The sequence below is a fragment of the Schistocerca gregaria genome, chromosome 2, assembly GCF_023897955.1.
Source record: "Schistocerca gregaria isolate iqSchGreg1 chromosome 2, iqSchGreg1.2, whole genome shotgun sequence".
NCBI classification, from domain to species: Eukaryota; Metazoa; Arthropoda; class Insecta; order Orthoptera; family Acrididae; genus Schistocerca; species Schistocerca gregaria.
The window spans coordinates 783,038,823-783,183,001 of NC_064921.1; the positions used below are offsets into that span (position 1 = coordinate 783,038,823).

The 144,179-nt window shown below is 40.4% G+C and overlaps 1 protein-coding gene across 1 annotated transcript; it reads right to left on the reverse strand.

The window, feature by feature from the left end:
- Nucleotides 1-47,931: 47,931 nt before the first annotated feature.
- Nucleotides 47,932-116,250, reverse strand: LOC126335037 (U3 small nucleolar RNA-associated protein 14 homolog A-like). The gene is made up of 9 exons (XM_049997905.1): nucleotides 115,930-116,250; nucleotides 103,925-104,138; nucleotides 84,447-84,605; nucleotides 72,576-72,647; nucleotides 65,622-65,773; nucleotides 57,885-58,086; nucleotides 51,340-52,499; nucleotides 48,367-48,589; nucleotides 47,932-48,219 (listed from the first exon to the last, which is right to left on the reverse strand). Exons 1-9 carry the CDS (start codon nucleotides 116,031-116,033, stop codon nucleotides 48,019-48,021), a joined length of 2,487 nt encoding a protein of 828 aa, XP_049853862.1. The 5' UTR covers nucleotides 116,034-116,250; the 3' UTR covers nucleotides 47,932-48,018.
- Nucleotides 116,251-144,179: the final 27,929 nt, after the last annotated feature.

Below are 144,179 nucleotides of genomic sequence, written 5' to 3' on the forward strand. Positions count from 1 at the left end.
TATCAGAATTACTGACACCTGTCTGCAAACAAAAGAAAACTAACTCCATAACTTCATTTTTTCGAGTTGTTAATTAAAACTTTATGAATAACCCTCATAAGTAGTCAGTAGTCTCAGATCTGTGGAGATGGACACTGAAGGTGTGAAGTACCTGTGTCACAATTACCACCCTGTTTTGTAACTTTGATGGATGACATGGCCTGCAAAATTTTAATAAAGGGGCTGCATCATTCCACGACACACTTAACGGCTGGCTAATGCAGGCCACGGCACAGGTACCACTACTGCTTCGAGTGACTGAAGAAAACTAGGTCAGTTCTGGAAATAAGCTGGGGTGCGAAACTTAAGAACGTAAATAACTTTCACATGATTTGTTACTGTCAAGTAACATAGCTCTATGAAACTTCAACCATATATAGGAAGAATGTAAGTGAAAGAAATACAGAATGAGATGAACAGATATGACACTCTTATTCGAGGACAATAGCTACAGCGAAGTAACCGCGATTCATGATGGTCACCTGGACATTAAAAAACGCTGGACGTGGTTTTTCATAGGGTGTGTGACGATCAAAGTCAGCAATGCACGCTCTGCGACGTGCTCCCATGCTGGCCACAAGGTTGGCAAGGAGTTCTTGTGATAGGGTGTTAAATTCCTGCTCCTGTGCAATGGACAACTGCTGGATGGTCATGGTGGATGTGAATGTGTAGACACTTTACCTGGACCACCAGAACGGTCACGGTCACCGACGTTTCTGGATGCATTACACGTTCCTACTGAAGCAAAACAAGCGCTGCATCGTGTGTGGGATACAGAGGCGAGAGTGTGTGCCGGAACTCACCCCCGTTCACTGCTAGTAGCTCCACGTCACCTTAAAGCGTCTGCGCGTAGCGAGCAAGTATTGCACTACAATTAAGTATAAAATTAAAAGCCAAAATTTACATTTAAAACTTTGTTAACATATATTTCATTGTAATAACGTTTCAGATACAAGTCTTTATATACCAAGAGATGATAGTTTCCGTAAAAATGCCGTTTTAAGAGAAAAATAAGCGGCGCTGAATCATAACGCTAGAAATCCAGAATTTTATCATAATGTGCGTATGGAGCTCATAAATAACTGGTACAAGTTTCAAATTAAAAAACGAAAATTACTACCGGAATCCAAGTTTTTAAGAAAAATGGAAAGAGTTAAAAATTTGACTTAGAAACGTAAAAATTTGTTTTATGCTTCAGTTTACCCTAAAAATAATAACTGACAGACCACATTAAGCTACCTCTTATAGCTTTTGAGTAATTAAGTGAAAACCAATTTTGTAACTAAAGTATACCCAATTGTAGTAGATTAAGTACCTGTAATTTTAACGATAGAAAATTTTGGTTAAAGCAGATGAAAAAACCTACCAAATAATAGAGCTATACCAGATTTTAGAGTTGTAGTATTAATAACAGCCAATACAATTTCTAGTAAAGGCATGGTTCAGAGGTAACGATCTACTCTTAGTTCCACTACAAAAATTCTAGAAGGCAAAGTTTTTATTCAAGCGAGCTCAACTTTTTCTGTGCTTCCAAAAAACGTACCTAAATACACGTAAAAATTAAGAAGATTCTGAATTAACTCATGGCTATGTTATTAAAGATTATGTGTCCGATAAAGCGGTCTTTCTGAGGCTGCTTCCGTGTGTTACGGCAGTAGACAACAGATGTTCCCTCGGGCGTCCGCTGCGGCATCTATATAAATACAGCCCAAGAGGTAGGAAAAAGGTCACCGTTTGCATTAGGAATGCGAACAGCATTCGTGACCAAGATGGCGAGTTTCGGCAGTTTCTGCGTGACGAGGCCGTGAACGTCTGCCTCCTCACCGAAACCTGGCTGAAACCAGGAGTGCAGGTGCGACCGCACCGACGGAGAGACGGCGGGCGGCGGAACGGCGGTGTATGTGAAGACATCGCTACGCCACCATCCGTTCCAGCTGCCTGAATTGGCCACAGTCGACGCCACTGTTCTTGTGGTCAACACCTCAGCGGGTCAGGTGAAGTTTGTGGCCGCGTATCGACAACTAGGACGGCTGCTGCAGCCGCGAGACTTCCACTCGCTGTAGTCGGTGCGCGGCAACTTGTTCATCGGCGGTAACTTAAACGCCAAACACCCGGAGTGGAACTCCCGGGTGACGACCACCAGCGGGAGGAGGCTACAGCGAGCGGCCCAACAACACGACGCGATAGTGGTGGGGCCCTTTGACCCCACACATTATCCCAAACGCGGCCGCGCCGATGTCTTGAACGTCGCTATCATCAAGGGTGCCGCACACGAAGCCATCGCGACCACACGCGTGGCGCTATGGTCCGATCTCGTCACTGACGAAGTCGCAGCACCGGAGTGCTGCAAGAAGTACCGCAACGTCGACTGGGACCACTTCCGGCACCACCTAGAAGAGACAGCCGCTGTCATGCCCGACCCAGAGGACGGGGGCGCCGTAGCGGCCCTTGCCGCTTTCACGCGTCTGACGCACGAAGCGGCAGCAGCAGCCACAGCCACGCCGCGTGAACGAAGACGTCCGCGGGATCACTCGAAGCAGCTCCCACCAGACATCCTCCAGGTCATCCGGGAGAATAACCGTACGTTCCGAGAGTGGCAGATTACGCGACAGCTGGCAACGAAGGCCACAATAAACCGCATGCGTCGCGAAATTAAGTACGCGATCGCAAACCACCGCAACCGCGACTGCGCCAGCAGACTTACTACTCTCAGGGTAGAGGACAGAACAGCCTGGAGGATGACCAAAACTTTCCTGCAACAACGCCAGCGAGTCAAATGTTCAAATGCGTGTGAAATCTTATGGGACTTAACTGCTAAGGTCATCAGTCCCTAAGCTTACACACTAATTAACCTAAATTATCCTAAGGACAAACACACACACCCATGCCCGAGTGAGGACTCGAACCTCGGCCGTTACCAGCCGCATAGTCCGTGACTGCAGCGCTAGACCGCTCGGCTAATCCCGCGCGGCGCCAGAGAATCCCGCCGCTCCAAGTTGGAGGTGACGTCATCACCGAGCCTGCCGTCAAAGCTGGCGCGTTAGCCGACGCATTCGCCGCCAATTTCACGCCGGTGCAGGACGTTGTGGACGAAGAACACGTCCGGTTGGTAGAGCGGCGCCTCCCTCTGTACCTGGCGCACAGAGAGGTGGACGACGTCATCGCAGAAGTGACGGAGGATGAGGTCGAGCAACAACTCGCTCGCGTGCAGACAAGGAAGGCAGGAGGGCGCGACAACATCAGCAGCGAGCTGCTGAAGATGCTGCCGCCGAGCGCTGTGCGGCAACTAAGGAAGATCTTCAACTCCGTCCTCGGGACTTGCAGTTAGTTTCCCATCTGCATGGAAACATGCGGAAGTCGTATCGGTTTCCAAGGCCGGAAAAGACGTGCGGCTGCCGCAAAACCACAGACCCGCCTGTTGCTCGCAGTGTCGAAGGTTTCGAGAGGCTATACGTGACGAGGCTGTGGCGACACGTCGGGGAGGAAGGCCTGCCCCCTGACGAGCAGTTCAGCTTCAGGAGGGGCCACTCCACACAGCAGCAGCTACTTCGACTGGTAGAGCAGGCGAAGGGGGCGCTGGAGCGTCGCGAGTATCTTGGGGCGGTACTCCTGGACGTTTCCAGAGCCTTCGACAGCGTGTGGCACGACTGCCTTGTGTATAAACTACTTACACAAGGCCTACCGGTGTCGCACGCCCGCCTGCTCAAATCCTACTTGACTGGGCGCACCTACTATGTGCGCGCCGATGACGGTACGTCGACAGCGCTCCCACTGCAGCTGGGGTACCGCAAGGGTCCGTCATCGGCTCTACTCACTATACACCGCCGACGTCCCGAAGAGACAGGGCGTGCATGTTGCACTATACGCGGACGATACGGCGCCCTACGGCAAAAGCATCAACGCCAGAGTAATGCGTCACCGCTTGCAATCGGCTTGCGTCGTCCTTGGAGCTTGGGCCACCAAATGGCGGCTCAAATTTAACACAGCCAAAAGTCAGGCGGTGGTCTTCACTAGGAAGAAGATTCCTGCCGACCTGCAGCCACTCAGCATCACGGGAGGCCCCATCCCGTGATTGAACACCAGACGCTACCTAGGCGTCACTCTGGATCGGCTCCTGACGTGCGAGTCGCAGATCAGACAAGTAAGGGGTAAAGCGCTTGGCAGATTGCGCTTGTTGTACCACTTACTCAACCCAGCGACGACCCTGCCCCCACGCTGTACCTGACACTAATCAGGCCAGTGTTAGAGTACGCTGCTGTGGTGAGGGACAACGTGGCCGACTCAAATGGCTCTGAGCACTATGGGACTTAACATCTGAGGTCATTAGTCCCCTGGAACTTATAACTACTTAAACCTAACTAACCTAAGGACATCACACACATCCATGCCCGAGGCAGGATTCGAACCTGCGACCGTAGCGATCGCGCAGTTCCAGACTGAAGCGCCTAGAACCGAGCGGCCGACTCGTCAATTGGAAAGCTGCAGACGGTCCAGAACAAGGCGCTTACGTTAGCGCTTCGCATGCCACGAGACTTCAGCACCGGAGAACTCCACAGAGTAGCTGGAGTACCGCTGCTCAAACAACGATTTTGGCAGGCGGCGCATCGTTTTTATACGGCGGCCCGGATGTCGGAGAGCGACCTCGTCCGCAACTTGGGTAACCAAGTGCACTGGTGCCCGACCACAAGGTGGCCTGACCTGTTGCTGGTAAAGGAACGCCACAACATGAGCAAGAAGACCCACTACCTGCAACGCAACCGTGAGGAAGATTCGAAAGAGAAGACAACACTCAACACCCCCAAGAAGAAGCAGGAAAGGCGTGATCCGCCCATCCCATAACTCACCGGAGCATGAAGCTCATTGAATCTGCAAAGCGAAGCAGAAAAAAGGTTCACTTCGCACTCAGCCACTGTAGATCCATGTCTGTTAAACGACGGATTGCGCTCTGCCTCGGATGATGTCAGAGGCGGACTATGACAAATCGCTTATTTGCGGTAAAAACTGATAGTGTACTCTCGAGGACTGTACACCGTCCTGGTTCGCTTAGATTTCGCTAAAGTAACTGTTAGTGTCCATCCGTGATAATTACAAATCCGCGTGGCAAGTGGTGAATATTATTTCCACTTTCGTGGCGAGCATTTATTTCAAACTTTATTTGAGTATTATTAGTCAGGGTGAATGGCAATCTGGTAGCAACGTACCGTAGAAGTCGCCCCTGAACTGCTAGTTGTGCTGGTTAGAATAGAATTATTCACTGTCAGTTAAACATAGTGAAATTCAAAGCGTTGTACGTGAGAGACTTTACTCAATACATGTATGAACTAGAACTTTATACTTTCATTTAAAATCATAGTCCTGATCCCGTTAAGTAGAAGGAGAACAGAAACGTTTCATTCAGTGGGCTGGATCAGAATACGGCCGTGCAGACTGGAAACTAAGGTCAGTATGTTTTCCTTCGCTTTCTGGCTGACCACAAAATTATTAACCAGGCTCGCGTGAAAAAGACGCCGCAATATACAACTATCGTCTCTAATAATTCAAATCAGCCGCCCCACACTACGTCTCGCCACATGAGGGTACTTAATGCACCCAGGAACACTGTCGAACATGTAGTGGTCCACGCGTGATCGTGGGGAGGCTAATGTTGCATATAAACTACCGGCCATTAAAATTGCTACACCAAGAAGAAATGCAGATGATAAAAGGGTTTCATTGGACAAATATATTATACTAGAACTGACATCTGATTATATTTTCACGCAGTTTGGGTGCATAGATCCTGAAAAATCAGTACCCAGAACAACTACCTATGGCCGTAATAACGGCCTTGATACCCCTGGACATTGAGTCAAACAGAGCTTGGATGACGTGTACAGGTACAGCTGCCCATGCAGCTTCAACACGATACCACAGTTCATCAAGAGTAGTGACTGGCGTATTGTGACGAGCCAGTTGCTCGGCCACTATTGACCAGACGTTTTCAGTTGTTGAGAGATCTGGAGAATGTGCTAGCCAGGGCAGCAGTCGAACATTTTCCGTGTCCAGAAAGGCCCGTACAGAACCTGCAACATACAGTCGTGCATTATCCTGCTGAAGTGTAGGGCTTCGCAGGGATCGAATGAAGGGTAGAGCCTCGGGTCGTAACACATCTGAAATGTAACGTCCACTATTCAAAGTACCGACAATGCGAACAAGAGGTAACCGAGACTTGTAACCAATGGCACCCCATACCATCACGCCGGGTGATACGCCAGCATGGCGATGAGGAATACACGTTTCCAATGTGCGTTCACCGCGATGTCGCCAAAAACGGATGCCACCATCATGATGCTGTAAACAGAACCTGGATTCATCCGAAAAAATGACATTTTGCCATTCGTGTACCCAGGTTCGTCGTTGAGACACCATCGCAGGCGCTACTGTCTGTGATGCAGCGTCAAGGGTAACCGCAGCCACGGTCTCCGAGCTGATAGTCCATGCTGCTGCAAGCGTCGTCGAACTGTTCGTGGAGATCGTTGTTGTCTTTCAAACGTCCCCATCTTTTGACTCAGGGATCGAGACGTGGCTGCACGATCCGTTACAGCCATGCGGATAAGATGCCCGTCATCTCGACTGCTTGTGATACGAGTTGGGATCCAGCAAGGCATTCAGTATTACTCTCCTGAACCCACCGATTCCATATTCTGCTAACAGTCATTGGATCTCGACCAACGCGAGCAGCAATGTCGCGATACGATAAACCGCAATCACGATAGGCTACAATCCGACCTTTATCAAAGTCGGAAACGTACGCATTTCTCCTCCTTACACGAGGCACCACAACAACGTTTCACCAGGCAACGGCGGTCAACTGCTGCTTGTGTATCAGAAATCGGTTGGAAACTTTCCTCATGTCAGAACGTAGTAGGTGTCGTCACCGGCGCCAACCTTGTGTGAATTCTCTGAAAAGCTTATCATTGCATATCACAGCATCTGCTTCCTGTCAGTTAAATTTCGCGTCTGTAGCGCGCCATCTTCGTGATGTAGCAATTTTAATGGCCAGTATTGCATGTACTGACCTCCGGATCTTTGAACACGGTACACCACTGGTCAGCGTTATTGTGAGATAATACTCCTTCCTTATATGCGTCTTTTCATGGCTGCATTTGGCCCTGGCGTCATTTTTATGGACGACAGTGAAAGACCGCATCGAACAGCGTAGGTGGAGGAGCTCTTGGAACGAGAGAAGTGGACTGGCGCTGCTGTCCCCTTGCTTGAATCCCATCAAGCATATGGGTGTTGCCTTGGGGAGACGTATTGTACGTGTACAACAATGACGATCCAGCAGTTGCCAACTGCACATGTGGAAATATGGAAAGTCCTACCACAAGAACCTTGGGGTCATTATGGGAGTTCGTTGTAGAGCATGCATCACCGTCTTTGATGATCACACACCAAATTAAGAACCATGTCCTACCCACCGTTTGTCATGTCTGGGCCACCATCAAGAATCGCGGTCACTTCAGTGTAATACTGTCTTTGAATGGAAGTCATTTCTGTTCGTCTCACTGCGTAATTTTTTCAGTTACTTTCTGTACTATACTGTAATAGTTCTTTCTATGTATGGTTCAAGTTTCATCGAGCTATGTTACTTGGCAGTGATACAACATATGAAAGTTGCTTTTTTTCCTTACGTTTTGCACACCAGTGCGTTTACTTTTTCGAAAGATGAAATTGTCACAGTAGGCTAGAAATCTGTCGAATGTTGAAACGTAACAGCCTTATTGAAACCCATTTAAACACGTAAATTTTAACCATAAACAGTAATATCGGACATAGAAGTGTATGAAAATATGTACTTGTGAGAAAATTCCGAAGAAAATAATTATGGAAACTTAATTACACTAAGGTGTAGAAACTCTGTAAATGAAGGGAACAATTCCCATGAAGGGAGTCTCTAGTAATTAATAAAAAAAATGTAAATGTATTATTGTAAATGCATATTCGAGAAGTTATTCTCAAGTAAAATTACAGACATGTACTAACATTGTAGTTTACTAGCTGTTCTGGAGTAAACATAAATTTATATGTGTATTTTCAGTTTTTATATGTCAATTATAATTGTTAATTAATCAAAAAATGATTCTGAATAGTTCCGAGGATTGTTCGGAATTGTTAAGAAAGTATAAATAGTTACAGCCATGTTGGCAAAGGGGGTCAGTATTTTGAGTGTATTTGGACAGAAAGCATGTAGCTTGTTGACCATGATTTATTTCGTTATTGTATGTATGTTACAACTTATTTCAGATTTGTCAAAATGCTTCTATTTACTTTGAGACTGTAAAAAATATTCAGGTGAACCACTACACTTGATTAAATATTGTTTTTACTATATAATAAAAACCTACAGTTGCTGTTTTCCAGGACTTCAGCTGCGACAGATTGACAGCTACGACGAGTGAAACAATGTATAGAACGTTATAATGTGCATTCCTTGGGAGTGTTTAGACTGGTGTAAACACACTCTTGGCGTTTTTCACAGATTTCAGTCAAGATTACAATTATTCATGTGTTTTAAAATCCCAGTGAGTAGTAGTAATGAATTTTCCTAAAGATGTTAGCACTACCAATTGGTTGTCAGCACACACTGTTGGTATGACTTCGCACACAGTGGTATGCAGATGTGGGCTACAGAGTGGTATGGCAGCTGTCGTTGTAGGAAAACTGGACAGGAGGAGAAATGATTACTGAACAAGCTATTGCAATAAAAAGATTTACTTAACTTATACATCTCCAAGTATACTAAAACTCATCAATATATATATTATATTACGATGATAATCTCAAAAGTAAGGTCTCCTATTTTTATAAGTACATAGACCTGAAAGCAAGGGGAAACTACAGCCGTAATTTTTCCCGAGGGCACGCAGCTTTACTGTATGATTAAATGATGATGGCATCCTCTTGGTTAAAATATTCCGGAGGTAAAATAGTCCCCCATTCGGACCTAGGGGCGGGGATTACCCAGGAGAACGTCGTTATCAGGAGAAAGGAAACCGGCGCTCTACGGATCGGAGAGTGAAATGTCAGATCCCGTAATCGGGCAGGTAGGTTAGAAAATTTAAAAAGGGAAATGGATAGGTTAAAGTTAGATATATTGGGAATAAGTGACGTTCGGTAGCAGGAGGAACAAGACTTTTGGTAAGGTGAATACACGGTTATAAATACAAAATCAAATAGGAGTAATGCAGGAGTAGGTTTAATAATGAATAAAAAATACGAGTGAAGGTAAGCTACTACAAACATCATAGTGAACGCATTATTGTGGCCAAGATAGACACGAATCCCACGCCTACTACAGTAGTACAAGTTTATATGCCAACTAGCTCTGCAGATGATGAAGAAATTGCTGAAATGTATGATGAGATAAAAGAAATTATTCAGTTAGTAAAGGGAGATGAAAATTTAATAGTCAAGGGTGACTGAAATTCGAGAGCAGGAAACGGGAGAGAAGGAAACGTAGTAGGCGAATATGGATTGGGGGAAAGGTTCAAAAATGGTTCAAATGGCTCTGAGCACTATGGGACTCAACTGCTGTGGTCATTAGTCCCCTAGAACGTAGAACTACTTAAACCTAACTAACCTAAGGACGTCACACACATCCATGCCCGAGACAGGATTCGAACCTGCGACCGTAGCAGACGCACGGTTGTGGACTGCGCGCCCAGAACCGCGAGACCACCGCGGCCGGCTGGGGGAAAGGAATGAAAGAGGAAGCCGTCTGGTAGAATTTTGCACAAAGCATAACTTAATCATAGCTAACACTTGGTTCAAGAATCATGAAAGAAGGTTGTATACATGGAAGAACCCTGGAGATACTAAAAGGTATCAGACAGATTATATAATGGTAAGACAGAGATTTAGGAACCAGGTTTTAAATTGTAAAACATTTCCGGGGGCAGATGTGGACTCTGAGCATAATCTAGTGATTATGAACTGTAGATTAAAACTGAAGAAACAGCAAAAAGGTGGAAATTTAAGGAGATGGGACCTGGATAAACTGATTAAACCGGAGGTTGTAGAGAGTTTCAGGGAGAGCATAAGGGAACAATTGACAGGAATGGGGGAAAGAAATACAGTAGAAGAAGAATGGGTAGCTCTGAGGGATGAAGTACTGAAGGCAGCAGAGAATCAAGTAGGTAAAAATACGGGGGCTCGTAGAAATCCTTGGGTAACAGAAGAAATATTGAATTTAACTGATGAAAGGAGAAAATATATAAATGAAGTAAATGAAGCAGGCAAAAAGGAATACAAATGTTTCAAAAATGAGATCGACAGGAAGTGCAAAACTGCTAAGCAGGGATGGCTAGAGGACAAATGTAAGGATGTAGAGGCTTATCTCACTAGGGGTAGGATAGATATACCCTACAGGAAAATTAAAGAGAGCTTTGGAGAAAAGAGAACCACTTGTATGAATATCAAGAGCTCAGATGGAAACCCAGTTCTAAGCAAAAAAGGGAAAGCAGAAAGGTGGAAGGAGTATATAGAGGGTTTATACAAGGGCGACGTACTTGAGGAAAATATTATGGAAATGGAAGAGGATGTAGATGAAGATGAAATGGGAGATATGATACTGCGTGAAGAGTTTGACAGAGCACTGAAAGACCTGAGTCAAAACAAGGCCCCAGGAGTAGACAACATTCCCTTAGAACTACTGATGCCCTTGGGAGAGCCAGTCCTGACAAAACTCTACCATCTGGTGAGCAAGATGTATGAGACAGGCGAAATACCCTCAGACTTCAAGAAGAATATAATAATTCCAAACCCAAAGAAAGCAGGTGTTGACAGATGTGAAAATTACTGAGCTATCAGTTTAATAAGTCACAGCTGCAAAATACTAACGCGAATTCTTTACAGACGAATGGAAAAACTGGTAGAAGCCGACCTCGGCAGGAATTTTGGAACACATGAGGCAATACTGACCCTACGAGTTATCTTAGAAAATAGATTAAGGAAAGGCAAACCTACATTGCTAGCATTTGTAGACTTAGAGAAAGCTTTTGACAATGTTGACTGGAATACTCTCTTTCAAATTCTAAAGGTGGCAGGGGTAAAATACAGGGAGCGAAAGGATATTTACAATTTTTACATAAACCAGATGAGAGTTATAAGAGACGAGGGGCATGAAAGGAAAGCACTGGTTGGGAAGGGAGTGAGCCAGGGTTGTATCCTCTCCCCGATGTTATTCAATCTGTATATTGAGCAAGCAGTAAAGGAAACAAAAGAAAAATTCAGAGTAGGTATTAAAATCCATGGAGAAGAAATAAAAACTTTGAGGTTCGCCGATGACGTTGTAATTCTGCCAGAGAGAGCAAAGGACTTGGAAGAGCAGTTGAACGGAATGGATAGTATCTTGAAAGGAAGATATAAGATGAACATCAACAAAAGCAAAACGAGGATAATGGAATGTAGTCGAATTAAATCGGGTGGTGCTGATGGAATTGGATTAGGAAATATGACACTTAAAGTAGTAAAGGAGTTTTGCTGTTTGGGGAGCAAAATAAATGATGATGGTCGAAGTAGAGAGGATATAAAATGTAGACTGGCAATGCCAAGGAAAGCGTTTCTGAAGAGTATAGGTATGGAGTGTAGCCATGTATGGAAGTGAAACATGGACAATAAATAGTGTGGACAAGAAGAGAATAGAAGCTTTCGAAATGTGGTGCTACTGAAGAATTCTGAAGATTAAATGGGTAGATCACATAACTAATGAGGAGGTATTGAATAGAATTGAGGAGAAGAGAAATTTGTGGCACAGCTTGACCAGTAGAAGGGATCGGTTGGTCGGACATATTCTGAGGCATCCAAGGACCACCAATTTAGTATTGGATGGCAGCGTGGAGGATAAAAATCGTAGAGGGAGACCAAGAGATGAATACACCAAACAGATACAGAAGGATGTAGGTTGCAGTAAGTATTGGGAGATGAAGAAGCTTGCACGGGATCGAGTAGTATGGAGAGCTGCAATAAACCAGTCTGGGGACTGAGGACCGCAACCACAACTACAGACCTGTTTATCTGTAGACGCTGTGACAGTTTTTGTATGCCCATGTCATACCAGCTCGCCGCCATGGTGTTCAGAAAGTTATGAACCTTTTCTTTCACCTTGTCGGAGCTGAATCGCTTTCCGGCCAAATGTTCTTTTAATCTAGGGAGCAGGTGATAGTCACTGGGCCCCAAATCAGGACTATAGGGTGGGTGGATGATTATGTCCCACTGAAGCTGTTGTAGGAGAGCAACAGTTTGCCGAGCGATGTGTAGGCGGGCGATGTCGTGGAGAATGTGTACGCCCTTGCACAACATTCCTCTTCTCCGGTTCTGAATTGCCCGTTTGAGTTTTTTCAGAGTTTCACCGTAGCTGTTAGCGTTACTTATGGTCCCAGCGATTCAGCTCCGACGACGAGGTGAAAGAAGACGTTCATAACTTTCTGAACAGCATGGTGGCGAGCTGATATGACATGGGCATAAAAAAAACTGCTACAGCGTCTACAAAAATGCATCGACAGAAATGGTGATTATGTTTCAAAGTAGCTAAATGGTCATGCAGTAAACTGATTAAACCATTGTAGAAATAAACAGGTCTATGTACTTATAAAAAAATAGGAGACCTTACTTTTTGGGATTACCCTCGTTTATTATAAAAGTAAGTGTACAAGGTGCATGCCGCTAAAACTCAGAAATGAGACGCGGTATGATGAAGGGAGTTATATGGTGTTGCACCCCTATATCCTACGCCTATCAACAAGGTTCTCGTTTTTATCTGAAGGGCTTACTTTTGTAGATGCAAGGGCTGGGAAGTTTCAACTTCTAGAAATTTCTTGAACATTATAAGTATTCGAGAACATTCCATAGCATTTCGCAACATTCTGGAATGTTCCAGTGATGTGGGATGTTCTGGAATGTTTGGAAATAGTCTGGAACATTCGGGAAGAATGTTCGGGACTATCCCAGAACATCCCAGACCATTGTCGAACATCCCAGAACACTCTCTAATGTTGTGTAATGTTCTGGAATATTGTGGACCATTCGAAACTTATTTGCTATGTTCAGGAATTCACCACTGGTGGGGCTACCCATTGTTATGGGTATATGAAGGAAGACCCGTCATAGCTTCTGATACGATTGTTGCTAATTTACAGACTGATGGGAAAAGTTTTGTGTACATCATTACATATTATAAACGTGTCTTCAGGCCATAGATACCTAGTGCTACGCATGTGAAGCCGGAGTGGGTCGCCTATTTACAAATAATGCTGCTAGAAGTAGAGCCCAAATGTCAACAGGGATGAACTATGCACAAATGATGGTGTCAGAGCAGCAACTAGGCGCCATCTGCGTAGCAAACTGGCTCCGAGTGTGAGTGGGCTGGTGGCTGCCACTAGCTGTCCTACATCGCGGCACCAGAGGGCACTTGTAATCATAGACTTACTGAATAAAAACTAGACCGCGCATTGGCGCTAGTGTCGCGTCCCCACATTAAACGTGATAGAAGCCGCCATTTGCAGGGAAACAGTGCGTAAACAGGATTCGTTCGTGTGCTGCTTTTAATTGTAATAGTATAATGGAAGCAAAGACGAAGACGGAAACAATGTTACACTTCACAGGTCAGTCATTTCTGGTTGTTTGTTACTTTCTGTTACTTGTATATAGTATTTTCATGGAGAAATAATCCATTATGAGCGTTTGTTTATGTTTAGGTTTCCCCTTACAAAAGATTTTCTAAATCGGAAAAGGATAGTTGCTACTCGGAGAGAGATCTTCCAACCGACAGCAAATCGTTTGCTGTCCTCTCTTCATTTTGAAAAGAATTGTTTCATGGAAAATTATGTAAGTAGATGTCAACTGAAGGACGATGCTATACCGATAGTATTTGGATTTCCAACTCATTTGAAAAAGGTAGTGTTCTGGAAATCGTGCAATATAGGCCTAGGTTAAATAGTGTGGAAATACTGTCTGTATGTATAATTTTGAACGTTCCTTTTCCAGCTTACCAAGGCAATCAAATATATATTAAGTATGAATCGGAGGTAGGTCGAATAATTGCGTTTAGATACTTAACATGTGTTGTCAGGAGGTGATTATACTTCCCAAATGGTCAAATATTTGATTAAATGTTGCAAACTCAATCACTTCTAGAGGTGCTATCAATGTTAAAAACTAATGTGCGAATGAAATTCCTACCGTATTTAAAGTGATATGGGTTATTACAATTAATCGTACCAAAATTCAAGTGTAGACAATACTGTGCTAAGCAAAAGCAAGCGTGCAAAATGTACACAGTAGTCGGCAAAAAGCAAACAGGACCTGACAGGAAAATTACGTGAATTAAATAATAATCGTACTGTCTGCTACTTTAAAAGTTTCATGTAATTATCTAATGCAAATAACTCGATGTAAACTCGCCCCGTCTTGTCATGAAAGAGCCTTACATTCTTAAATTTCGCGTCTCTATGCAGACGTATTTTGGAAATTAGGAAACTTCATTCATTTAAGTATACTTTTAAAATAGACTCGAATACTCAGTACTTTTTTAAACAAACATGTGTTCAATTTGTGCTTCAGTTTGCTCTTGTTGCGTCTCATATACGTCAAATCACGACCCCAGTACTAGGATTCATCCCTGAAAATGGCGGCGATCAGCTGCTCCAATTGGGGGACAGTTGCCTCGCTTCTCCGCTACGGAGTGATAGGGGCTTGCTTGTAATACGGATCCACTGGAGGCGTGGCTCAGTGGGTGTGCTCCAATGGGTCTGCTGGATCCCGCGCAACCACTATCGGCGCCTGGCAGAAACTTGCAATTCCGTTGCCAACCTTGACACCTGTGTGGTGGTATCGGTATGTGATACCACCCACTTAAAATATATAGCCATGTTCGTGTATAGCTTGAATTGTTCCTCACATCTGAATGCTCTCGTTCATTATGGGATTTATGCAACATAATGTGTGAGTGAATGAAAGAATGCATGATGATCGCAGATTGTTCCTTCACATTACTGGGGACTGGCAAAATATAAGATACTGTCCAGGTTAAACACACACACATCACAAACAATCAAATTTATTTTTATCACCATATGTCTTGGACAACTGCTGCAAAACTGGATAAATTTTGCTATAATGTGCTTTCGTATCTGCCATTATTTGGCTCCCATCGATTATTAGCACTTCTTGCTCTCAGACCTGGAGAAATGTGTGGGTGACTAAAAATTCACATCAAACAGTGAGGCTGAAGCTGAGAGACAGACTCACTACATACAGATGCACAAATCTATTTTTACTGAGAAAACAAAATGTTTGAAAAAGGACGTGAGCAAGGAGAAGTGTATCGAGAATCTTAGCCACAGAAGGTTGATATTAGCAAAACAACTCTACAGCGCACAACAATTCGCAATTTGGCGCTGAAGACAGAAGTACAGGGCAAAATGGTGGGAGCAAACAAAAATTACAACAAATGAAATAGTTCGGTGAGGATGTTGGTTGTAATAGACAAGCAGAAATGAAAATACTGGCAAAATATGGGGACTATATAGAGGTTGAAACAACATGGCTCAGAAACCTCATAATTTAGAAATAAAGGCACCAATCAGATGTCTGCATCTCAGTGCATTTTCGTTAACTACTCCACGACTATTAAAACATAAACATACACTACCTTTTTTAAAGACTGGATTAGATTAGTTTCCTTTGATACTAACAAACTGGACGATTTCCGTTGTGAGTTTATAGGTCTACTTTTGGAATTATGATGAAGGTAGGTGTCATCACGAGAATATAGATAAATTATACAGACGTTGGCATACACTGTTAAAAGTTGCCGAAGCTCCTCGCAAATCTCAGTTTGCACTTGCTTCTATTTACATGTTATCAGTCACAACACCCACTGTTTATAGATGTGTATAATGTGCAAGCTCTAACAGTATCAAGAATAGTGGATGACTGTACTTGGTTTCTGCATTGTATGTGATGACGTTCAGTCTTCGATAAGTCCATCTGCGTCACTGAGGTGATTGTCTACTAATTTTTGCCTTTTTATTTTAAGAAATAAAATAATACATTACACAGCCACGGAGCCCAGTAAAATGGATAAATTAATGTTAACTTCTGCTCGTCAACGTCTCTGCGTTCTTTTTTGAACCACGAGAGCAACAATCTCTGTTTTCTCACCATTTTGTTACTGAACCACGTTGGATCCTTTCCAGCGTTAACCACTGAACTCGGCACGTGCTTCTCCAGTGCGCGATTTACGGTTTTATACTTTGCCCGTAATTCGCCTACACCCGCCATATTGAAACAAAATGACATCCATTGGATGTCTAAGCTGGATGCTTAGAATTACTTGTCTGCTCTTTCTAGCATAGAAATCTTCTGGCCTTCTTGACGGATTTATTAACTTTAGTAACCATTGTGGCTGTGATGGCATGGTGATCACTAATCCCTGTCTCTACACTGACACTGTTAATAAGGTCAGGCCTGTTTTTAACTACGAGGTCTAAGATATCTTCAGTATGTGTGGCTTTTTGCACTAGTTTTTAAAGACAGTTTTCAGACAAAGCATTCAGAAGTTTTCGCTAGACTCCGCTCATACAACCTGTAACAAATTCAAAGATACGCAATCTATTCTCAGTAGGTCCAAGTCACCTTCAGCTAATATTGCATGATCAGGGTACTCCTGCGCTACTAAGCGTATATCAGATTTTCTTTGAATGATTCAATAGCTGTTACAACGGAATCGGATGAGCACTAATAACGTCCGATAGTTAATTTGTGTCCACCTAGGTCGGTTACTCGCGTCCAGAACACTTCGGAATCAGACTCAAATTCGACATCGATAGATATAATACTTTCGTCGACTGCGATGAACAGTTTCCCTCCTACGATGTCTAACCTGTCCTTCGATATACGTCGCACGCCTCGCTATATTTCCCGGAACTTTCTACTTCGAGTTTCATCCAGCTCTCGGTCCAGAGTACAATTTAAGCGCATTAGCTTTCCTGGAGGGCGTTAAATTCAGGCGCATTACTCGTCTTGCGAATTCTTTCGCAATTTACTGTTGATACCTTGAGAGTCGAAGTGCCTCTACATTGTACGTATACACCTGTATCATTGACAATGTCTAGCGGTAGAATTTTGAAACATATACTGTGTTTCAACGTAGTGACATACCTCAAAGAAAACGACCTATTGATATACACTGAAGCGCCAAATAAATTGGTATAGGCTAGGCATGCGTATTAAAACACAGAGATACGTAAACAAGCAGAATACGGCGCTGCGGTCAGCAACGCTTATATAAAACAACAAGTGTCTGGAGCAGTTGTTAGATCGGTTATTGCTGCTAGAAAGGTAGGTTATCAACATTCAAGTGAGTTTGAACGTGGTGTTTCAGTCGGCGCACGAGCGATGGGATGCAGCATCTCCGAGGTAGCGATAAAGTGGGGATTTTCCCATATTATCATTGCACGATTGTACCACAAATATCAGGAATCTGGTAAAACTTCGAATCTCCGACATCGCAGTGGCAGCAAAAAGATCATGCAAGAACGGGACCAACGACGACTGAAGAGAGTCGTTCAACGTGACATAAGTGCAACCCATCCGCAAATTGCAGCAGATTTCACCGCTGGGCCATTAACAAGCGACAGCGTGCGAACCATTCAATGAAACATCATCGATATGGGGTTTTTGAGCTGAAGGTCTATTCGTGTACCCTTGATGACTTCACGACACAAAGCTTTACGCCTCGCCTGGGCCCGTCAACACCGACATTTGGCTGCTGATGGTTGAAAACATGTTGTCTTATCGGACGAGTCTCGTTTCAAATTATATCGAGCGGATGGACGTGTGCGAGTATGGAGCCAACCTCATGAATCCATGGACCCTCCATGTCAGCGGGGGACTGTTCAAGCTGGTGGAGGCGCCGTTAAGGTGTATGGCGTGTGCAGTTGAAGTGATATGGGACCCATGGTACGTTTTGATACGATTCTGACAGGTGACACGTGCGTAACCATCCTGTCTGATCACGTGCATCCATTCATGTCCATTGTGCATTCCGACGGACAATGTGACACCCCACACGTCCAGAATTGCTACAGAGTGGCTCCAGGAGCACATCTTCTGAGTTTAAACACTTCCGCTGTCTACCAGACTCCCCAGACAAGAACATTATTGAGCATATCTGGGATGCCTTGCAACGTGTTGTTCAGAAGAGACCTCTACCGCCTCGTACTCTTACGGATTCACGGACAGCCCTGCAGAATTCATTATGTAAAAAACCCTCCAGCACTACATTAGTCGAGTTCATGCCAGGTCGTGAAGCGGCACCGCTGCGTGCTCGCGGGGGCCCTACATTATATTATGCAGGTGTACCAGTTTCTTTGGCTCGTCAGTGCGTAACCGGCATGAATTCCGAAAATATCGTTTTTGTAAAACACAACTTGCTCTTTTCTTACTAAGTGGCGAGAGCTATCGATAGGAGATCTCAAGCTGATCCCATATCTTAAGATTTCCAGAAAGGTTTTGACACCATCGTTCACAAGCAGTTTCAAATCAAATTGCGTGCCTGTGGCTATGTGGCTGGATTCACAGTTTCCTTTTAGGGAAGTCAGTTTGGTAACTGGCAGTGGTCGCTTACTAAAGTTGTATGTAGGGTTCCGTAATGATGAATTATATGCGCTTGCTGTTCTTAATCTATGCTTCGCAAATGCTAAAAAGTATTGGAATTGCGTATCGTAGTCCTGACCTCCTCCTCCCCCTCTCTCTGTCGGTCTCCTCCTTTTCTCTTTCGTTATGCTTCTCCTCTCCCCTCTCTCTGTCCATCTCCTCCTTCCCCCTCACATTTCCATTTCCTCCTTCCCTCTCTCGCTGACCTCGAGCCTGCTCTGTTGTCATTGACAACGAAACCTTGAGTGGGAATTGAAGTCTCTTAAAACAAATGGGTAAATCGGCCGGGATCATTGATATACGAGCTGAGAGACCTCTCGAGCTGCTGTTTCTCTGAGGACAGTAGCTTCAATGACATTTCACGTACTTTTAATCTGCGAAAGTGTAGCATTACAAAATTTCTGACGATTCAGATTCCGTAGCAGTATTCCGATCATAAGCCAGTAAGCCGTAAATAAAACTTTCTGTTTTCTGTTAAAACCGACTGCGAGGGAAAAGAAAGAAGGGCAGCTCACATTTTATATACAATTGTTGTTTAAAATTATATACAAGGAGAAAGAATAGCATATACATGGGGGAAACGATTTCCCTACTATCGTAGTTAAATCAGACAACGATAAAGAAAACAAAACCACGAATTTTCACAGCACAGCATTTTCTTCCTCTCAGCCGGCTTCAAAGGAAAAGCTGTACCGGTACATTGTTGTTTAAAAAATACATGGCCTACGTCTGTCGGAATGTTTATTAAGATATCGGTCAAGAGCTTTTTATGGTTTTTGATAACAACGTTTCCCCTCATATACATATTAAAAAATATAACCTATGTCCGACCGTTGATTAGAGTATCGTGTAAATATCTGCAGCAAATCGCTCAAAAACTTTTCGAGATCATGTCCGTCTGAACGTTAAAAAAAAAAAAAAAAGGCTACGTCCGTTACTACTTTTAAGCAAGGCCTGGCGGCCGCCTAGGAGGCAAAATTTTAGGGGAGGCAAATGGAGGAAAAAATTCATTTCAACTCAGACAGAGAAAAAATTGAGCAAATGTAGAGAAAAACCGAAAAGAGGAAAAAGCAAAGCACAGAATTGTTTTCAAAACCATACAGAGCAGTTGCTTAATAATTCTTTCTTACTTTGACGAAAGTAAACGAATTGCCTCAACCTAACTCCAAACTAAGCAGCCGCTATTGAAACTTTCGACTTAGGTTTTAACGACCACCATGATCAACTCAATGGACAAACAGTCGCCCGTCCCTAATTTAAGGCCACAGCCTCTAGGAAAGTGAAGAAACACTGTCTTTAGACAAACAAAAAAACTATGCCTCCCCAGGATTCGAACCCGGATCTATCTCGGATGAATGATCCGAAGCCAATTTGCTTCGACACTGCACCACTGTGGCGGATCATAAAAATTGTAAAATTCAACAGAAAATCCAAACAAGATATCATTTATTTATTTAATCCCAAGAGGATGCTGAAAAAATAAGATTTATTTCGCATTCTAAAACTATTTCAATTAAAACAGACACGAAATAATACTAAGATTATCCAGATGAGCTAGCCTGATGCTTCGGCAGCCGTCCATCAGCATAGCATAATTTGTAAATTCAAGGAAAAATTCACTTGCACCAGAAAATAGTTCCACATCCATTTTCTTGTAATTAAATAAAATAATTAATTGATGCCAGATTTGGTTACACTGGTGTATGCAGTTGAGTTCTGGTTTAAAATGCTTAGCACGTTCCTCCTGTTCCAATAATACTGGGGAAATTTCAAAAATTGGAGACAAAAAATAAGAAACTAAGGACAATTGTCCTCAATCAGTTTTATAGGAATTGAGGACAAAGCATGAAAACCGAGGGCTGTCCTCAGAAAACAAGGATGCGTAGTCACCTTAGTTAAATGACGAAAAGTGTGGGAGGTGTGTTGTGCTGTTGGATGTTGTTGGTGGTGGAGGGGTAGTGATACCGGGAAGACAGCTGGTAGCAATAAAGATGGGGTGTTATTTTCCAATTCTCGCCTAGGGCAGCAAAACATGAAGCAACTCCCCTGACTATCGCGTAAAAATTTGAAGTAAATCTCCCAGGAACTTTTCATGATTTTTTGGTAAAACTTTAAACATCGACTTGCTTTTAATTAGTCCTATAGGCTTTAAACATATATTTACGTACCAGAAATTAAAAAAATATATATATAGCTTGTGTTCGCCCGAAAGATTATTTAGATCATCGTTTAAAATTTGATATAAATCGATCAAGAACTACTCGATATTTTTGGTAACTACATTAAATAACGATTTATCTTTATACAGTAGTTACATAAACGGTTTGGGATACAATCTCAATACCCCCATATATATTTTTGCAGTTGGTGCTGACGTTTACCGTCAGTGGTTGAGACAAAATATCTGTATGCTGCGAAAAGTGGTAAGTGACTCTAAATAGTAAATAGTGTTAGGTCATCCACGTGAGTACTAAAAGCTATTAAAAGGAATCTGTTAAATTTCGGTTACACGATAAACCATACAAACTCAAAGCCTGTCTACTCAACTAAAATTCTGGAGATTACAATTACAAACTTAGTAATTTGGAATAATCGCATCAACAGATAGAAAATGTTGTGAGGAAGGCGAACCAAAGGATACGTTTTATTGACAAAACACTTAAAACAGTTGTTCTTAAAATGATGGTAATTACCCATTAAGAAATTGAAAGAAATTTTCTCAGGGTAAAAACAAAAGGGTCCGATTGTGTTTCGGTCAGGAAACTAAATTATTTTTAAAAATAGTTACCGTTGTCATTATTTCGTAAGACTGTAATAATTACATTTTTTTTCGAATACTAGCATTAATGCACGACCAATGGGTGGTACCCGGGGCAGATATCGACTGTATCACCCCACTAATAAAAACTCTTAAAATAAAAAAAACAGGATATGTGTCAAGTATACAAGACAAATAAAGACTCTCGAGTCATTAACCATCAAATTACCATATGTAATAGTATTCTTTAATTATTGGGTTATACATTAGTGTATAGCAACATACACTATACGGTAATGTATAGTATTATACTCTATAAATTAATAGACAGAAAACTACACTCCTGGAAATTGAAATAAGAACACCGTGAATTCATTGTCCCAAAAGGGGAAAATTTATTGACACATTCCTGGGGTCAGATACATCACATGATCACACTGACAGAACCATAGGCACATAGACACAGGAAACAGAGCATGCACAATGTCGGCACTAGTACAGTGTATATCCACCTTTCCAAGCAATGCAGGCTGCTATTCTCCCATGGAGACGATCGTAGAGATGCTGGATGTAGTCCTGTGGAACGGCTTGCCATGCCATTTCCACCTGGCGCCTGAGTTGGACCAGCGTTCGTGCTGGACGTGCAGACCGCGTGAGACGACGCTTCATCCAGTCCCAAACATGCTCAATGGGGGACAGATCCGGAGATCTTGCTGGCCAGGGTAGTTGACTTACACCTTCTAGAGCACGTTGGGTGGCACGGGATACATGCAGACATGCATTGCCTGTTGGAACAGCAAGTTTCCTTGCCGGTCTAGGAATGGTAGAACGATGGGTTCGATGATGGTTTGGATGTACCGTGCACTATTCAGTGTCCCCTCGACGATCACCAGAGGTGTACGGCCAGTGTAGGAGATCGCTCCCCACACCATGATGCCGGGTGTTGGCCCTGTGTGCCTCGGTCGTATGCAGTCCTGATTGTGTCGCTCACCTGCACGGCGCCAAACACGCATACGACCATCATTGGCACCAAGGCAGAAGCGACTCTCATCGCTGAAGACGACACGTCTCCATTCGTCCCTCCATTCACGCCTGTCGCGACACCACTGGAGGCGGGCTGCACGATTTGGGGCGTGAGCGGAAGACGGCCTAACGGGTTGCGGGACTGTAGCCCAGCTTCATGGAGACGGTTGCGAATGGTCCTCGCCGATACCCCAGGAGCAACAGTGTCCCTAATTTGCTCGGAAGTGGCGGTGCGGTTCCCTACGGCACTGCGTAGGATCCTACGGTCTTGGCGTGCTTCCGTGCGTCGCTGCGGTCCGGTCCCAGGTCGACGGGCACGTGCACCTTCCGCCGACCACTGGCGACAACATCGATGTACTGTGGAGACTTCACGCCCCACGTGTTGAGCAATTCGGCGATACGTCCACCCGGCCTCCCGCATGCCCACTATACGCCCTCGCTCAAAAGTCCGTCAACTGCACATACGGTTCACGTCCACGCTGTCGCGGCATGCTACCAGTGTTAAAGACTGCGATGGAGCTCCGTACGCCACGGCAAACTGGCTGACACTGACGGCGGCGGTGCACAAATGCTGCGCAGCTAGCGCCATTCGACGGCCAACACCGCGGTTCCTGGTGTGTCCGCTGTGCCGTGCGTGTGATCATTGCTTGTACAGCCCTCTCACAGTGTCCGGAGCAAGTATGGCGGGTCTGACACACCGGTGTCAATGTGTTCTTTTTTCCATTTCCAGGAGTGTATTTGCCGAAGCGAGATACAAACACTTAAAATTTCTTTCTAGCTCTAACAGCCGCGAACTCTGATAACACGTCTTCAAAATTAATAGCTTGTGTTGGCTCGTGATCCATAGTTAACAGGGCAAGATTATTTAGCCTCGTGCTGCTTATTGTTAATCGTAAGTAATTTCTGATTAATTTTAATTTTCTAAAGCTACTCTCACATGAAGCAACTGATATGCAAATCATCATAAATAACTTTAGAGCGAGCATAAGGTTTGGAAGAGAGTCTCTAAAATCCCATCCAACAATGAAATTCAAAAGTCGAGATATATCCAGAAACCGAACATATGTAGCTTTTAAATGTCGTCTCAGCCTTGGCATCTCATGGAGGAGTTCTCCTTCTGATACTTGACCATAAAAACTAATGAATTTAGAAACAGCTAATTTCAACTCCTCATTGTTTGCCAAAAATATAGTATTTGGCTGCACAACCTGGAAGAATGAGGCGGCGCATTAAGTGGACTTTGATCTGTTTCGGAGTTCAATACTGATTCAGTCAAGATATTTCAATAAATCCTTTTGACGCTCTTCTATCAGCGTGAGTCCTGTATCAGTGGCCAATTCACCAGCCATTCGTCTTTTTTACGATGAATTCGTCTCTCTATTGGAACGTCGTATTCCTCTGATTTTTTCACAGCAAGACATATTGTTTCTTCTACTGTATGACCTCGTTTTTGTTCAGTATCAAGACGAAGTGCCACTGTTTTTATAACTAACTAATAAAGACTCAAGTTTTTACTTTGAATTGCAACCTGAATACAATTTACTTCTCTCACTACATCTTTCAAAAATTTTGTACAGCAGGCATAAGATTTTATGCAGCACCTCCGGGGCCCAAATTTTTTGTTGATCACATAATTCGACAACTGTAGCGACAATCCCATAAAAATTTTCTGCCAATACTCTTTCTGCAGCGTAATGAGCATTCCATCGCGTTGTTAAGATCTTTTTAACAGATGCTTTGCTGTGTTTAATAAAAAACATCCCAGCGGCTACTGGAGGCAGAAAAAATGTAAAAATGGTCTCTATTGTTCCGAAAAATGTTACACAAGGTACATTATGCGCAAAGGAATGTTAGCCTCGTAAATTAATTGAATGAGCAATAAAGCCAACAAAAATGGCTTTATTATACAGGGTGATTCAAAAAGAATACCGCAACTTTAAAAATGTGTATTTAATGAAAGAAACATAATATAACCTTATGTTATACATCATTACAAAGAGTATTTAAAAAGTTTTTTTTTCACTCAAAAACAAGTTCAGAGATGTTCAATATAGCCCCCTCCAGACACTCGAGCAATATCAACCCGATACTCCAACTCGTTCCACACTCTCTGTAGCATATCAGGCATAACAGTTTGGATAGCTGCTGTTATTTCTCGTTTCAAATCATCAGTGGTGGCTGGGAGAGGTGGCCGAAACACCATATCCTTAACATACCCCCCATAAGAAAAAATCGCAGGGGGTAAGATCAGGGCTTCTTGGCGGCCAGTGATGAAGTGCTCTGTCACGGGCTGCCTGGCGGCCGATCCATCGCCTCGGGTAGTTGACGTTCAGGTAGTTACGGACAGATAAGTGCCAATGTGGTGGCGCTCCATCCTGCTGAAATATGGATTATTGTGCTTCTTGTTCGAGCTGAGGGAACAGCCAATTCTCTAACATCTCCAGATGCTGTAGTCCAGTTACAGTAGCACCTTCGAAGAAAAAGGGACCAAAAACTTTATTGGCTGAAATGGCACAGAAAACGTTCACCTTAGGCGAGTCACGTTCATACTGAGTTGTTTCCCGCGGATTCTCAGTGCCCCATATACAGACATTGTGAAGGTTGACTTTCCCGTTAGTGTGGAAAGTTGCTTCATCACTAAACACAATTTTTGAAACGAAACATTCATCTGTTTCCATTTGAGCAAGGATAAAATCACAGAAATCGATTCTTTTAACCTCATCAGCTGCAGACAGTGCTTGAACCAATTTCAGACGATAAGGTTTCATAACTAACCTTTTTCGTAGGACTCTCCATACAGTTGAATGTGGAATTTGCAGCTCTCTGCTAGCTCTGCGAGTCGATTTTCCTGGGCTGCGAACAAATGCTTGCTGGATGCGTGCTACATTTTCATCACTCGTTCTCGGCCGTCCAGAACTTTTCCCTTTGCACAAACACCCATCCTCTGTAAACTGTTTAAACCAACGTTTAATACACCACCTATCAGGAGGTTTAACACCATACTTCGTTCGAAATGGACGCTGAACAACTGTCGTCGATTCACTTCTGCCATACTCAATAACACAAAAAGCTTTCTATTGAGAGGTCGCCATCTTAGCATCAACTGACGCTGACGCCTAGTCAACAGCGCCTCAAGCGAACAAATGTACAACTAAATGAAACTTTATAGCTCCCTTAATTCGCCGACAGATAGTGCTTAGCTCTGCCTTTTGTCGTTGCAGAGTATTAAATTCCTAAAGTTGTGGTATTCTTTTTGAATCACCCTGTATTTCGCTTTAATAATAGCTTAAACTACTACTACATGACGCTCATAAGAGCTGCATTGTCATAACCTTGGGAACGACACATCGCAGCCTCTGAATCGTAATTTTCAAACTTCTTAAGAATTTGTCACTTAGATCAGCGTTTTTTTTTTTTTTAGATGAAAAAATCCAAGGAATATTTCTTTTTACTTCCACTTTTCTGTTATCAGTTTTCACGAAACGAATTACTTTAGCACATCTGATCAATATGTGAAATGTCGGCTCTGTTGTCAAACATAATACCAAAACATTTAGACGACTTAATTTCGTTGACAAGCATAGATTTTACCTGTTTGGCTAAAATATTTATAAATGCATTCTGTACTTCTGGCAACAATTATGATACTTTTTGAGATCTACAATCTTCCAAGTTCAGGATGTGCTCTTTCAATACTGCATCATACTTTGACCATAGATTCACTAATTCTATAAAAAAAAGGAAAAAAATGTCTTTATTTTTAGAGCCTTGTCCATCATGTACACGAAATGCTAGGTCTTGTTTATCCAGAAACAAAGGTTAATCCAACAACCTTGATACAAGATGCTTCCACTTGAGTTTTTCAGTATCGATTAAATGCGAGGCTGTGTTACCTATTATTTCATGCAGTTTTTGTATCATTCCCAAAGTTTTACACTTATCAAGATTTCCCAGGTGTTCATTTTTAGTTTTATGCTCGGTACCTTTGGTATTCAGTTTCCACCAGTTCTGAAATCCAGTCACAAATGTATATCTTGCATTAGTACTACTGGTGACAGTTAACAAAATACATCAGTAGCAGTAGAGGTTATCAGTTCTTGGAGAGTAGACCAATGAAGGTTGCAGAATGTTTATACCAGCAGGCATCACCTTATAAAACCACTCCTTTGAAAGATACCACACATCACCTTTTGTTTTTGATCTGTGGCTAGATATAGTACCAAATGGCTCTTCTCTGTTTTGGAAATGTTCACTTCCTTTATTTATGATAGCAATCCAAACATTATCAAATACAGTTATGCTCCAATGAGAGATGTGTCCGAAGTCTTGCAGGGATTCATTTATATTTGATACTAATAACACTATCAGTATTATCACAATTATTTTCAGAATTTTTGCTGATTCGTCTTCTTCATGGTTTGTCATCATATCCGTGTTGTCGCTATTGCCTTCTGAAGATGAGCTGTTATTATCCAAATCATGCCTTGCATCAATGTGAGAATTAGTTTCTTTTGATGAACTTCATCTGTCATCAGTTTTTGTAACATATTTAAAGATGGCGCTAGATATGCTCTGAAGTGCATCAGTTTTAGCCTGTTTTGCCTTTCTCTTCTGAAATCCAATTTTTCTTATAGACATATGAACTCCTCGAAGCTTTTTATTTTATTTGGTCTTTGGTACAAGTACCCAAAAAAGGGCATTCTCAATTAGTATAGCCGACCTCATATATATGCTACTTTGTGAAAGAAACTTGCTGAAATGGGGTGACAAACTGATACTATTTAATGTATTTTAGTTTCAAGAAAAGCATTAGTGTGGTGTGTCATTAAAGCTTCCTAACAGTTAGACAGGTGCCTCTCCTGAAAACTACCTGTCTATCTCTGTATCTTCCATTTGCATGCATTTATTTATTTTGTCACCGCCCTTCAAAAACGTATAAATGAGGTCCTGCTGTACATGATTCGATTGTCCGCACAAACTAGTTTTCCAAATAGAAAAGTGGCTCTCCTAATAGCTTACTATAAAAGAATGAAATGGAATATTCCATGCCGCACATGTTTGCAAAGCGTAACATTACATACTAAAAGATAATACGGTGATGTTAAAACCAGTTTCGATTAGTATAAGCCATCCATTTTCTATAGTTACATGAGAGATTTATGGGATACTTCTACTTGGGTAGCAGAAGTGGTACTGTCGGCACGAATGAGATGACAACACTATTGTAATTGACAAGTGATTATTACCACTTCTGTTCTGACTTAAATGTGTGTCACACACAGACATGTCAGAAATATTTATGATGCAACTTTTGAAATTAGGTAGTTTATGCTAACCGAAAGCAGCCAAAAATAAATTCCTTGTCAGACACAACTGGTGGCTGTTTATTTCAGCCTGAATTATATCATAGTTCCTGAAGCGACGGAAGTCTTGCATACAATATTGATATATTTTGATACAAATTATTAAACTAAACTACTTTCGTTGGTTTTAATTTTTTACAAGATATATTTTCAGCTGTTTTATAACACTCGATCGAAATAACAATGGCTCACTTCACGTCCATCAGACTTCATAACACGGAAGAAACAAGAAATGAAACAGCCGACAAGAAACGACGAGTTTGGGGGAACCCCGATCGAACCGCAGCGGTTTGAAAATAAAAAGAACAGAAAGCAGCAGCGTTGCCAACCATTCGATAAGTTATCGCGATACACGATAATTACAACGTGAACACGACATACGATAGTACATTGCTGATAATTGCGGAATCTACGATAATTTTTATGAAGATATAAAACGAAAATAATTTGATACTTGTAGTAGTTTCATACGTTAATAATCTGTTTTCATATATTTAAGTCCATACTCCTCTTTTTATCTCGTCCACTCCCCGCAACAGTCCAACGACTCTTAACACTGTATATTCGCTTCCGGGGAATACCCTTACCGCCTAACAAATATTGTTTCACAACAATATGGGCTATTAGGGCTAGGCCATCGTGATCAGTTGCTGGTGAAATTGGGACTTGAATGCACGGGTAGTTGTCTTTGTGCTCTTAAAAGAATATTAATTTTTTGTTCGTAATGGAAATTAAAGTGTGGTGTTCTTTAAATAAATACTGTATTAGTGTATTCAAATATAAATAATGGAAAGCGACAACAGTGGTGCAGATTCTCCGCGGACCCCACAGAAGAAATTGAGGCTGCGTGGTGAGTTGAAATTAAAATGTTTGAAACAAAAGTTCAGAAAGGAATGGTTGACTGATTTATCTTTCAAGGATTGGCTACAACCTGTTAATGATGATGCACATAAAGCTCGGTGTAAAGTTTATAGATGTGAATTCAGTGCTGAGTTGACTGTAGTGAAAAATCATGCTAAAGGGAAAAAAAACTTAAGTGCCGTAAAATATGTCGGCCCTCTACAAAAGAAACTTGACTTTTCAACACAATCAAAATCGTCTGATACATTTGATAAGCAGGGCAAGAGGGCTGAAATATTGCTATGTGGATTTTTGGCAGAACATAACATCTCTATTAATACAGCCAATCACTTAACAGATGTGATTAAAAGTGCCTTTTCCGATTCTAAAATAGTTGAGAACTTGCAGTTAGGCAGAACGAAAGCCACAGGGGTAATAAAGAATGTCATAGGTAGATGTCATTTGGATGAACTGAATGAAGCTTTACGGAGACAAAAGTTCAGTTTCATAATTGATGAATCTACCGACATTGGCGCTACGAAAAAGTTTTGTGTTTGTGTGCTGTATTTTGATGAAGATAGCTCCAAAATACATACTAAATTTTGGCAGTTGTTACCGCTGTTTGACGAGAATAATGCAGAGGCCGATCATGAAGGTGCCACTGCTAAACGTTTGTACGATCTCGTACGTAAAGCCTTGTCAGTACGTAATATTCCCCCTGAAAATTTAGTAGTATTTGCTTCGGAAGGGTGTAACACAGTGATGGGGAAAGATAATTCTGTTGTTAGTCGAATAATTAGAGATTTTCCTGGTATTTTTATACAGAAATGTATATGTCATTCATTGCACCTATGTGCAAGTGAGGCCTGCAAACAGTTACCAAGACTATGTGAAGGCACAGCAAGGGATACATATTCATTCTTTAAGCATAGCTCAAAAAGAATAGCCCAGTTTGTGGAATTCCAACAGTTTTGTAATGCCGAACCTCACAAGATACTGCATCCGTCTCAAACAAGATGGTTATCTTTGTTAATTGTTGTTTCACGTACTCTAGAACAATGGAATGCATTGCAATTTTTTTTCACTTGCAAGTGGGAAGAAGAAAAGACTGTATGCAGCTGAACAGTTAGCAAAGGCATTCAGGGACAACTTTGTACGTGCATTTTTTTATATTTCTCGAGTGGATTCTACCGAAATTTGTGTCTCTGATTCAATATTTTCAAAGCGAGAAATTAGTAAATTGCTCTTTGCATTATAAAATGTGCAAAACGTACAAATAAATCCTTCTCTGCTATATGTCTCCTGATTATATCAATAAAACTGATTTGACTGATATAGATCCAGCAAACCCAGCCCAACTTGTGCCCTATACGCAAATGTATTTAGGTGTAGGTGTGATGGATTTCATGAGCCAATCTGAAAACATCTCACAAAAATCTAAAGTGACTGATTTCTACTACAGAGTGCAACAGTTTCTTATAGTATCTTGTTGTGAGATAAAAAAGCGGTATGATTTCAACAATTCTGTTTCTAAAAATGTTGAGTTGGTTAACAATAGAAATAGCATTGTCAAAAAGTGCTGCAAGGCCGTCAACGCTTGTTCCACTTATAAAGTCGGTTCAGAGGATTTCTCCAAAAGACAAAAGGCTTATGCAAATGATTGATGATCATCGGAGAGCATTGCCACATGCAGAATTTTCCGAAAATCTACGGTCTAAAAAGGTGGACGAATTTTGGGTGTCCATAAAGAACGCTAGGGACCTTCATGGTAACCAAGAGTTCCTCGAAATAGGAATCTGTGTGCTAGATATATTAGTTTTACCACATTCTAGTGCTGGTTGTGAGCGGGTCGTTTCAAAAATGAATCTAGTGAAGACACCATTGAGAAATAAATTACATTCGGGTACAGTCAGCGCAGTAATGTTCACTTCCCAGCTTGTGAAGAATTGTGTCCAGTTCGAACCAAGCAGTGAAATGAGAAATGATTGCATCAATGAACACGTCGAACATTTATGCTAAGAAGAAGGAATCTCATCGGGATAGTGACGCCGATTTCGCTGATGTGGAGTTCGACAACGATGCTTATTAGGGTGAGTTTAATTATATTATTTTTAATTGTATTACGTACACAGTACTACTTTTCGATCGGGGTTAGCGAATTTTCCTTGGATAAAATCTGTGATGCTTTGGACACTTCCGAGTTTATCTGGATCTGGACGTATTTTTAGTACTTAGCATCGCGATTAGAGACGTTTTGGTTCGTAATTAGGAGGTTTTATGGATAACAATTTTAAAAGATGAGAAGACTTTGCCATTCGCGATTGAAAACAAATTTTGTGATTATCAGCATTATTGTTTTTGTTTTTCTAAGATTATCAATATACGGTAATTTTAGATAAAAAACGATAATTTTAAATACAAAATGCCATAATTTTATCTTCTGGGGTTGGCAACGCTGGAAAGCAGGTCCAAAACAATCTGTCCAATCCATGGTGAGCTCAAACACTGAGGCTGAATTCTGTAGAAGCGGCTGTACTTCATGCCGTCTATCACAGCTGCCAATCCCAGCGATCTGTTGTTTGGTACAAAGCAGGGTTACTGGAATGCATTCCAGCAGTAGCGGCCGGTCTTATCTGTACTAGGATCTTGTACCGAAGTTTCAAGATTGTATTTTTGAGACGCTTACAAGAAACAAATTCCGTATTTCGGCGCCTGCGTTCCCTACGTTCTTTATTTACGAGCGACAAAAATATAAAATGCAATTATGCTGATGAGAAGACATTTCCTCCGAATTTTTATCCTCAAAACAAATATGTGAATGAAGCAAAAGTATTATGGTTGCTGCCGAAATATGAATATTAATTATATTCTTGGTGGCGTACCCTAGCGGCTAGAATTACAAATTGACGTTGCGGGAGGAGAGTCTACATCTAATGTTTTACTTTTTGGGGGGGGGAGGGGGAGGGGGGAGGGTCATCAGTCTTCTGACTGGTTTGATGCGCCCCGCCACGAGTTTCTCTCCTGTACCAACCTCTTCATTTCAGAGTACTGCTTGCAACATATTTCCTCAATTATTTTCTGGAAACATTCCAATCTCTTGTTTTCCTCTACAGTTTTTGCCCTCTACTGCTCCTCCTAGTGCCGTGGAAGTCATTCCCTAATGTCTTAACAGACGTCCTATAATGCTGCGCCTTCTCCTTGTCAGTGTTTTCCAAATATTCCTTTCCTCTCCGATTCTGCACAGAACCTGCTCATTCCTTACCTTATCAGTCATCCTAATTTTCAACATTCGCCTGTAGCATTACATCTCAAATGCTTCGATTCTCTTCTGTTCCGGTTTTCCCACAGTCCATGTTTTACTACCATACAATGCTGTGCTTCAAATGTGCTCTCAGAAATTTCTTCTTCAAATTAAAACTCATGTTTGATACAAGTAGATTTCTCTTGGCCAGGAATGCCCTTTTTGCCACTGCTAGTCTGCTTTTGATGTCCTTGCTCCATCCATCATCGGTTATTTTGCTTTCTAGGTAACAAAGTTCCTTAGCCTCATCAACTTTGTGTTCATCAATCCTGATGTTAAGTTCCTCACTGTTCTCATTTCTGCTACCTCTCATTACTTTCGTCTTTATTCGATTTACTCTCGTTTCAGCCCTTGCTGTGGGTGGGTAGCACCCATGGGGAGAGCCCCTGATCAGAGTGGGTGGTATCAGGGCAGATGCTTGGTGCTTGAAGCGTATCAAGCTGCAAAAATCTGGCTGTTCTCAAACAGCCATCTCTTTGAATGGTGAAGGATGATTGAATGTTGCTTTGTATGATCCGGCAGCCTTCCCTTTCCTGGTTACACCATGGAAGGAGGGCCAGGCGCACCGTCTTGGGATTGAACACTTTTCCCACTACCTAGTCTGTACTAGCAAGGATGGGGACATATTCACCGCCACAGAGCCATTGTTTTTTGTGGAGGACAAGTTTGATGGAGTCTCTCAGTAAGATGCAGTCGAGCTCCCTTTTGATCAAAGCTTCTTCTGCCACCCAATCTGCACTTCTTCATGCTTGTGATTATCTTGCCAATGTCCCTGTGTGTATTACTCCTCACCAATTTGTGAATATGGTCCAGGGAGTGATTTTTCATAGGGGCCACATCCTGTAAATGGATGAGAAACTCCAGGCTAAATTGTAGCATTAATTTTTTTCAAAGTGTGCAGAAGGGTCGCAAAGACAAGTTCACCGATACCAGTGCCTTCATCCTGTCTTTGAGGGGTCAAGGTTATGTGCTACAGATGTAACATGAAGCCCTATGTGCCGCCACCCATGAGGTGCTTTCGGTGCCTGCATTTTGGGCATATGTTTCCCTCCATATGGCGGATCCTCTGTGTGGTGACTGTGGACATCCAGTCCATGAGGGAAGTCCCTGTGTACCGCCACCTGTGTGTGTCAATTGTCATGACCGCCACTCCCCATGCTCACTGGATTGCTCAGTTTACAAGATAAAAAAGAAGATCCAAGAGTACAAGTCCCTGGATCACCTGTCTTATGCTGAGGCTCACCAAAAATATGAGACACTCCATCCAGTGTCACTTTCTTCAGTTTTTGCCTCTGTTACATCCTTTCCCCCTCCTACCTCTTCCCCAGTCCCGTCCCCTTCTCCCTGGCCAAAGAAGTTCTCAACTTCTTTGGCACCTGCCAGTAATGGGGCTCCATCCCCCCCCCCCCCTCCCCCAGGACCACTCTTCCGCACAACTCTCAAGTCGGAAGCCCCTTACCACAACTTGGCCCTGAGACACATCATCTGTGTGCCCCAAGGTCGCCCACTCTGTTTTGGTTCCAGATCCTACAGACACCTATACTCTCTCTATACCCTGCCCTCCTTCAGCTCCGTAAGATTAGAAGAAGAAACTTAAGTTCCAAGACAAGGCCACCCTGGTGCCCCAGGAGGTGCCACTCCTCCCTCGCAACCTGAGTCTGACATCTTATTTATGGATGACACCCCTTTCTTGTCGATGATGACCACTGAGTGACATGACCTCTTGGCTTCTTTATGTCTAACCTGGACTCTCGCCACACAATCATCAGTGAAATTGCAACAGATACTATAGTCACCTACTGGAAATGCAATGTCTTCTTTCCTCCTATTCTGTGCTGTCTCCTGCTCTTCAAGAAACGCACTTCCATGATGACCACTTTCCAACATTTCATGGTTATTGGGCAGTCTGTCAGAGCTGTGTCAGCCCTAGGGTAATATTTTGCAGTGTCTGCACTTTAGTTCACTCCATTGTCATTAGTGTTTGGATCCTGCTTCATACCAAACTGGAGGCAACAGCAGTTAGAGTGCAAACAACTCTGGCAATCACCGTTTGCAATGTCTACCTCCCTCCAGGTAGGCCACTTCCTTATGTTGAACTGTCTACCTTAATGCAGTAACTCCCGCCCCCATTTCTCCTCATTGGAGATTTCAATGCCCACAACCCACTGTGGGGGAGTGCTACTTCAAAGGATACTTCAGTGCTGCTCATGGCACCTTTACTGCTATCAATCTCATGATCTCCTCCTCTGTTCTTGTGGCTTCCTTACACTGGTCACCCCATGATGATCTTTGTGACAGTGACCACTTTTCGGTGATTCTATTGCTCCCCCGCTGCCACCAGGCAGATAGCAACCCACATTGGGTATTCTGCAGGGTCAGTTGGCCTTTATATATGTCTGCTGTACACTTCGACACCCCCCTCTTGAAGTGCATTGATGCGTTTGTGCAAGCCGTCTTTGCCCCTATTCTTCATGCTGATGGCACTGCTGTCCCCCTGTCCACAGGTTCCCCTCATCACCAACTGGTACTGTGCTGGGCCAAGTATGTAGCAGTTACTGTCCAGGACTGCCAACAGGCACTGCAGCGATTTAAATGACACCCACATCACAAACCAACCTCCTTACTTTGAAGCATCTCCATGCTAAGGGTTGTTACCTTATTAAACAGAGTAAAAAATGAATGCTGGGAGCACTATATTTCCTCCTAGGGGACATGTGCCTCTTCATCACAGGTTTCATTCAAGCTTCATAGCCTTTTGGGCCACCGACGACAGCCAACTGTACAGGCTCTTAACCTGATCCATCGGTTCTTGCAGAACACCATGCAACACACTTTGTGATGGCATTGGCATCCTCTTCCAATTCTGCTGCCTTTCCCCAGCAGAAATGCTGAGTTGAACAGACCCCCTTGATTTCAACCTGCAGCACACTGAACTGTATAATGAATCCTTCAATGAATGGGAATTCTTACAGGTTCTTACATCTTCACTTGATATGGCCCAGGCCCTGATTCCATCCACAACCAGAAGGTCCAACACTTGGACATAACCCAGAGGCAACATCTCCTCAGGGTCATCAACTGCATTTGGTTCATGATTGCTTTCCAGTCACAATGGTGAGACAGTATAATAATCCACATCCTTAACTCAGGAAGAACCCAACATCTCTCAACATCTACCACTCGATTAGCCCAATGAATACACTTTGTAAACTGCTTGAGAGAATGGTTAGATTCAGATTACATTGGGTACCTGAATCTCGGGGCCTTTTGTCTCAGTATCAGTGTGGCTTCTGGGAAGAACAATCTCCAACTGACCATTTACTCAGATTAGAAATAGCAATCCAACAGGCTTTTACTAATCACCAGCACCTTTCTTTAATCTCAATAAGGCATATGACATGGCTTGGTGCCATCATATTTTAGTTACCCTCCATTACTGGAGTTTTGAGTTGGCACTTCACTCAGTGCCCTGCAGATTCAGCAAGACAGTATCCCATAGGATTCTATGTTATGTGTCACACTCTTCCTCATAGTCATCAGTGGGCTTGTAATCTCAGTTGAGCCTATGTTTACCTCAGTGTCGCACGATGACAATTTTTGCATCTGGTGCAGCTCCCACTTGGTAGCTTCTGCTGTAAGCTGGCTTCAAGGTGTGCCATCTGATGGGTCTCTGCATGGGCCATCTCCCATGGCTTTCAGATTTCTCCTTCCAAAATGTGGGTTATGTGTTTTTTTTGTCAACCCACAGCATGCTCCAATCCAGAACATTGTTTAGGCAAGCAGCTCCTTGATATTGTAGCACAGTCCCATTTCTTGGGCCTTATTTTTGATAAAAAGCTGAGATGGCTGCCCCATATTGTCCTCCTAAAGACTACATGCTTGCGGGAGCTTAGTGCTCTCTGTCTCCTGGCCCACACATCTTGGGGTGCAGATGTGACCCTCTTCTTTATCTTTACTGAGCTCTGGTCTTGTCCAGACCAGATTATGGTAGGTTTATGGCCCAGCAGCTCCTTCCACTCTGCAACTACTTGACCCTGTTCACCATTGTGGGGTATGTCTGGCTATTGGTGCCTTTCGCACTAGTCCCATTGACAGTCTCCTCAGAGAAGTGAAGATTCCCCCTCTACAAATACAACAGAGCCAACTACTGGTTTCTTATGCAATCACCATTTGCCAATTCCCTGATCATCCTGTGTACCCTGTTTTCTCTGCAAATGACGGATGTCTCCTTTCTGACAACTGTTCACAGGTGGGATTTTCGATGGAATGCATCTCATTTCCCCCATCAGGATCTCCATCTCCACTCACTGGAATGTGCTCCATGTATTTCCTCCCACATCCTCCTTTGAATGGAGCATAAACCATGGTTTAGGATCAACCTATTCCAGGGTCCTAAGATCTCTATTACCCCTATGGGTTTCTGGCATCTTGTATGTGCCATTTTGCCAAGTTCTAGGGTGCCACCATCGTCTACACTGATAGTTCTAAGACAATAGATAAGGTGGGATATGTTTTCATGTCTCCTGCTGGCTTAGAACACAATTTATTGCTGGGATCATGTAGTGTGTTCACAGCAGAGCATTTAGTCATTCACAGAGACCTCCATTTTGTTTCTCAGGCCTTCCTCCACAGTATTTTAATTTGTAGTGACTCAATAAGCAGCTTGCAGGCTATCAACAGATGCTACTCTCATCACCCTTAGGTCTCTGATATCCATGACCTTTTATCTGCCATTGGCAATGCCACCTGCTCAGTTGTCTTTCTCTGGATCCTAAGTCGTGTGGGCATACCAAGGAATGAACTGGCTGACTGACTGGCTAGAGAAGCAGATACTTATCCCCCATTCCCTTTCAGGATTCCAGCTGCGGATAAGTGGATCTATGTCAAATATCTCATTCCTCAAAAGTGGAATGACATCTGGTGCACTACTGCTCACAGTATAAACTCTGCATGCATTATCAAGGAGTCTACTATAGTTTGGCACTCTTCCTTCTGCTCCTCTTGGATGGACTCCACTGTTTTATGCTGTCTACACATTGCTTGCACCCAGCTCACCCATTGCTTCCTCTTGCATGACAAACCAACCTCACAATGTGCATTACCTTTTACAGATTCAGCACGCAGCCGGAAGCCAGGGTCACGGCAGCAGACCATGTTGCATCTTGGCATGAGGCACTTCCTATGGAGGTGGACACAGCCTCATCCCTGATGCCATCATTACAGCAGCCCATGTTACCATACACAACACTTCTGTGCCCTACTGCCTTCCTTCTGCCCCCTCCCACCAAAGAAAAAGACAATCTCACTGCAAATAAAAGATGGTTCTGGCTTTTGGTAAATGTTAGCAGCATTAGCCATAGTTGTTAAGAGGCAGACCAAAAGCCAAAACTTGATTCATGTGGTAATAACAGAGATAGTAAATATAAGTAAAATCATTGATATGAATACTAAAGTTTAAGTTCAGGCGATATTATGTAGTAGCCAAATGTGTAATGGTACATTAGAACCAAATCTGAATGCATAAAAAAATTAGGTTAAAAGACACAAAGAGCTTTCAGCTGGAATCAGTTGACCATACGTCAATCAGTGCTTGCAATTGAATTTTACTCTTAAAGGGCAGTGAATTCAACAGAACTATAAAGTGATATAAGCATGTTTTATTTTCACACTGCAAATTAAAATGCTCTTGCTACTGGCACAAACTAATGTATAAAATATTCCCAGACTTCTTGCCATGTCAGTTCAGGGTAATACCTTGAGCTTTCAATGAATTCTACAATCATCTTCGTCAGGAGCAACCAACAGTCAAAATTGCTGCTGTAGTGGACTTATATAGTCCAAAGACACCTTCTGATTGGTTATGTCATGCCGTTGCAGATGGTGTCAGTGTCTGCGCTGGTGTCGCCACCACCCCTGTTGTTGAGTAAACATTGCAACAAATATCTCTGGCTCTTCTTTGCATTGACAGCTTGTTTCTATGCACAGCTAAGACTATATCTGCCATCACATTTGTATTTCTACAGCCTCTATAATTATAGAGTTCCAATATGCAGGAGCCTGGGACAAAACTTTTGTTTCATCAAACAGTATTTTATGTTTGTTTGTGAGGCTGTACCCAGCAGCTGTAGATTTCTCCAGTTATCCATTTTTAATATGCCACTGAAGTTCTGCACAACAGTCAGAAATGATGTGGATGGACTAACTGATGTCACTGCTTCCACATTCACGCAGGATGTAGAAAATTCTTGAAATCCTGAGGCTGAGATTGTCCTTAACAAGGCATAGTGTCTGCTTTATCTTAGGAGGTCAGAAAGTAGATCTGATACCTTGTCTTCCCAGGACTCTGCCTATTTTGGTGAATATAGTACTGCAGAACAGATGGAATGCAATCAGTGACTCAACACATGAATGTTCAATGTTTTCACCTTTCCTTAACTTGGAGAACACTGACTTGTTATCATGTGACCCATAACCATACATTCAAAACTCGTACTTCAGATGATTAATTTTGGAAGCCAAGCAGCCCTTGTCATTTTTTGCCCTGTGCACCAATGCGTTGAAAGCTCTTCTGGACTGGGTGGTGAAAACCCTGGGCACTATGGTATAAATCAGTGTGACTCGTGGTACACTGAGTGAGACATTCATCAGACTTTTGTTGTACCAGAACATCTCAAAACAGCAGCCTTTCCCCTTTCTCTGTCTGGGTGTTTGGGTGCATGCTGTTCATATGTTCCTGGAAGTGCTCAAGAGCTTCTACACCATGTGGCCGAACCAAAGACACATTGTCAACATAATGATAAAATGAAGATGGATGGAAGGGAGGTGAATTTAATGCATGTTTTTCAAAATGTTCCATAAAAATCTTGGCCATTGCTGGTGACAACGGAGAACCCATAGTCATTCTGTTTCTCATTTCATAAATGCTGTACAAGAAGTAGATGGTTGTCGTAACATATCAGAACAACATTATTGTTTCAGGTGTAACATGCTCTGCCAACAGTTTCAATTTGTCTTCCACAGAAACTTATGCAAATAGTGCGACCACATCCAGGAAGACTAAAACATCATTTAGACCAAATCTGATATGTTTAATTTTCTCAGTGAACATCTGAGAGTTTTTGATGTGATGTTCACAGCGACCAACTATCAAAGTCATCAATGTACTTAAATATTTGGTCAGCCTGTAGGTAGGACAATCAATGGCGCTACCTTCCTTGTGGACTGTAGGTAATCTGTACAGCCTGCAAGGGCTAGCAGCTCATGCTCTAAGATTTTTGATTACATCCTCTGGTAAACCTGCCTTCCTCAAGAGCTCCAATGTTTTTCTGCTGTGTGACAGAGTTTGGTCTCGTTTTAAGCATTTATATGTGCTATCTTCCAACAGGGATGCCACTTCATGGTGATATTCGGTGGTATTACAAACAACTGTGGCATTTCCCTTGTCAGCAGGAAGTACCAGAATCCATTCAGCCTTCAACTGTAATTGTGGATATAATCTTTGGGGTGCATGGAAATGAGCTCTTGTGATGCAGAGATGTGCCAAAGGTATTTGTCGCAATGTTTACTCTGCAGCATGAGCGATGGTGGCACTAGTGCAGACATTGACACAATCTGTAACAGCATGATGTAACTACCAACTAATCAGAAGCTGCCTTTCAGCTATTTAAGGCCATCGCAGCAGAAATTTTGACAGTTGGTTGCTCTTGACAAAGAAAATGATGGAAATTGTTGAAAGCTCAAGGTTTTACCCTGAACTAATGCAGAAAGACATCCAAGAATGTTTTATACAACAGTGCTATCATGAAAGACTTCGTTCTCAGACAGAAAATATTGTTTCATTGCCTTATGCCCCTTACAGGAGCCAAATTTTATTGCCATTTTCTTTTCTGACTTTACATCATGGAAAAGAAATTGTGGTGCAACCTATTTGAACGGTACCACATGTTAATGTGGCAGCTGATAGCTGATTCATTTGATTGTGATGGAAGATACTTTCATCACTACTATTTGGTTGACCGGGGGTAGAGATGGTGGCACACTGCTACTGATCTCATGTGTTAAATTCTGAACCTATCCTTAACACCACATGGAGAGAGTGCATGTAATACTATCAATTGTGATCCATGCATCAGATGAGTACATTAAGCTCAGCAGCCACATTAGTGTTGTTTGATGGATGAAGGCTGTGGGCTGACATCATCTTATATTCCCTTCCTACTGTTCTCAAGATGGTCAACAACAATTTGGACAACATGTTTCATCTTGTATACTTCTACTGTTACCAGGCCTGTTGAATGTGAGCAGTGTCAGATGTTGAGTGATCACTGTGAATACCATGGAGATGCTGTATGTCCATGAGACACAAAATTATCAGCATCTGAGAGTTTGACAGGGGCCTCATTGTGGGTCTCCATTTGGCTGGCTTGTCAAATCATGCAATATGCAGATTTGTGAGGCATTGGGATGTGACAGTGGCCCAGTTTTTGACTACATGGGAACATGAAGGCAGGCACACTAGTCATCAAGGTTCTGGCTGACCATTGCAACACAGGATTGTCATTGTGGACCAAGCACATTGTATACCCTTCACATCTGTGGCCGCCATCCAATAACAAAGGAGTTCTGATAGCACAGCATCATGCCACAGACATCCTGCATCCTCACATTTTAGCTGCCATTTCTCAACAGGAGACTGCCTGTCCATGCAAGGCACACGTCTCTATGAACTGTCATGGCCAGGAAGATCACCAGATCTGTCCTTGATAGAATATAATTATGTGGGACCAGCTTGGACATAAGCTCTGGCCCTGTGTCAGTATCCAGGATATGAAGGACCAGTTGCAATAGTTCTGGGCCACCATGCTTCAGTAGAGAGACCAATGGCTTATGACACTGTAGCTAACCAAATTAGCACATGCAGCCAGGTCTGAGGATGCACCAAATCATACTGATAAGTGGTCTCATCCACTCTTCCTGCAAGTTCTTTGTAAATTTGGCTTGATTTGTAATTACTGAAATAACATCTCACACTCTCTCGACTAGTGAAGTTTCATTTCATTTCCTTCCACCTGTAATCTCCCCTCTCATTCCTAACTGCAGCTGTTGTCCACATTAGTCTTTTATGAAGATCTGAAAGGAGTGAAGATTACAATAAACTTTCTAGTTTACTTAGCTTTTCATGTTAGGTTGGCTCCAGTTCTTCTTACCTAGGGGTCTGATTTTTGAAGGTGAAAATGTCATATTTTAGGTCCTCATGGATGGATTTACTAAATAAATTTGAATATTGTTGTTGCAGAATTTTTGTTATCATGTAAACATATTTTTTCACATTTTAGTATATCATAAGGTCTTTTGATTTTTCACATTAACAAAGCTTAAATTACATTGCTCACACAAAATACAAAAATATGTCTATCAGAGGTGTGCTAACGACTCCCACACACTGTGGAAATAACCATATTCCAAAGGTTTAAAATTTTTTGTAAAAAATGAATTTTTACAAGTTTCTGTTAGATTTTTACTTTTGATTATTATTTCATAAATGAGTCTAGAAATAAACATAGTAACCAGTACAGTATTGCATAATTAATAATAGAAATTTAGGTGTGCTAATAATTCGTAATTTCAAATGTTTTTTTTTTTTTAAATAATTGTAACTGTACTTTCAGAACTTGTACTTATGGATTATAACATCACAACTAAAACATTTTATAAAGTAATTCATTTTCATAAATTTTAGCTTGAAATATAACATACTGTGTATAAAATTATATGAAAGTTTTCAGAAAAGCAATTGAGATAATAATGACCTGTCCAAAATTTGAAAAATAATACTGGTACTGACAACTACTGTTGAGGAAAAGCAATGCTAGAGGACGATGTCCCGTTACACACCCTTCTGTGTGCTTTACTTTTTATGTCAGACAATGTATGTTTTCAAACTATGTCCACCATGTAGCTGAGCAGTCAGCAAGGGTAACTATAATGCAGAGGATCCATGTTCAATTTCTGGTACTGCCTCCTTTGGTGGAATGACAAATGGGCTGGACTCAGCCTTGTGAGTCCAAGAGATGATGTACTAGAATGAGAAGTAGCAGCTTCAAGATCTGTGATGCTGACAACGCCAAGGAGAGCAGGGTCTTGACACTATTCCCTTCCATACCCCGTCCAAATGATGCCAGTGACAGAGGATGGTATGGTGGCCAGTTGGTGTCACGTGTTTCTATGGGCCCTACGGTGGAGTTACTTTTTTAAAGTTCTTTTATTCAGATTTTATCTGCTACCATTTATAAATTGTTGATAAAGCACAAACTCTACAATGAAGCAAATTGCAACCTCATTTTCAGTGGCATATACAAATAGCAGTTTCATAAAGCTGATCTAAATTTTAAAAGCCAGAGGTTGATATTTCATAAATGTGATGGCTTACCTACATTTATACTCTGAAAACCACAATTAAGTGCATGGAAGAGGGTACTTACCATTGCAGAACATATTAAGGTTTCTCCTTGTTCTATTTATGTATAGTACATGGGGAGAATAGCTGCTCAAATACCTTTGTGCATGTTGTAATTAATCTAACTTTGTACTCATGCGTCCTATGGAAGTGATGTATAAGATGCTGGATTATATTTTTATTTTTTAAAAGTATTTTACAGATATGGCTGACAATAATTCAGAAGTAACGACAAGGAAATAGCTACTCAACATACAGACACAGGGCTTGCTGAAAATGATGACAAGGAAAGTGCTGGAACAGATAGTTTGTTACTATGTTACAAGTTCAATATGCAATGACATCTGATCACACCAGTCTCCAAACTAGGTTTCCTTTTATAACAAAACACACTGAAGTTAAAATTTACCATCCATTTACCAAACACCACCACTAGTAAGCCAAGGCTGATGGGACTAGATGGAAACCATACCGTAATACATTCCAGACAAATTGTATCAGTACTTCTAAACAGGAAATTCTGTATCCACACACAAGTGGGAGGCAGAACAATAACTGATGATACATGTTCCTATTAGTTAACTGATTCCTAATTTCATACAGACATTTACTTCCACATTTGGACTATTACCGTAATAACCCACTATATGGTTATCCCCCATTTTTATGTGCCTCCTTGAGAAAATTTTGTTGTTATATATTCTGACCAATCAAAATTACAAACAGGTTTACTGATATAATGTATCTGACTAAGAAAGTTAACATCGTACCTATTCTAACCTTGTGCCATTTATTGACGCAATACGTTTTGATCACACAAGGAGAAGTAAAATAAGGAAAAAGAAATGGTTTCCATTAATTTTTATCACCATGTGCTCTTTTTGCTTACTATCTAAACCAGTGCACTGTGGTATCACAATTATTAATGATCATCACAGATGTGTTACACCATAACTCCATCAGGTATGATGATCTGCTCTTGTGATAGTCAGCAAAATGACGTCATAAAGAGGGAAGCAAGTATCAGCCAAGACACCATTTCACAAGAAGGTATATTCAGAGTGAAAGATTGCATGTACATGAAGCAGACAAAATGGCAGAAGCTAGCCTTTGCCCCCAAATGGTGAAGTTGGGCAACAGTACAGCTCCAGCTAGGCTCCTGTAGGAACTGGCTGAACAAATGAAGCCATTGGCAGCCAATGGCAATATTCACTCTCAGGTGCCCACCAACATTCTCTGTATCGTGGAGAATATGTGATGGTGGCCAGCCCAGTCTCCATCAGCTGCCGAGTTAATGGGGAGGCTACTGCAGTGCTAGATGAAGTACCCAGTCTTTACCAAAGACTTTGCCTCTGGTAACAACAGGCAATTGCCTGAGCTGGGAATGCTACGTAGACAACTTGGTGTCTCGCATTGCTGGGTGACTAGACTCCACACAATACTGTGATGATGCGCAGTGAGCAATGTTTGTCTAAAGCACTAGGTGAGTTCATTCATTTGTTCAGAAGGGAGGCCAACATCATTTGTCCACTTTTGGCTGGTTGGCCAAACGCTGCAATGGCAGAATCGAGGCACACATCCTTCAATCTTTCTCAAATTGTATTACAGAAACTATTAGGTAAAAAATTTCATTTTCACTGTACTTATAGCTATATTTGTCAGCTTCATCATGATGCACCCATCATTAGTCATAGTTTTTGTGATATTTGTGAGCAAGTAAGACACCAAGCAAAATTCAAAAACATTCACATTGAAAAATAGGGGTTGCTATCATTTTACATTTGGCGTGTGTTACATATGTTGCTGCATACGAAGTGTAGCCAATACATTGAATTTTTCTTTAGACTTTTGTAGTGGTCTCTGTCTGTCACCAATTTTGAGAAAATTGATCTTATGTAGCACACTCATTTCTGCACCAATGTTGAGAAAATTGATGTGATCTAACACACTCATTTCTGATCGCATGCACCAGTGATAAAGCCAGAAAGAAATATCCACAACATTCCTCACATTTCATAAATAGTTTGAGATATCGAAATCAGTTTTTGGCAAATGACAACACACAAAGAGGAGAGTATTTTGCCATAAGGTTACTACACAAAACTTCATTATCTACCATGTTATTCCAGTAGTTACAGACATTTTCAACGAAAGAATGTAATTTTAGAGGGTCATTGATAGGTAGTGAAATGAGAAATGCTGTGAGTTCTGGAACAGCACAAATGAAGGCATTACATGTTTATTTCTGTAATGAGGATATGCTTTTTCATAAACTATTGACCTTTGTTTTCCCCAGTTCCTCAATAAACCACAATTTCAGAATTCTCTCAGAATTGCGCCTTCACAGCACGTTACTGTGAAGACATTGTGTAAACTCCACTGTTTTTGCAAAAGAAGCAAATTTTAACATGGCAACAAAAGAAATGTAGATTTTACTAAAAATTCACCACCCATGATGCTTCCCTGAAAGTTACAAATTGTTAACCAGGGCAAAATAAACTGCTGCTTTTGTTGCATTTTCAGAATTCTTTCTAGATCTACATCTACATCTATACTCCCCAAGCCACCCAACGGTGTGTGGCGAAGGGCACTTTACGTGCCACTGTTATTACCTCAGTTTTGTGTTCCAGTCGCGTATGGTTCGCAGGAAGAACAACTCCCAGAAAGCCTCCGTGCACGCTCAAATCTCTCTAATTTTACATTTGTGATCTCCTCGGGAGGTATAAGTAGGGGGGAAGCAATAAATTTGGTACCTCATCATGTACCCTCTCGAAACCTGGACAGCAAGCTACTCCGCGATGCAGAGCGCCTCTCTTGCAGAGTCTGCCACTTGAGTTTGCTAAACATCTTCATAACGCTATCACACTTACCAAATAACCCTGTGACGAAACATGCCACTCTTCTTTGGATCTTCTCTATCTCCTCTGTCAACCCGACGTGGTACGGATCCCACACTGATGAGCAATACTCAAGTATAGGTCGAACGAGTGTTTTGTAAGCCACCTCCTTTGTTGATGGACTACATTTTCTAACCACTCTCCCAATGAATCTCAACCTGGTACCCGCCTTACTAACAATTAATTTTATATGATCATTCCACTTCAAATCGTTTCGCACGCATACTCCCAGATATTTTACAGAAGTAAATGCTACCAGTGTTTGTTCCGCTATCATATAATCATACAATAAAGGATCCTTCTTTCTACTAACCAAAGCAGAGAAAACAGTGGTGATCATGCAATTATGGGCATGGAAGAGCTTCAGCTTAAAATAGCATATCCCCTACAGCTCTCGGCATTTCTCTTACAGTGCCAGCCTGCAATCCCCAATGCTACTGCTCTCACCACGTGCGGCCTGCTGACTGTGCATCTACTGGCCGTGTGCACTCTACCTCCTACTGGCGGCCACCTCCTTCGTTGGGATGTGTGTTTGAACCTGGGCCAGGAGCAAATCTTGTCTGCCTGTTGCTGTACACCAGTTCCTGAGGGGTGGCCTTAATGGTCTGAACACAGTGTGTCCGAGTGTGGTACACTCTGATCACAAATTAATCAGGCTGAAAGGACTTGTGTTTAAGAGACTTTGGGGACAGCTTTATTGATGCCACTGCCTGTAGCTGCTAAGGTGTGCTGAGCTGTCTCTCGAGCCAGCAGATGCTGACCACTGACATCATCAAGGGGCAGTAGCCTCCCACTTGATGTAATCCCATCTCTGTACTAAAGTGAATAAAGTATTACTGTAAACAGGGCTGTTTCATTAATGGCTTGCCATGTGGCTTCAGGCACCACCACTGCTATACCTCACATCCTGGTGAGAAAGCAGCACCATCTCCTGATCTTCAAATGGCAGATCCCTCTGCTTCCCTGGGGCCATGTCCCAACCCTAGCCGGTTATCCTCATCTTCATCTGTAAGTCTACCAGCATTTATTCCTTCCTGACACTCCTCCCATAGCACGTCATCTTCTGAGCCATTCACAGGGCCAGCTACACAGCATCTTTTGAATTCTTTCACAATAGATTCACTTGAGATCCTGCAGTGGGCAGTAAGGATACATTGGCATTACATGATCGTGGGAGGGGGGGGGGGGGGGGTAGGGAGAGAGGAGATCATGCAAGTAGTAGTGCAATCTCTAGGTGAGACAGAGAACTTTTCAGACAGCCATCAGGAGTTTGACACTGATTATAGTGAAATCATGGAGCTTGCTCAATTAAAAAGTTGGTAGGAACTTTGAAGAAATGTCAATGAAAACAACATAAAAGTACAGGAGGCCAAAAGCTGTGTGTATGCCATAAAAAACAGTATCTGAAAAAGCAGGCAATGCTTTGACAGTTACCTTTACACAAAACATTTTTGGGCTACAACTTACACTGCAAGAAGTAAGTGTGGAAACACTTTTTCAGGAAGACAGAGTACCTTCTCACATTGTAGTAGTAAATGTTAATATTGTTAACAGCTTACTTTCAAATCCAGTGATTTCTCAGAATGAGGATCACTGCATGGCCCACATACTCAACAGATTTCACATTTTGTGCCTTTTTTCCCTTGGGTTTACCCATAGAGTAATGCATCATGATAACATGCCACATACACCCAAAGTGGTGAAATAACAGCTCCAACAGGTTGCTGTTCAGCATTGTTGCAGAATGTGACAAGTAATTTCTCAGGACTCAGCTGGGAAATAGTGTACATCCCCACGAACATCATCATACCTGAGTAAAATTCATTCCTTATCTATTCTTTAAGGCTTTTTACCTAAATTAAGGCAATAAACGAAAAATAAGAAAGGCAACTTTTTTCACTTTTCAAAATTGCTCTTTATTCTGCCTCGCCCTGCATACGATAAATGTGGAGTAGAGTCTATGCAGGGGATAAAATTAAGAGGGATATGCAGCCAGGAGAACGTTTTTGGCTTGGGAATAATTTAGGCAGGCAATAGAGGTCATGTTACATTCATGGATTACTCTCACCTACTGCCCTTCCCCTTCCCTCACCTCTTTCCATATTCAACCCAATGTGGTTACAGCTTCAGAAGAGAGGATCACTCACCTCACTCCCTCGCTCTTTTTTTTTTTTTTTTTTTTTTTTGTGTGTGTGTGTGTGTGTGTGTGTGTGTGTGTGTGTGTGTGTGTGTTTTCCACATCAACAACCATACAGCTATTAGTAATCAACATTTTGTTCACATGTCTATTCACTGCTCCACTTATGTACATGGTGGGTGGCTGTCTTTCTTCACATTACTGATTATGTTTTCTTTAGGTGTCTTATTCAGCTGTTTAGTTTATTTTGACGAACCTTTTCTACATAAATCTATTTACAACAACATTGCCAAAATTTTTAAGGCTAACAATTAAATGCAAAACTATAACCCAGAGTACATATTTTACATTTTCCACGACAAATATGCACATTATTATTGAAAGACAGCTATTGAAAGTTAAAAAGAGAGAAAAGAACAACAGGAAAATATAAATTTATTTTACACCAGCCAAAATGCAGTACATCATAAATACAAATTGTCTATTAAAGCAATGTAACACGAAGCTATTTCCGTTTAGCAACAGGTTTCTTTTTCAAAAGAAGATCCTCATCGATAGGCTTTATTATCTTTCCAAGGTACGTCTTATACTTGGGTGCTGTAAGCTTTCTGTGGGATGACTGTGTTACCCATGTTGCACCAATTGGAGCTCGGACACTTGCTTCATAATCTTTGACTGTTGTAAATGGGAATGGCACCTCGCTCACCTAGCAAAAAATACATTATGTTCCTTTACACCATTACACGAAATAAATAACAAAAAAATGCTATATCATCAAACACAAACATTTTCATCAGCAACACAAAACATTAAACAAATGATTTTCACAGAGTTACTGAAGACATTTCATTACCTGATGTTCTTTTATTTTAACATCCTTTTCTTCATTTATTATCACATCTCCTTTATTGGAATCTTTTCGAGGAGGTGGCTTTGGGAATTTGATTATAAATCGCTTCTTTTTCTTCTTTGGAACACTAGCCAGAATACCTTTACCTCCCCAAGTCCCCCAACCTGGTAAGGAAAGGTCTATGTCTTCTGGCTCTGATTTCTTCACAGCCTCTTCTTTCTCCTTCCTATAAACAGTTAAACATTTAATAATCTATGTAAGGCAAATAAAATTAAAATCTAATAAAACCGGAACAAGTACTTATTTATTTACTCATTTATTTTAGTTTAGTTTTACGTCCCATGGATCACTTGTACATTTAATTGTAATGATGTGAAATGAGTAATTTTACACTCTTATTACAGAATCGTATGTAAATAAAACTACACACTGGCCATTTGCAAGTTGATTAGTAATTCTTCCTACCCACCAACAGTCACATAAACTGCAATTCTTATACAGATCAGTGCTCATCAAGGAGAAAATTTTTCAGTTTGTATTCAGATCTAACATTGCTGTCTTTTGCACATTTTATCTCACTGGACAATTGATCAGAAATGTTGAAGGCAGCTGTGTGCATCCCCACCCCCTTTTTTGGTTAAATATAGTCCTAATGTGGAATAATTAGTGTCATTTTCCCCCTGATATTGTAATTATGTACGTCATTGTTCCTTTCGAACTGTAATGCGTTATTTACAACAAACTTTATGAGTGAATAGTTATGCTGTGAAGCAGTAGTCAAAATCACTAGCTCCTTAAACAGATGTCTACAAGTTGATCATGGGTGAGCACGACGTATTATTCTTACAGTACATTTCTGAGCAATGAAAAGGTTCTTACCTCAAGAGAGGTTAACTCAGAACATTATTCCATACATTATTGAATGAAAATATGCGAAATAAGTTAACTTACTGATTTGTCTCTTCCTAAGATTTGCACAATTGGTGGAAAGTTTAAGTCACATAGACAGGTGGGAGATTTACAAGATCTGTTTTGTAAAAGTGGGAAGGTGTGTATACGATACACATTTTAAATGAGACAGGTAAGGCATCACTGCCTCATATAATCTCTCATGGACTCTCACTCTCGCTGACTGAAAGTTCCTTGTCTTTCATTGCCTTTCTCGAGATGTTGGAATCTCTGGTTATGAAGGCTCGTAAGTTGTTTGATTTTGTTACACGACTGCTAATCTGTCATTGCAACTATACAAAATCTTATGGTATCAGATGCACAAACCACTGCCACAACATGCCTAAATAGTAATAAATGTTATCTGAAGAGAAAAGTGGCCCATAAACTTTGGTAGAGGACATAACACCAAATACATTCTCTTTAGGAGAATCACAAATGTGTCCCCACAGACACATGAGAGTAATTTGTGACTTAAAAGCATTCATTTTAATGTTTTATCTTACTAGACACATGAAACTTAAGTTTTCCACTAGATACTCACATCTGTGCCCAACATCTCCCCACTGCAACCAGTAGAAATCTCTGCAAAAATAAACTGGGGTTCATAACAGAGGGTATTCAGGATGAGCACACAATATGATTTGACAGGGACATGTTTCCACAGAATGTATGAGCCCATTGCAGCTCATAGCTTGTGTGTTTTGTAGATCAATCTGTGTGTCTGGAGAATGTTTCTCGCACATGCATCACTTTAGTTTGTTGCACCACAAGTGATTTCTTTAGTCTTTTAGAGCTCTTGCCAGAAATTTTGTACGAAATTTCTGCTAGACACTAGCAACCAAGCTTTGAACTAAACAACAGTGGGTTTTCATGGAGAGGAGGGAAAATGCAGAGATATAGTCTTTCAACTGTTTTCTCTCTCCTGTAGTTGTTGAGAGATTGTATTCTGACGTACTGGAGATACAGACACACACACACACACACAAGCCATTGTCAAGTGTGTGGTAGATGGTTTGTAGTGCTGTTATTAGTTGCTCCAGTTCGTGACTTACCAACTTAGTACCCACCACTGTTTGACATTCTATGTGGGCATGAGTCCACATCAATGGCCTCCACCAAACTGTGGCCAAGAGACAGCTGGGTCCTCCAGTTGATGAATATGCTGCTCAACATGATCTGCTTGACTTCAATGACTGCTTCAAGGCCTTTGCCTTTGTGATTTTTCCCATCAGTACAAGCTTTTCTGATCTCTACAGGTGGGAACTATGCTTGCAACATATCCTGTCAACACCTGCACAGTCCTTTCCCTTTGTTTACTTCTCTCCTCTGTCCTTTCCTGCCAACACAGCCTCCCGATGCTGCAGCTAGTAGCACTGTCATGTCTTTGCCTTTTTTCTGAATGCACCACAGGCAAAACTAGCATCTTCCTCCACCCCTACCCTGTTATCCCTCCCCCTCCCCACCCTACACTTCACGTGTGCTCCCTCTAACCAGTCCACCAAAAATCACTCTCACCTCAGGCGCAATCAGGCACAGTACCTGGAGATGACAGAGGTCACCTGTGAGTGTGAGTGTGTGTGTACAATTGCTGTGTCTACATCTAACAAAGACTTCATCCAATAACATCTAGCAATCTTTCTTCACTAAAATAATTGCTTGTAATTAGCTTTTTTCTTTTGTGAGCCTCTTACAGAGAGTTTTGAAATTCACTAATTTCATGGATCTGTGTTAGGAATATATAGTGTGAGAAAATATAAAGTGGAATTAAACAGTTCAAACAGAAGTTGTACAAAAAATGTCTAGTTATGAAAATAAACAAACAACTAATGCAACATCTCATTTAAACCTAACTTCTGCATCTGTGTTTACTAAGTACTAATGGTCAATCAGCATCTCTGGGTTACCCATATGCCAGACGATTAAGTGTTAAAGTGCTACACTCAGCAACAGTTTCCTCATAACACTCTACTTCCATCATAATCTACAAAAATATAACAAAAAGCTACAGTGCACAAAGGTACTCACCTGAATTGTTCGACAACGTCATCATCTGCAAAAGCTTCCGTAATTGTTAGTTGTCTTGCACTCTCGTCACCCTCATCATCGAGAGCTTCTTCCATATCTGCCACATCTGGTAACTCTGAGTCTAAAGGCTTGGCTTTAACAGCAATAAACTTCTTGGGATCGATATCAGTCTTTGCTCGGTTCACCTGCTGCACTCCTGAGATGGTGTCGGTCATCTTCTGCAGCTCATTGATCTCCTGCGACGAGCTTTGCTGAGTTGCTCCTTCTGACAATGCCTCATCTAGCTCTGGGTGTTTCACCTGCTTCTTCATTTCCAATGACACTGGCATTTCACCGTCACTATTGTCATCATTGGCAGTTGGTCCTTCCACATTATTTAAGAATTCTTTTTGATATTTTGCTATCCTCTTGTTAACAGAGGCTCTCATTTTTTCTTCCATCTTTTGAAATAGTTCTTCAACACTTTCACCACTACCAGCTCCATTAACAGAGATCACAGGACTGTCTTTGTTTTTGATCTCTTCTGTCTCTCTCACCTCTACTTTAGTCTCTCCTACATCATCACTTGCACACAATGGAGTTACTTGCCAACTACCACTTGAACTAATAAATTCTATTGTATTGTTGGCAACTTTATCGTCAACATCAAAATCAAATTTTCTTTTCTTCTTTGTTTTAGATGGTGACTGTTTCTTCCTTTTGACTTTTTCATTACTTACAATAACTTCCTTTGAATTGTTTGAATCCTGGTGATTTCTGTTTTCTTCTTCAAAAACAGAAGTATGCTTAACATTAATTTCCTTGTTAATATTATCTGACGTTGTCCCTTCACTCATTCCTTGATTTTCATTCTGAACTAATTCTTTATTTTCATTAGACCTATTCACTTTGTTACTTGACTTCGATTCCTCTGGGCTGGATTCACCCTTGTTCTCCTGTTGTTCTCTCACACTCTTTTGTTCCCAGAACCTTTTGTAGCCTCTCAGGAAATTTTCAACTTCTGATTCTGTTTTCCCAGTGACCCAGGGATTATCTGAGTTACTCATGCTGTTGACATTTATATCTTCTTCAACTGCTTCGTCACTACTGCTCTCTTCAATTTGTACCTTCTTAGTGAGGTCACGGCTGATAGCTAGCTGTTCTGCCAGCTCCTGTCGTGTCTACAACAAAAGAATGAATCATACCCAGTATTGCAAACAAGAATTTTAGAAGGGGATTCCTATATCTCTATGCTAACATTAAAAATGAATTCAATACTACAATAATTGCAACTTTGGCTCTTGTTCTTAAGCAATTGTCTTATAACTCAAGAAAGAGCAATGACAAACAAAACAACAATGAAATAAAAATAAAAAGAACTTTAACATAACAAGCAAATAAAAACTGATGAATTTTATTCTAGTGTGTCTGCTGCTTCCTGGCAACCATATTTTCTCCCCCTCTTCATTAGAATGTATTGGTTTCCAACCATCTTTCTGATTTTATGGGCACAAAATAAAGTAATTTCTGCTGGCAGGTTTTCTTTAATTGCTTCAAGTTGGATTGAATCAAGTTTCTTGTTTCCTTGCCTGATTAGAATTCAATTTAACATTATTATAAATACACTCTTGGAAATGGAAACCAGAACACATTGACACCGCTGTGTCAGACCCACCATACTTGCTCCGGACACTGCAAGAGGGCTGTACAAGCAATGATCACACGCACGGCACAGCGGACACACCAGGAACCGTGGTGTTAGCCATCGAATGGCGCTAGCTGCGCAGCATTTGTGCACCGCCGCTGTCAGTGTCAGCCAGTTTGCCATGGCATACGGAGCTCCATCGCAGTCTTTAACACTGGTAGCATGCTGCGACAGCGTGGACGTGAACCGTATGTGCAGTTGACGGACTTTGAGCGAGGGTGTATAGTGGGCAATGCGGGAGGCCGGGTGGATGTACCGCCGAATTGCTCAACACGTGGAGTGTGAGGTCTCCACAGTACATTGATGTTGACGCCAGTGGTCGGCAGAAGGTGCACGTGCCCGTCAACCTGGGACAGGACCGCAGCGACGCACGGATGGACGCCAAGACCGTAGGATCCTATGCAGTGCCGTAGGGGACCGCACCGCCACTTCCCAGCAAATTAGGGACACTGTTGCTCCTGGGGTATCGGCGGGGACCATTCGCAAAGGTCTCCATGAAGCTGGGCTACGGTCCCGCACACCGTTAGGCCATCTTCCACTCACGCCCCAACATCGTGCAGCTCGCCTCCAAAGGTGTCGCGCCAGGCGTGAATGGAGGGACGAATGGAGACATGTCGTCTTCAGCGATGAGAGTCGCTTCTGCCTTGGTGCCAATGATGGTCGTATGCATGTTTGGCGCCGTGCAGGTGAGCGCCACAATCAGGACTGCATACGACCGAGGCACACAGGGCCAACACCCGGCATCATGGTGTGGGGAGCGATCTCCTACACTGGCCGTACACCTCTGGTGATCGTCGAGGTGACACTGAATAGTGCACGGTACATCCAAACCGTCATCGAACCCATCCTTTTACCTTTCCTAGACCGGCAAGGGAACTTGCTGTTCCAACAGGACAATGCACTTCCGCATGTATCCTGTGCCACCCAACGTGCTCTAGAAGGTGTAAGTCAACTACCCTGGCCAGCAAGATCTCCGGATCTGTCCCCCATTGAGCATGTTTGGGACTAGATGAAGCGTCGTCTCATGCGGTCCGCACGTCCAGCACGAACACTGGTCCAACTGAGGCGCCAGGTGGAAATGGCATGGCAAGCCGTTCCACAGGACTATATCCAGCATCTCTACGATCGTCTCCATGGGAGAATAGCAGCCTGCATTGCTGCAAAAGGTGGATATACACTGTACTAGTGCCGACATTGTGCATGCTCTGTTGCCTGTGTCTATGTGCCTGTGGTTCTGTCAGTGTGATCATGTGATGTATCTGACCCCAGGAATGTGTCAATAAAGTTTCCCCTTCCTGGGACAATGAATTCACAGTGTTCTTATTTCAATTTCCAGGAGTGTATTTTGTAGTTCACATAATAAAGTAAAAACTACAGTTGACACTGAATTAATGTACCTGCTTTTAAGGAAATCCCACTTTTAATGAATAATTTCGTCAGTACCGGCGAAACTCCCATAACACCAATGATTCTTCTCCTCATTTTCAACAAACTCCACTTTAAAAGAAAGTCTGGTTTTAAGCAATAGACATGAAATATTCTGCAGACTGAAATCCAGTTACATGATTACTAAAATGTTCCTGTGAGCTTCTGATTTCTTTGTATTTCACACAGGTCATAACTTTTGTCCTGTTGCACAATAAATGGTAATCGACTCAATCAGTTAATGTGTGCCTAGAGCATAGCCAATAACTCGATTTCCCTTGTAGCGACACTGACAGATGGACTGAAAGAATCAGAAATAGATTTCTGTGCAACTTAGTTCATGTGACCTGACGTCACAGTCACTGATCCTATGAAAGTACAAACTGCGAAAAGTGTAGTCTTTTGGTTACTGAAACATCGAAGTTATCAACTTTATTTCTGAGGAGTTATGTCCTGCAAACATAGAAAGCTCACAGTTCACCAAAAGCTGATGATGACAGTCTTAATGTGAATCTTTCCTATATGGCGAAGAAATGCAATGCAGCGCAATCTACATGTACATCATATTCTAAAATAAGGAAGTGTTCTTAAATGCCGAAGCTAACAACTCCTATGGATCCAAAAAAGAACATTCATATGCCTACATTCAGTGAGATGAAAAATATTCTTCTAATGTAGTTTCACGGTTTCATGGACAGAGAAGTGGAAGAATTTATGTATAAGCAAGAGATTTCCCATGAGACCACTCAAAAGCTGGCACTGAAAGTTCCACAGCAACGATTAGCTGGTTGAATCATTTTAAGAAAACATTATAATCTATTGTTCCAAAATGTAAGTGAAGAAAATGAGGCGCAGATCACAGAAAGTGTGCCTATTGCAAGAACATTACATTGCCATGACTGACACACGGTTATGATCCCAGGTTCATTTTGAATGCTGATGAAACTGACATTGTTTATAATTTACTTCCTGCAGAATCATATTCTGTTAAGGGAGAAAAATGCGACAGAGGTATAAAAAAAATGTAAAGACACTACTGCGTATTAATAGTGATGGAAGTGAAAAGTTTACACCACTATTAATTCCTAGGCATTTCCAAAACATACAAAATTATAACATCCAAAATCAGACATACATTACATATAAAAACAATTTGCAGGCTTTGGACAGTAGTAATTTCATGCATATTTTTTAAACCTTATCCAGAGAGTCTCCCGCCAAGCAAAGCACTTTCTGCCAGAGCAACACACACTGTAATATGAAAACAAAACATTGTTTTCTCTTGCCTTAGAGATATAAGAAATGAGATACAATGTTGGAGAAATTTTTCATTATGGTCATAAGGGTCTAACAGGAAAGTATCATACATAATACTTTGCGTCTTAAGCTATACAATTTCATATATGAGCATACCACTGAAAAGATGAATTATGTAAGTATTAGTGTCAGTGTTGCTGGCAAAAAGCTGAAATCATTAAAATTGAACAAAACTCCAGGGCTTGATGCAAACCCTGTCAGATTCTATAGAAGTTGTGGGTAAGTTAGCCTCTCTTCTAACTATAATTTATTATAGATGCATCAAACAAAAAAACTGTTCCCAATTCTTGGAAAAAGGTACCAGTCACACCTGTCTACAAGAAGGATAGCAGAACTGATCCACAAAACTACCGTCCAATATACCTGACATCAATTTATTGTAGAGTCTTATGTTTTGATCTAAAAAATAATGAGGTATCTGAAAGAGAATGACCTCCTCAATGCTAATCAGGATGGATTTTGAAAACATTAATCATGTGAAACCCAACTCATATTTTTCACATGACACACTAAAAGCCTTTGATCAAGGCAATCAGGTAGATGCACTGTTCCTTGATTTCTGAAAAGCATTTAACTCAGTACTGCTCCTATGCTTATTGTCAAAAGTACAATCACATGGGGGGGTTGTTGTTGTTGTTGTTGTTGTGGTCTTCAGTTCCGAGACTGGTTTGATGCAGCTCTCCATGCTACTCTATCCTGTGCAAGCTTCTTCATCTCCCAGTACCTACTGCAACCTACATCCTTCTGAATCTGCTTAGTGTATTTATCTCTTTGTCTCCCTCAACGATTTTTACCCTCCACGCTGCCCTAAATTGGTGATCCCTTGATGCCTCAGAACATGTCCTACCAACTGATCCCTTCTTCTTGTCAAGTTGTGCTACAAACTCCTCTTCTCCCCAATCCTATTCAATACTTCCTCATTAGTTACATGATCTACCCATCTAATTTTAAGCATTCTTCTGTAGCACCACATTTCGAAAGCTTCTGTCCTCTTCTTGTCCAAACTTTTTATCGTCCATTTTTCACTTCCATACATGGCTACATTCCATACAAATACTTTCAGAAAAGACTTCCTGACACTTAAATCTATATTCGATGTTAACAAATTTCTCTTCTTCAGAAACACTTTCCTTGCCATTGCCAGTCTACATTTTATATCCTCTCTACTTCGACCATCATCGGTTATTTTGCTCCCCAAATAGCAAAACTCCTTTACTACTTTAAGTGTCACATTTCCTAATCTAATTCCCTCAGCATCAGCCGACTTAATTCGACTACATTCCATTATCCTCGTTTTGCTTTTGTTGACGTTCATCTTATATACTCCTCCCAAGACACTGTCCATTCCATTCAACTGCTCTTCCAAGTCCCTTGCTGTCTCTGACAGAATTACAATGTCATCGGCGAACCTCAAAGTTTTTATTTCTTCTCCATGGATTTTAATACCTATTCCGAATTTTTCTTTTGTTTCCTTTACTGCTTGCTCAATATACAGATTGAATAACATAGGGGAGAGGCTACAACCCTGTCTCACTCCCTTCCCAACCGCTGCTTCCCTTTCATGTCCCTCGAGTCTTATAACTGCCATCTGGTTTCTGTACAAATTGTAAATAGCCTTTCGCTCCCTTTATTTTACCCCTGCCACCTTTAGAATTTGAAAGAGAGTATTCCAGTCAACATTGTCAAAAGCTTTCTCTAAGTCTACAAATGCTAGAAACATCAAGTGAAATTTGTGAGTGGACTGAGGAATTCTGAGTAGGGACACCACAGCATGTTATCTTCGATGGAAAGTCGTTGTCAGATGTAGGAGTAACTTCTGATGTGTCCCAGGGAAGTGTGTTGGGACATTTCCTGTCCATATCATATACAAATGACCCTGCAAGCAAAATTAATAGTAAAATCGGGCTTTTTGAAGATGATGAAGTTATCTATAATGAAGTGCTATCTGAGAGTAGTAGTATAAATATTCAGTCAGATCAGAATTTGAGTCGACTTACCCCTGGTCAAACGCCACCCAACAATTGTGTGTTAGTGATCTAGGCCACGGAGACAGGTACGTGACAGTGGTGCAGCTAGTTAAAATTGGTATTACTGTTAAGATCTTTCAAAAATTAAATACCTGATCATTGTATTTGGCACGTACTGCACGGCTGCGTGCCCATTTCCCTGTGTTTCTATGTCTCAGTGTCATCCTTTCTTCAGCTCTTGCTCTCTCAATCTGCTCCAATTGTTTCAGAGCAGCCTCAGGATCTGTCTTTTGCAGGTTTTCAAAATCTTTCAGCTGTTGCTTGATTTTCTGATGACGCAGCGTACGATGATAACTGGTACGAGAAAAAGTAATTTTGCATTAAAAAATTCAGTCTTTTAAAAATAAATTTACACATTTTACAGATTTAGTTGTTCATATGTTTACCATGTCTGTGTGTTGAGACATACCACAAAGGCTAACTGAAATGACTGGTGCATGATTATCAAACAACAAGGTCATTTAAAAAAAACATAAAGAGAGAGGTAAAGAGTAACAATGAAATACTACAAACAAAAGAAAAATAAATACATCCATTAATAAATCTCCTCCCCCCTTTACTCACTCATATATGTATCTTTTCCTTCAATGGCATTTGCTTTTGCTCCCTTGTCACCTTCTCTCCTTTCCTCTTAGTTTCCAATTAGAAACCTCTCATTCTTTATAAATCGAACTACCTTGTATCAAGCAGCCTCAAACTTCTGATTACTTTACAAATTAGTTAATGTTAAGCATGTGATGCTAAGCACATAAACAAGAAAAATTTTAGAAAAGGTTTGAGATTATGTTAAGGTTATGGGATGTCACCAAGTGCTCTCATTATCAAACACTGGAAGACTATAGTCTGGGTAATTTCAGCTCACTTTAAGCAAAACCAAATTTTTTACACATCTCAATGTTTACATTGTTATAGCTCATGAACTGTGAGTCGTACAATGACATAATTTTGCAGGTGCATTCAGTGGTTTATGAGGACATGTTGCAAATAGAGTCAGAAGTAAAGAAGTAATAAATTAAAAAGTCATGTCCAATGCAGAAGTTTCACTGCATGACCTGTGGAAACGTAGTACGTGAAAACCTTTTTTTTTTTTCCTTTTATCATTTTGTGAGGTCTAGCTGAGAAAAAGGTTCACAAAGGTTTGAAATTGTGTACAAAGTTTTTGCAAGACACTAAGTGCTCTAATTCCCAAATACTGGATGACTATAGTCTGGGTATTTCCACATGGCAAGTTAACTGCCTCAAGACATATACACTGGTTCTGACTGTAATACTTCTCTTACTATGTTAAAATCTTTAGTATAACACTTTATCTCTTCATTAGTAAATTAAGACAACATTTTAAATTTGGTCACCAGTTATTTGAAATATTGAGAACCAAATTTATGTTGCCCCCAGGAAGTGGTGAGATAGGCAACCTGCTATGGTAACTGTGCGCCATGGACCAAGAACCAGTCTAGTTCTTGCAATTGCTAAGGAACAGCTGATGCTTGCTAAGGAACAACTGCCAGTTGCTACAAAACAACCAACAATTAATATGGAACAGCCAACTTCTGCTTCAGAACACGTAATCAATAATACTGGAAGGAAATGTACAGATCAAAATATGTTAACTACAACAAAGTCTGTGGATGAACTATTTGTATGTATTCAACAGTTAATGCACTACAATGTTTGACAGAGATTGCTTTGGAACCAATTAGTGCAATATTTCGTGTAGTATGGCAACATGACTAAAAGACATAATCTGAGTGCTTACGATTGTGGACGAGCAGTTGGATGGCTCGAAAGTGTCATTACTGTGGCCACAGTAATGTGTGTGTCCGAAAGCACCACATTGCAATTAAAATAGTTACTGAAGGTGAAAATGCTGTAAAAAAGCATGCCGGTGATCACAGACAGTCCACCACACTGCAAGAGGACTGATATGTACACCTAGTGCCGAAAAGAATAGACATCTCTCACCTAGGCAGATCGTTGCAGACCTTACTATCACTACCAGTACACGTGTCTCAACCAGCACCATTTCATGACGATTAAAACTGAATTGGTTCGTATGCTCACGAGCATGTTAAATGCACCCCACTTCAACAACACCATTGTTGAAAAAAGTTTGTTGGGATGGGGAGCAGTTTGGTTGGGGAAAACAGTGATCCAGAGTGATGTTCTCCGACAAATCCCATTCAAATCCCACTTCACTGTGGAAAGCGATTCTAGCCACCTGTTACTGTGGAGACAGACAGACAGAGAGAGAGAGAGAGAGAGAGAGAGAGAGAGAGAGAATGTGCATGCCTATGCGTTAAGCACAATGGCCGAACACTGTTCATTATCTTCGTGCAATGTCCATTACACCACAGTGATAGTGCAGGGAGATTACTGGTATTCTGAATCCTGTTTAGGGGTGCGGTAGACCCCAAGTTTTTGTTTGTGGTTGACAATATCTGCTCATACAGGACTGCTGAGGTATCAGACACACTGGAAAGTGAAGATAGGGAACATATGGAATGCCCTGCATACTTCCCACACCTAAATGCTATAGAGCTTGCCTGAGATGCTGCTGGCAGACATGTTTCTCAATGAACACTCCCTCCCCTCCCACTTCCCCACATCCTAGTCCATTCTACTCGCACTCCTAAACCTTTGCCACAGGAATCAGTGACACTCTCACCTCCATGGTGCGATAACACGAAATGAGCTGCCCTTCTTTAGACTTTTTCGTTGTCCTCCATCAATCCTACCTGATAAGGATCCCATGACGCACAGCAACATTCTAGCAGATGACAGACAAGTGTAAAGTAGGTTGTGTCTTTCATGGGTTTGTTGCATCTTCTAAGTGTTCTGCCACCAAAGCGCAGTCTTTGTTTCACCTTCCCACAATACTATCCATGTGGTCTTTCCAATTTAAACCCACATGTATGGAACAGACACTGACATTGCTGTAACACATGACCTATTGGTGTAACACTTACTTCATTGTTAAGTTGCCGCATTATTGTCATTCTAACCAACACAGGTTCCTTGTCTGAAACTCGGGCGTGGACTGACTGTCTCTCGACCAAAAAACCGGCGCTTATATATTTCACAATAATAGGTACTCAAACTACACAGTGTTCAAAGTTAAATTTACAGAAATTACAATTAAAACTTAACTCATTAAATTAACTGAATACATCAAAAATTGGCGCATTTTAACAGTTTCTTTTACTACAAGGGTTAAGCTGAATTATTTGTTTAAATGATGAAATTAACATATGTAGTTACACAAACAATACTTCTGATGAGACTGGAAATTACTTTGGAATTAATTAAGGGCTGGCTTTGCTAACATGTTTTCGAATAGAGAAAAGTATACACTTTAGAAATACTATTAGTTCATCTTCCAAATGTTTATAATTAGTACAGAATTTATATTTGTTTATAGGTCAACAATAGAATTTAAGTTACGAAACAATTACTGATTTCGCCCTATAATGAAAGATACTACCTAGTAATAGTCGAAATGAATTAGAAAATCAATTATATATGTAAAACAAAGCACAAAATTAGATCTGGTGTTATATTCTTTAAAACTGAGGGGGCAACCTTTCTCTTTTATGGAAATGCAGATAATATTCACGTATGTTAATGGTAATTAGCTAAAATTGAAAAAATGACTTTTAAGGAGGCAGATGGCAAAAGAAGATGGGAAGTAAAAATATCATAGCTTGCTTCGTCACAGACAGACAGAGCCAGGAGGACATCAAAAGCAGACTAGCACTGGCAGAAAGGACACTCCTGGCCAAGAGAAGTCTACTAATATCAAACACAGGGCTTAATTAGAGGAAGAAATTTCTGAGAATGTACGTCTGGTGCACAGCATTGCATGGTAGTGAAACACAGACTGTGGAAAAACTGAAACAGAAGAGAACCGAAGCATTTGAGATGTGGGGCTACAGACGAATGTTGAAAATTAGGTGGACTGATAAGGTAAGGAATGAGGAGGTTCTGCACGGAATCAGAGAGGAAAGGAATAATAATGAATGGAAAGTTCTGGTTGAGAGTAACGAATTATTGAGGAATAAAGGAGACTACTCACTGAAAAGCAGAAGCACTGCATCATTGGTAGATACACAAACAAAAGGTACAGAGCTTTGCTTTGCCAGCTTTCAGAATGAAATTCCTTTCTCAAGTTGTAGGAGAAACACACACACACACACACACACACACACAAGTGGTGGTTGTGGGGAGGATCCAAATGGGACGGGTTGTGAAGCAGCCAATGTAATCTCGCATGTTTGTGGTCTGCTGCATGTTGTGCCTTTGGGTGATCACCCTTCTTTTTGGCAACAGTTTGATGGTGCCCATACATTCTGGTTGATAGCTGGTTGGTTGTCATACCAATATAAAATGCTGTGCAGTGGTTGCAGCAGAGCCGGTATGCAACATGCCTGCTTTCACAAGTAAGCTGGCCTCTGATGGGGTAGGATAAGCCAGTGATGGCACTGGAGTATGACTTGCTGGGTGGTGGATACAGCAGGTCTTGCATCTGTGTCTTCCACAAGGCTATGATCCCTGTGGTAGGGGCCTGGGGGTGGGAGTGGCATAAGGATGGACTAGGGTGTTGGGTGAGCAGCAGAACACCACTTTGGGAGGGGATGGATGTATCTTGAGCAGGATGTCCCTAATTTCAGGGCACAATGATAGATAATCAAAGCCTTGACAAAGGACGTGGTTCAGTCGCTCCAGTCCTGAGTGGCGCTGGGTGGCATGGGGGACACTTCATGGTCATTGGTTCTTATGAGACCTTTAGCATACTGAGCAAGGGAGTTCTCATCACTGTCAATGCGTCTGCCACAGGTGGCCAGGCCGCATGGGAGGGATATTTTGATGTGGAAGGGGTGACAGCTGTCAAATTGCAGGTTTGATGGGTTTGATGTGGACTGGGGCTTGGATTGACCCATCTGACAGGAGGAGATCAACATCTAGGACAGTGGCATGATGGGTGGAGGGGGACCAGGTGAAGTGGATGGGAGAGGTGTTGAGATTGTGAAGGAATGAGGATAATGTGTCCTGGCCTTGGGTTGAGATTATAAAGATGCCATCAATAAACCTGAACTAGACCAGGGGTTTTGGAATCTAGGAATGTTTGCTCTGGGTGGCCTATGAAGAGGTTGGCATAGAAGGGTGCCATGTGGGTTCCTATGGCTGTGCCACCAATTTGTATGCATATCTCCCCTTGAAAGGTGAAGTAGTTATGGATTAGGATGTAGTTGGTTAGGTTTAAGAGGAATGAAGTGGTGAGTGGTTTTTCAAACAAAGCTGCAACCACTGTGCTGCTTTCTACAAGGGCATGACAACCAACCATCTGTCTGCATGAATGGCCACCAACAAACTGGCCAAGAGAGAGCTGGTCCATCCTGTTGTGTAACATTCTGCCCAATATGTGTTTCACTTTAATGACTGCTTCACAACCTGTGCCATCTGGAGACTCCATACCAACATTAACTTTAATAAGCTGCTAGGTGGAAACTCTCCCTGCAATTTATTCTAAGTACCCAAAGCCTGCCTGCCCTCAACCTTCAATAGTCCCTCTCCTTCATTCATTTGTCCCCTTTTCTGCCACCACTCCAGCACTACACAATATCCTATACCACCAATGCACCTACTGAATTCTTTCCCCTCCTCTACTTCTCCTTTTTTCCACTACCTCCAACTCCTCCTCCCCCTGCACCTAGCAGCATTACCCTGTCCTAACCTCATCCCTCCATGGTTCCACAAGCATCACTTCATCTTCCCCCACCCCTACCCTGCTATCCATCCCAGCCTCCTCCTTAGCTCCATCATCCATGGACTGCTTTTCCCATTGTGTTGTTTGTACTGTGGCCTGAGACAGTGGTCGTGTGTGTGTGTTTTCTGGCTTAGAAGAAGGCATTTTGGGAAAAGCTAAAATGTTTTTTCATTCTGCCTGTGCCCTCTATATGGTGAGTAGCAATTTGTCCTTTTCATAATACTGTCATGAATACCTCTGGACCGAAACTGGCAGATTGCTTGCCAATGCACTATGTCTCACCACCACCACCACCACCACCACCACCACCTCCTCTCTCTCTCTCTCTCTCTCTCTCTCTCTCTCTCTCTCTCTCTCTCTCTTTTCTGCCTCCCCAGTCATTCGTTGCCTTCACTCGCCCTCACAATAGTTAGCCCCTCTTAACCTTGAGCTAAGTGATCTGTCCCTCCATCCCAAGCCTATTCTTCTTCCCTCTCTGAAGAAGGAACGAACAGTTTCAAATAGAAAAAAGCTTTTTCTGCTTTTAATTTTATTCACAATGCTGTAATTTACGCCCCTTTAAATCCTGTCCAGATATTATGTCTCTTAGTAATTTTACACATACCAGTCACATTAATGGGACCATTGCCTATATCTGATGTCAACATATGGTAATCCTTCACAAATGGCGAGTGCACCACCAGCAGCGGAGTGCATATAACACATGTTGTGCGATGGAGAAATTACTTCAGTCGTTGTCCTGATGTGGAAGTGAAGTGATTTATCTTATGTCCAAAAAGGAATGACCATTGCTTTTGCATCAAGGGTGGAAGCAAAATGGTGCTATCTAAAAATGGCACCTAGGCAACTGTGGTGCCGCACAGACCACAGATGACAAGGGCAAACAGTGGCTGCGGAGATGCATGTTTGTAAGGTGCTCAACTGTGTGGTCATCAGTGCTCGTACAAAGTCCCAATATTTTCACAGTCCAATTTTGTACACAGTCCAATCTATTCACTGTCATGGATGATGATAATATGATGAGGACAGCACAAACACCCAGTCCCAGGAAGGGAAAATCCCCAACCCTGCCAGAAATTGGACCCGGGACCTTGTGATCCAGAAGCAGCAATGCTAGCCACTAGACCACGAGCTGCGAACAGTCTCCACAAAAGGCACCTGGTTCATGCAACCATCTGACTGCTGTTGATTGGCGACAAATGCTGAAACTTGCATGCTGGTACATCAACTCGAGATCCACCGAGTTGCGATAGGTAGCCTTTTCAGACAAATCCCGTTTTGTGCTCCATGAACCAGATGGCAGTTCGTATACGGTGTGGGAAATCTGAAAGCAAACACCTTGGAACAACCGTCAGAAGGGGCCAGGAGGGAACATTATTGCTTGGGGAATGTTTTCCTAGCATTCCCTATGTGATCTTGTCATTCTGGTAGGCACAATGGATCAACGAAAGTATATTTCTAACGTTGGTGACCATGTGCACCACTACCTGCAGTTTGACTTCCTCGGCACAATGGCATCTACCAGCAGGACACTGCAAAGTGTTACACAGCTCACAGTGTACATGCACGGGTAGAAGAACACTAGGATGAATTTATTTTACCCCCCTGCCCACAGAACTGCTTAGATTTAAACCCAATTGAGACTCTGTGTGGGCCATTTGCACCACTGATCCTCGCCAGAGAAATGTAGCGCAGCTGACCACAGAACTGCAGTCGCCATGGATTCAAATCCCTGTCAGTACCTTCCAGAACCTCATTGACTCTCTTCCTGCATGTCTTGCAGCAGTCCGTGATGCAAGCGGTGGCCATTCAGGCTTTTGACAGCTGGTCACATTAACGTGACTGTAAAAGTAAAATTTTATACATATGTTTACACCATTTATAAAAACAAACTGAAAAAATTGAAACTGTTACAGATTTTATCCCTTTAACTGTAGTTCAGCAACTGCATAAATGTGACTTTCCATGTTTCTGTCATTATCTCTTAAATACATCCCTTTGTCTGAAGATTTTTAACAACACTAAAATGGTATCTAAGTTACAGAAGAATGGCAAATCGAATTACCTCTTACTTTTTATCTTCTTCTGCCTGGCAGCCTTGGCTTCTCTGTAAGACTGCTGGGCCCTCAGCTTTGCCATCTCTTTGCGCCTCTCCATTATCTCCTCCAGGCTAAGGGGAAACTCTTCCCCTTCCTCCTCTTCATCATCCTTTTCAACCTGAGGAAATTATAAAGCTTTTGTAAGAGACAAGATTTTACTCTGACAAAAATAAACAAAAAACATTTTTATCATTAGGTTAACATTGTCACTGTGACTGGAAAGCTATGGAACTACTTGATTATTACTAAACTATTTCAAAATATCAACCAGCAAAATAAACAGAACTATTTCATTTTTGTACACTTCTAGTTAGTGTTCATCCTTATGATGCCCAGTAAGCGCAATATTTTATAGATGTACAAAATTGTTACGGCTTTTGTGGCCACTCATTAATAAACTGCCTGTTGGCTTCTATCTTGGGCTCTTTAGCTGACATTTGTTCGATGATTTTTCTGACTTCTGCCAGCACGAGTGGCTGGAATTATCAGAGCTTCACCATCTATTGCTGGTTATGGACTGGACTCGAGCTCGCAGCCGCAGATTACATATATCTGCTGCACCAATATTGAAAGGCTTTACCGTAGTGATTTCTGGTGTGGTTCCCCCATTGCTACCTGCAGCAGTCATTCACTGCAGCATGGGAATCCAGGATCCACTCACCTTGAGGCTTTCTTCTTTCTTGTTGAAGCTATTCTCATATTTCTGTAGTTCTATAGCTTCTCTCAACAAGTACATGTGATAGCTTTTCTCTACAGCAAGAACTTGCGTGTCTGTGAATTTTACAATGTGGTCAGTCTCACACAGGATGTGCTCTGCCATGGCCAATTTCTCCAATTGCGCTAACCTGCAATGCCGCTACATTCTGTCATCCTGATGTTGATTGATTGTCCAGTCATTCCAACGCAAATGTTTCAGGATGTATATTCCAGGCACTGCAAGTGGGTCCCTTTCCTCCATCACTCATTTGAGATGCTCTTTGATCTCCTTTGTCCATTCATAAATAGTCTTTATGCTGTGTTTGAGCAATGCACAGCTGAATCTGTCTGCCACTCTTGGAATGTATGGCAGAAAGGCCATACCGACTTTTTTTTTTTTTTTCTTGATACATTACTTCGCTGGGTGTTTGACTCTGTGACACTTCTCATGCAGCTGTTGGGGTACCCATTGCTCCTCAGAACACTTTGCAGGTGTTGCATCTTGTGTCTGAGGTGCTACAGGAAACAAATTTGTCTCGCTTACATTATGCCTGAATTAATCAAGCCTGTTTGCTGGCTCGTGTGGTGATTTGACAGTGTGTGCAGGTATCGGTCCTTTATGTGTCAGTTTTCAATAAACACTGGCACACAGTGGATCTGGCACTAGTATCTATTATTACTTGTCTCTTATGATGCCAGAATCCAACCCCATTTGTGGATAGAAGTATTCATCTGTGCTATGTCCCTGAACTACTGCTTTGTGTATTTTTATTTTTAGCTATTCCCATTATATTTTTGTGAAGCAGAGGGCCACCAATCACCTAAAATATTGTTAGGAAACACCTGCAAAAAATTCCCCAAGTTGCCTGGTGTACTACCCCAAGACATGAATTGGGAACAACATCTATTTTTTAATTACTTAAGCATTCATGTCAGATCTGTCATCACTTGAATTCCAAAAACTGCAGCTGAACATTTTCAGTTACTTAGCCTAGTTTGTTTCAAAACTTAATTCTGACACTGGAGGGTTCAAAACATTTGGCCCAAAGATCTAATAATATAACATTTCACCCTCCTCCCCCTCCAATCATTTACTGCATTTTCAAGGTTTATCTATTTGTTCCCACCCACAGAGCAAACACTGCACACTGTTTATGCTTCCTAGAGTGAAAAATGCAAGACTGCCAATATGAGAAGTGTTTGGCTTCGCATACAAATTTGACCTTCATAAACATATTTAACACATAATTTTTGAAACACATATTTTTTCATTTGGTTACTATTCAGCTGTCTTGTTATCTAAATAATGGGAAGTCCAGGATGGAATGACTTTATTTTATTTATTTTACGTGTCCAGGACATGAATTTATTACAATACTGGTAGAGCATTAATAACATAAAAGATTACTTACATAAAATTATCCATTTCACAGAAAATTCAATGAAGTAAAGACAGAAAGTACAGTACAACAGGTGTTTGATAAGTAATGCAACATATTTTTTCCTGGCCAATTTTGGTTGAAAAAATGCAGAATTTGTTGTGGAACATTGTGAAATATTCCTATAGTTTCATTAAGTTCCAATAGGTGGCTTCGCTAATATGTAGCCTTCAAATTGGCATCTGTAATGGAGGTGCTTTCCGAGTAGAGTGTTGTCATTTAGTTTTTTCAATTTATTTATTTATTTATTTTTATTATTATTATTATTATTATTATTATTTGGCAGAAAACCAGATGATTTCAGATATTCACAGGCACTTCTAGAATGTCTGCAGAGACCTTCCACTGAACAAAAACACAGTGAGACATTAGGCAAGCCATCTGTCATCATCACAACAAGATCGCGTGAACCTGTCCAATCTCCCGCATGCTGGCCAGCTGCACACAGCTGTAACTCCTACAATGTTGGAACATGTGGACACTCTAATTTGAAGTGAACGATGGATCACTATCAAACACCTTGCTGCACAATTTGGCATCTCTGTTGGTAAATAAATGCTGACACACTCATCCACCAGCCTGGGGTACTCAAATGTGTGTGTCCACTAGGTTCCTCACCATCTATGCACCTTCCTATTTCCATCTGTTTGGCCCAATGAAGGATGCACTCCATGGTAAGCAGTAAATGGATGATGTGGAGGTTACTGATGCAGGAAACTGTTGGCTTCAATGTTGACCATTAGAGTCATACCATGCAGCCATACAGGACCTCCACGTAATCTGACGTAAGGTCATTGCGTCGAATGGAGATTATGTTCAAAAACAGGGTTTTGTAGCTAAAAGAGTGGGGAATAATATGGTGTACTGGATGTCTGAATAAAACCAATCTGTTATCAGAAAAAAACTTATTGCATTAGTTCTTGGATGTCCCTCATAACAACAACAAACATACAAGGACTAATATGGAAAAAAAAGAGTTTATAAAATACTGACAAGAAAGTGAAATAAAACAAACGAACAGACAGACAGTAAGGTGATTCTCTACATATTCTGTGGAGAACCAGTATTCAGTGGTTTTGATGGCTGTTTGGTTAGCTGCAGTAAGATGACCACTATTAAAGGTACCTGGCAGGTTCCTGAAGACTAGCAGTTATTGTTCGTTCTGCAGTGTGCTACACTACACTGGCAAATTTCATCACAGTAGCTAAAGATCCATTTACTGAGGTTGAATTTACACCATGACACCCCAGTTCTCAGCCTGTTCGGCATCTTCCGTGTCTCACGAGGCAGGTGTGAGCCTTCAGCAGGTTCCTCTGACATTCACTCGGTGTGCCTCAGGCAAAGAATCTTGCCAAAGTTTCTCTCAGCAAGTTATGAGAGAGACAGAATTGCTGTAGTTGCTTGCACGGAGTTCTTTCTTGATCTGAGTCTTGGCTGTTGGGGCTCATCTCCAAATACGGGATGTCTGGGATCAGTTTTCTGTTTCTTCTCCATTTCTCGAGCTGCTTTCCTGCAAATACTTGGTAGTGCCATACCCATAACTTGGTAAAGTTTACTGACATGATTTGGTCATTGAGATCTGTCACAATGTGTCCAGTATTGTTTAAAGCTGTATCAATATATTTGGCATGTTCAGAATTTTGCCAAAATTGTGCAGAATATTCTTTTGGGGAAAAAAGAAAAAAAAACATATTGCCATGGTAGATATTCAAAACACTTTTGGTTGAGCACCACAAATTGCTTCTGTAAGTTTACAGATGGCACTGTTCCAAGCAGATAGTTTGAGATTTTTTCATCTTCACAGTGGGCTTTAAATGTAAGGGTGCAATTCATCTTTACTCCAAGGTATCTGGGAGTGTCACCGTGGAATAGCAGTTCTCCTCTCCAAGTGACATTCAGTTTTCTTTTAGCTTCCCATATTTCATAGACAGAGTGCATAAACTTGTGTTTTCAAGATTTGGCTTCAGATGGTTAGTATCAGAATACTTGCCCAGCTCTTTGAGATCTTGTCAGCTTTATCTCTGTGGGGGTCCTGCCCACTCGTCTCGTATAGGGTGCCTAAAGGATGCTGTGTTCTCAGAATGCTGTACAACAATTCAAGCAAATCACGTTAATAGTTTTTATTACAAGAAGAAAGATAGACAATACCAAACTTTGTATTACATGAACGTGTTGCAAGCAATGGGTAACAGGCAAACAGTCTATTTCTTTCTCTATATACTAAGTCCATACAAGCAATGGATATGGATCACTAATAACTGCTATGTTAGTGATTTCCCGGTGCCGGTCTGTGTGGCCGAGGCTGGCAGGAGCAGCACTTATATTTTCTTCTTGTAGACGCTACTCCTGTCATGGCTGATGTCATCTTACGGGCTTCTCTGCTCTTGCGTTCTTCGTCTTCATGCCGACCCTTGTGGTTACGCCGGAACAATCTCCACCTCCTTAAAGGTTTTGCCTTGGACAGCAATTTCTGTACCATCAGCATAAATAAATGCTCTAGTTCCAGGGCTAATTGGGTGGCCGTTTGTGTAACAGTAGGGACAACAAACACACTTGCCTGAGGGAGGCCATTTTTCTGAATCCTGCATCAAGTTTTCTTACTTTACAGCAAACATTACATGAACTGTGTTAAGCAATACTCCTTTGTGACTGAATATACTTTCCTAACCACCTTTTTGTGGTTGATCATAAGCTGCTGTGAGGTCCATAGAAGCCACACCAATGACTTGACCTCTTTCATAAACATCCTCAATAAGCTGACCCAATTTAGGATCTGTCAACAATAAGACCTTCCTGGGCTTTTACAACGTTATTGTTGACATACTCTGATATTTGATTTATATTCAGTCTTTCCAGTACCTCACACAAATAGCACAGGAAATGAAATTGGATGAAAGTTTTTTGGTTCTGTTGGTTCTTTCCCAGGCTTTAGATGTGCTACTACTTTGCTTTTGCACCAAATCTCAGGAATTTGCATTTCTGAAATACAGGTGTTATAAGATTTAATATCCACTGTTTTGTAGCAGGCCCAAACACTTTTTTATTGTTATTCATAGACTTTTAAGATGAAAGGAGTGCCAAGGTAGTCTTACTCAACTGTGCACCTCGGGGTTTGGAGTTTTTAGATCTTCCTTTTGCCTTACCATTCAGAAGGATTCGAGGGACAATTTGGTCTGGAGTTATCTTTGAGAGATCGGGAGCAGTGGCTGGGTCATTGTTAAGGTTCTTCAATAATTTTCACGTTTTCAGCTGCTCTGTTTCAAGTATAGATTCGCTGCTGGGTCACACCATTTTTTACTTCTGGAAGCTGTTACAGTATGCAGGAGATCTTTGCCTGTTTGGATTGTTTCCTCAGACAATTGATCATTGTCAAATAATTGTTCATATCTCTCCAAGAGAGCCTTGCAATCTTCATGTCCTAGGATATATTTACATGAACTAACTTGAATTGATCTAGCACATTCAGAATATACTGGAGATGGGTCTGGTTTTAGGACTTCCATATCATGTTCTTGTATGAAATTCTCCCATTGGGCTTTCTTGAAGTTAAATAGTCTTTTGAAATGGACAATCTCTGGTTTCATAACTGCTGCAACAGAACAGATAATAAGTTGATGTTGCGTGTGTGGGACTGGCTCAGCCATGTTCTTCTTCATGTGAACTGGCTCAGCAACTTTCTTCTTTACTTCCTGGACAAGGTGTTCGCTGACATAAACGTTAGGTTAGTTATATCCACGAGCCCATCTAGCACTGTTGAAGAATGGTGGCATCTTTGGGTCATAAATTAACACCGGTCCTATCTGTTCAATCCAATTGCCCAGTTCTTCTCCATTTTTATCGGTTTTCCAGTAGCACCATGATGTACTGTGGCAGTTAAAAGTTACCAATTACTAGCTTAGTTGGAGTGAGTGTGAATGTGAATGTGTGCATGTTCTGCTCCAGAAGAAGGACTCTGAAAGCTTACAAGTAAATATTTTAGCAATCTTTTTCATTGTGCCTGTCTGCGACTCAACACCTCACCTATGTGGTGTGTAGCACTCTATCCTTTTTAAAACACTATTCTTATTTTAATAAGATATATAAACCTATATAACACATTTTCTCACAGTTTTGCAATAACAGAGATATCTTGCACATACTACATAGTTACGTTACTAATATTATTCAAATGACACAATGTTTGGAGGAATCCTGTAGTCATATTTCCTTTTTAATGAAAGTCCTATTAAGATGGAACAACTTTTATAAGAGCTGTTCCTTTAAATTGCCAATGGTCTTGCCGCAGTGGTTATTGCTGGTTCCCATCAGATCACCGAAGTTAAGCACTGCTGGGCTGGACCAGCATTTGGATGGGTGACCATCCGGTCTGCCAAGCGTTGCTGGCAAGTGGGGAGCACTCAGCCCTTGTGAAACAAACTGAGGAGCTACTTGATTGAGAAGTAGCAGCTCCGATTTCGGAAACTGACATATGGTTGGGAGAGCGGTGTGCTAACCACATGCCCCTCCGCATCCAGTGAAGCTTATGAGCTGAGGATGACACAGCAGCCAGTCAGTACTGTTGGACCTTCATGGCCTGCTCAGGAGGAGTTTAGTTTTAGTTTTTAGTTCCTTTACATTACAGTTCACATATTACTAGACCTGCAATATGCACACTATCCACAATGTCGAAGAGCATCCATAAAATTCTTGGGACATTCTTCACAGAAATCAAGCAAAATTTATGTTACCATGTACACAAAATTCTTAACTTTTGTTACATAAAAGAGACAATGGCAAAGAACTCACCTCTTTACCTCCATTTACAACCTTACTCCTACTCAGGATTTCTGCTACTTTGGCCTCCAATTCAGACTGGGACTGTAAAAACGAAATTGAAAGACAGTAATCAATGACAAACATGATATCTTATTGGCATGAAATATATGTGTATCCATAATCACAAACCAAATGTGTAAAATTTCAAAGATGGGTGGTCTGTTTTGTATTACCACAAAGTAAGTGCAAGTGGTTATTATTAGCAAGTTGGAATGGCAATCATCAACACAAAGTTGTTTTGCACTGTGGGAAAATAACACCATAAAATTTCAAAGAACAGCTTTATCCTTGAAATGGTAAAATATTTTATTACCTACCAATCACATAGTAAGTTTAAGGTAAAATAAGAACAATAAAAACTTAAACGGCATGATTTAGGTTTTACCCTACAATCCACTTCAGAGTTATAAGGTAAATTCGGTGTCTTATACTCTCTAGAAAATATTTAAGTGTGTTAAAGTTACTAGGCATACTGCCTATACATTTCTTTTAATACACAGTGGCTCGGAAGTGATCTCGACTGCTGCCTAGCCGAGATCACTGCTCACCTCAAATGCAGCCACAGTCGGGCCTAGTGCCCGGAGATGACGGTGGCCACGTTCAAATGCATGTGTTTTGCAATTGGTTGGTTGGTTGATTCAGGGGAGGGGAAGAAACAGCGAGATCATCAGTCCCATTGGATTAGGGAAGGATGGGGAAGGCAGTCGGCTGTTCCCTTTCACACGAACCATCCCGGCATTTATCAGAAGTGATTTAGGGAAATCATGTTGTGTTTTGTTTATGTCTGATGAAAGACTTAGTCTGAAATATCGGACAGTCCTCTTTAAAAGTGTCTCCCTACCACCCAACATCTCCTCTGTGTAGTGAGCACCAATCTGTCCTCCTTATATTGGTATTTCATCCCGGATTTTCCACTTATTGAGGGACAGTAGTACTTACTTAGAGTTACTGAAAAGAAAAGGCTTTTTGAGCGGCTCTGCCAGGCCAGTCCCCTATAGCACTGCCTGTTGGTCTGTACTCAACACGCATTGCTGGCTGTGAGTACACCAAGCACAGTCAACAAAGTGAAACACTGTACTTGTCATTTTCTAGTATGCTTATTTTAATGTTTTTTGGTGAGATGAAGCACTTTAAATACTGAAACTGTCAAATTTCTGCCACTTTGTCACCTGAGGATGGTTTACAGAATCAAACCGGGTGTGACTTAAGAAATGCTTCTAAAATAAAATATGTGGTAGTTTTCTTAACATTCGCTTACCAAGATATCATCCTTCAGTGCAGGAAAAATTCTTTTAACAAACATTTTCAGTGGATTTTTGGTAAACAAGCGGGTAGGAAGCTCAAATTAAGTTTTTTTTTTGCAGGCATAAAGAAGTACACTCAATAGTAAAACATATTCAAAGAGGGTATAAAAGTGTCACGTCAATGAGGAACTGTGTATTATCAACATTTTTTTCTCATTACTGTTGCTATGATAGCAACTATCATGCTCAAGAAATATTTGGTAGTACTTAAGTGTTGTATTAGTTTTGAATTTGGAATGTTTCATTCTACTCCGTGTGTAGGAGTCTGAAAAAACAATATGTGAAACTGCTTACATCGCTACCAAACTATTTGCAATAGTGTAGCAGCACGTATTTCAAATTTGAACTATGTCCTTATGCTGTCACAAATTTCCACTTAAACTATCAACTTATGCCAATTGATAAGCAATTTCGTACAAACATTCTCTTGCACTCCGCTGGAAATTGGTTTGCACAAGCTCTCACTGAAAAGAAATGAAACTGATGCAGAAAATTTGCCAAATCATCAAATATAATACATTAGTGGTGGTCACCTCCACACACATCTGATATTTTTCCTGCCAATGTTCAAAAACTTTCTGAATGATCTTTCCTTTGAGGCAAGTTTTGTCTTTACTGGACTGCAAATACACATCTCCAATAAACACTTCATTTCACTGTCACAGAGTTAGATAAAACTTTTCACATGGTAAAGGCACAGTGCAATGCAGAAATCACTTTACTCTATATCAGACCTCATATATTACAAAAGGAAGGAAGATGAATCAATTTTTGACAATATAATGTAATTGGATACATAAAAAATCTAGTCAACAAGTGGCAAGCAGGAGAACAAAGACTTCCCTCCTACATTAAAGACACCAACCATTTCCTAGATCAGGGATACAGCCCTGGGAACTAGGATGTTTCCTTCCTATGCAAACCTTTTCATGGGTCACTTGGAGGGGGCTTTTCTCGGTTTCATAAGCCTTCAGCCCCTGGTTTGGTTTAGATACATTGATGATATCTTTGCCATATTCACTCATGGTGAGGCTGGAATCTCTCTATATCTTCTCCCAATTAAATTTCACATGGTCCTATTATGAATCCCATGCCACTTTCCTTGATGTTGATCTCATCCTCACTGAAGACCAGTTACACATTCTGTCCGCATAAAACTGATTAACAAACAACAGTACTTACATTTTGACAGTTGCCATCCTTTCCATGTCAAATGTACCATCCCTTACAGCCTTTGCATTCGAAGCAAACATATCTACTTGTATGCAGACTCTTTACAGCAACACACCACCAGTCTCACCTCAGCCTTCCCTGGATGTAATTACCACACCAACAAAGTTCAGAAACAGATATCCTTGGCCAACACATTAAATCCTGGTAGTGCTGATCGCTCCTCGGAGTTTATCACTTGTCAACAAGCCCTGAAATGAGATCCGTTCTGTCTGAAATTTTGCCCACCACACATAAAAAAGCTTTTCCCCACCTTCCCAGTCTCTGCAGTATCCTTATGAGGCCCTACCCTCCTTCTGCACCCATCTCCCTACCCTATGGCTCTTACCCTTGTGACTGTCCCCCTCAAGACTTGCCCTATGCACCCTCCTACCAAAAGCTGTAACAGCCCTGTAAATGGCAAAACATACACTACCAAAGGGAGAGCCACCTGACAATGACCCAAGTCATGTACTAACTGTTCTGTACACACTGTTCAGCCTTTTTCATTGGCATGACTACCACCAAGTTTTAAGTTAGGATGAATGGGCATACGCAGAGGATGTATACAAGCAACAAACAATATCCTGTTGCAGAGCATGCTCTACAACATGACAGTCGGGACCTTGGTGCCTGTTTCACTGCACATGTCATTTGGACTCTCCCTCCCAGACACCAGTTTCTTATAACTCTGCAAGTGCTACATGTCCTTGGTTCTCACCATCCACCTGGCCTTAATTTACATTTATTTCTTCAGTATCAGCATTTCTTCACAGTAACTACTCCTTTTTTCATTCTGTTTTAGTTTTCTACATCTTTCACTTTCTGAGCTGCCTATTTTTCGCCGTCCACCTCCAATTTCAGTTACACATACAATGTACCCATCACTCTTAATTACTCTTAATTCATGCACAACATTTTAGCGTTAATCTCTGTTTTGCATCTTACCCTGTCTTCCATCTTTAAGCTCTGGGGTTTCCAATTCTATCTGGCACAGTCCCCAACAATCAGTCTTTCCTTCTTATATCGTCCTGTATGTCTCCCTGCCTCGTGGTTCTGGATGACTTCTTGGAACTCTACCTCTTTTCCTAAAACCTCTTCAGTCCTTTTCCTTCACCCCTCTTCCACCCCCTTCTACCCTTCTGCCAGGACAACGAGCCACTGGCTCCGAAAGGTTGCATATGTGGAACCTTTTTTTTATGTGTGTGTTCTCTTGCCACTGCATGGTGAGTATATTTTTTATCTACCCAGTTACATTTATATTGTCAAAGAGGAAGGAAGATTATGGTTTGATTTCATGCTGGTGAGGTTGCATATGTGGAACCTTTTTTTTATATGTGTGTTCTCTTGCCACTGCATGGTGAGTATATTTTTTTTATCTACCCAGTTACATTTATATTGTCAAAGAGGAAGGAAGATTATGGTTTGATTTCATGCTGGTGAGGTCATTAAAGAAGTAGACAAACTCAGGCTGAGGAAAGAGAGATAAGGGTACTGGTCACGAACTTTTCAGAGACACCATTCTGGTATTTTCCTCAAGCGATTTAGGAAAATCTAAAACTGGATCAAAAGACAGGATTTCAGCTGTCATTCTGCCCAAAGGATCTCATATATTACAGTAAAATTAATGGCAAAGTTATTTTAAACTGAAAGATTCCATTCAGTAACTGAACTGATAAATACATGATGAGATCATAGAACATCAAAAGAACTGAGATAAGTGTATACAGACATATTCATCTGGATTTAATAAAGATTAGTTTTTTGATAATATGTATCAATGAGTATATGGGCATTTAGAACAATTATATCAAAATAATTGGACTGGACTGTGGACTTAGATGGTAAGTTAAAACTGAAAGCTGGGCTGGGGATGAAATCTGGGGAATTCCTTTAGCACGCAAAGTGCCACAAACTGAACATAGGGAGCATACCTGACTGACAGGCTGACTGACTGAAAGCTTCACCTTGCCACTTCCCTTCAAGATTATTGATGTAACCACACCTTATAATTGTGAGGGCAAGTGTGTGTGTGTGTGTGTGTGTTTTCAACTTTTGATGGAAATAAGAGGTGTGGTTAGTAAATAACAAAATTACTGTCAGAAATGTGATTTATTACAAACAAAGTTACAACTAACTTTTATCCTCTTCAACATATGGCCCTGCCCTACCTATAAGCATCTGCATAGATGTCTTCCATTGTTGAAAACAAGGCTGAGGTCATGCACTGTCATCTTCTTCAATAACTCTGCTGTTTTTGCTTTCACTTCTTCAACAGACTGAAATTGTGTTCCCTTCAATGGACTTATCACTTTTGGGAAGAGATAAATATCACAAAGAGCCAGATCTGGTGACTATGGAGTTTCCCTCAGCTTCTTTGTAGTATTTCTGATCAATGGTTTGACCCTCAAGTGCCAGTTCGGTCATGATAACAACACTAGCAGAAGAAAAAGGTCAACATTGCCTTTTTCATTCTTGGTGATGTGGGAGTCTTCCAGTGCATCGACTAATGCTCTGTTTTTGGGCTGTAGTTGAGTATCCATGTTTTACCACATGTGATGACGTGTGAGCAAGACCATTTCCTCATTGAGTCATTCCATTTCATCACAACAAGATATCTTCTGTTGGTCCTTTTGTTCCTGAGAGAGTTTTGCATAAACCCTGGTCATGTTTCAATCATTATGTGAAACTTGTCTTTCTGTCTCTTTGTTCATGGTCAAAATGTCTGTGGTCACCCGAATGCTCACACGCCAGTCGTTCCAGACAATTTCATTAATCTAATTTTCTGACTGTATGCTTCAGTTTTTGAGTTCACAGATCAAATGCGATGTTCATCATCTTTAACTTAATCCTGGCCTCCTGAAAACTATTTGTGCCATTCAAAAACTCACACATGTGATATAACATTATCACTAAGCACTTCTTTTAACATATGAAAACATTCTGTTGCTGAGTTTTTTAATTTCACAGGGAATCTGGGGTTAATGTGCCACTCAATTGTTTGGTTAACCATGCTTTTGGGACTACTACAAAACAGCATCCTCTACAAACAAGGCTGTAATGCAAACTAAAGCAGACAAAAAGACAAAACGAGCACCGGCTGCTCTTGAAGGTTCAAGGTAAGCCGCACTCCGATAACAACCTCCCTTTATGCAGATATTTAACTGCCCCACATTTTATACTGTGCTGGACATCAGAGAGGAGCAAGTGGTAAGTACAAAGTATGGGTCAGTCCACTACTTCATATTTCATGTCCACTGATAACAGATCCCAGGAAAGGGCATGGGGCACGGACGAAAGAAACCCAGGCATTACTTGCTTTTGGCATAACTGAGAAATCTTGATATGTTATTTTCCATCACCATATGAAATATTAAACAGAAAGTTCAACAACTTTGACTGAAATACGGTGCAGACTCTTATGGTGGATGTTTGCGTCCTTGATGATTTTTCTTTTATGGGCTTAAGGCCATAGTCCAATGCAAATTTCTCTGCCTGAAGTTTCATCTCTCAGTGCTAGAGAGACATCACTGGAAGCTATAAAGACCTGGAAATCACTATCAAACTTAAACAACCTTGGCAAGTCAAACTGTTTAAGGAATGCAACAACACTTGTCGTCTGGGAAACATGGATAAATCAGCAGATGATGTTGTGACTCGGAATATGATAAAAGACATGATTACAAGAAATCCACAATTTATTAGGTCATGGTGTGGCAGTGTAAACATAAGTAGCACAATACCACATAGTGACTAATACAGGACACACGCAGTTTGATCACAAGTATAGACTACTGTCCGGAGTTGGTACTTGGCAATACATACAGCATTTGAAAACCAAAAGTCCCTGGCTATCGGCTCAAACTGTGTGACACATGTCGCAGTAGTGGCAGTGATTGTGCAGCAATGTACAGGTTACTACAGCAGGTTGTGCTCTGGAGTCAGGAATACATTAAATTCATTTATCCAATACTACATTTTTATCAGCATCTAATTATTACTGTATTAGAATGTGTATTTATTTATTTAAACTGATCTGGGGTCATCAGGCCCTCGACCAGGGTTTCACACATACATCATAGTTACCTAAGCAATTTTAATATGAAAACTAGTACTAAAATGTTTTGAGTGTCTGCAGTGGTGGTGTGAGTAAATTATACTGACTATGAAGTAACAAAGCATTAATAATAGCATTACTTGTACTACTACAGATGCAGCCACTAATAGTAATAGTAACAATAACAATAATTGTTCTAGTAATATTAGTAGCGGCAGATAAAAGAAAAAAAATATGGGTATACAAAATACATGTTTTTTGATATAGCAATTTCTGTTGCAAGAAAATTTAAGAAGACTACATTAGCTAAGAATACTGTAAAACAAGGAGATCAGATTGGAAAGAGGGAGTATGAGACTTTGAAAATGTGGCTGAATGATGGAGTGGGACAGAGAGAATTTTTCTCTGATGGGAATGGGTGTGTTCTGCTGTTTTGTTCAGACAAGAGAGTTAAGGTCAAGGAGAGAGATGAAGGACAGTGTTCAGTAGAGAAGACAGAGGGTATGGAAATCTCTGTGCTTGTTTGCACACAACCAAGAGAGCTATGCATATGATGATGAAATGTGCTCAACAGGTATAATGAACACAGGCACTCAGAACCAGTTCTATGCGCTCTGAGCTTTCCTGAGAAAGGCGTTACAGGATAACATTGCTGCGATCAATAATTGGAAGAATAAATGTTTGCACAAGTTTCTTTTTCAGGTCAAGACAGAAGAGCTTTTTATATTTCTGTAGGGTGTGGAGGGATGCTGATGCCTTCTTGCATATTGTGACTATGTCCCAGTCCAGTTTAGACTTTCATCTATTACTACTCCTAGGCTCTTTGCTGAAGGACAGAAATTGATATCTGTCCCAATATTTTGAGCTAATGGGCCTAGAATGAGCAACCTGTATCAATTGGGTTTTGGATAGGTAGAGCTTTAACCCTATACCCTGTACCCATTTTGATAGTGCACACAGGTCAGTGTTGAGCTTCCTTACAGCTGTCTGCATGTTTATAGATTTTGCACTTAGATACAATTTTAGGTCATCAGTGTACATGTGGTATCTGCAATAGGACAAGACTGGTGACACATGATTTATGTATAATGAAATGAGTGTAGGACCTAACACTAAACCCTAGGGGATGCTGCATAATACCTGCCTCCATTGTGACTTTATGGTGCCAGACATGACACATTGCTGGTGAGACATCAGATATGAGTGAAACCATTGCACTGCACTTGGTGAGAAATTTATGCTGCTATGTCTGGCAAGTCATAGTCAATGGTGTCAAAGACTTTGCTGAAGTCTAAGAAGCAGATGATAGTTGCCTCTTGTGCATCCTAGCTTCAGGTCATCTGTTACTTTTATTAAGAAAGATGATGTACTGCGATGTTTATGGAAACCTAAACGGTATTTGTCTAGTAGGTTGTTAGTAGTTAGGTATTTTGTTTGCCAGTTGTGGATTATATATTCTAAGGCCTTGGACAGTGCAGGAAGAATGCAAATACGTCGTTAATCAGAGGCTGTGGCAGCACCCTTATTAGGTAAATGCTTAACTAGTCCCTGTTTCCAGGCCTCAGGGAAAACAGCTGTAGTGAAGGATTGGTTGAAGATATCTGTTACAGTGGGCTGTAGTGTGTCAATAATAAGCTTCATCTTTTGTACTGTACTGCCATCATGTCCAGTACATTCTGACTTTAAATGCGTTGTTTTTTCTTTCTTTTCTTTTCTTTTCTTTTTTTTTTTTTTTCTTGACAGTGTTGCAGATAACAGTCTTTAGGTAGAATTTTTTGGGGCTAAAGTCATTCACCCCCATGAAATAATCAATGGCTCTCTGTTTTGTTTGTGGTTTAGTTTTGTCATAGATAATGTGAAGTACTGGCTCAGTTCATTGGCTAGGACTTTGCCTATACCAAAACCACACAGGTTTTTGCATAGGGCAGTTGGTCTATTTCTATTGTCAGTTGATGTATGGGCATGCCTCATTTTTGCATTTCACAAACGTTGATTGACTCTGTTGCAGTTGTGCTTGTAAGTAATATGATTTTTCAGGAGTGAGGTGCTATTTGTATGCTTGGTATGCAGTGTCTATGAGAATCATGAGATGTTTTAGTTCTTCAATTACCAAGGTGGATGTTTCCTTCTTACTTTTCCAGTCTTGAAGGGGGGGATACTCATCACACTGTTGAGTAAGTTTGTTGGTAAACCCATGAAGTTTTTGGTTTATGTCTGAGAAAGTAACAGAAGGCATCTTCCAAGCTATTTTTTGCACCTCAGTTGCAAATTCAGAAAAGTTAATGTGCTTGAAGTCTTTATACTTAGTCAACTGTGTTTTCCCTCTGAGACATTCTAGTGGGGGACATCACAAAAATTAAGTCATGGGTGGACAAGCTAGGTGCTGATATTTGAGGAGTATGACTTACTCTGTTTGGGGATTTCATTGCAAATATACCCAAAGGAGTGTGGCTACTGTTTGTATGATGGGTAGGAACAAGCTGAAGTGGTGACGCATTTAAGAAGAGAGCATCTGCTTAAATTCTGCTCTGGATGGACTATTGTATAGAAAATTTTATTAGTCAGCTATAATTATATGCTCAAATGTCAATTCGAGATTTCAAAGAGCATTTTCAAGGAAGACAAACCTGCTTAACTCAGGAGGCTTTGTATAGGACACAAACAGGCACTTCATTTGATCTCTCTGAACATATGTTCCAATTGTTTATCTTCATTACTGTTGGATGTGTGTAGCACAGTAGGTGATAAATCAGGTCGTATGAAGGCCCCTACTCCACCCCCTCATCAGTTACATCCGCCATGTCTTCGAAAGATGTAACCATCTAGATTTACTGAATTTGTGGGAATACTTGGACTGAGACAGGTCTTCAATAGATGACTTACCTGGATTTCTATTTTTTGAAATACAAGACGGAACTTGTCAAGGTGACGTGGCATAGACTGGACATTTGCGTGTGCAGTATATAGCTTAGTCTTTTTTGGGCACGAAGCTTCCAAGGATGCCACTAGTGGATGTCGGTGACGTTGACCCAATGAGGGTGGGGAAACAATGCATCCCAGAGCACTGCTCTAGGGAAGAGGGAGGGGAGGTATGGGAGCAGAGCTCCCAGTTAACCTATAGAGGAGGCTCTAGCAGTTCACGCATAAAACAATCTTAATAGGAGAGAAGAATGACTGCAATTAAGCAAGTTAGTGCTCAATAAAGTAAACAGCTCAACTCCACCCCATTACAAGCAATTATTTGTTCATGAGACCCAGAAAATATTAGATACAGGCTCCCAGGTAGATGCTATTTTCCTTGACTTCTGGAAGGCGTTCGATACAGTTCCGCACTGTCACCTGATAAACAAAGTAAGAGCCTACGGAATATCAGACCAGCTGTGTGGCTGGATTGAAGAGTTTTTAGCAAACAGAACACAGCATGTTGTTATCAATGGAGAGATGTCTACAGACCTTAAAGTAACCTCTGGCGTGCCACAGGGGAGTGTTATGGGACCATTGCTTTTCATAATATATATAAATGACCTAGTAGATAGTGTCGGAAGTTCCATGCGGCTTTTTGCGGATGATGCTGTAGTATACAGAGAAGTTGCAGCATTAGAAAAATGTAGCAAAATGCAGGAAGATCTGCAGCGGATAGGCACTTGGTGCAGGGAGTGGCAACTGACCCTTAACATAGACAAATGTAATGTATTGTGAATACATGGAAAGAAGGATCCTTTATTGTATGGTTATATGATAGTGGAACAAACACTGGTAGCAGTTACTTCTGTAAAATATCTGGGAGTAAGTGTGCGGAACAATTTGAAGTCGAATGATCATATAAAATTAATTGTTGGTAAGGCGGGTACCAGGTTGAGATTCATTGGGAGACTCCTAAAAATGTAGTCCATCAACAAAGGAGGCGGCTTACAAAACACTCGTTCGACTTATACTTGAGTATTCTCATCAGTGTGGGATCCGTACCAGATCGGGTTGAAGCAGGAGATAGAGAAGATCCAAAGAAGAGCGGCGCGTTTCGTCACAGGCTTAATTGGTAACCGTGATAGCGTTACGGAGATGTTTAGCAAACTCAAGTGGCAGACTCTGCAAGAGAGGCGCTCTGCATCGCGGTGTAGCTTGCTCACCAGGTTTAGAGAGGGTGCGTTTCTGGATGAGGTCTCGAATATATTGCTTCCCCCTACTTATACCTCCCAAGGAGATAACGAATGCAAAATTAGAGAGATTCAAGCGCGCACGGAGGCTTTCAGACAGTCGTTCTTCCCGCGAACTATACGTGACTGGAACAGAAAAGGGAGGTCATGACAGTGGCATGTAAAGTGCCCTCTGCCACACACTGTTGGATGGCTTGCGGAGTATAAATGTAGATGTGGATGTACATAAAACATGTTGACCTGATGTCATTATCATAAGTGGTGGTCTGACAACGTCTCCGATGATGCCTCCATTATTCAGAGATGAAATGTTAGGCTGAGAAATATGCCTTGGACCATGGTTTAAAGGCAGTTGGTCAATATTTTTTTAACTTTCTTTTCTTCGAAATTACAGAAGATGTTTCTATTATAAAAGTTGGTCAAAATACCCTCATCACTCCCACCTGTCTTTCTCATTTTTAAATGTGTTAAGTAAATATTGGATACTTACCAGTTGTCATGAGATTATAAATCTACAAAAACACATTTTGAGACACAACATTTTTTAAAAAAAATCAAAAGCTGTTATAGTAATTTTCACAAACAGATGGCAATGGTATCCTAGTGGGCAACACACTCAAAGCAAATAACTTAAAAATATGTGTGTTCATCAGAATTTCTATTTCTGTCTCACTCTTTATGCATCTTCTCATTATCTTCAGTTTCAACATTTTGTTGACAGAGAACCAGCAACTTTATTAAATTGCTTGAGGTGTTTATTAATGATTCTGTCAAGCTTACAGGTTCATTTCAAGCCTGACCCACTGAGGCTGCTCCAACAGTACCTGATCTTAATATTAAACATTAAAGTGGTAACACTTCCTTTATAAATGTTTGCAGAATGAATGCCGAAATCCACACACGCCTCTGACCAACTCAAAATCAAACCCAGTTTGAGGTAGGTTTGAAACTAGTCACCTAATATAAATACTACATCTGTTGACGGAATCATTAATAAACACTTCAAGGAATTCTCAATATCTATTATCTACTTGAAATTTTAATAAATCTCTTATACATTATCTCCTTGGGTACGTATACAACAAACACAACAAGAGTGTACAGTAATACAACTCACCTCAAATCTTTTAACAAAGTCTTTTGTTGTGTCTAAGGTTATGGAACCTTTTGGAATAAGTGGGTATATTAAATTCTCTGCAACTCTGTTTCTGTCAACAACTGCATTCCAGCGATTCAGCTGCTGCTTTACATTTGTGAAACCAACCACTCGTTTTATCTGTAAAATACAACAAGTGAATTATTTAAAACTCTTAGGTTAATTTCAGATGTTGAGATGATATAATTTATTTCACGGCACAGTATATTAAGTGTTTAATACATAATATTCATGGAATATGAATGATATTGTCTTCATTAAACACAAAAGCTTGTAATATTTAAGGTAAGACGACTGTCAACAAGTCAAAAAATTAAATTGTACATTTAGATTATGAACTGAGCAATTAAAAATACAATAGAAACTGCATTTTTCAACTTTGGTCTTGGATAAAACGCTCTCAGTTAACTTGCTGTGTCAAATCCAGATAAAATTTCAAGCTTTCAGTGACTGCCACTATAATCGCCATCAGGGACTAAGTCTGAATTTCTTCTGATGACGACGATGGAGGCAGTCAAAAAAAGCTTGGATTTTTATCCCAATCTGAAAGAAAGTTAACCAAGAACTTTCTATCCTGGGCTTTTCTCACGAGAGACTTCACAGCCAAACTGTGGTCTGCTTCTTACTATGTAAAAAATTTCTCACTGATCAACATACACGGCTGTAAACCAATATGTTGTATTATCATGGCTCTAGCTGAACTCACACTTGTAAAATAAAATGTCGTAAGTGTAAGCTCTAAACCTGTGTTAACATTTAACATAATGTGTGCCATTATCCACAAAATTAGAACTCAGGTAAAAATTACACAAATGCTGTTGTTGTCTTCGGTCCGAAGACTGCTTTGATGCAGTTCTCCACACTCAACCACCCTGTGTACATCAACCTTCACCCATATGAATCTGCTTATCATATTATCCCTTGGTCTTCCTCTACAGTTTTAAAATCCTTCTCCTGCCCCCCCCCCTCCCCCCACTCTCTCTCTCTCTCTCTCTCTCTCTCTCTCTCTCTCTCTTCCCTCCAATATCACACTGATAATTCCTTGACTTCTCAGAAAGTGTCCTAACAACCACTCTTTTCTTTTAGTCAAACTGTGTCATTTCAATTCAGTACTCACTCATTAGTTACATGGTCTATCCATGTAACTTTTAACATTCTTCTGTAGCACCCATTTGAGAAGTGTCTATTCTCTTCTAGTCTGAATTGCTTATTGTTCACGTTGTGGTTCCTTGCAAGGCTACGCTCCAAACAAAACAAGAGACTTCCAAACACTTAAATTTATATTCAGTGTTAGTAATTTCATGTTTTTAAGAAATGCTCTCCTTTCTACAGTTGGTCTGATTTTTATAGCCTCTCTTCTATGACTACCATCTGGCACTTTCAGTGTCTCATTTAACCTAATCCCAGCAGTGATGCTTGATTTAATCTGACTTAATTCCATTATCCTTGTTTTCATTTTATTGGTGCATATTTTATACCCTGTCTTCAAGACACTATCCATTCCATTCAACTGACTTCCCACTCCTTTGCTGTCTCTGACAGAATTACAATGCCACTGGCAAGCCTCAAAGCTTTTATTTATTCTCCCAGAGTTTTTCCTTACCCAAATTTCTCCTTTGTTTCCTTTGCTGCTTGTTCAATGTAGATTCTGAATAACAATGGGGACAGGATACAACCCTGACACACTCCATTCTCAATTATTGCTTCCCTTTCATCTCCAACTTTTATACCTGCAGTCTGGTTTCACTATAAGTTGCATATAACTCTTTGCTCCCTGTATCTTATCTCTGCTATCTTCACAGTTTTAAAAGATGTTTTCCAATCAACATCGTCAAAAGCTTTCACTAAGTCTACAAATGCTATGAACGTGAGTTTGCCTTTCTTCCGCTTATCTTCTAAGATACGTCATAAGGTCAGTATTGCCTTGCATGCTCCTATCTCTCTCTGGAACAAAAGAGTGACATTCTCCAAGGTTGGTTTCTTCTAGTTTTTCCATTCTTTGATAAATAATTTTCGTCAGTATTTACAACCATAACTTAATTTGATAGTTTGGTTCACTCCTGTCATCATATTTTCTTTGGAACAGGAATTATTACATTCTTCCCGAAGTCTGAGAGTTTGCCTGTCTGCAAATCAGGTAGAATAGATTATTAGTCATGGCTGGCTCTTATATGGATCTTAATAATTCTGAGGGAATGGCATCTTCTGAGAATTTTGATGTAGTGTGTACTAATTATTTCTTCTCTTGGTCAGAAAACAGTGTTATTGATGCATGTAAAACATGTAATAACTGTATTGGACCTGAATTAGATGGTACTTTTTATGTAGATGTGAATGAGAGCTGTGAAATGACTGAGGTTGGTAAGTCTGATCCTGGTCGCTTATTGCAAATGAGTGTAGGTGAGGTATGTGACATTTTGATAATGATGGGACTTATATTGTTAGTGATGTTATTGATGAAGTAGGTTTGGAAGAATATGATGATAGTCAGTTTTTTGTGAAATTTAAGAATAATGAAGTTCCAGAGTTATTTGCGAATACAGGTAAGGTAAATGATGTTTGTGATGATGTAAGTGAGAGTCATTGAATACCAGTCCAGTCAAAGCAGTTTTTCATTAATGCCATGCGGAGTAATGATCCAAGCAGTAACGATAAGTTATCTGTAAGCCAACAGAATAAAGGAGAAAATTTTTTGAAATTTGTCTGGGGCCATATTGCTGATAACATAGATAAATTTGCATTCTGGAATAAGTTAACTGTGGTTAGTCAAAATCAGTATCCAAATTGGTGGAATGAAGTGAAAGAGAATCTAAGTAGGAAATGTAATTTTGACAGTAAAGTGTTTTGTGTTCCTTCTGTAGTAACTGATATTCGTTGTGCTATGGAACCCATTCAGTGTGCTCAATCTTTACCTGTCAACACATGTAACCTAAGTAAAGCAATGCTACCAGTAAAATTGATAAAACCTTGCAAAAACAGTGTAGATGTAGCATTTGATGAAACTGAAAGTGATCTTTTACATGAAGTGTCTAATAACAGAGATGATGATTCAGATTTTGGATGTCCTCACATTAGGATTAAGATTGATCAGTGGGAAGGGAACTGTTTGATTGATACAGGTAGCCCAATTTGTTGTACAGCTGAATAATTTACACACAAAATCCAGTATAGTAAGAATTTTGTGGAAGTGCCCATTGTAGGTGTAAAGATAAGATTAGTGTCAGGTAAGCAAAGCAAATTGGTAAAATCTCAAGTACTTTTAACATTTAGTATAAAAGCTAAATCTTTGAAAATGGATGTTTAGTGATCCCTAGCCTGGCTGAAAATATAATTCTCGGTATGGGTTGGATAGCGAAAGTTGTGGCTTGTTTTGGATGGAATGATAAAGATTAGCTTATTTTGGAACCTAAAAGTAATACTTATGTGGAAACTAATTTCTGTATCTTAAACTGTGGGAAAAGTTGTAACTATTTGCTAAACATTGTGAACCATGGTGATTACCAGGTGTTTGATGATGATACAGATTTTGATGGGATTGAGGATCCATATTTTGAAAGTGTAGTGGACTCTAAAGCAAGGGAAGCTACGACTCTTAATGATATACAAGAGGAATGACTTAGAAATTTGTTTAGTGAAAAACCAGGGAAAGTAAAAGGCTATCAGTACATGCTTTAACTTACAGATAATCAACCTTTCTTTCTCAAGTCATATAGTATACCATTTCCAAAAGGAAAGATGTAGAGAAAGAAATCCTGAAAATGGAAACAGGGTATGTAATAGAGAGAAGTAGGAGTGTTTACAGTAATCCTTTAGTTGTGGTGGGTAAGAGAAATGGTGGTGTGAGAATTGTTTTGAACTTTAGACATCTTAATAAATTTCTTATCAGACAGGATGTTCATCCTGAGAACATGTACATGCTGTTACACAAATTTGATTATGTAAAATACATGAGTAGTTTGGACTTGACCTCTGATTTCACCAGATCCCACTTGAAATAATTTTAGAAAGTATACAGCATTTTTGTATGGAGTTAAGCATTTTCAATGTTATGTGGTGCCATTTGGGTTAAATTTGTGTGTGGCTGAATTCATAAGACCTCTGGATTCTGGTCACAGAAAAGACTTGGGAACAACATTTGAACCTGTTAAGAGATGTTTTTTCAACATTATAATCAGGAGGGATGACTTTGAAAATAGGTAAGTGTAAATTTGGTGTGGAAGAAGTTAAATTTTTAGGAAATGTTATATCTGAAAAAGGAATTGCACATGACAAAGAGAAACTTGATGCTATTACTAATTTTCCTCCACCTCGCAATAAAAAAGGGCTTAAATCATTCTTTAGAGTTAACTAGATTTTATAGAAAATTTTGTAGCAGTCAAGCCTCCATACTTGTGTGAATTTTTGAAGAAGAATACTGTTTGGGATTGGAATCTCGAGTGTCAAGATGCTTTTGATGAGATCAAACAACAATTGTGTCAAAGTCAGATTCTGTTCAGACCAGATTTGTCTTTTCCTTTTTGTATTATAAAAGACAGAAGTGATGTTGGATTGGGTGCTCATTTATTTCAGGAGGTTGAAGTTGATGGTGTTATTGAACAAAGATCTCTTGCATTTGCTAGTAGAGTATTGCAGAAACATGAAAAGACATACACTGTTACTGAGAAAGAACTTTTGGCTGTGTATTGGGCATTCAACAAATTTAAAAATTATTTACTATGGCACAAAGTCATCATCAATACTGATCACAAAGCATTATGTCATCTTCAGGTGTGTAAGCTGTACCATAACAGAATTACTCATTGGGCCTTGTTTTTACAGCAATTCAGTTATGAAATCAGACACATTAAGAGCACAGATGATGTAGTTGCTGATGCTTTATCTAGGCTACCTTTAGGAGGTGAATTATCCAACAACTTTGGAGCAAGAGAAAGGGAGTTTAAAATTATGTACTTGAAAGGTGTGAAAGAGGAAAGAAGAGATCTTTAAAATTTGCAAAGAATTCCGTAAGTATCAAAATCATGATCAAAATTGGAAATTGGTTAAAAGCCTGTTGGTAAGAAAGGAGGAGAAGGGTACACAAGAGTATTTTATTCAGGAGACGTAAGACTGACTCAGAGGATTGCAAACTATGTAGGCTGGTACAGTGTATTGATACTTTAATTACTTATACACATGAGAGTTTTGGTCATTGTGGAACAACCAAATGCACACAAAAGATTCAGGAAAACATCTATTTTTATAACATAGGAAGAAGAGTCAAGAAGAAGATTGCCAGCTGTGACAGACGTCAAAGAGAGAAGATCAGTAACCAAACAAGTAGAGGCCAAATGCAAAGCATATTGCCTAATAGTGACCTTGATCTCGTGTCTGTTAATGTTTATAGACCTTTACCTAAGTCTAAGAATAGATTTTGTTATCAAACCACAGTTTATGTATTTTTGAAGTTCGTAAAGTTGTTTCCTTTCAAGAAAGCTATCAGTAAGCAAATCATCTCTACATTTGAAAACACATATTTTTATCAGGTGGGTATTCCTAAAATAATTTTATCTGATAATGGTTCTCAATTTACATCACAAGCTTGGAAAGATTTCGTTGATCACACAAAAATAAGGCATATTCTAACCTCGGTGTACCATCCTTTGACTAACTCAGGAGAAAGATATATGAGAGAGATTGGAAGTCTGTTTATAACATGCTGTAGTAAGAATCTTACCAGTTGGATAGATCATGTCAGTGACTCTGAGGATATTATGAACAGCTTACAACATTCTCAACAGGATTTTCACCATCTGAAATCATGTTTAATCATAGACCAGGTAACTTTATTTCTAAAAAGGTTGAGTTTCCACCAAGTAAAATTCTGTCACCACAAGAGAGGGAAGAGTGTGTTAAGAAGATGATGAAAAACACGAGGATGGGAGACAGCAGAGACATGATGGTAAAAGTAGATTTTCTAAGTTTGAAGTAGGAGATCTTGTGTTGGTGAAAGTCAAAGAGAAATAAAAAGTGTTGGCATCTGAGATAAAGAATTTTTTTCAATATTTATGTTGGACCATTCGAAATTCTTGCAAATCCACATCCTAGTGCATACAGACTTGTCTAATCTAAGAAGTTGTTTGGGTTACGCAATATCACTGAACTGAAAGCACATAGACATTATTCATCAGTATCTAAATTTTGTTTGTTTGTTCTTCTTTCAGTTGTCGTGAATTTAATATGTAAGATGTTGTGATTTTTAAAGTTTTGTCTTATCTATGACTGGGTTAAACTATATGATACAATATGTAATTATGTCCTGCAATAGATTTGTGCTTTAGAATTTAATACATAGATGCCATGAGGCTAAACGAGTAGATCCTTTTACAGTTTTGAAATGGGACAATAATCATAATTTGTACTGCAAAAATTAGGAATAGTACCTTAGTATATCTGTGTGTATCACCTAGTGATTTCATTTCCTTTTTACTGATTTTAACTTTGTTTATTAATGTTTCTAATGTGAAGACTTTTTAATCTCAACTGACGTAAATCTCATATAACTATGTAAAATGAAGGTGGAGAGCTTATCTCGTGTGATGTGAAGGAGGTACTGAACAACATATTTAGTAAACAAAACAATGTTTCAGGATTTGATGTGAATGCTAGACAGGAAGTTACCTATATGTTGGAGAAGGGTGATGATAACTCTAAGGAGGAAGCTGAAAGATGTGTGTAGATCTATCCCACACACTGCTGTATGGTTGCACCCTGTTGGACCAGTCATCTTGTAAGAGATTGTGGGTGCTGAGTAACTTTCTCGAGGATCTGTCGACTGGAATGTGTGTTGTACCTGATATTTGTGAATTGTTAACCAAGACTGCAAAAGACAGTGTTACTCAGCATAAATGTACGTTATTTATTTTTTTTTTTAAACTGGGGGATTGACTGTCCAATTATTATGTAACTTTAAATCAGTATGTATTTTTTTTTAACTGTAAATGAAGTTTCTAGGTCTTTGTGTACATAGGTCATTGTGGAAGACATTTACTAGTATGAACAATATAAAAAGATGTATACATGTCTGCTTTCATACTCTGATTTTGTTTGTCAAGCTACTGGATTGTGTCATCATTCAAAGCTAACTATGACTGTTTACCTGAATATATCCTGAGTATTACAGTATTGTATCTAACTGGATCTTGAGTTGTGGGCAGACTCATGCTTAGCTCTGTTTTGGGTACACCTAGTCGTCATGACTGTGTGTCTTATATGATTATGTACTTTATTAATTTTGTTGTGTCAAAATATTTTTTGATGATTTGTACCCGGTGTGGTTTGGATTCACGGACTGGCCCCACATCGTAAACTCAGGCCCTAATATTTTTCCATTATTTTGTTCTTTCTTGAGTCAACATATCCTTGAATACTATGGTTTATAAGGCTGATTGATTTCTACTCCTGGTCGAGTATATTCTTCTGGTTTGTACCCGTCATTGTGTTTTTTTGAGTCTGCTCACTCGTAGTACACTTAAACTCTGAATTTTTTCTCTCCTCTTTTGAAGATTTGATTGTATAGATCATCGCTTCAAGTTTATAAATTCTAGTAATTTGCATTGTTTCTGTAATTATTTCTATAGCTTAGTGGTGTAATGTTGTAGTTTTGAACTAGCATTATTTGTCTTGTGACAGTATGTTCCAAAGATCTGAAAATCTGAGTGCCATATCCTGATATAGGTGTAGATTATGATTTTTATAGCAGATATTTTTCTTATGTTCCCTATAAAATGTTATGTATCAGATACTTTTAAACATCCATATGCTATCCTGTGCATCATTTTGTACACAGTTTGGCAAACCTTATAGTCTGTCACAAAATATTGTAAAAACCCTGTTTCAAAAATTTTGTGAAGGGAATATTGTAATGAATCATCCTTCTCTAACATTTCCTTATATATATATATATATATATATATATATATATATATATATATATATATATGTGTGTGTGTGTGCGCGCGAGTGTACACCTGTCCTTTTTTTCCCCTAAGGGAAGTCTTTCCGCTCCCGGGATTGGAATGACTCCTTACCCTCTCCCTTAAAACCCACATCCTTTCATTTTTCCCTCTCCTTCCCTCTTTCCTGACGAAGCAACTGCCAGTTGCGAAAGCTCGTAATTCTGTGTGTGTGTTTGTGTGTTTTGTTCATGTGCCTGTCTGACGGCGCTTTCCCGCTTGGTAAGTCTTGGAATCTGTATGTATATATATATGTGTATGTGCGGATGGATGTGTGTGTGTGTGTGTGTGTGTGTGTGTGTGTGTGTGTGTGTGCCAGTGTACACCTGTCCTTTTTTTTCCCCTAAGGGAAGTCTTTCCGCTCCCGGGATTGGAATGACTCCTTACCCTCTCCCTTAAAACCCACATCCTTTCATTTTTTTCATTTTTCCCTCTCCTTCCTTCCTTCCTGACGAAGCAACTGCCAGTTGCGAAAGCTAGTAATTCTGTGTGTGTGTTTGTGTGTTTTGTTCATGTGCCTGTCTGCCGGCGCTTTCCCGCTTGGTAAGTCTTGGAATCTTTGTTTTTAATATATTTTTCCCATGTGGAAGTTTCTTTCTATTTTATATATATATATATTTCCCATGTGGAAGTTTCTTTCTATTTTATATATATATATATATATATATATATATATATATATATATATATATATATATATATATATATAAAACAGAAAGAAACTTCCACATGGGAAAAATATATTAAAAACAAAGATTCCAAGACTTACCAAGCGGGAAAGCGCCGGCAGACAGGCACATGAACAAAACACACAAACACACACACAGAATTACGAGCTTTCGCAACTGGCAGTTGCTTCGTCAGGAAGGAGAGGGAAAGACGAAAGGATGTGGGTTTTAAGGGAGAGGGTAAGGAGTCATTCCAATCCCGGGAGCGGAAAGACTTTCCTTAGGGGAAAAAAAGGACAGGTGTACACTCGCACACACACACACACATATCCATCCGCACATACACAGACACAAGCAGACATATTTAAAGGCCTTTAGGAGGAGTAGGTTTAATAATGTATAAAAAAAATAGGAGTGCGAGTAACCTACTACAAACATGCTTTATTGTGGCCAAAATAGACACGAAGCCCACGCCTACTACAGTAGTACAAGTTTGTATGCCAACTAGCTCGGCAGATGACGAAGGGATTGATGAAATGTATGATGACATAAAAGAAATTACTCAGATAGTGAAGGGAGACGAAAATTTAATAGTCATGGGTGACTGGAATTCGATAGTAGAAAAAGGAAGAAAAGGAAACGTAGTAGGCGACTATGGAATGGGGTTAAGAAATGAAAGAGGAAGCCACCTGGTAGAATTTTGCACAGAGCATACTGCTAACTTAATCGTAGATAACACTTGGTTCAAGAATCGTGAAAGAAGGTTGTATATATGTAAGAGGCCTGGATATACTAGGTTTCAGATAGATTGTTGTTGTTGTGGTCTTCAGTCCTGAGACTGGTTTGATGCAGCTCTCCACGCTACTCTATACTGTGCAAGCTTCTTCATCTCCCAGTACCTAGTGCAACCTACATCCTTCTGAATCTGATTGGTGTTTTCATCTCTTGGTCTCCCTCTACGATTTTTACCCTCCACACTGCCCTCCAATACTAAGTTGGTGATCCCTTGATGCCTCAGAACATGTCCTACCAACCGATCCCTTCTTCTGGTCAAGTTGTGCCACAAACTTCTCTTCTCCCCAATCCTATTCAAAACTTCCTCATTAGTTATGTGATCTACCCATCTAATCTTCAGCAATCTTCTGTAGCACCACATTTCGAAAGCTTCTATTCTCTTCTTGTCCAAACTATTTATTGTCCATGTTTCACTTCCATACATGGCTACACTCCATACAAATACTTTCAGAAACGACTTCCTGACACTTAAATCTATACTCGATGTTAACAAATTTCTCTTCTTCAGAAACGCTTTCCTTGCCATTGCCAGTCTACATTTTATATCCTCTCTACTTCGACCATCATCAGTTATTTTGCTCCCCAAATAGCAAAACTCCATTACTACTTTAAGTGCCTCATTTCCTAATCTAATTCCCTCAGCAGCACCCGACTTAATTCTACTACATTCCATTATCCTCGTTTTGCTTTTGTTGATGTTCATCTTATATCCTCCTTTCAAGACACCATCCATTCCATTCAACTGCTCTTCCAAGTCCTTTGCTGTCTCTGACAGAATTACGATGTCATCGGCGAACCTCAAAGTTTTTATTTCTTCTCCATGGATTTTAATGCCTACCCTGAATTTTTCTTTTCTTTTCTTTACTGCTTGCACTATATAGAGATTGAATAACATTGGGGAGAGGCTACAACCCTGTCTTACTCCCTTCCCAACAACTGCTTCCCTTTCATGTCCCTCGACTCTTATAACTGCAATCTGGTTTCTGTACAAATTGTAAATAGCCTTTCTCTCCCTGTATTTTACCCCTGCCACCTTTAGAATTTGGAAGAGAGTATTCCAGTCAACATTGTCAAAAGCTTTCTCTAAGTCTATGAATGCTAGAAAAGTAGGTTTGCCTTTCCTTAATCTTTCTTCTAAGATAAGTCGTAGGGTCAGTATTGCCTCACGTGTTCCAACATTTCTACGGAATCCAAACTGATCTTCTCCCGAGGTCGGCTTCTACTAGTTTTTCCATTCGTCTGTAAAGAATTCGTGTTAGTATTTTGCAGCTGTGGCTTATTAAACTGATTGTTCGGTAATTTTCACATCTGTCAACACCTGCTTTCTTTGGGATTGGAATTATTATATTCTTCTTGAAGTCTGTGGGTATTTCGCCTGTTTCATACATCTTGTTCACCAGATGGTAGAGTTTTGTCAGGACTGGCTCTCCCAAGGCCGTCAGTAGTTCCAATGGAATGTTGTCTACTCCGGGGGCCTTGTTTCAGCTCAGGTCTTTCAGTGTTCTGTCAAACTCTTCACGCATTATCGTATCTCCCATTTCATCTTCATCCACATCCTCTTCCATTTCCATAATATTGTCGTCAAGTACATCGCCCTTGTATAGACCCTCTATATACTCCTTCCACCTTTCTGCTTTCCCTTCTTTGCTTAGAACTGGGTTTCCATCTGAGCTCTTGATATTCATGCAAGTGGTTCTCTTTTCTCCAAAGGTCTCTCTAATTTTCCTGTAGGCAGTATCTATCTTACCCCTAGTGAGATAAGCCTCTACATCCTTACATTTGTCCTCTAGCCATCCCTGCTTAGCAGTTTTGCACTTCCTGTCGATCTCATTTTTGAGACGTTTGTATTCCTTTTTGCCTGCTTCATTTACTGCATTTTTATATTTTCTCCTTTCATCAATTAAATTCAATATTTCTTCTGTTACCCAAGGATTTCTACTAGCCCTCGTCTTTTTACCTACTTGATCCTTTGCTGCCTTCACTACTTCATCCCTCAAAGCTACCCATTCTTCTTCTACTGTATTTGTTTCCCCCATTCCTGTCAATTGTTCCCTTACGCTCTCCCTGAAACTCTGTACAACCTCTGGTTCTTTCAGTTTATCCAGGTCCCATCTCCTTAAGTTCCCTCCTTTTTGCAGTTTCTTCAGTTTTAATCTACAGGTCATAACCAATAGATTGTGGTCAGAGTCCACATCTGCCCCTGGAAACGTCTTACAATTTAAAACCTAGTTCCTAAATCTCTGTCTTACCATTATATAATCTATCTGATACCTTTTAGTATCTCCAGGGTTCTTCCATGTATACAACCTTCTTTCATGATTCTTAAACCAAGTATTAGCTATGATTAAGTTGTGCTCTGTGCAAAATTCTACCAGGCGGGTTCCTCTTTCATTTCTTAGCCCCAATCCATATTCACCTACTATGTTTCCTTCTCTCCCTTTTCCTACTGCCGAATTCCAGTCACCCATGACTATTAAATTTTCATCACCCTTTACTATCTGAATAATTTCTTTTATTTCATCACACATTTCTTCAATTTCTTCGTCATCTGCAGAGCTAGTTGGCATATAAACTTGTACTACTGTAGTAGGTGTGGGCTTCGTGTCTATCTTGGCCACAATAATGCGTTCACTATGCGTTCAGATAGATTATATAATGGTAAGACAGAGATTTAGGAACCAGGTTTTAAATTGCAAGACATTTCCAGGAGCAGATGTGGACTCTGACCACAATCTATTGGTTATGAACCGTAGATTAAAACTGAAGAAACTGCAAAAAGGTGGGAATTTAAGGAGATGGGACCTGGATAAACTGACAGAACCATAGGTTTGAGGTTGTAGAGAGTTTCAAGGAGAGTATTAGGGAACGACTGACAGGAATGGGAAAAAGATATACAATAGATGAAGAATGGGTAGCTTTGAGAGATGAAATAGTGAAGACAGCAAAGGATCAAGTTGGTAAAAAATATGAGGGCTAGTAGAAATCCTTGGGTAACAGAAGAGATACTGAATTTAATTGATGAAAGGAGAAAATTAAAAAATCAGTAAATTAAGCAGGCAAAAAGGAATACAAACATCTCAAAAATGATCGATAGGAAGTGCAAAATGGCTAAGCAGGGATAGCTATAGGACAAATGTAAGGATGCAGAGGCATATCTCCCTAGTGGACAGATAGATACTGCCTACAGGAAAATTAAAGAGACCTTTGGAGAAAAGAGAACCACTTGTATGAATATCAAGAGCTCAGATGGAAACCCAGTTCTACGCAAAGAAGGGAAAGCAGAAAGGTGGAAGGAGTATATAAAAGGTCTATACAATGGTGATGTACTTGAGGACAATATTATGGAAATGGAAGAGGATGTAAATGGAAATGAAATGGGAGATATGATACTGCGTGAAGAGTCTGACAGAGCACTGAAAGACTTAAGTCGAAACAAGGCCCTGGGAGTAGACAACATTCCATTACATTTCTGACAGCCTTGGGAGAGCCAGCCCTGACAAAACTATACCATCTGGTGAGCAAGAAGTATGAGACAGACGAAATACCCTCAGACTTCAAGAAGCATTTGTAGATTTAGAGAAAGCTTTTGACAATGTTGACTGGAATACACTCTTTCAAATTCTGAAGGTGGCAGGGGTAAAATACAGGGAGCGTAAGACTATTTACAATTTGTACAGAAACCAGATGGCAGTTATAAGAGTCGAGGGGCATGAAAGGGAAGCAGTGGTTGAGAAAGGAGTCAGACAGGTTTGCAGCCTATCCCCAGTGTTATTCAATCTGTATACTGAGCAAGCAGTAAAGGAAACAAAAGAAAAATTTGGAGTATGAATTAAAATCAATGGAGAAGAAATAAAAATTTTGAGGTTCACCAATGACACTAATTCCATCAGAGACACAAAGGACCTGGAAGAGCAGTTGAACGGAATGGACAGTGTCTTGAAAGGAGGATAGAAGATGAACATCAAGAAAAGTAAAACGAGGATAATGGAATGTAGTTGGGGATTTAGATTAGGAAATGAGCCACTAAATGAGTTTTTATATTAGGGGAGCAAAATAACTGATGACGGTCTAAGTAGAGAGAATGTAAAATGTAGACTGGCAATGGCAAGGAAAGCGTTTCTAATGAAGGGAAATTTGTTAACATCAAGTATAGATTTAAGTGTCAGGAAGTCGTTTCTGAAAGTATTCGTATGGAGTGTAGCCATGTATGGAAGTCAAACATGGACAATAAATAGTTTGAATAAGAAGAGAATAGAAGCTTTCGAAATGTGGCGTTACAGAAGAATGCTCAAGATTAGATGGGTACATCACATAATTAATGAGGAGGTATTGAATAGAATTAAAGAGAAGAGAAATTTGTGGCACAACTTGACTAGAAGAAGGGATCAGTAGGTAGGACATGTTCTGAGACATCAAGGGATCACCAATTTAGTACTAGAGGGCAGCATGGAGGGTAAAAAATTATACAGGGCGACCAAGAGAAGAATACACTAAGCAGATTCAAAGGGATGTAGGTTGCAGTATGTACTGGGAGATGAAGAAACTTGCACAGGATAGAGTAGCATGGAGAGCTGCATCAAGCCAGTGTCTGAACTGAAGACCACAACAACAACTACTACTACTACTAATACCATGTATAATCTTGAATCTCGCATAGGTTAAAATTATCTCAACTGTTTAATTAATTGAAGTCATATAATTTTGTATTATATTTCAGGCTAAAATGTGTAAAAAAGAAATTAATTTGTTAGAATCAATATGTACTAACAGTTAAAATTACTCTTCTTTTAAAAAATATATGAAATTACAAAATTTCTGGCATACTGAAAATTCGTATTATTAATTGTTCAACCTAATGCTAATTGTTTCTGGATTCATTTATGAAATAATGATATAATTTGGTAAAGATTTTTCTCCTCTCAAGAAAGTTTGTAAACTCTTTGGAAATTGTGAGTACTGTAGAATATAAGGTATTGGTGGGCATGCCTCTGATGGAAATGCACACATTTTGTTAAACTTGCCAACAACAATGTAATGATTGCTTTTCTGAATGTGGAAATTGTAAAGTCTGTGTGATTTAGAGGAATGGAATAAAATAAAAAAGAATATTCATAGCACTGGGCAACTCTTTAACAGTTATTTTCGTCAGCAAGAACCTAATTATTTGCGACAACATATAAAAGTTTTGGTGCTGAATACAACTATTTGTGAAAATGTATATCTGTGAAAAAATGCGTCATACCCCAGCCTTTGAGGTTTCTGTGAGTAGAAGTAAAGTTGAAATGAAGTCGCTTATAGAAATAAAGCAAGGTTTGTACCGGTTTTACCCTTTAGGCCTCATTTCAGAGTAATATGATGGTATAAAGTAAAAGTAATGAAATCATTCATATGTATTTTGTCTTGTTATATTATTAAATATATGGTTGTCTATAAGGTTATGGTGCAGTACTGCAGAGTGTTATTCTTTAGAGTTATTTGCTACTAAGCAAAGCAGTTGTATATCTGTTGTTTAATGAGATGATAAAGTATAATGAATGGGTAATGACAATGTGGAGTATAAGAATAATGATGCACCAGCAGTCAGTGAAGTAATAATTTAGTAGTGACGAGAAATATGTTCGGTAATGGACCAATGGTTAGGAAGCCTGACTTCACAGTAGATTGATTATGGTAAATGCATTCCTCTAGCTACCAGTGTTCATAGAAAAAGTACATAATGGGATTAACAGGCAGAAGTGAGTACGGAAACCTAACAATGTACAGTTTCATATAGTTTTGTGGTAACTGTTGGGGTACTAAGATAGGTTGTTTTGTGCTTTTTTTTTCTCTCCTTGTACAACAATGAAGGGTAACTACCTACAGGAATACTGGTGAAATTAGAGAACATGGGACAAACATCTGGACATGCAAAAGGCCTGGACCCATTTACAGCTCTGTGTAACAGTGAAAAGTGTATAAGCAATCAGTAAGTAGCAAAGCAGCTGGAAGATGGGAAATTCCTTCCCTTTGTGTCTGCATACAGTCATACAGTGAAGAGTAAAAAGTGTATTGTATTTCTAATTTTGTTTTTTCTTGCTATGTATTTTCTGATTTTCAAGGCCAATGAAACAAAAACTAATTGTATGTAAGCAGACATTTAATAATGAAAAATCTTCTTCTTCTCTTTGGCTTCTACAGGGACTCGAAGCTCCCGTTCCGATCCCATGTTGCCACCAAATTCTTCAATGCTACTTCCTGAAAATTATTTACACCAACTTTGTTGCATGCCATTTTAATTTAATTTACCCATGAACTCCTGTATCTGCCATTACATCTCTTACCACTTGACTTCTCCATTAATACTCCTGAAACCACTTGATTCTCTTCCAGTCTCATCAGATGGCCTGCCCATTGAAGTTTTATGGAATTTATTGTGCTCATTACTGTTGCGGCAGCACATGATTTTTTATGTTGTGTATTCTATTCCAGCTTTGTGATTGATTGTCATTGTATGTGCCAGAGATTTCCCTGTAAACTCTGTTTTCAAATACTTGTACTTGGTGTTCTTCCTTTTAGTTACACTCCATGTTTCTGCTCCATAGATAGGAATGGACTGATGATTGTGTTATATAGTTTCATTTCTATTCTCCTTGTCAGTCGCTTAGACCCTAGAAGTTTTTGTATTGTGTGATAGGCTCTATTAGCATTTTGCAGCCTCATTTTCACTTCTACGTATCTCTGATTTTGTTCATCTGTTATTGCCCCCAGAAATATGAACTGTTCAATGCTTTTGAATTTATGTCTGCCGCTTATTAGATGTGATTGGTTAATAATGAAATATGGTTTTCTTATGTAGTATATGATATTGCATTTGAATATATTTTAACTAATTTGTAAATAAAATAGAAAGAAACTTCCACATGGGAAAAATATATTAAAAACAAAGATTCCAAGACTTACCAAGCGGGAAAGCGCCGGCAGACAGGCACATGAACAAAACACACAAACACACACACAGAATTACTAGCTTTTGCAACTAATGGTTGCTTCTTCAGGAAGGAGAGGGAAAGACGAAAGGATGTGGGTTTTAAGGGAGAGGGTAAGGAGTCATTCCAATCCCGGGAGCGGAAAGACTTCCCTTAGGGGAAAAAAAGGACAGGTGTACACTGGCGCGCGCACACACACACACACACACACATATCCATCCGCACATACACAGACACAAGCAGACTCTTTGCCTTTAAATATGTCTGCTTGTGTCTGTGTATGTGGGGATGGATATGTGTGTGTGTGTGTGTGTGTGTGTGTGTGTGTGTGTGTGTGCGAGTGTACACCTGTCCTTTTTTTCCCCTAAGGGAAGTCTTTCTGCTCCCGGGATTGGAATGACTCCTTACCCTCTCCCTTAAAACCCACATCCTTTCGTCTTTCCCTCTCCTTCCTGAAGAAGCAAACATCGGTTGCGAAAGCTAGTAATTCTGTGTGTGTGTTTGTGTGTTTTGTTCATGTGCCTGTCTGCCAGCGCTTTCCCGCTTGGTAAGTCTTGGAATCTTTGTTTTTAATATATTTTAACTAATTTGTATTTCTATGTATTATTGGGTTAAGATCAGTGTCGATAACCAAACATTTTTGAAGAAGTATATGATATTGCATTTGAATATATTTTAACTAATTTGTATTTCTATGTATTATTGGGTTAAGATCAGTGTCGATAACCAAACATTTTTGAAGCAGAATGGGTGACATTTTTTGTAAACATTTTGTAGGAAATGTCTAGACACTGGCTTACATTGTCAACTATTTGACAATACCTGCATATATAACTCTATGTGAGGGTCATGTGAGAAGGCAAGTGGATTACTGACAATCTGTTTTGTTTTTCCTACCTCCAAAATTATTTTTTTTTTTTTAAATCTTCAATATAGCCATTAAGAGCACTGTAGCTAAAAAAACTCAAAATATTGACTTCTGTCTGATTCAACTTAACATTGTTATGTGTTATTTTCTTTTGGTTATTCTCAATCCATTAGTATGATTAGTGTTGTTGAAATTTGTTCTAATTACAAAGTAACAGTACATTCAGATTTCATTATCATTGTTTATATGTAAACATACACCCAATTACTGACTTCCTTATGAAGCAGGTAAAGAAGCTGTAGAAATAAGTGAGGTATTCACACAAACAACAACAGAAATATGTTAGCAACACCTGCACTCTACTGATTTTGAAGTAATTAACCATTTTAGATAAAACACTGTTACTGAAATAATCATAGATTTTCACAAACTAACCGGTATAATTCAACAGAAATTGCTACTGTAACTGGAAGTTCATGTCTGAATGAATCTCCATCAACTATTCAGTTACTAAGAAATGTAAATCTTTAATTGCAATTTGTGAAAATTAGGCACGCAAAAATACACAACTTAAGTTTAATTATTGTAAACTTACAAAAGAGACATGCTGGAAGCCATTTTAGTTCAATCTGCAGTGAGTTATGATATGAGCAAGTTATATGTAAAAAAATTGGATAATGCACCCCATTCAATTTAGTACAAATTAAAAGTTGGGAAATGTACCACATATTATCTAAATTTCGGTTTGGGATTTTATTCAATTATTGTTTTTAATGACTGACTGTGAAATTGTAATTATTTTCACTGACAGGGTTGAACTTCAATAATGGCTAGTGCACAATATTAACAGTGTTACTCCCAACAGTAGCTGGCTGTGCACAACGTTTCTGCATTGACTCAATTGTCAGACCTGAAGCACAGTGTCCTACGAGTTATATTCAGTGACTGCATTAATTATGTATTTTCCACAAGTGAACAGTTTTGATTTATTACATTATGGTTAGGTGACTGCACTCGAGCAATATTGTAGGACATCAGTCAAGTTTAGTGTGATGTTACCCATTTATCTGTACTGCAATTAAAACAGCATTACTGAAACTGGCTATAAACATTAGTTTATTCAGACGCCAAGGGCAACTGAAGTGTTTGAGCTTCAATTTATGGTGTGGACTACATTACTGACAACAGATAATGCCCACTACCAACTTCTCAGACACTTTTGACAGAAATGCAGTTATTGATGATGACTGCAAAGAAAAAAATGTGTAGGCGAACTACTTCCTTAATTTCTTAACTTTCTGCAATTTTCTCAGTTTTAATCTACAGTTCACAACCAATAAATCATGGTTAGAGTCAAAAAATTCCCCTGGGAATGTTTTACAGTTTAAATCTGCTTTCAAAACCTCTGTCTTCCCATTATGAAATCTATTCATTACTAAATACATTGTTGTTGTTTCTGTTGTTTTCTACATCTTATATACTATGCATTCTGTAGTGTTGACTTACTAAAGATGCCTGATTGGATGTGAAGGAGAGCCTGAAATGCATGATTATCTCAGGTGACAAAATGCATAAATAAATAAATTCACCCACAGTATGCCAAGCAAACTGCTTTTAAACTTGCACATTTTTAATAGCAAATCTGCTTTATTCGTTAGAATAATTTCTCCACAGGCCCAATAAAAGTTTAACCTTGTAATAATGTGTTTCTGTAAAATATCATTTTAAGAAATAGTAATAAGTGAAATATTTTTATGAAGTCACCTTAAAGTGCTTATGCCAAATGACTGAATCTGCTTAAAAGCAACTGAAAATGAAGATGTGTGAAGAGAATCACCTATTCCCCCACCACCATATCCAAATCTTCAATGTTTTTATAATCTACCCTGTATGGTCACAGATTGTGTTAATATTGACTGATAGCTGAAAGATTGTCCTCAAAGTACCTAAGCGGGTACATTCATCCATGGCGCATGCACATTATCAATGTATTGGTGGAGGGTGCTAAACGAATTTCAGAGAGATCTTTTCATTCAACATGTTACCGAGCTCAAAAGAATCTTATGCCTGTATATGATGTGCTAGTCACATCCCTGAAACATAATACCGAAACCAGATCCTTTGATAAATACATGAAAGTAAAAGTGCTCACCTTTTCTGCTTCAAATTTTTCTAGTGGAGGTTTAAGTGGTTTTGCCTTTTGTTTCAAATTTTTTAATTTCTGTCCAATTTCCACATGGCTCGCACGTTTCTCAAGAGCTTTGGTTAACTCATTAACGCCAACAGTATCATTTTCTATCTGATGTTTGCCCAAGTTGAATTCAGATATTTGGCGACTGTTTTCTTTCCTGGTTGGTGCCTTAACACTGAAATATCACAGAACGGTGTTGAGAATGTGTGTATTGGTTAAAAGAGAAACAAGGTAATTTCATGCAGAGAACATTGTAAATATGTGCCTTATTAAATCTATATTGAAACTATCATTTTCATCCCTGTGTGTTTCAGTTTCAGTCAAGAAACTTAAATACATTTGAAAAATCCACACTCTCATTAGGCTCCAAAACAAACGCCAGTTGCTTCAGAGGAAACAAAACCAGGTATGCAGATCTCATAATAAGGTATGTAAACATTATGTCAACAGAGTGAATAAGAGCAGTTGCGTGCCCTCGAACCAGACATCAAACTACATTTAGCTATTCCCTTATTTTGTTTTTACTATCCACTAAACAAACTTCAGAAGATGATGATGACATTATTAACCATTTATAGCAATAACTCTTCACTTCTGTATTGTCAAATTACACTTTTTGTGGGAAACTAAAGTTAGATGGACATCAACTGCAAAGTACATCACATACAATGATGTCACTATCTCATGAAATACATTACTGTAGTCACTAACTTTAATCTGCACACTGGGATATGTCATCCTAAGATGTTTTTATGTAATTGTGTGTGTGTGATAAAACACCCACAAGATAAAAGCTAAAACCATACTTACAATCTGATGTTTACAAATTACTACCTACCAAAGAATGTTGTCTGAGAAACAAGCAAACACCAACAGCCACCACAAATCAAGTAATACAAAGGCAACATGACACACTATAGCAATAGTGCTGTTTGTAGGAATGCAGAAACTTGATCTTTTGAAAACCATGTATTATGTCAACAACAGAGCCAGAAGACTCCCATGATACAATGCAGCTAAAAAGGGTTAAAAACAATAGGTGCAGTGCCATCTGTGATGTCTCTTCGTTACGGCAGAAAGGATGTCAATGCATCATTTTAACATAGGCAACGGGGAGATAGTTTTAAGTACTCAGTGTGAGGCGAGAAAATAGGTGATGTATTTCAATACCTGCAAAACCAATCAATGAATGTTCTTTGCACATTATTTATAGTTTGGTATTATTTTGTTCTCTTGCTTGCAGTCTTTCTGGGAGTCCAGGCAGTGAATTCCATCAAATGGAGCTTTTGGAGTGACATAGGCCTACAGCTCCATAGTGCATTTGAAAACTGAAATTTGAAAGAACAGAGATAGGAGAATGCATTTGCTGGTAAAAGGGGAACAAGAAAATTTCATCCACGGGTGTATTAATATAGAGATGTAATAAGATTGGATCTTTTCAAAATGCCTCTTTTTTTAAACTGAATAGTCATTTGTGTGCAGCAAAAAGAAGTTGGGAATCATTTTTAGTTTCCCATCCTACATGTTTGCAAGCGCAAAAATGAATTCATACATCATGAAATAGCTTTATGAAGCAAATCACTAGTGAAGGGAGTCACTCCCGTAGAGAATTTTTTTGTTGACATTGCTGTCAAACAGAATAGTCAATGAAGAGAGGGATTTAATACAGAAGCTGGTGATTCACAATTTGGTGAGAAGTAATATGAAACAGGCAACAAAATGAGAAAGAAATAAGTGTTTGGGGGTGTCAAAAGAAGACCCTAAAACCAGATGTGTGCCCTTTTAGATAAAAGCTGTACAACGCAATACCATTAAAGATCACATTTTGCCTTGCACAGCTGTTATTTCTGATTGTTGCCACTGTATCGGTGCCTCTATGATGCAGGTTTCGATCACCTGAGTTTGAGATACTGCAATAAATGCTCACACACATACTGAATGCACACACAGGAAGGTGTTAGAAGATTGCTACATGACACAACACAATTCAGGGCACAGTTTGACAGTTATCTATTTGAATCTCTAAAGCAGACTTATTCAGGTACTTTTGTGTGACTGCCACCTACATTTAAATCCAAAACAATAAAATTTCTAACACTCATTGTTGCTTTTTCCATTTCATAAAGGATCATTACAATACTGTCATTTTTACCATATTCTGCAGCAAAATATTGTTGCTACAGTTGCATGTGAAAGATAATGAACTTGCCATCACCACAAATTCATTTTTACTGAGTTTTTGGAATGAAAGTTGTCATGACAGACTGGTCTTTGAGACATCTTGAGATGTAGGTTAGCTTAAAAGTATTAATTTATTGAGAGCTACGGCCAACAAATGTTATATTTACAAGGCAGTTGGCAACGTTTTCTTTTATTTATTTATTTGCTGTCAATATAACAACCAGTCTACAGACAGTGTAACAGATTTAGTTCACGTGTACATAAGATGAAAGTTTGTGGTAAGTTTACAAAAATAAATTTATGGCTTAACAGTTTTACAGGGAGGCCCTACAATGTGAAACCTTATTGTTACTTATTCATTCATTCATGCATGGATCATCTTACAATGATACAGGATTTGTCATCATAGTACAATAAAAATAAATATTAGCTCAAAAATAAACACACACACAGAACACGTACGAACACTAAGAGAATAGAATGTGTCAACCGTAGCCTTGGTGAAGGAACCATCCTTGCATCTGCCTGAAGTGACTTAGGAAAATCACAGAAAACCTAAATCAGGATAGCAAGCTCCATCCTCGCAAATATGAGTTCAGCTTCTTAAGAACTGCACTGTCTCATTCAGATGCTCCCTTCTGTTGAATAACTTCAATTCTCTATTAATACAAAAAAAATGAGTTTAGTCTTTAAGGTATTTGAATCACCTATCCTAACATCAGAAGGCAGTCTATTGTAAAAAAAAATGTCCTTACTGTATGTGAACTGCAGTCTGCCACTTTTTTATTGCCTACAATTTTGTGAATGTTTTCTCTTCTCTGTGCACTGTAGTTATGTACATTACTGTGTATTAGATTATGATCTGGGTTTATTTTCACAAACATGATTGCCTGCAGGCTGTAAAAAGACAGATGGTATGCATTTTATAATTTCTGAAAATTTATCTACAAGGCTCTCTCTAGTTCACCTCATCTACAACCCTTATTGCCTTTTTACATAGCCTAAAAAGCTTGTCTGTGCAGACAGCTGGTACCACACACCAGAAAATGCAGATGTATCAACTGAACAGTTCAAATATTATTCAGAAAACAGTCCATAACCACAATTTGTGGATGTCTCACATTAATTTGCATACCCATTTTTCAATGTATCATGTGTCACAAATTAATTTTTATCGTTGTGGAGATTATTTGGTAAATATGTGTGATTACAACCAGTGATCTTCAAATATACTGCAAATTTCACATTGCTTCCTTTCACTGCTACTAAACACACCATCTATCCACTGGTCTCTCAAACTTTCAACTAGCTGCTAACACCGCCTTTCATGTTTCCAGTATGCCCTATGTCAAGTGCTGCAAATGTTGCTTCATACATTGTAAGTGGCAGCACTGTCCTTGATCTATGGACTTACCAGTAAAAACGTTCAAGCACAAACGCTTGAAAACAATGTTTTGTGTAGTCATAAATCATAGAATATCATGTAGCTTACCAACAGAAAAGCTAATGTTTCCAAAATGTATGATGTAAAGTATCTATCCACAAGAAACATCATCACTTACAAATGCCTGTGCCTTATCATTGCAACCATTCAATTTAACTCCCTGTATCTTTGGCACTAAAGGTTCTCCATTCTCTCTCTTCTTCTCAGCTGGCTTCGTTTTTCGCCTACTTTCTCCTCAATAAATAGTCCCTTGAAAATACGCCTAAGGAAGTTTCGCCTTTCAATTCCTTTTAACTGATCTCTCCATATACATATTTCTTTCACTGTGACGTAATTTCCATTTCTTGCTTTTACTTTATTTTACTTATTTATTTATTAGAGTGGTGCTTTAGTTCATAGTATTTTTCTGTAAGTTTTATAAACAAAACAGGTACACATAACAGAGAATTCGGTCATAAATAATATTTTATCAATCAGTATTCACAACAGTCTGCCACAGGTGGGGCAACTTTTAAATTTCGCAATTTTAAAAATTCTGTGGTTTTGAGGTGAAGAACTCGTTGAGCCATGTTCGGAGCGCATTTTCGTCCAGAAAGGAAGTTTATTTAAGGTTGTTCGATAAAGAGCACAAGATCAGGTGAATATGATGGGTGCAGAATGACTTAACAATCCAACTCCCCCCCCACAGCATTGACTGCAAATCTAGCAGAATGCGGGTGGGTATTATCATGGAGGAGGGTCACTTCACATAATTTTCCTGGTCATCATTCTTGGATAGCAACAGCAAGACATCTCAGTTGTTGATAATAAATGTCAGCAGTGATAGCTACACCTCGGGGAAGCAATTTGTAGCATACCACATCATCACTGTTCCGACAGATGCATGTAACTATCTTTTGTGGACACACACAGCTTTGTTTCGGGTGAACCATTCCAATATTTTCCTTACGGCAGGACAGAGAAACCATTTCTCATCACCAGCAATAAAACAAGGACAGGAGTGGTTAGTGTTGTTCGTGAGCCAACTGGTGACGAGCAAGCAGAGATGCACATGTGGCTACCTGCTGATTTTTGTAATTTTGGCATAGAGCATGTGGTACCCATACATTTGAATTTTGAACCTTCCCCACAGCATGTAAATGTTCCACAATGGTGGAATAATCACAGTTCATCACATTTGCTAAGTACCATTTACTATAACATGAGTCACTGAGGATTAACGTGTTTAAACAATCTTCATCATACCCCACAGGTCCCCCAGAACTTGGAGGGTCACTAATGTCAAAACGGCACTACTTAAAACGATAAAACCATTTTCTTTCCATGCTCTGTCCAACTGCATTGTCCCCAAGCACAGCACAAATGTTTCTGGCCGCCTCTGCTGCTGTCAGTCCTATACTAAACTCAAACAGAAGATGATGTCATAAATGTTTGGATTCCGCGACTTCGCACTCCATTTTCCAGTGTTCAAAGCTCCATTCACTATCTCCAAATAATAATAAGTAAACTTAAATAGCAACAATAAAGTACAAATAAAAACGACAGTCCATAAATAAACCCCCAGCAATCAAAATACCAACATGCAAAAACAAAATTGCTATGAAATTATGCACCATCCTAATAGTTATAACATATGCATCGATTCTAAATGTTCATCAATCACTCGTAGCCAAGTACGACAGTAGAAAGGTAAGGTCTGGGCAAAATAAATTTCCTTTTCTCACCACTTGGGTCTTTGTTTTCAATAAAACACTATTTCAGACAAAGTAGTCAAAGACAGGGTGAAACATACATTTGCACAAACTACTTTGTGAGAGGAGGTCAATAACAGTAACATATCCCTAATGAACTACATTGGCCAGATTCCTTGTGAACTCAGTTTAATATTCAGGGCTTATCATGGTATACCAGCTTCTTGTGAATTTACTAAAACTAACATTGACAACCGGTCTCACCGAAAATACACTGCCTGGAAAAAAGACGAAAGAGAAGAGAGAACCACCCAGAACAAGAGAAGGAAATGACAAAGAACTTGGCAGTATGAGCCTACTTAGTAAAACATTGCACCCCCTCAGGCCTGGTAGCATCCACTGATTTAGTTAAGAAGGATGTCTGAAGCAGTTCTTTCCTCCCTGAGCTAAGCTAAGCACACCTGTTGTAATTGGTCTTTGATGTACTGGATACTGGCACCAGGACATAGTTGATGTCTGAGCTGGTTCCATATGTTCTATCATGGACAGATCTAGGGATCTTGTTGGATGCAGGAGTATCTCAGCACTACATAGACAGTTCATAACTACATTTGCCGTGTGTGCTCAAGCACTGTCCTGTTGAAAAATGGCATCATGATACTGTCACATGAGAGTTAACACATGGGGATGCAGGATGTCCATTACTTTCCACTGTGCCATCGCAGTTCCCTCAGTCACAATTGTCTGTGACCTGAAGTCATACCCGCTGGCTCCCCAAAACATGATGCCAGGATAAAATCACTCTGTCTCTCCAAAAAATTGGAAGAATGGGTTCGCCTGCCAAGTTGCCACCTTACTTGCCTACAATGGCTATTTGGGATGCCATTCATCAGCAGTCCATGCTTGCAGGTCACATCACCATTTCAAAATGTAGGCATTTGTGTTGTGGTGTTAATGGCAGTCTATGCTCAGTTACCATAATTCCTAATTCCCTTAGTCTGACTGCTGCTAGCATCCAACAAATGTTGCAGGAAACCTGCCCAGTTAGCCGTAAGGTCTAATACACTGCTTTCCAGGTGGGAAGGCCATCTGCCTCAGCGAATGCAGACTGGTTCCTCTTATTTCACCTCAGTTACACTATGTCGGCGATTGCTGTGCAAATGCTTTCTCCACATATGCTGTCTGCACCTAGTGGTCTTTCTGTGAGGGCTTATGGCTGCCGTGCGAAACTGATCCGCCAGCCAGCAAACTTGAAAGCGTTAACAGGTCTATCCTGGACTCAGTATCTCGGTGGCCATCCACAGAAGATACCCAACAGCATCCACACTGATCTGCCAGCCATTACCCTTGGAGTTCTCACCTCCTCAAGATGCTGGCCTTTCCTGGATTTGGTGTCACCATAACTGATATTCTTCTACATGAACCTGTACACAGCAGTTATCATCACCACCTACCTCACAACAGACTACTGTCACAACAGAACACTGCCACGACAGAACACTGCCACGACAGAGTCTGGCTCTGCCACATTCATAAGGGATCAGGAGGATCCATTTCAATTGTATCAGTTAGAATCTAAATTATACTGAAACATGTTTTTTCTGTGCTGTGTTAACAAAGTGTCACATGCTGTTTGAGAACTCATCATTTATTGTATGCAGCCTACCACCTAGGACACGTCACCCATCATGTCTTCTGGGTGTTTCCCTTTTTTATGTCAGGCAGGGCATTTATGAAGAACATGGTTTCATTCATAATTAAGACTGTTAACATTGTAAAATGCCAGCCACCAGCACATTAAATATCACTACAAGAGAAGGGGCAACAGATGAAAGCACTAATAATGAATAAAGAAAACTGGACTGAAACCAGACTTTCAACTGCACAACATTTCCAGGCTCAGATGTGGGGACATATCATAGTTTTTTGGTTATGAACTGTAAATTAAATCTGAAGAAATTGGAAAATGGGAGGAAAATGAGGTGACATGGATAAATAGAAAAAGAAACACTGATTGTAGGAAATTTTAGAAGAAGCATTACACAATGATTGACTGAAATACGGGGAAGGAATACAACAGAAGATGAACAGTTAACTTTGTGAGAGGAAATAGTGAAGATTGAAGAGGATCAAAAATGCAAAAAGACAAAGCTCAGTGGAGACCATTGGATAACACACGAAATATTGGATTTCACGGATAAAAGAAAAAACTATAAAAATACAGAAAACGATCTACATAAAAGGGAATAAAAATGCAAATAAAACAAAATCAATAGTAAGTGTAAAATATGAAAGTTTTTGTAATGCAGAGTTAGGGCACAGGCTGAGCCACCACACACGGTAATCACGTGATTGCGACCTTCAGGCACATTGCTTCAGAAATGTGTGGCATTATGTGAAAATGACTGTATCATACCAATAACATATTCTACTTAACTCTGCTTATTGCATCATACTTAAACATAGCCAGTAGTAACCTTATACCAGATTGTCTCACATTTAACTCTAACCATCTCCTCTGTCTCTGCCACATGTGTGCTGCAAAAGTTCAAAAATTGATGTGTCAACCAACTGCAACTTGTTACACACACATGCCCCAAAATGCTTATCATGCAGAATAAAGTTATATATCACATACAGCACTGTGTATATATTAACACCTTAAAGTTATTTTTGTATATCTAAGATCCACTGTTCTTTTTTTATCTTATCGTTCTCTGCAAGGGCATCAGCTATTTATGTATTTATGAGGCCTAAAAAGTTTGTTTTGCCCACACCTTGTTTCTGATGTCTGTTCTCTACATTGTGATGAACTATGCTGCTGTTCCACATTTCCTCTGATGCGGTTGTGAATGCTTCGTTTTACAACAAAGATGTATGTATAATTTGACCCATTCTTCAACTTCAAGTACCAAGAAGTTGGTTTTGAGATTTGACAGTATATATGTAGCTCATCAATATTGTACTGAATATATATGGTACAAATATTTATCTTCTATTCATGAAACACATTTTGACAATTGTACTAAAAGTTTTTGTGCTGATGGTAACTTGTGACAATCATGTATAGTATGTACCCATGCCTCCATATAATGGTTAGTATAACACAGAGATATACTCTGAAATGTAATCAATATTTCAGTTAGATACTTGCGTTTGTATTTTCTGACTGACAGTTTCATTTTCCCACACAATCATGCACATGTGTCACTTACATGAACCAGTGTATATAGTGCCATTTGTAAGAAACATTGCAAGGTTTGGTTTCTTGCCATTGCTGAGTGGATGCAGCAGTTAAATAATGTGGTAACACTACTATTCTCAAATGCATTACCATGCCACGCAATTTACATGTCAGATGATGACTGACGCAAAGGTGTTGTGCACATATTTGCACAGTGTATGAATTTCTGACAAGATCAATGACAATGCTTGCAAGTCTGTTACCATAGGTAATTACTATGTTTTTGTAAGGTTACATCCAATGTAGTTTCGTATAATCTTCTTTTTTTTAGCTCTCTTCTTCTGATGTGGTATCCACAACTACATCATTACTCTGCAATTCACAATTAAGTGCCTCGCAGAGGCTTCATTGGACCACCTTTAAGCTTCTTCTCTACTGTTCCACTCTCGAACACTTAAATCTTCCCATGCGAGCTCTGATTCTCTTACTGTGATTTTCTCGATATGTAGATGGGTGCCAACAAAATATTTTCACTCTCTGATTGAAATTTCATGAGAAGGTCCTGCCGCAGCAAAAAACTGCCAACCCAATTTGTGTATCAGATCCATGGCACACTCTCTCCTATTTCACAATAATGCAAAACAAGCTGGCCTTCTTTCAACTTTTTCGATGTCCTCTGTCAGTCCTATCTGATGGAAATCTCACACCGCACAGCAATGCTCCAGAAAAGGGGTCACAAATATAGTGTCAGCAGTCTCTCTAGTAAACCTGTTACAGATTCAAAGTGTTTCACCAATAAATTGTAGTCTTTGGCTTGCTTTCCCCACAACATTATCTACGTGATTCGTCCAATTTAAGTTATTCATAACTGTAATCTCTTGAGTTGAGTTCAAAGCCGTTACATTTGTGCAACTAATTATGTAATAGTAATATAGTGGATTATTTTTAGTGCTCATGAGGATGACTTCACACAATTTAGAGTCAATTGCCACTTCTTTCTCCATATAGGCCTAGCTATTTTGTCTAAATCATTTTGCAATTAGTTTTGATCATCTGATGACATTACATGATGGGAAATGACAGCATCATTTGCAAACAATGTAAGAGGACTGCTCAGATTGTTTCCTAAATTGTTTACATGGATAAGGAACAACACAGAGCCTATAACACTTCCTTGGCATATGCCAGATATTACTTCTCTTTACTCAATGGCTTTCTGCCAACTGTTACGAACTGTGATCTTTCTGACAGGAAATCATGAATCCAGTCACACAACTGAGATGCCACTCCATAGGCACACAATTTGGTTATGTCACAAGAGAGTAATGGTTTCAAAAGCCCTTGGAAATTGAAAAATATGGCATCAATTTGACATCCCCTGTCGATAGCACTCATTACTTCATGAGAATAAAGAGAAGAAAGAGGGATGAAAATTAGCAGGACAAAGTCAGAATATTTAGCACTGAAGGGTGTGCGGATGAGGTCTTGCAAGATCCAGGATGATGAGCTGAAATCGGTCTGCAAATTTAAATACCTGGGGTCTTACATACAGAGGGACAGAGGACTGGAAAGAGAGATACAACACCGAATAAATTGCAGCTGGGACAAATGGAGGAAAATGAGTGGAGTGTTGTGTGACAAGAAGGTGAGCATTGGGTTTAAAGAGAAAGTGTACAAGTCGGTGGTAAGGCCTACTATGATATATGGGGCAGAGGCATGGCCAATCACAGTATCCCAGGAAAGGAAGATGGAAGTGGCAGAAATGAGGACACTGAGGTGGATGTGTGGGGTAACAAGAAAGGACAGGATTAGAAATGAATTTGATAGAGGAGATGTGAAAGTGGGACCCATGGGGAAAAAGACACAAATGAGCAGACTAAGGTGGTACGGACACTTACAGAAAAAAGGGGAAGAGTATATCAGAAACAGAGTTGAAGGTATAAAGACTGAAGGAGGGAGAAGGAGAGGAAGACCGAAGATAAGAGGGAAGGATAAGATTTCCGGAGACCTAAGGGAGAAAGGATGGAAGAAGGAAGAGGCAATGGATAAAGTACTGTGGAGGAGAAGGATCCAGAAGAGCAACACCAACCCTATGTGACATGGGACAAGGCGACGATAAAGAAGAAGAATAAAGAGCTACTCATGTTTCACAAGAATGGTATTTTCTGAATCTCTTCACTACACAAAGGATATCTACTTCTACAATACTCGTGTTGGCAGTTTTCTTGATTTATTTAGTTTTCTTTTGTGAAGCAATTTCAGAAAGGCTCAGTACCATCTCTTATTAATTTTTTTTAGTCTATGCTTACCTACTCAGACAAACTTATCACCTTTCAATGCAACCTACATCTCAAGCTACACTACAGATCAGTCTGTCATCACAAGTAGTGACCAGTATAACACTTTAGCCTAATTTTTGTACCACTGCAAAGATGAACTGGAAACAACTGTCATAAGAACTTAACAAAGCTACAGGACGCAACAGAAATACTGTCAGAATCTATGCAGACTTTTCATCTGAGTTAGCCTCTCTTTTACCCACGATATACAGTTGATCACTCAATCACAAAAACTGCTAAAGAGTTGGAAGAAAACAGCAGTTACACCTGTCTACAAATGATCCTCAAAACTACCATCAAATTTCAATGACATACATCTGCTGTTGCATCTTAGAACATAGCATATACTTAGCTCAAACAGAATGAACCTTAACTAGAACGACCAGTTCCATGCCAACAAGCATTACTCAAGTAAAACTGACAGGTGTAGAACTAATTTCAGGCATGCACCAAAAACGTGTGTTGAGACCCTTGTTGTTCATTTTGTATATTAATGACCTGGTATACAACATTTCTAATACCCTAACATTTCTTGATTGATGCAGTTACCTACAATGAAGTACTGCCTGGATAAAGGAGCTGAAATAGTCAGAACTCGATAGCCTTTTTAAGTGGGACAAAGACTGAAAATCTGCATTAAATGTTTGGGAATAGAAAATTTTGCACGTCACAAAACACAAAACCATATAACTACGGTTGATCAAAAGATCGTAACTGGAATCGGATAAAATGTCGTCAATCTACAAGGTATATTGCTTGAGACACACAGCCCATCCAGCAATACTGCTCAGGAGAATGAGAATATCGAAAGTACAAACAAAGATGTGCACACAAATGGCTACAGGGTTCTCTGATTACTTTTAAATAATCCACATTAGTCATGGCCATGACATGGTTTTCATTCTTACATTAGACAAGGCGGTACGTGTCTAAATCGTTGGCAGCGACAGTTAATAATACGTGGCTAGTAACCATTCGCATTTCCCATAAAACAACGAAACTGATCGTAAAGCCACTCATTCAGACACAAAAGCAAATGCTGCCTGTTAAGTCCAGCGCAGTGCTTAAACATTGTGTACACAATAATAACAGAAAATATTTAGTAATCGATAACACTACGTAATTACCGCTGTTTCCCATCCAACTGTCTAACAGCTGACAAAAGTTTCGAATGCTCTAAATCCAAAACTTCATTCTCGGATTCAATATCACTTGCTTTGCTCTCATCCATTATTGTTGGAAATTAATACGAAGTTATGTAGGGAGAATGTAGCTTTCACTGACTGTCTGATTATAACCACATTTGACATAAAACTCTACGACACATAAACATTACTGTAACAGCCATACACTGTAAACAACACCTCACATCTAAACACGTGCCTCGCACGATGTAAACACGCCAAAGATGCAGTAAAGCGGGCCCAAAGAGTTTAGCTAGAGTAGGTCGAGCGACTGGCTACGCTGACGTTTCGGATCGATAATAGAAAACTCTTGACCATTCCCACCCGCCTTCAGACAATACCTGGCTGCTCATGTTCTACCGTTCTGAAAGTAGTTGCTTAGACTAGTGCTATGTTCACCTACTCCCACATTACTCGCTCATTCCCATTTCCCTTCATTTCTTTGTTATTGTATGCTAGAAGCCAATAAAAAAGGAAAAAGTCTTTGTTATCTTTAGTTTCTGTTGTTTTATATTTTATGCTGAAATTTACTTGTTTTTTTATATATTTTGCACTATTAAAGAGATGAATACAGAAGCAATTTCAAAATAGTGCAGAAGTTATTCGGAGATGAAAAGGCTTAAACTGATAATGTGGAGAGCTGCATAGAACCAGTCTTTGCACTGAAGATCAAAACAACAACAACAGGAACATTGTTATGGTGATAACTGTCACTGTTCAAATTGGTTCAAATAGTCTGCCATTTCTTGACGATAGCGCTAGTTTTAAGAAACTAGAGTCTCCATAATGTAAATACACTGTAAAGGTAGGACACCTATACGCTTATACAGGGGCTCATTGGAATTTCTAGGTTTATATCCTTCATGATCCTAATAGCCTTTTCCGTAATCTCAAAACTCGCTTAGCTACTATCAAATTATCCCAGATTGTGAACCCATATTTAATATGGTGAAGAAAGTAAACATGATGGGTACCCTTAATTTTTTTCTCGTGTCATCCATATCTTACATAACGCTAAAGCTGACGCTATTTACATTTTCCATCACAAACTCAGTGACACCTAGTCATACACCTAGATCTCAAATTGACATGGAAGGCACACACTGAGTAGGTACATTGCAAGCTATTAAAAGTGGTTTCAACCATCACAAATTAGGAATCATTGTTAGTGAAAAACAGTTGCTTGCATGCTACAGTTTCATCTGTTAACGTTTTCTTCTTTATATTGGTCTCTGTAAACACTAGACTGCACACTAACATTATTCCTGTCGCAACAAAAGACAACCAGAGTTATCAAATCAGTGTTGAATATGTGACAATCATTTAGGCCACCTGCCTCAGTGCTTTACACCGTTAATTGTATTAACATTTGAAATCTAACAGCCCAGTTTTCAAACGATTTCAAAGCTGATTTGTATCATTTGATTAACTATTATGTTACTAGGCTGGACACAAACATGTAATTTCGCCTTTTGAGATCTGAAAGTAATTTTCAAAGTATTCGCTAATAGTGCGCTCATCCATTGGAAAAAAAATGAATCGTCGATTCGTTGAATTGCAGTTAGCACTATTCGTTTACAGACAATTGTGCAACAAAAAAGCACAAAAGTTCTGTATTTTGTAATGTTAGTAACCTGTAACAATTCTCTTTGTCATACTCTCAACATGCTGTACTGTTGTTTAACATAAAAACGTCTACTTATGTCTTAATTAGTGTAATTCACAATATTAATCTAAACTGAGAATATAAACAAAGTGTTTATTTAGGCTGCTGGATTATATATTGAAATTCTGTCTACACTAAAAAAATAATATGATTATATTTGAAGCAGTAAAAATGTTAAGAATACTTGGGACAATACTGTCCAATTTCAGTGCTGTTAACGAAAATGGAACTAGCATTGTTTATATGAATCATTCCACCGATTTTTCCATTAAAATAACAGATGCCCATTTGACCTTGTATCCTATTTCATGCACTTCAATTGTAATCGCCAAATAATAACTTTTCTGTAATTTTGGACAACTTACATGATTGTAATTATCGAATTAAAGTATGTAAGAATGTTTTAATGGTCAGTGAGTAAATATAAGACCAATGATAAATTGTGTGAGGGTGCCAGTACAGTATGGGATTTTGGGGTCAATTCTACTGTCTAATACCACTCGTCGGCTTTCACCAATGATGTAATGTGTGATGTTATTTTGTTTGTGCGGCAGATTGCTGTCGATGAACGTTAAATGATTTCTCCTGATTTCCTCATTAAACGCGTGTATTAAAAATTCGATGTAGATTGTTTTGTTTTGGTCTCGTAATTTGTTTTCGGCATCTTTTGTTAATGAAAGTAGTCGTGATTTATAAGTAGTCGTGATTTATAAGGTCTTGATTTCTTACGCTGTTCGTTATGGATAGTCAATTGTTTTTACTGCAAAAATTTGCTTCAGAAAATGAGTGACTGTAAATCAACTATAAAATTTTTGCAGTCATTGGGCATCAGGCAAGGAGATGGGTTGTCCCCTATCCTGTTCAACTTTGCCCTCGAGAAGATCGTAAGCGTGACCTTCCAAGAGAACGAAGGGATCGAAATCGAAGGAAAGAGACTGGCATACTTAGCCTAAGCAGACGACATCTGTTTACTGTCTAGGTCGGAAGAGGAGTTGGGGCAAATGACCAAAGCACTAAAGGAGGCTGCCAGCAAACTTGGGCTAAACATAAACGAAGCTAAGACAGATTACCTTGTTATGACGCGTGGTCATTGTCACACTGTTGATCACCTACAATCACTACAGGTTGGGGACCATTCCTACAAGAGAGTGCAAGAATTCAAATACCTAGGGGCACTTTTCACTGAGAACTCATCATGTGAAGCAGAGATCAATGCCAGAATACAAGCAGGAAACCGATCTTACTACAGCCTAGCACAACTGCTTCGGTCCAAATCTCTCTCCAGGCAGTTCAAGATTCGACTGTACAAAACCCTGATCCAGCCTGCTGTTCTATATGGCTGTGAGACATGGAGTATCCGGAAACAGGAATTCCATAAGCTCCTTGTCTTTGACAGAAAAATGCTTCGGAAGATCTTCGGTCCGCTTATGGATGCAGATACAGGGGAATGGAGGATCAGATACAACCAAGAGCTTGAGGAACTATACCAGCAGCCCAACATAGCAGGAGCTGTCAAAGCCAAACGAATGCAGTGGGCCAGCCATGTGCCCGGATGGAGGATCACAGATTGCCTCGGAAGCTCCTGGATTTCACACCTACAGGAAAGAGAACGCCAGGGAGACCCAAGAAGCGTTGGAGGGATGGACTCCATGAAGATTTAAAACAAATGTCAATAGATGTGGATGAATGGCGGATAGCAGCAATGGACAGAATACAGTGGAGGAGGAAACTTGTAGATGCGTGCGGTCCATTGGGCCTGATCACGTAGTAGTAGTAGCAGTAGTAGTTGAGCGTCATTGCTGAATTTTGCAAGTGCAGTGTCTCTGGGAATTATATGGGTTTGGTGAAGGTTGCGTCATTACGAACTTCCGACGAATACATGTGGAGGTGCAGAAAAAATAACATATGGAGATCCATACACAGGGGACGTGGTTCGAAAGATCGAGGCTGAATTTAGAAGTAATTGTCATGCTAACCTACTATTTTTGCTATGAATATTTTTGCAAATCTGTGATGCACGAAGCAGGAGTTTCATGTGGCACTGTAGTCGACAGGTTCTCGTTTTGCAGAGAGGTCTGCAGAGAATTTATAAAGTATAGGAGGTCATTGCGGGGACCAGGGGTTATAGTTGAAGGAGATAGGTCACATTTTGGAAAGAGAAAGTACGATAGGGGGCTTGAGGTTGTTGGGCTTTGGGTTCTTGGAATTAGTAGTTTCTGGAGGAGATTGTGCTGATGCTGTATTTAGGGTTGCACCAAATCGGACAAAGGAAGTCTTGACATCTTTAATAGAAGAATATGTGTAAGAAGGCGCTGTAGTCATGTCAGATAGGTTTTCTTCGTACAGGGGGCTGGGTGAAAGGGGTTACCATCATTTGGTCGTGAATCACAATATTCAGTTTAAAGATTATAAGATGGGGGCATGTATTAACACTTATCGAGGGGCATTGGGGGGCTGTATAATCTGTTGTCAGGTGGGGAAAGAGAAGTACTTCAATTTTGCAAGGTCATTTAGATGAAAACTGTTGGAGGAAGAGTATTCCTAAAGGTTATTGTTTATTTCTTGCATCTATGAAAGTAGTCAGTAAAATGTACAAGCCTCGTTTTGTTAGTTAGGTGTTGGTGGGTCTGATACTTTTTTCTTGTTTTGTGTTGCGTTTTTTTATGTTACTGTATTGTACGAGTGCTACTGTAGACGGTGTGACTTTCGTGTAGTATTGTTATCGGTTGCAAGGTTTGGACATTTTTGCGTTTTATTTCTTTGCTTGTTGCAGTAATGTGTGTAAAGATTTTCATTTTTTGAAAGTCTATTCGTATTCTGTAGTTCACTAACAAGATCATTTTTCCAGCATGTTTCTGATGTTATAAGATTTTTACTCAACGAACAGTAATATTGGAATTGGTAACTAGAAATAACCTCCTACATAGGTTGCTTGTAGTTAGCGATTGCAACTGTTTGAGGTTCATTATTTGGATCGTTTTTGCAGTACATGTGCCAAATATAATATGATATATGCACTCGTAATTGCTCTCATGTTCTTATTTATTTCAGTCACCTTCTACTAGTTTAACTGAAATTTGTACATAAATAATAGTCACGTTAAATGTATTATTTTATGGCATGCTAAATTCGTTTGCTTACAAGTATGATCCGTTCCATTCATAGATAGTCCATTGCAGCATCTTCACCTTATGTATGACGTCATTGGTCAAAGCTGATGAGTGGTATCGGACACTACAATTTATCCAGATTTTGAACTGCCCTGAATCACCTAAGACCAAGTCAAGAAAGAAACAAAATTCAGAGTTCAAGAAATTATAGTAACAATTAACAGCAGCAGGTCAACAAAGACAAGTTACACCTAATCAAACATTTTTTTAAACACTCTGAGTTACACTCTCCTGACTTCAAGAACTTTAACTTCAGCCGTCTTCTTCAAAATCAGTATTCATAAACATGTTACTTTGATTTATTTTTTTTACAGCTGTTATTCCCTGCCAGATGGTTACACCGCACCTTGTATGCCAAGGAATGACTTATTGCAAAAGCAACAAAAGTTGGGTGAGTCATTGTTACAAATATGTAATGTACACACACTTGACCCTAAATATGGTAGTAATCTAGATTGCGCTTTTGTACTGAATAAATATTGATATTATTAACTTTACTAGGATGAAGATATCAATGAACTACATTACCTGTACTTATGATGCAGATGCCCAGAAAATTATGAGAGTTTCATATCATACCCAGAGTGCTAACAGAGAAGTAGTAATGAAATTTGAAGGTTTCTTATTTGGTTTAGACAAACAATTATTGAACATTAAAGTAATTTATAAGCACAGAGTAATAATTACATTGAAAATATCTGTATAAATGTATTTGAAGTAATTCCTAATGTGCCTGTCGTATATGAAATGTTATTGCTGGATTAATTTTGCGAGAAAAGCTTCAATATCCCAATACATTTCTCAATATCTAATATACAATTATAATTAAATTGAGAATTTTGACTAGTCTTTAATCTTGAGTCTACTTCTACAATGGGGTCACAAGTGTGTTACAAAATCGCATTGACATATCTTTTATCTGACAGACTAAAACTTTAAGGACAACAGAAATGCAATTAGCACCATATTTTTCTTTTAGTAGCAAGCAGCCATTTTAGTATATTCGCTAATTTGGTTAGTGCAAATGGATAACTCAGGGGTCAAACTGAGCAAAACTACACGAATTTTATAACTGTAGGTATGCAATTATATTCCACTTGAGCTGTTCATCTGGCACTGCAGCCAGATGAGTACAGCAACTAATCACGAGATACCACTTTCCAGTCGTAAACGTCAACACAGGCAGGCGTTTCACTGGCTCCAGACATTCCAAAGAGCGTAAGAATCTATATTTCATTTGACGTCTGGCCTGAAGAGGACGTTAAGATCACTCTGTCAGGATCATGTGTGACCCCATTATGATGTGTACACTCTGTATCAAAGACGGAAGAGACCATATATCAACTTTTGTGATTGTTTGAGATGCTAAACTGCAGTAGCTAGGCAGTTAGTTGGTTTCATGTTCCATGGATCCTTTGCAAGATAAACAGTAATGATTTGAAATGAGTCATTTTGCATACACAACACAAGTTAATTTTTAAATATGGCTATATGCTGAAGATTTATAAAAAAAATTTAATGTTTCTCTTTTTTCAAAATATCTACAGATGTGAGTTAGTAAACCTGTCCACCCTCTTTCATACATTAAATTAATATAAATTCTTCTATGGAATAGAAGGAGTTGTCAAGGAAAAACTTTTTAGTATGTTTTCAAATTTTATTTTGCTATCTGTAAGATATTTTATATCTCTGAGTAACACATCAAAATTTTTGTTGCAGTATTGCACATTTCTTTCTGTTTTAATGACAGCCGTGATGTGGAGTAATGAATGTAACTTTTCCTACTACTATTGTAATTCTGTTCATCATTCTTCTTTTTGAGCTGTCGTGGTTTATTTACAACAACCTCCATGAGCGAATAAATATACCGTGAAGCAATAGCCAGAATGAGCACTCTTTAAACAGATATCTACAAGATAATACTGGATTTGCACCATATATTACTCTTACAGCACGTTTTTGAGTAATAAAGAATTTCTTTCTTAAAGATGAGTTACCCCAGAACCTTTTTCTAAGTGACACTGTTGAACGAAATGTGCAAAGTACTTCAACCTGCTAACTTGTCTCCACCTAAAATTTTCTGTGATTCTAAGCGCAAATGTTACCGAATTAAGTTGTTTTAGGAACTATAGAAAGTGCTTTTTCCAGTTTAAATTCTAATCAATATGAACACCTAAAATTTTTCATGTTTCTACCTTATTTATAATGTGTAACCCTTAACATTGGTGTAGTACACTTAGAGTGCAAACTGAATATTTAATGTCTTTCTAAAATTGACAGTAAGACCATTCACAGAAAACCAGTCAATCATACTTTTAAAGACATTATTTAATATTTCTTCTGTTTATTTATATACACTTGGATTGGTTACAATACCAGTGTCATCTTCAAAGAGAGATAATTCTGCTTATATATTATATAGACGATCATTTATATAGATGAGAAACAAATGTGGACTTAAGACTGAGCTTGGGGGAACACCATACATGATTTCTCAACAGTCATAATAATGACCCCCAGGCTACATTGGTTGAAGTTTTAAGTACAACTTTCTGCATTCTTGTGGATGGATATGCCATTATGCAGTGGTTGACTATGTAACTGGCCTATTAAATTGTTGGTAGCTTAGTCGGCCGCTGTCATAATTTTGAAATGAGAGTTATTATGATTGTTGCATAATAAGTATTTTGCGTGAAGCGCCATTGTGACACAGCAAAAGGTCAATTGTGGAAACTAAGCCACTGAATATTAAAAGTAATGTTATTTAGGAATACAGTTGACTGAATACACAAAATAAGAGGGCATATACATTCACGATTGAGTGGTTCAAAATATGAATTAATACCATAAAGGAAGTTGGCCATAAGTATAAACATTGGTACACTCTCAGTTGTAAGCGAAAGTATGATCAGGATAGAGGCACGTACATTCTAAGTACTATTATTCCCTGTGGTCTGGGTGAAAAGAATTGTGGTTAAAAGGCATTTATTCATCTAAGAAAGAAAATTATTGGACTACCTAATTAAATGAAAAGAAAGACTGCAAATAGGGTTACGACCTAAATATTAAAACTGACATTGACGACCACGATGGGATAGTTATGAACACATTCACGTACCTGTATTGTTCAGCAGTGCTATCGTGAAGATCATCGGCTCCATCTAAATTCTCCATACAAAACTAAAGTAATAATAATCTTCCTAGAGTTACAGGAGCTGGGATCCATGGTATTGTAAATGAGGAAGTCATTATGTTTCATAAATTGCTTTCATTGTATAACACCATTTCACTTTAAAGTTACACAACACATATTATCACCAGGACATGAGAATAACAAAAGCTATCTAATATTAAAACTAATAAACGAAGAGCTTAAAGCTTCTTTTGTCTCTCGGTGATAAATACTTTTCAAGTGAATCTTTGGTGAAAGAGTCGAATAATAATATATGCATTTATTAATAAGAAAAAATTGTTAAGTTCCTTTACATTGCCCCCCTTTGGCGAATTGTCCGAAGAAATGTCAAATTCTTGGCAATGAGCCCAACCACTTTACACACTAATAATTCTTTCACTCCTTCACATATGTACTTGGATTGCACTGTTTGTGTCTTTTACAGGATTTCTCGTCACCACTTTGGTCACTGAGTTCTGGTACCGGCCTGGGCACTTGGCAATGAAAGCAAAACATATACGTAAGGGTACACAAAATATACATTAGCTTACATATTACACACAAAAGTTCCTGCATTGTCCATTACATCAAATACATGAATTTCACATTACATTTTATACAAGTCCATACTTCAATTCTTTATGATGATTTGGAGGGTCTTTGGTCCTGAGTAAAAATAACATTTCCAATACCATGCTGACAACAAAATTACATTTCATATTCTACAATTACATTTTTGCTGAAAATAAGAAAGTTTCACAAGAACATCGTATATTTCGGCATGTCGACATAAATGCATATATATAAATCCAAACACTAGTATTAAAGTAATATCATTCGATTTCACTACTTTAATTTCAAAGGTATTCATAGCTGGCTACAATATTTAGATTACACAAGCACAAAATAAGAGTGCGAGTTTTGTTACCATATTTTAGCTTACCTGTGACTGCAGCTCAGCTTGGTACGTACTAAATTTTACTATTGGTAATTGTTCAGAATCATTTAATTCAAGTTCCAAATTAAATCTCTTATTTCTAAATTACATAGATTCTTATTTTATTGAATTTCGTAGTGCTTCAGAAACAAAGTTCACTATTAATTTCAGTCACTAAATTAACTTTCAATTTTCCAGGTTTATTAAGTCTTTTGCTAAATTAAGTCAGGGTGTAGCAAAATTTATTACTTCTCACAAACATTCAGTTTTCACACAACATGTGTCAACCTTCAGTTGCCACACTTTTACTGCTAATTATATATGCAATAACCTTTCTTTTTCAGTTACTATAGTAGTTGTCTATAGGACTGGCGACAGTAATTTTTCCCATATCTCAAAAATCTAATTAATGCCAATTAATTGTTAATGTAACGAACACACATTTACTTTCTTTATTAACTTTACCCCTTTTCAAAATTAATTTCCACCAGTTTCATTTGCATTTTTCCTTTCATTTAGGTGTAACACTTTCCTCCCTCTTTATCGACAGATTAACTTAAGTGATGATTGCTTTTCCCAAATTTCCATTAGGTACACACAGTTTAATGTTTACTGTCATTAAGGTCGATAAGTGAAGGGGAGGCTACAGTCTAACTTAATGCTAACATATACATAAACATAGGTGCTGTTCAATGAACATGGGTGTCGTTTTTATTTCATAACATGGGACCTAAATAATGAGCTGTAGTGGTAAGACTTTATTTAGTGGGTCAGGAAATAGTGTTTCTACATCTCTTTGCACTATAGTGAGCGTTCATTTGACGGTAGATTTTGCTTCCCATTCACATTGTCCTCCTGCATTATGCCATTAGTCTATAACGCGTCACTTACAAGTAACAGCGTACACAATAATTAGTCTGGCAGGACGCTACGCACCGTTCAGTGTCCAGTAACCATACACCTACCATCGGGAAGCGATACAGCACGTGCCGTGTAATACCTCTTTAAGAAGTGTTTTGTGCAGCGGTCACAGTGTTTACAAAACTACTGCACCTGTTTCGATTCATGGTACACCTTGGCTGCGAGAAGGACCTCAAGGCACCTCCTACGTTCACTGCACAAAGGTAAGTACTGCACTTTATTATTTAACTAGCCAATGGCACACTGTCCTATAATTTGCACAAACACCCGTACTGTAGCACGCTTTCTCGATTGACCAAGTCTCCTTTGTTTCGAAGTAGAAGGTTCGTGGTGTAAAACAGCTTCTTACTTGCCTCTATGCGTATAACCTACGCTGTCACTGAGTAACTCACTATCAGTGGGTAACTGTACACTGTCCCATTCATTGTTTACTGTTAAAAAAAAGGAAGTGTAGCTCATGAGACAATGGCTAATTTTTAGTACTTTATCCCCATGTTCATTATTTGCTCTTGAATTTATCTTTCAAAACTTTATTGGTGTACATATTGCTCAAAATATTTCATTACACAAGTTGATAGGTGAATGTGTTCTCAGAAAATACGTGTCTCTAGTATTACTGTTCACGATCACGATACTATCTTACATCTCACAGGGCACAAGAGAACACGTTGTTGCATGGTGTCGATGGTCGAACCCGAGACTCCAGATGACTGAGCTGAAGCCAGGGCCTACCATGCCGCTTCTCGTCAGGAGACCGAGCAAGTTCAATGGCGTCAAGGGGCAGTGCAGAGTGATATAGCGGTATTCGGAAGTATTCCTTTATTCACATTATTGACAGTACTACGATAGCTGCAGCATAGTGTCGGCGTGCCGCCCAGAGCGTTGTCCTGCGAGTCCAGCTGGCTCAGCAACTCCTGGTATGCCGACACTGGTCTGCCATCTGCATGGCCATACAGCTGGAAGCCAGCTGCGCTCTGCCCGGTCGCCGCCTGCCGATTCGTCACGTCTTGCATCGCGTAGCTGCCCACGATTCTAGAGACTGTTACAGTCCCTGGTTCCTGTCACCCTCCGCCCCATTTGGCCTGCTCTGTCCGACCATGGGACGAAGGTGGATGTACTGGTCACCCATGGCCCTCGGCCGCTGCTGCTCCCAGGAAAGAACCGGAGTCGAACTCGCACCCTCCTGGTTGCTGTGCCGCAACTTACCGCTTATGGTGCTTGCCGGATGGCAACACCCGCCGCCGCCTCGGGCGCCACTGAAGCGCTGCCGCGCCTCTCACAGCATACGTCTCGCCCGGACCCCTGTACACCAGGTGGGAAGCGAATGTGGCCCGTCCTGGACCTGCTGCAGACTGCTGTCACTGCCCTCTTTCAGGCAGACCATGCAAACTCCAAGTACCTGGCTGCCATTCCGTCTCGCCCCGGTGTTGTGTCCCCGGAGGTGGAATACAGCCCAAACAAGTACATAGAAATAAAGAACAGGTTACACAGAATATTTACATCACTGCTATTTGGACCCCTATAAGCGTAGACCAGCCTAGGTCTGACCCGACTCTCGACTGACTTGGCACTCTTCCCAAGCTAAAAGTGCCTGACTATTTATACTGCTTTTCCCCTCGCTTCTGATGTAGTGTCAGAGAGAGACAGAAACTATGGCAGGGGTACATTCCTATATGCCAGCCAATTACACATTGCCCTCTTGGCTATGGCCTAGTGCCCTGCCTCAGAGATCGCAATAACTTAAAGCAACGCTCCAATACCCTGTCTCGCTGTTGCTTCATTCAAACCATATCGTACGTGCAGCTCCACGCCATGTTTACTCTTCCAGGCCTACTGGTTGCTGACTATTACCACACACTGCCAGCGGCCCAGACTTCATCGCCCAAACATGCCTTTGTTGAATTTATAGCAAATTTCCCCTTTCCTACGACTAAGACAAATACTAGCGCAGCACGCCTCCCTCATTTCAACGAAATTTGTCCCGAATCGAAATATAACAGCCTTGGCCTGTGGCTGCGTAAACATACATTGTTCACAAAACTTACATTCTACAGCCTAAGACTAATGAGAACATCAAAACATTAACTCTACACCCATACGCTGTTTGCACTGGTTACTCATGCGGTAGGTAACTGATGTGTTGGCACCTCCTCTACTGGTGCACGTTTCCACACTCTCCACAAAGCTGTACTCAAGAAAAATAGAAAAACGGCACACCCTGTGGCTGAAATGCTAACTGTCATTATTTTGTCGGTGCGATGCTGTTGCAACGTTTGAACGTGTTCCAGTACTTTATTAACTGTGATAGATCCTTCCTGTGCATTAATAAAGGAATCCAACGTTTCCAAAAACTCTGGATTTAACGTAGAGTTTAAATATGTCAGATTCTGCATTGGTAATATCTGCAGAACCCCTTCCCACTACAAGTCACTACAACGCCATCCTCAAAAATTCCCGATAGTTCACTCTGCCCCTATCGAATTCTCTGAACAAAAAAAAAAAAAAAAAAAAAAAAAAAAAAAAAAAAAAAAAAAAGTCTCCCCCATACAATGACAAAACTAAAACAACAAACAAGAAAAACGCAACTATTATCTGACCCACCAAAACACAAATTATCCCTTGATACAAAATGTAAACATGCCATACAATATTACACATATAATAATTTACTGCCTCCGAGACTGTAACGCATACGGAACGTTATGCGTCCGCTGTTGTCCCTCCGCCGCGACCTTCTTCTTCCCTTTGCTTTGCGTAGCCTCTGCAATTGCGTCACTTCCTTGTAATTGAGGCAATCCATCCACCATTCCTTTAAAATGCTTTACTCTACTTGTGTGGAAAATGGATTTTTTGTTGGCAGCTGCACTTTAACATTTGCAGGCGATGTCATCTCCATGACCTGGTATGGTCCGTGGTACTTCATCAAGAATTTTGTCATCTTTCCCTTAGGTGTATATGGATTCGTGATCAGTACCCATTGACGCACCCTGTACTGTGGTAAAGGTCCCAGCCGCTTATTCTGTTCTTCCTGCCTTTCCAACGCTTTCATATTGGGCTTCTGTACCTTCTTCCAGTCTACCCGAATTGTCCATGCAACTTTCCTCACTGCACTTTAACGTTTACAGGCGAAGTCATCTCCACGACCTGGTATGGTCTGTGGTACTTCATCAAGAAGTTTCTCGTCTTTCCCTTAGGTGTATATGCACTCGTGATCAGTACCCATCGACCTACCCTGTACTTTGGTAAAGGTCCCAACCGCTTACTCTGTTCTTCCTGCCTTTCCAACGCTTTCGTATAGGCCTTCTGTACCCTTTTCCAGTCTAACCGTATTGTCCATGCAAATTTCCTCAATGTGTCCCCTTTAGCACCAAATTTCGGACATAGAACGTGAACTGGCGATGGCATCTTTCTTCCATAGACCACCTCAAACGATGACGTTTCGACCCCCGAATGTATTTTGGTGTTATAACTCGATACCACGTACAGAAGATAGGTTTCCATTCACATAATAACTTAGCATTTTTGAAATTGTCTTAGGTACTCGCTCCGTTCTCCCATTCGACTGTGGATGAAATTGACTGGTCTGTAATTTTTTAATCCTCAATAGACGACACAACTGTGACATTAATTCGAACATGAAGTTCGTTCCCTGATCCGTAATTGTGGTATCAGACACCCCAAACTTCAATAACCAGTATTGACTAAAGCGTGTGCTACCGTACTTCCTTGTTGGTCTGGTATTGCGACCATGGCTAGAAACCGCGAAAACTGATCAATTATAGTCGAAACGTAACGACTCCACGCCGGCGTTGTGATATATGACCCGCAGATATCTAACCCGATAAACTCAAAAGGTTTCGAAGCCTCTGGTAACCGTTGAAATGGAATTCTTGTGCGTGTCACATCCACTTGCTGCGCACACGGTACACAATTTGTTGCGCGTTGTTCCACATCCCTTCTCCGAGTGCGCCATCAAAATCGTTCTGCTACTCGTATTTCCGTTGCTCGACGACCCCCATGCCCTGAAAGCACATGATCATGGGCCTGCTTTAGGACTTCCTCTTTGGTACCACTACCCGTGGTCCAAACTTGGTAACTCCACACAACAAATTTCCCTCCACAATGAAATGTGGTTGAGTTCTAAAACCCAGGCACTCCTCATCCTCTGCTTGTGCCCTTTGCCATTCCGCAACACTCTTAACCATTACTTCTAATGTGTCTAACTTGCGACTTAATGCATCTGCAGCCCGATGTTTCCTCCCTGGCTTATGAATTACTTCAAATTCAAACTCACTTCATTTTAGAGCCCACCGTGTTAACCGACTAGATGGATCCTTGAGTCCCAGTAACCACCTCAACGCTGCATGATCTCTCACGACCTTAAACTTCCTACCGTAAAGGCAACAACGAAAATACGTTACTCCATATATTACAGCCAACATCTCCTTTTCCATTGTGGAATAATTCCGCACTGCCCTTTTTCACTGTCTGGAAGCATACGCCACCTGTCCCTTTACCATTTACCCCAAAATACATCCCACTGCGTCACATGTGAAGATGAAGTCTTCTTCAAAATTCGGAAATACCAGCACCGGACCAGAAACTAATCTCATTTTTAATTCATCGAAAGCTTGCTGGCATTCCTTCGTCCACTGAAATTTAACCCCTTTCTTTAACAGCTCTGACAACAGCTCGGCTATTTTAGCAAAATCCTTTACAAATTTACGATAATATGAACATAACTCAATATACGATTGTAATAGCTTCGTTGTACGTGGTGTCGGAAAATTTTGAACTGCCTTTGTTAACCGAGGATCGGTTTGAACCCCTTTTTCACTGATTACATGACCTAAATATTTGACTTGGTCTGCGCAAAATTACATTTTCCTTAACTTAATGTTAACTGTGCCGACCACAATCGCCTAAGGATTTCTCTTAAACCTGATTGATACATGTTCTGGTATATCCTTCGAAAATACTAGAATGTCATCTCGATAAACCATACATGTCTTTGGTTTCAATCCCTTAAAATCCCATCTAATAATCGGTGAAAAGTTTCTTGTGCATTCTTCAACCCGAACGGCATACGTACATATTGATAGTGTCCCCCAGGAACAGTAAAAGCTGTCTTTGCCCTATCCTCTGGCGCTACTTCCAACTGGTGGTATCAAATCCGTAAATCCATCGTCGGAAAATACTTAAATTGTCCTAGACTGTCCAATGTGTCCATAATATTCGGAATCGGATATGCGTCCGAAATGTTTTTCGCATTCAGAAACCTATAATCACAACAAAACCTATATTTCCTTGTACCATCCACCGACTTCTTAGGTACGAGAAGTATATTACTTGAATACGGACTATCGATATGCTCTATGATTCCATCCTGTAGTTGTTCTATTAAAACCTCTAGTAGCGGTTGCATATGATGTACTACCCTACATGGGTTCCTAAACACTGGTGTATTATCCTCTGTTGCTATGTGATGCTTCGTAATCGGTGTTGCCGGTAACCTACCCTCCGTTCCTAGTAAATCGCTAAATGTCAATAACAATTCCTCCAACGCGACCCTGACGTCTTCCTGCAAATGCTGTAATTTTCTCCTCAATTGCGCTGCAACGACGTTTTGCTTATGGCTCACCTCTAAATCCTCCCTATCGAGGCCCTTTCGATAGGCTAAAATCCGCTCTGCCGAAGTTATCTGTACTTACAGCAACCCTATAATCTCCGTCCACATAACTTGCGTGAGCTAAACTCCTCCACAGAAAACAGTGCGCATTATCCAACTCATCATTACTCGAGAGTGGGCCCACCACGTACAACGTCTCCTTTGGTAAGTCTGTATTTATCGAAACCCAGTCTACCTTCCCTGTACCTGCCGGTATGTTATCCTGCTGATCGACCTTTAATGAATCCGTTCGCAGTTAAGCTGGCGTCTCCTTCGCGTTAAGTGCGCCTTGCGACATTCGTCCATTTGCAGCCGTTTCCCCACGCAAAACATTGTTCCACTGTTTCTTGCCGAAGATCTATCTTTGCACTATGTCTGTCAAGAAAGTCCAGCCCGAGAATCACCGAATACCCGTCATCCACACATGGTAACACCTCCACCTGCTCACTAAACTTAGTTCCTGCGATCACAAATTGAAGTAGCGTCGTACCCAATGACTCCATTTTATTATGCCCCACCCCACGTAACCTATAACGTGGTGGCTCAAGCCTTCTCCTGCTAACCAGGTCTAGACTAATAACAGACACATGTGCCCCCATGTCAACCAGAAACCTCTGTTCCCTTCCGTTCACCAAGCCTAATAAGCAGCAGTCCGTCTGTGCACCTACAAGCGCATTACCTAATGTCACTGGGACCTCCCTCCCACAGTTGAAGCAGTCCCGTTCTCGTTTCACGGCTGCTGTGGCCGAGGTTCCCCCTGCAGTTCATTGTCCGGTGACCCATTTTCTCACATGAGTAACATCACAACTGACTGACACTACCTTCTAATATGCCCTACCTGGCCACAACCAAAACACTTAATTTTCGCTGCCAGAACTTTATGCCCCACCCTTTGCTTCGCGCATAATCTACCTTCTCTAAGTACGAGGGTGAGTCAAATAAAAACCTTAAGTATTTTTTTAAATATTATTTACTGTGCAGAGGTGGTACAATGCTATATCACTTTTCAGCATAATCTCCCCCACGCTCAATGCAAGTCCTCTAGCTCTTACAAAGTGCATAAATTCCTTGAGTGGTCCAAACGTATGGAAATCACTTGGGGCAAGATGGATGAGGAAGACACTCAGAATGCAATCTGTGAATGTTGCAACTGTTGTACGGGCAGTGTGGGGTCTTGCATTGTCATGTTGCAAAAGGACACCTGCTGACAGCAATCCACGTCGCTTTGCTTTGATTGCAGGCCGCAGATGAGTTTTTAGTAGATCTGTGTATGATGCACTGGTGACAGTGGTCCCTCTAGGCATGTGATGCTCCAAAATTACGCCTTTTTCGTCCCAAAAGAGAATCAGCATAACATTCCCTGCTGATGATCCTGTTTGAAACTTCTTTGGTTTTGGTGATGAGGAATGGCGCCATTCCTTGCTCGCCCTCTTCGTTTCCGGTTGGTGGAAGTGAACCCAGGTTTCGTCACCAGTACCGATTCTTGAAGGAAGCCATCACCTTCTCGTTAAAAAAGCGCCGAAGAAGTACTTCATAAGCATCAACACGTCGTTCTCTCATTTCAGAAGTCAGCTGCCGTGGGACCCATCTTGCAGACACTTTGTGAAACTGGAGCACATCACGCACAATGTAGTGTGCTGACCCATGACTAATCTGTAAACATGATGCAGTGTCATTCAGTGTCACCCGGCTCTTTTCATTCACTATGGCTTCAACTGCTGCAATGTTCTGTGGAGTCACAACTCGTTGTGCCTGACCTGGACGAGGAACATCTTCCACTGAAGTCACACCATTTTCGAACTTCCTACTCCATTCGTAGACTTTCTGATGTGACAGACATGCATCTCCGAACTGAACTTTTATTCGTCGATGAATTTCTATAGGTTTCACACCTTCACTACGCAAAAACCGAATAACAGAACGCTGTTTTTCCCTGGTGCAAGTCGCAAGTGGGGCGGCCATCTTTATACTCATACGGCGACGGTATGTGTGCATCTGCACTATGCTGCCACCTACAGGCCATTCTGCACGCTGTTTGTAGCTCGCTTACCAACTTAAAGGATAACGGCGCGAAATTTTGATTTGTTATTACGAATTTAAGACTTTCATTTGACTCACCCTTGTGTGTGGCAATCCTTAGAGCCGCCACAAGATCACTGGTATTCTCTATTCTCACCCGACGTGACATCTCTGGCAGTACTCCCTGCAAAAACACATCTAATGCCCTGTTTCCGGCCTCTTGTAACAGCACTTTTTCACTCTTCCCATTCTGCGACAGTTCGAACATATGCGCATTCCGTTTTCGAATCCTGTCTGAGAAAACCTCCACAGTCTCATTTCTTCTCATAACTAACGCACTTAATTTTTCCCGAAAAAACCTGGTACTATTCTGTTTTTGGTACCTCTGGTGTAACCCAGCCTCAAGCTCTGCAAACGTCCCCACATTGTTCGACGTTTCATGGGACGACTTGGCTTTCCCTCTCAGGCGTAACTTCGCCACTCGCCACTCGCAACATTACAACATCCGACCCCCCATTGGCCTAAGCCATTGTGATAATCTCATTAAGAAATACCAACACATTCTCTGTTGTTTTACCCGAAAAGGGGCTAATCAATGCCGCGATTGCCGGGTCAAACGGTCTATGGCACTCCCAGATCTGCAATTTACTTTCATCCAACGCCCATTCCCCTACTTGCAATGCCTCAAATCTCTCCGCTAATTCTTCATATTTTTATTTGTCCCTTATCCTTGCCTCCGACAATAGCCGAATTTGCTCAGTTAGAGCGGGTACAGCTTGTGCTGTAATCACTGCTGCCGCCTCCGCTGCTTGCCGTGATTCCTCCATTCTTGCATATAGCTCTACTGTTAGTATTAATTCCACTCTACTACTTCTAAAACTAAGATCTTGTGGCGAATCATCGCCCATCTACCTTCTGAACAATTGCACGTCAAATGTTCAAATCTGTTGCAAATAAAACAACACTTTGACACCCCCTTTGCACACGGTAATCCGTGACCTGACAGGTTACAAAAATTACATCGCTTAGGCGATATGTCGTCATGTCCCCCATTTCCCCTGAATTCAGATAAATCTACAGGCGCCGGCCGCGGTGGTCTCGCGGTTCTAGGCGCGCAGTCCGGAACCCCTACGGTCGCAGGTTCGAATCCTGCCTCGGGCATGGATGTGTGTGATGTCCTTAGGTTAGTTAGGTTTAAGTAGTTCTAAGTTCTAGGGGACTGATGACCACAGCAGTTGAGTCCCATAGTGCTCAGAGCCATTTGAACCATTTGAAATCTACAGGCTCCTCGGGCCTTACATAAGACACCTTCAAAAAGATCCATTCTAATTGACACTTAACCCCTTAAAACATAAATGAATGACACATACACAATACATAAAACGTCACTCACCCCTCCCCATTAGGCTCGTGTGCAGGCGACAGTCCTGCTTTCCTCCCTAGACTGGTATGGACAAACACTTCCTGAACGACAAGAAGTATTCAACTACCCATCACGACTGTAACCAAACACCTCAACTACCCCTCTACACAGGCACACCTCAACGCTACTTGCTCGGTATAAGTTGTGGGAGTGGAAATCTGTTACCAGCGTTGTAACCGGCACCACTTCTGACACCACTATTGCGAGGTGTCGATGGTCGAACCTGAGACTCCAGATGACTGAGCTGAAGCCGGGCCCCACGGCGCCGCTTCTCGTCAGGAGGCCGAGCAAGTTCAATAGAGTCAAGGGGCAGTGCAGAGTGATACAGCGGTATTCGGAAGTATTCCTTTATTCACACAATTTACAGTACTACGGTGGCTGCAGCGTAGTGTCGGCGTGCTGCATGCAGCATTGTCCTGCGAGTCCAGCCGGCTCAGCAACTCCTGGTATGCCAACACCGCTCTGCCATATGCAAGGCCGTTGAGCTGGAAGCTGGCCATGCTCGGCCCGGTCGCCGCCTGCCGATACGTCACGTCTTGTGTTGTGTAGCTGCCTGCGATTCTAGAGACTGTTACAGTCCCTGGTCCCCGCCGCCCTCTGCCCCATTTGGCTTGCTCTGTCCGATCATGGGACGAAGGTGGATGTACTGGTCACCCGTGGCCCTTGGCCGCTGCTGTTCCCAGGACAGAACCAGACTTGAGCCCCCGCCCTCCTGGATGCTGCGCCGCAACTTGCCGCGAGTGGTGCTTGCCGGATGGCAACACCCACCGCCGCCTCTGGCGCCGCTGCAGCGCTGCCGCACCCCCCGCAGCGTACGCCACTCCCGGACCGCGGTACGCCAGGTGGGAAGCGACCAGCCACAGACCACTGTCACTGCCCTCCTTCAGGCAGACCATGCAATCTCCAAGTACCCGGCTGCTGTTCTGTCCTGCCCTGGAGTTGTGTCTCCAGAGGCGGAATGCAGCCCAAAAAATTCCATAAAAAAAGAACAGGTTACACAGAATATTTACAACATCACTGCCAGACTGGCCCCTATAAGTGTAGACCAGCACATGCCCGACCCGACTCTCGACTGACCTGGCACACCTCCCAAGCCAAAAGCGCCTGATCATTTATTTTGCTTTTCCCCTCGCTTCTGATGTAGGGTCAGAGAGAGACAGAAACTATGGCAGGGGTTAATTCCCATATGTCAGCCACTTACACATCGCCCTCCTGGCTCTGGCCTAGTGACCTGCCTCAGACATCGCAGTAACTTAAAGCAACACTCCAGTTCCCTGCCTCGGTGTTGCTTCATTCCAAACAACTCGTACGTGCAATACTCCGCTGCAGCTCCACGCCGTGTTTACTCTGCCTGGTCTACTGGTTGCTGACTGTTACCACATACTGCCAGTGTCCCCAGACTTCATCGCCCAACCATGCCTTTACTGAGTTTTAACAAAATTCCCCTTTCCTACGACTAAGACTAATACTAGCGCAGAAACGTTTTCGAGAACAACACCACTTCTATAACTTAAGATCCTGCTAAAAATGCACTTATACATCAAAACGACTGTACAAAAAAAGAAACGCACGGAAAGCGCTTATAGAAATTGTCTCCACACTAGGCAAACTACCTCTGAGTTACTGTGTGTGGGGGGGATTTCATCTGTAAGTCACCCAAGACTAACAACACATTGTACACACATCAAAAACAAGTAAAATAAAATGAAAACACATAAATAAGCTAATCACTAATTAAATTCATACATAAATAGAAAATTAAAATGCTAGGTAGTACGAACTACAGATTGATAATGAAGCTTGCTTGCTGTATGCTATACTGCTTCCTAAGTCTGTGTCCGTGTTTGTACATGTTTTCATGTTTGTGTGTTCATCATTGTATCACTGGTATGTACACAATTTCTTTTTCTTTAATCGAATGTGTCCTTACTCACTCCTTACTTTACTTATTCCACCAAATATCTTCAGCTCAGATTGGATAACATATTATAAACATAAGCGAAAATCTGTGTATGTATTCCTCTAAAGTCAACATAGATTCTTAGTACTTCCATGCCAAAGAAGAGACAAATTATTAAAATTCTATGGTGTTACTGAGCATCAAGTAGTGTACTTCTCAGTGATGTTGGTAATATTTTATAAGGTCGATCGTAAATCGTTGTGACATTAGTGTAACTTAGTTGCTTCTCATCGCCGATTGAAGTCTTGTAGCGTCTCGTTGAATGCCAGCTGCAAAGAATTGTGATTGATCCATGATTACCTAATCTCTCTACTGGTCATTTTCCTGTAACTTACCTTGTACATATTACCCTTTTTTTTCCTTTTTTTCTAATAAGAGATGGTGTTATGTTTGCCTCAGATAACGTTTACAAATCGCACCTCAACAGTGTATTTGCACTCTAATGTGCGTATAAAGTTGAAAAATTATTTATATTTCAGTAAGATCGCACTAGTTTTTATTCATAGGTTATATCTTTAGATTCAGTTTACTTAGATTAGTGTGTCACGTGTATGGTGTATACCATGCTGAACTTTCATTAGCAGCTAGAAATAATTTCATCATTGCAGCATACAAAAAAATTACGAGGGTCACTCCAAAAGAAATGCACACTGTTTTTTTAAAAAATACAGTTTTCACTCTGCGTGTGTGAAAGCTTTATAGTGTGTAGATACATCCTTCCCGCTTGTTTTCAAACTTAGTTCAACTTGTTCAAAGTACTTACGGGCATTCAGCCAGGTTGAATTTTCGACAACTGCCGATATTTCGGCGGATGCACACTCCGCCATTTTCAAGGCTTAACTGCAACGACCAGAAGAAGTGCAGAAAACACGAGAGCTCGGTTCTGCGAGTCTAACAGAAAAGATAACACACACCTAAACAAAAGCCACCAAAGATGAACGAAGTCAGAGCTATCGATAGTAAGAAACTATGGACTGGTAGTTGAGGAAACGTTAACTCTGTCCCTATGTTTTTTAACAAGTGAAAGAGCAGGATTCCAGGCCGAGTTTAAACAAAAGCCTCCATCCCTATTCACAAGGTTGCTAGCCAATTTAATTTCAACAGACTCCTTAATCACACTATCCCAATAGCCGGACGTGCATGCTAATATCTCGGTATTATTATACCACATGGGGTGACCAGTGTCCAAACAATGTTCGGCAATAGCAGATTTGCTAGGCTGCTGTAGTCGCGTGTGCCGTTTATGTTCAATACACCGGTCCTCCACGGTCCTGATGGTCTGACCAATGTATGCCATGCCGCAGCTACAAGGAATGCGATAAACACCTGCCTTACGTAAACCAAGATCATCCTTAACAGACCCCAAAAGCGCTTTAATCTTAGATGGAGGTCGGAAAACACATTTCACATTGTATTTCCGTAAAATACGACCTATCTTGTTTGAAGTGCTTCCTATGTAGGGCAAAATGGCAATAGATTTAGGAGTCAACTGAGAATTATCATCAGTCACCTGGCGCACAGTTGGTTGATATCGCAACGCCCGTTCAATCTGTCTTTCACTATACCCATTGTGGCGGAAGGTAGCCTCAAGATGGGCCAGCTCCGCAGGCAAAGTCTCAACGTCGGAGATGACATGTGCCCTGTGTACCAGGGTACGAAGTACCCCTTCACGTTGGGCCGGATGATGACAACTGTCCGCCTGCAGATACAAGTCAGTGTGAGTACGCTTCCTATAAACCGCATGTCCCAACGATCCATCCACCTTCCTCCTAACCAAAACGTCAAGAAAGGGAAGGCAACCATCCTCTTCCACCTCCATGGTAAAACGAATGTTGGGGTGGATCGAGTTTAGATGTTCTAAAAAGGCATTCAAATGCTCCCTGCCATGCGGCCAAACAACAAAAGTATCGTCAACGTATCTGAAAAAACAGGCAGGTTTCAATGGCGCCGACTCCAATGCACGCTCCTCGAAGTCTTCCATGAACAGATTTGCAATCACAGGAGATAACGGGCTACCCATCGCAACTCCATCTGTCTGCTCGTAATACTGGTCATTGAATAAGAAATACGTGGACGTCAACACATGTCGAAACAAATTAGTTAGTTCCAGTCCAAACTTCACTTCAATTAACCACAACGAATCAGACAAAGGAACACGAGTAAAGAGCGAGACCACATCAAAACTTACTAACATATCAGAGTCATTCAACTGCATTCCCTCTAAACGCCGTAAGAAGTCAGCTGAGTTCTTAATATGATGTTCACAACGTCCAACTTGTGGGCTTAACATTGAAGCAAGGTGCTTAGCCACACGATATGTTGGAGCACCGATATTGCTGACTATGGGGCGGAGAGGGACCCCCTCCTTATGCAGTTTCGGAAGGCCATATAACCTGGGGGGAACAGCACTATAGGTGTTAAGACTCTTGATAGTGTCCTGTGGCAAACCACTTTTCTTCAGGAGGTTGTTGGTCTTCCTCTCAACGCTTTTCGTGGGGTCAGCATCGATCCTGCGATACGCTGAGTCGGATAATAAACAATTCATCTTTTGTACATAGTCATGTTTGTTCAAAACAACGGTGGCATTGCCCTTGTCCGCAGGTAAAATGACAATGTCCGGATCAGCTCTGAAAGAGCGTAAAGCAGCCCTCTCCGCTGATGTCACATTGCTCTTGGGTGGACGAGCCCTAGTCAAAACACGACATGTCTCCCTCCTGACATCCTCTGCATCAACAGGAGGTAGTTTGTAAACTGCCTGTTCAATCGAACTGATAAAATCCACTACCGGCAAACTCTTCGGTGTTGGTGCAAAGTTTAAACCCTTCCCTAGCACGGATAACGCTGCGTCGTCAAGGGATTTCTCTGTGAGATTTATCACAGAACGTCGGGAGATAGGATCAGCCTCCGAGCCACGGAAACGTTCAAACTTAGCCAGATGCCGAGCAGTGACAGAACGATATTCACAATCAGCCTGAGTCCATGAGGCACCGTCCAACCAATCCCATGTAAATTCAGACGTTTCCTCAACTACCAGTCCATAGTTTCTTACTATCGATAGCTCTGACTTCGTTCATCTTTGGTGGCTTTTGTTTAGGTGTGTGTTATCTTTTCTGTTAGACTCGCAGAACCGAGCTCTCGTGTTTTCTGCACTTCGTCTGGTCGTTGCAGTTAAGCCTTGAAAATGGCGGAGTGTGCATCCGCCGAAATATCGGCAGTTGTCGAAAATTCAACCTGGCTGAATGCCCGTAAGTACTTTGAACATAGTTTACGCCAGGAGAAGCTCAGGTATCACTTAGTTCAACTTGTTCCCGTGAGTGGCGCCGTCACAGCATGTCTTCAAGATGGCTGCTACAGTTGACGTTCGTCAGAAGAAATGTGCTGTCATAGAATTCCTGTGCTGTGAAAACGAGACAGTGGGAAACATCCACAAGAGGTTGAAGAAGGTGTATGGAGATGCTACTGTCGATCGCAGTACAGTTAGCTGGTGGGCAAGCAGGCTACGTGATGAGAGCGGGCACGGCAATATTGAGGATTGTCCTCACAGCGGTAGGCCTTGTACTGCACACACTCCAGACAATGTGCAGAGAGTTAACGAATTGGTGATTGGTGACAGATGCATCACAGTGAACGAATTGTCACGCTACGTTGGGATAGGGGAAGGAAGCGTTTGCAGAATACTGAAAATGTTGGCGTTAAAAAAGGTTTGTGCCAGGTGGGTTCCCAGGATGTTGACAGTGGCTCACAAACAAACTAGAAAAACTGTATGCAGCGAATTTTTGGAACAGTACTAAAATGGTGGAGATGAATTTCTTGTAAGAATTGTGACAGGTGATGAAACATGGCTCCATCATTTTTCACCAGACATGAAGAGGCAATCAGTGGAGTGGCATCATGCAAATTCACCCAAGAAAAAAATAATTCAAAACCACACCTTCTGCTGGAGAAGTTATGGCTATGGTGTTCTTCGATTGCGAAGGACTCTTGCTTGTGGACATAATGCCAAGTGGAACCACCATAAATTCTGATGCATATGTGATGACACTGAAGAAACTTCAAGTTCGACTGCGTCGTGTTCGACCACATCAGCAAAAGCAGGATGTTTTTCTGTTGCACGACAATGCACGGTCACATGTTAGTCAAAAAACCGTGGAAGCGATCACAAAACTCAGATGGACAACACTGAAACACCCGCCTTACGGTCCTGACCTGGCTCCATGTGACTATCATCTCTTTGGGAAACTGAAAGACTCTCTTCGTGGAACAAGGTTTGAAGAAGATGATTCCTTTGTGCACACTGCCAAACAGTGTCTCCAACAGGTTTGTCCAGAATTTTACCGTGCGGGTACACGGGCGTTGGTTCCAATATGGCGTAAGGCAATTGAGAGAGATGGAAATTAGGTGGAGAAATGAAAATATTGTTCCTAAAGGATGTATCTACACACTGTAAAACTTTCAAACATGTAGAATAAAAGATGGAGTTTTTTAAAAAAAGTGTGTATTTCTTTTGGAGCGACCCTCGTAATACCGTTTTCCTCGATTGGTCGATGTATTCATAGATAATGCCTAGTGGTGTGGCTACGTCAAAATAAATAAATAAATAAAAATAAAAATAAATAAATAAAATAAAATAAAAATACTCTCTGCAACATGACATATATTTGCGTGACCATATACGTATGTACGTTAGGGAGTCCAATATTTTCTGTCACTTACCCTGTACCTTACAACCTTGATGAACAAGTGGCATAAAAAATTACAGCTACTTTGTTCTGAGATCTGTGCTAATGGTTTGCTCCAGAATCTTTCGTACATAAACTTAAAACTAAAATACGACTGTAATCATAAGCTATTCGGTCAAACCTTCCAAGTACACCCTCAGCTAACATTGCTAGTCATCAATTGATGTGTATGTCCTAGCTTGCTTACGTATTGTGTCCACAGTCACTGACAAATGTAAACAAAGGTAGTGAAATGCTCTGATTCATATAGCTGCATAAAATTTGTATTCTTTCTTTTTACCATGGGTTACTTATTTCACTCGTGTGCATAGATAGATGTGAAGTGTGATACTTAAACATGGTGGAATTTCCTCAAGTCTCTATGTGCTTAGAGTCCTTTGATTTTCAAATGGCTCTGAGCACTATGGGACTCAACTGTTGTGGTCATCAGTCCCCTAGAACTTAGAACTACTTAAACCTAACTAACCTAAGGACATCACACACATCCATGCCCGAGGCAGGATTCGAACCTGCGACCGTAGCAGTCGCACGGTTCCGGACTGAGCGCCTAGAACCGCGAGACCACCGCCTTTGATTTTGCCATTGTGAGGATATGCAAGTAAATAACATCAGTCATGTAGAATATGTACAATAATGTACGGACCAGTATACCTCATTTGCCACTTGGCGTTTTTCTTGGCTAACAGAGAAGATTTCACATGGGTCTTAAGTAATAATTTTTTTCTACCACAAATCTGGTAACACTATGTAGCTGTTTGTCAAAATGTTTCTTAAGGCGTTGAGCTTGTTCTGTAATAGAGATCGATACCTGTCTTACCTCGGATCGCGCTCACGGCTGTCTGTAGCCAACATTCGGGAGCATAATGAGGCCACATTTAGTTTAACGCCTCGTTATTACTCTTTATAGGTGTTTCTTTTGTCACTTCTATAATGTTCACTCCCAAGGTGTTGTTCCTCTGGTGCGCATTCCGATCATGATTCCGCCCTGAGTTTATAGGTGTAATGTTACTTCGCACTTGGGACTGATAAGGCTGATTACTAATCGGGTACTGTCACTGCACATTGCGTGGGTCAGCCGTGTTGTTGTTGCTAAATTGAGGCTGAAAATTACTGTAACCGTTACCCCACTGATTGCCGCTATCGTTTCTATTCCAATTTCGTTTCCGGTTACCGGAGCCGCCAGAGTAGCTTCTGTCACCATTTTTCTTTTCCTTTTATACCGTGGTTTAAAACTTTCGTAAAATTTGCCTCCCGAACTCGGGCCTGGCGTATGCGCTGCTGCTACGGGATTGACAAAAGCCGATCGACTCAGCCGCACGCGCTACATTGTTGACACCGTACTACGGCGGCTTGCGCTACGCAGCCTGGTTGCCACCACTACCAAGAAAATTATTTTGGTTGGTGTGGCTCTCTGTTTCATCTTCATTAATTTAGTCCATAGAGTCCAAGACACATAGAAAAGACTCCAGATTTCTTTCGGTTACCTGTACTAGCTTTTCCCGAATATTAAGCGGTAGTTTACCTTTCAGAATGCGTAGGACGTCAGTGTGTGTCACGCATCCCAGAACCTCGTCTTATTTAAATATTTCTCAAAATACTTTCACAGTGATCCAAATTTTGGATTATATTGTTCAGGGTGAATAGAGCTTTTCTTAATCTCCCTTGAACGCCATGTGACCAGTACTTTCAAAGAACACGTTTTCAAACTGTTCTAATGTCTGACAAGTTTCTGAGATTTACATCGCCCATAATGCTCCATCGCCTTGGATATAACCCGTAGCATGTTGTATCTTTTCCTATGAAATTGCGGGTGTTTCATAAGACTTTCTTGTAACAAAGCTGATAACAAAGTGGGTTCTGTTACCTGCTGTTTCTTTCTTTCGTCACAGTGTCGTTGGTTACCGCACATCTCATAATTTGGTGAACACACAAGTACATTCGGGGTAGGATAGTCACTAATTGCACTATCATTCTTATCTCTGGGTACGTTGCCAAGCTCTTCTTCTGCGTCTTGGTGTCGTTCTTTCACTGTATTGTTTCCTATTAAGTTGCTCGGCTATTTGATTCTGTCAGGCTCGTAAGTCCTGTTTCAACGTTTTCTGTATCTGGCCTGTGTCAACTTGCAGTTTAGCTACAGACATGTTTTGTGTAGTGTATACTTGCTCCACTATGTTACTTATCGATTTTTGTAGCTCTGTTTCTAGAGTATGGTTCATGTGTGTGTCTTTTTCTTATAAAAAGTCCTCAAACAGCTGTTTTTGCTGTTTTGTCATGTCCTCAAGTTGATTTAGAGCTTCCTGCATTTTTGTATTGAGCACGGTTTGCTGTACACTCATGGCATTGATATTTTTACTTAACTTACTATCTGATCTGGCACATCCTTAACTGTGGTTTTCAAATTGTCAGTATCCTGATTCATGGAATTTTAATCTTCACACACCACTTCTATTACCTAATCCACCACCTCTCTTTTTGTTGTGTCAGTTATGTTGTCAGTTTATTCTGCATATCAGTAAGG

Excerpts from the sequence above, each read along its gene's own strand:
- LOC126335037 (XM_049997905.1), bottom strand. The coding sequence starts at position 116,033 with ATGGATGAGAGCAAAGCAAGTGATATTGAATCCGAGAATGAAGTTTTG. Across the intron at positions 104,139-115,929 it reads CAGTTGGATGGGAAACAGCG|TGTTAAGGCACCAACCAGGA; the intron begins GTAATTACGTAG and ends GTGATATTTCAG. Across the intron at positions 52,500-57,884 it reads GTGCCAAATACAATGATCAG|ACACGACAGGAGCTGGCAGA; the intron begins GTATTTAATTTT and ends CTTTTGTTGTAG.